The following is a 144,179-nucleotide window of genomic DNA, read 5'->3' on the forward strand; positions in this document are numbered from 1 at the left end:
TCCTTGAGCTGAAACTCAGGAACCAGGTGAAACGTGAGCAAAAGCTCAACAGCTACATGAATAGATCTTCAGAATCATCTGCAGAGATGAGAGAACCTGCCTGATGGACCATTCCTGAAACACTCCGTCTGTCTGTCAGAGATACTCGATTAATCAGAGATGCTCCATCAGTCAGAAACACTCCCTCAGTCAGAGATACTCCATCAGTCATGGCCTTCATGGTGAAGTGGCTGGACTGCAGCTGAGCATGCACCTGAAGCGCACAGAAGGAAAATGATTCTCTGGTCTGATGAGAAAAAAACTGACCAATATGTTCCAAGCACCACATATAGAGACAGCCTGCTGATCAGCCTGCTAACTGAAGCATGGTGGTGGCAGCATCGTGTCAGAGAGACACTTCTCTCTCAGCAGAACTGAGTTCATGTTAAATTCAGCTGAATTCAGAAAGGTTGTAGAAGAAAACATGCTCAGAAGTAAGAAAAAAACACCTAATGTTGGGGTGAAGGTTCACCTGTAACCATGACAACGCCTCAAAGTCTACACCAGGACACTGACGCTCCAGAGGAGCTCCACATCTGATCTGACCGAGCTCCACATCCGATCTGACCGAGCTCCACATCCATTCTGACCGAGCTCCACATCCGATCTGACCGAGCTCCACATCCAATCTGACCGAGCTCCACATCCGATCTGACCGAGCTCCACATCCGATCTGACCGAGCTCCACATCCGATCTGACCGAGCTCCACATCCGATCTGACCGAGCTCCACATCCGATCTGACCGAGCTCCACATCCAATCTGACCGAGCTCCACATCCGATCTGACCGAGCTCCACATCCATTCTGACCGAGCTCCACATCCGATCTGACCGAGCTCCACATCCGATCTGACCGAGCTCCACATCCATTCTGACCGAGCTCCACATCCGATCTGACCGAGCTCCACATCCGATCTGACCGAGCTCCACATCCATTCTGACCGAGCTCCACATCCGATCTGACCGAGCTCCACATCCGATCTGACCGAGCTCCACATCCGATCTGACCGAGCTCCACATCCATTCTGACCGAGCTCCACATCCGATCTGACCGAGCTCCACATCCGATCTGACCGAGCTCCACATCCGATCTGACCGAGCTCCACATCCGATCTGACCGAGCTCCACATCCATTCTGACCGAGCTCCACATCCGATCTGACCGAGCTCCACATCCATTCTGACCGAGCTCCACATCCGATCTGACCGAGCTCCACATCCGATCTGACCGAGCTCCACATCCGATCTGACCGAGCTCCACATCCGATCTGACCAAGCTTCACATCTGATCTGACCAAGCTTCACATCCGATCTAACTAAGCTCCAGTGGCTCTGCTAGGAAGAAGGAGACAAGCTGCACAAATCCAGGAGATTTACTCAAGAAATCTCGAAGCTCTACGGGCTGCCAAAAAATTTCTACAAAGTACAGAAACTTTTATATTATACAAAATAATTCTGACTTAATTTACTATTTATTTCTTAAATAACTTCTTTATTTATTTATTTGATTGTTTATTTATTTCCTTTCTGGAAAACAGGTCTTTCATGTGTGCAACAGACACACATTATTTTAAAAATATTCATTTATTCCTTTTAAATCCCCAGATCTCAGTTTTTCTCCATTCAACCTTCAGCATTCATTCATTTCATCAGTTCTTCATTTTTGCCGTCCTCCAAACCTCCAGGTTCACTGATTCGACTTGAAGTTTGAAGACGAAAAAATGAAGGTGAAATAAAACAGATCATTCATGTGAAATCTCAGAGGCCTGTTTCTAATGAACTGTGTCGTTTTGCACCTTTGCCATGCCCAATATTTATTTTTCTTTTTTCGCCTCTATCCTCAAATCTCACTATTCCTCAATTCAGCCTGAAGTCTGGTGGAGAAAAAAAAGCTAGCGTTTATGCAAATGAGCGCAGAGATGGCTAATTTCACACACACTTAACGTTCTGCCAGGTTCTACAGGATAAACCATGCTAAACACGCAGGATATGAATCTGGGGTCTAGTTTCCATGTTTACTGAGTGACGCTAACACACAGGGCCAGAGGTTTCTTTCTACAGAGCTGATGGAGTGACATTTCACGTAAAAAACTATTTCATTGTTTTAGATTTACACCAACAGAAAGACGTGACTTACGTTAGCCTACGTCATAGTTTCTTAAAAAAAAAAACGTTTCTAGCTTCAGCCATCCACATTTTCAAACAGAGCTGAACAAAACTCTACTCAATTCATCAATCTTGACTTTTATTTATTTATTTATTTTTTTATTTAGGAAGCTTTACTAAGGTAGTAACAGTAAAGAAGAGTTTTTGTTGCAAATGATGTAATTTATTTCAAAATAATAAATAAAAATCAGTAGATGTAGAACTAACTCTAGAACTAAAAAAAACAAATCCAAAAACAAAATAACATAAAAAACAATCCGAAAACAAGAACAAAATCCAAAAGATTTGAAATAAAACAAAATGACAAATCCAGAAATAAAATAACAAATAAAAATAGCAGAAAACAAAGTAACAATTTAAAAAAAATATGAAAACTAAACAAACAAAAATAACAAATTAAAGAAATCAAAATCTAAAAACAAAATTCTAGTTCTACTTCTAGTTAATGAGAGTGAGTGTTAATGCGGTGAGATAAACCCGTCTCGCTGTCTTTTACTCACACCGCGTGCCGAAGCTAACAGTGCTAACAGAAACACTCAGGTCAGAAACTCGTCAATCTCCTGGAATTCAACGCCCATGTGCAGAATGCAATGTTGCAGCAGTGCAGTTAATGCGACTCTGTCTCAGAGAGACGTCTCTGTTATCCCACAGCGCTGTAGAGCTCTCCGTTCTGATTGGTCAGAAGGTGTTTTCTAGAGCAGCAGCGCAGGTTTATTGTTTCTATAGTAACCACTCACTCATATATTCTCCAAGACCAACAATCCAAACCGTATGAAAATGTTTCCTGCACTTTCTCCTGAAGTTCACACACTCAGCTCGAGTGAACCGTTGAAGTGTAACACAGTCGCCTTGGCAGCGAGACTCTGAGTTAAAATCCTTCTTCTTTTGCGTCATTACACGTCCCGATGAAAGGGGACATGTGGACCGACACTGCGCCGTCACTTACATGGTATTTTCAGCTGCCACTGGAACTTAAAAGCCAGTAATTATGGGATAATGACCTTTATATTGCTGCCCATATGCTCCTGCTGTGTCCTGCTAATTATTTGGCTCGGCATTTAGAGCGTGATCTCCGTTGGTAAGGAAATCTTTCAGATCTCAGGAACTAATCGTTACTCCACCTCCTGGTTGTCCGGTCCAGACTTTTCATCTCAGTTGGATTCCACTTAACTGTCAGAAATATACATACACATACGTAAACACATAACAAGACACGGGACACTGGGTTCTAACCTTGGGCAAGCACCAGACCTGGTCTAATGGTCTAAAGCAGGCTTTCCAAAGCAGAGCTTCAGGAACAGAACAGAGGAGGAAGTGCAGTCTCTCGTTAATGAAGCCTCGTCTAAGGTGAGAGCATGTAAATGTAGAAGTTCCTCCAAATGAATAACTGTGTATACAGTGCTAGCAATGCTAGTTCACAGCTACGTTTCAGGTCACATTCACAGCTGACATGTTGCTCACAGACATGACATGTTTGTCTCTTGTGGGCGTGACCTATTTTTTTTTTTAGATGATAAATGGTAGTATCTATATTTAGCTTCAAAAGCTAATGAATTAATATTAAACAATCATTTGATTTACATGCTCCACGCTCATTTTCTGATTAGATTAGAAAAACAAGCTGTAATAGCTACATACAGTACGTTCACCAGAGGCTCTCTTACTTGCTGCTAAGCTTTATTTTTCTTTGTAGCATCTCCACACACATTGAATGAGAGCTCGTGTAAGACTGGAGATGATAAACCATGCTATTAGTCTGGGTTTTCTTTCATTTTTTGGATCCAACGCCGTGAGGAACTGAAGAAACGTCGCACTGCACATGGCATAAGACTGGGCTGAAGAATCATTGGAGCTCACACTTTAATAGATCACGTTGACTTATACACTGAAACTGAAGGTTTTGTTGTAGCAGCATTGCACATCAACAGCATCACAAACTGCACCAATCCTTCATGTTAATATCTTTCTCCGAGCTCCAGGACTCTTTCCTTTTCCTGTTCCAACACACCGCTCAAACCTGCTGCAGGAAAATCATCGGCTTGTTAAACCAGGCAGGATTTCGTCACTCTCCTTAAAGCTGAAGACAGAGCAGCGGTGAGGTGTAACGAGAAACAATCTTTACAGCTGGAAGCGTTTCTTTAACGACGTTAGTGCGGGAAAGCATGAACATACACGCTGTTATGAATGTTTGACCAAGAGTTTGTGTTGCAAATGATGTCATTTATTTTAAAATAATAAATAAAAATCAGTAGATGTACCTTATAGTGTTCCTTTTATTGAAATTATTTTATATGGTTTTAATACGGTGGCCAGGAAATGCAAAACTAAATAACAAATCGGAACACAAAATAACAAATTTAAAAAACAAACAGAAAAACAAAATATTCAAAATAACAATATCAAAAATATAACAAAACTGAAAACAAAATAACAAATTAAAAAAATATAATAATAACAAATCCTAAAAACAAAATAACATAAAAAATAAATAAATCCTAAAAGCAAAATAACAAGTAAAAAAATAATAAATCCTAAAAGCAAAATAACAAATAATAATAATAATAATAATAATAATAATAATAAAACAAATCTGAAAACAAAATAATGTTGTCACAAATCAGATCAGGTATTATGGGAATCTTTATAACTGGAAGCTTTTTTACTATGTTACTGCTGGAAAGCGTGAAGATACAGGCTGTTATAAATGTTTGAAAAGGTAAACAGATGAATAAATTCCTCTCAGAAAATCCTGCGGAATTTAAGGTCATTGATTTCTGTCCATCTGTCCATCCAGTGGTTTATTCGTAGGCAGACGTTCATCTACATGTTTAACTGCAGTCTGTGGAACGATGGATAGAATATTGAAATGTCATAAATATGCAAATGAGTGACAGAAACCGATAAGCAGCAGCATCTGTTTGGGCTTTCGAGACACCGTTAGCTGGCTGAATTCATTCTCAAATTAATTTATTGACAGATCAGCGCCCGAGGAAGCAAAGGCTTTAAAAAAGACAGAAAACCAATTCACACCGAAACATCTAATCATCCTCCTCCTCCTCCTCCTCCCGTGACGAAGCAGCAGGGCCGTGGAAATGTTTAATAACTCATGCTTATTCTGTCGGTCCCTGTTTCTCTAAGAGAAGACAACTTTGGATGATGGAGACCTTGAAGCAGTGTGTAGAAAGAGATACTGTAACTGAAAACATAAAATAATTATTTATTTTAATAAATAATATTTATTAAATAATTATTGTGAATCAAAGTGCTCTTCGAGGAAGACTTTAGCTTCATCACAACCTTCTCTAATCTTCAACAGAGCTGAACTGCACTTAAAATTTTCAATTTTATCAGTTTATTTGTATAGAGCTTTTAACAATGGACTTTGTCTCAAAGCAGCTTTACAGAAGTGTAGAAACATAGAAAAAAAGATAACGTTTGATAACTATTTGATCCCTAATGAGAAGCCTGACACTGAAAGTAAATAATGTAACTCTAAATAATGTCCTTTCAACAACAGCAACCAAGAGCTCCTGAGGAACTAACGGGTCAGTGTAGTTTCTGAGGTCATTATAGACTTAACACTAATTCCTTCATACTGAAAGCTGACTGGTGCAACAGCAGTTCAGAGACGACTGACTATAACCAAGGCACAAGACTCTGACAGGGGTAGAGAGTCGGGATGGATCAGGCAGGTCCAGAAAGAAGGAGTGGTCACACTGGGAACCAGAGAGAGAGAGAGAGAGAGAGAGAGAGAGAGAGATTTAAAAAAAACCCTTCAATTCATTATAAACACTTCCTGTTTTTAGACCCAAGGCACTTTCCATCTTAGAGAAATCAGAAAGATTAAAAAGAGTTTTTCCAGTCAGACTCGCGTCTTGTGTTTCCTTCTATATGACATGAGCGCTTCAGCTCCATCTAACAGGAAATGGAACCCTTCACTCCAGCCTCCTTAATATGTGTTATTAATCTGTATGCTGATGCTGCTGTACATCTCCATTAACCCCAGCATTATTGAAGGTTCCAGATCCAGGAAGTTGGGCTGGATCTCCAGAAAGTGATTACATTCTTGTTAAATTGATTGCATTATTTGGGTCGTAATAGCGCACGTTAAAAGGCTCTTTAAAGCTTATAAAAAGAGATTGATCTGTGTAGCGGTGCACTCGGAGGCTGCGGTCTCTCCTGAGATGAACGTTTCCCCGGATTCACAAGCGCACTCTTGCTCCTCAGCTCTGCTTGAAAAGGTCAGCTTGGCTTTTTGAATACTCACGTAGGTCATGGCCATAAAAACCACGTTCCTCCATCTGTGACCACACACACACACACACACACACACACACACATGCACACACACACACACACATGCACACACACACACACATTTTCCTCTAGGCTTTACTTTTTATCCGTGATTTTAATTTATGTTGATGTACACTCATATCTCCAAACAGGAAGCTTTTTTTTCTTTTCTTTTCTTTTCTTTTCTTTTCTTTTCTTTTCTTTTCTTTGCTTTGCTTTGCTTTGCTTTGCTTTTCCAACACACAGATTACATGCTTTTCCATACTGCCAAATATTCACCCCTCGCAATGAACAATCATTTTTCTCAGTCTCTTTTTGGTCCACTCTTTTAGTCCAGAATGAAGCTTGGTTCCTCTTGACCTCACGTTGGTTTCTTTGACTAATCCCCAGACTCTCTGATTTCCTGTGGGCGGGGTCAGGGTTGTTGTTGTATTCATTCCAAACTTTCAAAATTTTCCTTAATTGATTTGGAAAACTTAATTGATTGTTTTCCAGAACCTTGTCCTTGTCTTCCTGACATCACTTCCTGATTCTGATTCCTTCAATTTCAATTCAATTTATTTCTATAGCATCTTTAAAAACCAACACTGACTCACCGTTACAGAAGTACAGAAAGATAGAATAAAAAATACAAAGTGTAAAACTAAGTTACTATTTATCTCTAGCCTTTATCCCTAATGAGAAGCCTGAGGTAACGGTGGCGAGGAAAACCTCCCTGAGGTGATCTGAGGAAGAAACCTTGAGAGGAACCAGGCTCAGAACCTCATCCTCATCCAGATGTTTCAGGAACAGGTGTATTTATACTGAGATCATGTGACACTCTCAGGTGGAAACTGAACTAATTGAGGTTTTAGAAAAAGAAATACTTTTGCACTCACTTTCACTTTTCTTAAAGTTCTTATTAAAGTTTTCTTAAAGATTTTATTACAATCAGATATCATTTTACAAACTCGCTCCATTTTGTCTCAAACATTCTGTGCTATTTTGTGAAGATTTTGGGGTGAATATTTATGATCATATATAAAACATCGTTATGAAGTGTATTTATATCAACTCTACTTCAATAGCTAAGAATATATGCTGTTGTCCTTTGTCTTTGTCCTTTGTCCTTTGCTGAGTGTGTGTGTGTGTGTGTGTGTGTGTGGTTATCTGTCAGTCCTTTTCTTTTTCTTTCATTCATATTCCCCCAAGAAAAGTCAACATGTTGGAGATAAGGACACAGCAGCAGTGAAAGTTGTTTTATTTTTAGCCGACCTCAGGCCTTGAAGCTGAACCGTGTTTTAACTCGACTGAAGACCACCATCATGATTCATACTTCAACTTCTTGAGTATCTTTGGTTCTTTAATTTGTATTTAAGAAACTCTACCTCCAGGGTGTTTCAACCTTCACACCAAAGCAACAGCAAATCATCTTTAGCAGAAATTTTCCATGGATGTTTGTCTACAGAAGCTAAACAGAGCTTCCTGGTCAAAGCTGGCGGTTTAGAGACAAAAATGGACTAATGTTGAACAGCAGAGAGCCAGAAGCAGCTGGAAGTAAACATGAAGTCGTAATGCAAACAGACAGCAGGAGACAAGACATGAGCTGAGACTCAACAGTTATTTGTGAATCATTGCGTCTCGTCTGGTGTCGTTCCACATCCATAAAAATCCTGACACGCCGTCACACTCCTGGCCGACATTCAGCACCAAACTGGTTTCAATCAGACAGAAATAACTGCATAAAAAATCCATTCATCCTGGAGAACTTCTCAAGCATCTTCTAAAAGGGACAGTTATTTTTTTTTTACATTACTCCATGTTCTTCTTTAGTTTGAAGCTACACACTCGCCACACCTGTATTCTGGATTCTTCAGCTCTGTCACGTTCATTAGGGAATGTCACTGTGCATTATTTTTTTTAGGTCTCTTCAAATCTGGACTGGAACATACCAGAACATTCAAAGAGTCAACCATGTTGGAAGATTGTTGATTGCTTGAGGTCCTGAGCAAGTTCCTCGCAGGATCTGATGTTGAAGGACATCCTCACAGCAGGATGCTGCCACCACCATACTTCACTCTGTGGTTGGAACTGGCCAGGTGATGACCTGGTGGTCTTATCTGGACGTGACGCTTGGTTTTATTAAGAATCTTGTCTGAGAATCTTTTAGGTCCGAGCGATCCATGCGTCTCTGTGTATTTTCCTTCCAGCTGATTGGATTCTGATAGATTCTTCTGACAGATTCTCTTATCTCCACAGAGGACCTCTAGAGATATTCATGTTCACCTCCCTGACTAGAGACCTTTCAGTTGTTTATAGATGAAAGTGTTTTTTTGTATTCCGCTGAGAATAAATTGACATTTGGGAGAAAGGCTGTAAAATGACTCAGGTTTGATCAGCATCTCAGAAAACCTCTCGTGGAATGTTTTTATCTCATCACAGAAGCTCTCAGCAATTCCCAATTCCCAGAGAAATGTCTGTGGAGGTGCGACATGGGTCCCTTCCCTCATTTCAAGTGCTTTTCAGACAAACCTTGTTTGAAAGAAGACTTTAGAAACGTCTAGGTCAGAAACGTCAACCTACCAGCTGGTCACACCGGAGGAGGACCTACTGCCAGGTTTGTTTAGAATGGGTGTTAGTGTTGGTATGGGGTATCTGGAACACTTTCGGGGTGTAAACCAGACAGGAGCTTCATCACACCATCACTCTGACTTTCTGGTTCAACATACAGAATGAAATCCCTGTGAAATGAAACTACCTCCATCATGCTTCGAAGAACTCAAAGCATTTTGAGCCACACCTCAATCTCAAACAGATGTTTTATCCATCGTTTTATTCTTCTGAAGTTTGACCACCACATTAACTCCAACTTCTCTTCTCAGCACTCCTTCCAAACAATCCATCAACAGCCTGCGACAAAATTTAGCTTCCCTCAGCCCTCAGCCCCCAGAGCTCCATTCCTCAGACCACTCAGCATCTCACCACAGCCCTGGAAACAGAGCTTTCTGCTGTTAGACCCCCATCCTGTGGACTCGGGGTGGACCAGAAAAACACAGACGCCGTGGATCTATTAAAAGCTTGACTTATTTGGATTGGCGTTTGAAATGTAGATGAATGTAAAATGCTTCAAGTCTCAAGAAAGAAGTTTCCAGATGATTCCATAGTCTGATTCGTTAGCTGCCAAGCTCTGCGTGAAATTCAAAGATTTTTCAGCCCATTTGTCACCTTCTTCAGCTCCTTTTATCTCATTTGTAAACTTTTCATCCATTTCTGAAGTTTCTAAAGAACTCTTCAGCTTGCCTCCGTGGACAGAAAGTTGGGGTCGGGACTCGTCAGCAAATTGTTGTGCATCTGCTCTGAGACAATGAAGAATAAATTGAATTTGAAAACTCTAACCTCAGGCCATGACACTGTTAACAATTTCTAAACGATGTTTCTTTTGAGTCGGCACAGCTCCAGGGTTCGGGGTAATAGCGGTCAGTGTGTAATTGATGAGACAAATAAAAAAAAAGGTTCTGGAGCTGTTAGAGCTTCTGCTGGTCTCTACAGCGAAGCTGAATCTCAGTGGATGACTTGAATAATGGTGTAGACATCGAGAGGAGATAATTAAAGGCGCGCTTCTGTTCAAAGGGAAGCTGAATCATATTTAGATGATAGACAGCGCTAAATATGCAAGGGGAGAATCTCCAGGCTGTCGGGTTAATTAGGGCAGGTGATGAGTGGATTATATTCAGAGCTTTTACAAATAAAACAAGAAGTACGCTGTTATGCTCCGCCCCTTTTCTAACTGGTTACATCACCTCCCTCCGTCTTAGATTTTGTAATCTTTGTAAACATTCTGTATACATTCCACGTCTCTAGGTCTTGAGCTTGGAGGTGTCTGTTCTAGCTGTGGGTTCTCACTAACGTTAACCTCGATGATCAGATTGATTAGATCAGATTCAAGTCAAATAAAAGGCAATGAGGTCGATTTAAAATTATCATTTCAATCTGAGAGAAATATACTGAGATCATTTTGTTATATGAATCAGAAAATCTCTACAATTTAAAAAATACAGGCTACAAATAAGGCAATTGTTTTTCTTTATTTTTTCATAATATACAGTACAGTCAATCTTCTAAACAACGGATTTACTTCAGATTCTGTAGATTTCTTCTCTGTTACATCTTCATGGTGTTTGTGTCTTAATATTAAAATATTAAATATATATGAAATAAATATATAATATTTATTACATTAAATATATATTAAACATTAAATATATATTAAATACATATATAATATTTATTACATTAAATATATATATATATATACATTAAAATATACATAAATATACATTAAAATATTAAATATATATTAAATCCTTTTATTTCATTCAGCTTTTAAAAAATGACTTTTTTTTACTTAAAGTATAAAAAAATTTATGTAAGAAAAAAGAAATAGTGGATTACACTAAACTAATTTATTTAATTAATATACAGTACCATTTATCTGTTATGAAATTAACTTGATTTATTTTCAAATTATTTCAATTATTATGCAAACTCCATGCATACTAAAACCTTAGCCACGCCCACTCGTGAACCAACATGCTATGTAGAACTGAGTATTTATTGAACTGTTATTGAAATAATTTTATTATGCAGCTTTTATTATTTAAGAAACACATTTTCAATTTTTTTTTTTACCAACAAAAAAGAAAATGTGTGTGTTAGCTAAACTTCTCCATAAACCAAACACACACACACACACACAACTGGTCAGAATCTTTCAGAATCACACAGCCCTTTCCCATCACAGCAGTCTGACGACGACTTGTTCTCCTCTCTCCAGAAACCACTGCATTGATTTTCAGTAATTGAAATTGTATTTTTCTTTTTTTTTAGGTTCCCTACAGGATGTTAGAGTGGCACCCCCCCCATACACAACCCCCACCCACACACACACACACACACACACACACCTGAGTGTGTGCCGTAGAAAGGATCCGAAGTTGAGAAAGTACTTAGCACTTACACACTTGATGCTTATCTTCAGTGACAAAGAGAAAGAAGTGTCGAGACGGAGACCATGCAGAGTGAAGACACTTTCTTTTTCACAGCCATCTGCTTTCATCAGAAACTTTGATTTATGTGTAAAATAGAGCAGACATGCCAGAAAGTCATGAGTTTATACTAGAACAACGAAGTTCTACACTGAAGACCTTTGGGTTTGAGATGAATATGAGACGTTTCAGGGGTTTGATTTATGGCTTTTTCTTCACAGTGTTTCTCAGTTTCATGTCTGATTTATTCCGTGGTTTCATTCTTATGTGTTTTGTGTATTAGCTATACACAGTATCGTTCAACACTTCTGATTGATTTTCTCTGTTTTCTCAGCTTCAAAATGGCTCGCTTTTCTCCCATAGACATCTCTCTGGTCTTCATGTTGGATTATCCTTTTTAACAAGATGAAACCCAGGACCCATTTATTCAGAGCTATTAATTAATATAATATAAAGAACATCATTTATTAGCATTTAGTCTAACAGGACTCACCTCTTCTTCTTCTTCTTCTTCTTCTTCTTTGGTCTTTTCCCTTCAGGGGTCTCCACAGTGAATCATCTCTCTCCACCTATCCCTATCTTCTGCATCCTCAACACTTACACCCACTAGCTTCATCTCCTCATTTATTCCATCCATATACCTCCTCTTTGGCCTTCCTTTCCTGCCTGGCAGCTCCATGTCCAACATTCTCCTACCAATATACTCACTCTCCCTCCTCTGGACATGTCCAAACCATCTTAATCTGTCCTCCCTAACTTTGTCCCCCAAACATCCAACATGAGCTGTCCCTCTGATGTACTCGTTCATCAGAGAGACTGTTGGCTCACGACTGAACTGGGCTACAAAAAATACCTGTCAGTCATGTGTTCCAATACTTTTGGGTCACTTGAATAGTGTGTGGATTCAAACAAATGATGACATGTTTTAAGATGTTCAACACATTTAGATGTAAATATCAGAAATTAAAGCTGAAACTCTGATCTGTCGACTCATATCCATCCTCCGATCTCAAAGCCACATTTAGCAATAGCAACAAAACTCACCCTGTTGTTCCAATACTTTTGGAGGAGGCTGCTAGTTATAGATCTACTATGTTTGCAAAAAGTATAGATAGAATCATTTTAAATTCTTTCCTCATTCTCTCTTTACCGATGTGAAACCTGTGCTAGCATCACATTAGCATACGTTATATTTCGGGATCCATAAAGTTCAGTTGCACGTTTATAAGAGAGAGACAGAGAGAGAGAGAGAAAGAGAGAGGAAAAAGAAAAAAGCTTGTGATACTGTTTGCTCCAGAGAAGAAAAGTGAAATTGGACTTTACTGACAAAGCTTCAGCTCGGGTTAGAGGAGTTTTTTTTGTGCTGGTTTCTTTTTTTTTATTAATTTATTTTTTAATAAATAGAGAAGCTGTGAGATTGAGTGATGTATAAAAAAGAAAAAGAGGCGCGTGGGTGAATGGGACAGGACCAGCTGATCTGTTAACTGTGAGAATTAGATGTGTGTGTATGTGTGTGTGTGTGTGTGTGTGCATGTGTATGTGCATGTGTGTGTGTGTGTGTGTGTGCATGTGTATGTGCATGTGTGTGTGTGTGTGTGTGTGTGTGTGACAGCGGGAGTGTATTATTATTTGAGTGAAGAATGATGTAACCTTGAGGCAATGAAAGTTTAACTATAACTCATAGTATAATAAGATGGAAATCTCACAGTGGACTCGGGCGATGATGATGAGGATGATGAGGATGATGATGATGGTCTATGCTTTCAGCTCATTTTCGAGAAATCAAACTCCAAGCGATGCCTTGAGAGCTTAACCACATCCTTACTGCGGATATTTGGCCTTCTTTTCTCTTTACAGGCTCTGTCTGGAATCGGAAAGCAAACAAGGGATGGTGTCATAAACAGGAAATGCTAATCTAGCAGTTAGCTTTAGCGTGACTCTTATATCGTACCTCACTCCAGCGGTGTGTGTGTGTTTGTGTGTGTGTTTGTGAGGATGTCTAAATATCAAGTCAGATCTGAACTCTGAGATGTGTACACATTGCATTCCAGGTGTGCTAGTGGGTGTGGCCACACCTGATCATTAGTCAGTCACATGACCAGGACATGTCCTTATATATCTTGTCTATATTTTATAGTAAGTGCAGAACCTCTTTCTCCACAGGATATGACTCACTCATCCTGTTAAGACACTGTATTTATTATCTGGAGCTATTTCCATAAAAAAATAAATAACCATGTGATGGATGAATATGGAATATTAACAAGACTAATTTACCTTTAAAGGAGTTCTAATGTATACATTTCATGTTTTTAGCTTTAGATCATCAAGATCCAGATATTTTTATCTTCATAACGCTGTTCCAGGAGGAAACTATACATCACTCATCACAGTTAGCTGCTAGCAAGCATGGAGGCATCTGTGTTTCTCCAGATCTCTCTGGACTTGACCTGACTTGACCCTAAGAATGGCGTTCGGTTCGTATAAAAAGCAAGCAGGGAATTTCAACTGTTAGATGAGGCTGGAAAGTGGCGTGAGAATCACGTTCCCACGTGAAAATGACTTTCCTGTGGAGAGAAATGAATTTCACACTTTGTTGAAGGAGCTGTGAACGTGACTCCTGAAGCTCAAATTCTTTTTTATTATTTCCTCTTCACCACCTACCCACTGATTTACCTCAGTTACCCCTTCATCAGATTCCATCAGCTGGAGTTAGAGGCTCTGTGGGAACTCTGAGCTCTTCTGCCACTCCCAGGAGCGCTGGACGCGAGGCAGGAATACATCCTGTCCATCACTACGTTCCACTCAGGGGCAGGATTCCATCAGCAGTTCACTTTGATTTATTCAAATAGATGTTCTTTATAGAACTGTGTGCTATTCCAGTGAAAAAAGTCCATTTGGTTATTTCTCCTGAGCTCGGGTTCTAGCTGGTTAACTAATGCGTGATACATTTGTTATGAACGAAACGTAAAAGCGGTACAGTGGCCACTAGGGGGCGAAGTCTGGATCAGAGCATTGTTGAAACAGATAACAAAATTCTCAGATCTAAACATCTGCACGTGTTCCAGCTCAGCCGACGATGGAAGGTTTTTATAAGCGCTAAAAGATTTCTAAACATCTCCTCATTAGGAAGTGATGATTGGGAAGATGATCAGACTGATTTTCTCATTAATTAATGACCGAATGACGAAAAAATCGACTGATTAAAACAGATGGTCCCTAAATCGTCCATTCAGAACGTGAGTGTTCACAGCGTGACGTGATTTCAGGCAGGAGCTTTCTGATTAGACGTGTCCTCATTAAACCTTCACTTCATACCAGTTAAACGTGCAGCTCTTTCTCTGGGTTTGACGTGTGACGCCGCAGTGACGTGTCTGTGATTAAACACTGTTCTGTTTCAGCCAGTGGATATCTGGGATTTTTACCATTTTGGAGGGAAAACTGTTTAATGTCAGCATCAAACATCACAGCAGTCCAGAAGAACACTTACAGCATATTATTTTATATATCTATTATATTTCTTCCTTCAGTCCATGAGCTCATCAACAAATACAGCAGTGGTGATTAGTTATTCTGTCAGTTGGTCCAAATCTGAAATTCTACTGCTGTCTGAACCAAACTGGATTCACGGAATCCACACATCCTCCAAACTCCTGAATCCACATCTTCTCTCTAACTCTCTAGCTACATCACAACCGACATCTTCATCATGGCTTGGTCTGGAACAGACATTAGCATGTGTAGATCCTTCTCCTCACTGTGGTGCTCCGAATCTACCATCTAGCCTTAGTATTTCAGGAGGTGTAATTGACAGGAGTCATCAGTCTGGAAGATCTTTCCAGAAGAATCTTTCCTGTTCATGACCTTCAACCAGTTACAAGATGAACAGAACCTACCTCACCTCTGGGGTTCTTGTAAACATCTTCAGCTGAAAGGAGGAAGAAAAAAATCAATCAGCTCTACAAAAAACTCCATCAACTCAAACCAAGAAATATAATATTAAAAAAAAAAAAAGGCCAGTTTTAATAGGAACAGCAGCAGTAAATGTCAGTGATCTCAGTGAGGGAGACTACGGAGGAGCAGCGGGTTCGAGTGGTTCACTAAAATCACACATTTTTTGCTAATGCTAGGTTGGACTAGCATTGAATCCACTTGTTAATGTAGGTAAACCTGTATTTTTATGTCGGTGTCATTTCTCAGTGTTTTCACGTATCTTCATTTCCCTTTCTCATGAATCCAGTCATCCATGCTTCTCTGATTAGTGACTCAAATCACCTCAAAATCAACCTGCAATCACTGCAGATCAGGAGAAGCCAGGAGCTTGACCCTCAGGAGCTCAATCATTAAAAACTCATTTCTAACCTTTTCGTTCTCTCTCTCTCTCTCTCTCTCTCTCTCTGTCTCTCAGGAAATTACTCAAGTAGAGGAGAGCAGAAGGAGAGCAGGAGGAGAGCAACTCCACTGACCTGACCCAAGAGCTTCACTCTGACCAGAACAATGAAGTGTTCAAGCTGGAGAAGGAAGGAAGGAAGGAAGGAAGGAGGAAAGGAAGGAAGGAAGAAAGGAAGGAAGGAAGGAAGGAGGTTTAGATGTTACCTCATAGACACTTTCACCTTCTCGGCACTCCACAGGCTGGGTTCCTCACAACGTTCCTCTCACATCCACCTCACTGTGAACATCCAGGGTCCTCATGTGTCTCTGTAAAATATATAAAACATTCAGAGAGAAGATATCGTACAGTTCATCTGCAGACATTCTTCTTCATTTAGTTATGTTTCCAATTAAAAATAATGTTACAGTATTTTAATGAAGTCAGTTAAAAACAGATTAATGTGTTTTATAAAAAAAAGGAAAAGTTCTATTAAATGTGTTTACTAAACATTTTCTGTAAAGAATCTGTGACAAAACAGAATTACACAAAAAGAAAAAATTATAAAATGTAATAAAAGAGTAATGAATAAATACACAAAATATAAAATAAATAGAATATGGTTCAATAATTAAGTGACATTAAATACACTAATAAATAGACGGAGAAAAATCTACCAATAATAAGCAAATTAATTTAGAACAATAAACATGGTTAATAAAAAATAATAAATGTGACATAGAACGCACAAATATATAAATAAATAAACACATTTAGTGCTAATTATGCAAAAACAAACAAACAATTACAAAAAACACACAGAAAAAGACATACATACATAAATAAATAAATAAATAAATAAATAAATAAATAAATAAATAAATAAATGTTAATTACACATGTAATGCACAAATAAAGACAAGTGCTTCATAATAAACACAAACTATATACAATAACACAACTGTAAATAAATAATAAATACAAACATAAATAAATCAGTATAAGGTGTTCATAATTGTCAGGAACAGCTGGACAGTTCCCTACCAGGCCCAGAGAGGGCGCTGGCAGGTGAACCTTGGAAGCCTGCTTCTTTGTGTGTCTTTTGTTACGCCCTTCCTATTGTTCATATCCTGATTGTGTCACCTGTATCCCATTAGCCCTAATGTCTACTCCTATAAATAGGGATCCTTGTGTTTGTGTCCTTGTCCATGATTGTTATCTGTACCGTGGTTTCTGTTGGGGTTTTGTTTGCTAGGTTCTATGTCCACGCTAAGGTCTAGGTTTAGTTTAGTTTTGTTTTGTTTAGTTAACCACGCCATGTCTTGTGTTACGTTTGTTTCCCTGTGTCGCGTCTTAAATGTAATAAAAGCAGTGCTTCACTGAATCCTGCGCATGGGTCTCATTACACCATGTGCCGGCGTGCGCACACACACCACGGGCGTCTGGGGTCGAGCCCCGCATAGGGCGGGGGTCCCAGACGTTACAATAATAAATAGACAATAAACACACAAACATATAAATAACAAATATGCCGAGTGATAAACATCCACACAAATACACGCACACACAAATAAATAATAAAAAGTTATAAATGGTAAATAAATAATGTGTGCAAACGTGATAGTGTTAGATTATTAGTATAATTAATACATGATAACAAAAGCTCACAAATACATCTATAGCATTTAAGCTGAGATATAAATTAGACACAAACAAACATACAAACAAACAAACAAACAAACAAATGCACAGACTGGGAGAGTAAGAATTGGTGAAATGTCTCTTTCTGTTGGTGTGATAGAGATTGTTATTGATTCGTGGCTCTGACCAGCAGATGACACTCTTTTCTTTTAAACACACACACACACACACACACACACACACACACACACACACACACTGATGAGAGAATCAGGAGGTAATGGGTTTGTGAAATTGATGCGTTGGCGTGTTTGACCATGACAGCAGGAGGTTAATGGATTTCTTATATAATATTACATGACGACTCACAGCACACACACACACACACACACACACACTGTTCATGATGGAGATATTGATATATTGATAGGGTGTTCTTCAGATCATAGGACACCTCAGGGAGTGTGCTGGTAATGGTGGAGGTGATGGTGGTGATAGTGGTGGTGATGGTGGTGGTGAAGGTGGTGCTGGTGGTGATGGTTTTGGTGCTGGTGGTGGTGATGGTGATGGTGGTGATGGTGATGGTGGTGATGGTGGTGATGGTGGTGATGGTGATAGTGGTGGTGGTGATGGTGGTGCTGGTGGTGGTGATGGTGGTGATGGTGATAGTGGTGCTGGTGGTGGTGATGGTGGTGCTGGTGGTGGTGATGGTGGTGATGGTGATAGTGGTGATGGTGGTGGTGGTGATAGTGGTGCTGGTGGTGGTGATGGTGGTGATGGTGATAGTGGTGATGGTGGTGATGGTGGTGATGGTGGTGCTGGTGGTGGTGATGGTGGTGATGGTGATAGTGGTGCTGGTGGTGGTGATGGTGGTGCTGGTGGTGGTGATGGTGGTGATGGTGGTAGTGGTGCTGGTGGTGGTGATGGTGGTGCTGGTGGTGGTGATGGTGGTGATGGTGATAGTGGTGATGGTGGTGGTGGTGATAGTGGTGCTGGTGGTGGTGATGGTGGTGATGGTGATAGTGGTGATGGTGGTGATGGTGGTGATGGTGGTGCTGGTGGTGGTGATGGTGGTGATGGTGATAGTGGTGCTGGTGGTGGTGATGGTGGTGCTGGTGGTGGTGATGGTGGTGATGGTGATAGTGGTGATGGTGGTGGTGGTGATAGTGGTGCTGGTGGTGGTGATGGTGGTGATGGTGATAGTGGTGATGGTGGTGATGGTGGTGATGGTGGTGCTGGTGGTGGTGATGGTGGTGATGGTGATAGTGGTGCTGGTGGTGGTGATGGTGGTGATGGTGATAGTGGTGGTGGTGATGGTGGTGCTGGTGGTGGTGATGGTGATAGTGGTGATGGTGGTGATGGTGATAGTGGTGCTGGTGGTGGTGCTGGTGGTGGTGATGGTGGTGATGGTGATAGTGGTGATGGTGGTGGTGGTGATAGTGGTGCTGATGGTGGTGATGGTGATAGTGGTGATGGTGGTGCTGGTGGTGCTGGTGGTGGTGATGGTGGTGATAGTGGTGCTGGTGGTGGTGATGGTGGTGATGGTGATAGTGGTGCTGGTGGTGGTGCTGGTGGTGGTGATGGTGGTGATGGTGATAGTGGTGATGGTGGTGGTGGGGATAGGGGTGCTGAGGGTGGTGATGGTGATAGTGGTGATGGTGGTGCTGGTGATGCTGGTGGTGGTGATGGTGGTGATAGTGGTGCTGGTGGTGGTGATGGTGGTGATGGTGATAGTGGTGATGGTGGTGATGGTGATAGTGGTGCTGGTGGTGGTGATGGTGGTGATGGTGATAGTGGTGGTGGTGATGGTGGTGCTGGTGGTGGTGATGGTGATAGTGGTGATGGTGGTGATGGTGATAGTGGTGATGGTGGTGATGGTGATAGTGGTGATGGTGGTGATGGTGATAGTGGTGCTGGTGGTGGTGATGGTGGTGCTGGTGGTGGTGATGGTGGTGATGGTGATAGTGGTGATGGTGGTGATGGTGGTGCTGGTGGTGGTGATGGTGGTGATGGTGATAGTGGTGATGGTGGTGGTGGTGATAGTGGTGCTGGTGGTGGTGATGGTGGTGATGGTGATAGTGGTGATGGTGGTGATGGTGATAGTGGTGATGGTGGTGGTGGTGATAGTGGTGCTGGTGGTGGTGATGGTGGTGATGGTGATAGTGGTGATGGTGGTGATGGTTTTGGTGCTGGTGGTGGTGATGGTGATGGTGGTGATGGTGATGGTGGTGATGGTGGTGATGGTGATAGTGGTGGTGGTGATGGTGGTGATGGTGATAGTGGTGATGGTGGTGATGGTAATAGTGGTGCTGGTGGTGGTGATGGTGGTGCTGGTGGTGGTGATGGTGGTGATGGTGATAGTGGTGATGGTGGTGGTGGTGATAGTGGTGCTGGTGGTGGTGATGGTGGTGATGGTGATAGTGGTGATGGTGGTGATGGTGGTGCTGGTGGTGGTGATGGTGGTGATGGTGATAGTGGTGCTGGTGGTGGTGATGGTGGTGATGGTGATAGTGGTGGTGGTGATGGTGGTGCTGGTGGTGGTGATGGTGGTGATGGTGATAGTGGTGCTGGTGGTGGTGATGGTGGTGCTGGTGGTGGTGATGGTGGTGATGGTGATAGTGGTGATGGTGGTGGTGGTGATAGTGGTGCTGGTGGTGGTGATGGTGGTGATGGTGATAGTGGTGATGGTGGTGATGGTGGTGCTGGTGGTGATGGTGATAGTGGTGATGGTGGTGGTGGTGATAGTGGTGCTGGTGGTGGTGATGGTGGTGATGGTGATAGTGGTGATGGTGGTGATGGTGATAGTGGTGCTGGTGGTGGTGATGGTGGTGATGGTGATAGTGGTGGTGGTGATGGTGGTGCTGGTGGTGGTGATGGTGATAGTGGTGATGGTGGTGATGGTGATAGTGGTGATGGTGGTGATGGTGATAGTGGTGATGGTGGTGATGGTGATAGTGGTGCTGGTGGTGGTGATGGTGAAGATAGTGATGGTGATGGTGATGATGGTGATGAAGATAGTGGTGATGGTGATGTTGAAGATAGTGGTGATAGTGGTGATGGTGGTGATGGTGGTAATGTTGAAGATAGTGGTGATAGTGGTGATGGTGGTAATGTTGAAGATAGTGGTGATGGTGGTAATGTTGAAGATAGTGGTGATAGTGGTGATGGTGATGTTGAAGATAGTGGTGATAGTGGTGATGGTGATGTTGAAGATAGTGGTGATGGTGGTAATGTTGAAGATAGTGGTGATAGTGGTGATGGTGATAGTGGTGATGGTGGTGATGGTGGTGATGGTGATAGTGGTGCTGGTGGTGGTGATGGTGATGGTGATGGTGGTGGTGGTGATGGTGATAGTGGTGATGGTGGTGATGGTGATGGTGATAGTGGTGCTGGTGGTGATGGTGATGGTGATAGTGGTGCTGGTGGTGGTGATGGTGATGGTGGTGGTGGTGATAGTGGTGATGGTGGTGATGGTGATAGTGGTGCTGGTGGTGGTGATGGTGGTGGTGGTGATGGTGATAGTGGTGATGGTGGTGATGGTGGTGGTGGTGATGGTGATAGTGGTGATGGTGGTGATGGTGATGGTGATAGTGGTGCTGGTGGTGGTGATGGTGATGGTGGTGGTGGTGATAGTGGTGATGGTGGTGATGGTGATAGTGGTGCTGGTGGTGGTGATGGTGGTGGTGGTGATGGTGATAGTGGTGATGGTGGTGATGGTGATAGTGGTGATGGTGGTGATGGTGGTGATGGTGATAGTGGTGCTGGTGGTGGTGATGGTGATGGTGGTGGTGGTGATGGTGATGGTGGTGATGGTGGTGGTGGTGATAGTGGTGCTGGTGGTGGTGATGGTGGTGATGGTGATAGTGGTGATGGTGGTGCTGGTGGTGGTGATGGTGGTGATGGTGATAGTGGTGATGGTGGTGGTGGTAGTAATGGTGTTTCTTCTCTCTGGGGTTGAGGAGGTTCTGGTACAGTGTGTTAGTCTGAGGTTACTTTGTTCTTACCTCTTTTACACTTTGTATCTTCTCTCAAACACTTTCATCTTTTCTCTCAAAGATGATCTCTTTGATGTTAAAATCTATTTGGATTTTAAACCCCAGTGTTTGTGTTGATGGTTTCGCTTCCAGTTCACTGGTGCTGAAGGAGCTGGTGGTCTATAATGACTCCTAGATCCTCAGACCACCAGCAGATGATCCAGACCAGTTCCTGCTGCTCTGCTTCGCTTCGCTTCCGCTTCGCGTCACTAGATTATCCTTCTTTCATCTCAGACATATTGCGGAGATAAGAAATGTGATGTCACTACATGAAGCAGAGACACTAGATCAGATCTGGGTCCAGTATAATGACCATATCAACATGACACCTGATAAAAACCACACTAAAGCTTTTCAACAGATATTGTATTACTAAGAATCACAAAAATATTGCGGTGTCTTCTCAGAAGATTCACTTATAGAGGTATAGATGCTAGTGAAATTGGAGCCAGTGCAGGTCTTTTAATCTAAGACGATGTTATGAGAGGGTGCAGACTGTCCTGAAAATCTGTGATAGACCCATTAGAAAAGAAGCGCTCACCTTACTGACAGCTCTCTATGGCTTTGAGCTTTATCTGGAAACTTCCATGACCTCTATCTCGCTTTATACACACACCACAAGCCATTAGTGTTCCTGCACTCCAGTCGATATCCACATGCGTTACTGTCTGATGGTACAGCCCACTAATCTACAAATCTATAATTCAGACAGACAGGTATAGATAATGACATTCGCTTGGTGTGTGTGTGTGTGTGGGGGGGGTGTTATGGGCTTGGGGTGTAACACAATATCACTGTCTGTTCCTGTTTAATTCTCCAAAGCTGTATATCTGTATTCAGATTTTAATCAGAAATGGGTGTGGCCTAATCCAGAACATATTTTTTGTGAGAGAGAGAGAGAGCGAGAGAGAGAGCGAGAACTCTAACGCTATTGTCTTAGAAAATAACAGGGCTGCTCAGACAAGCGACTCGGTTCTGTTGGAGCTCTGGGTTCTTCAGCTCTGAGCGATGATTAGCTCTGCCACAGGATTTCTGTGGAAGTGCTCTAGAAGACACGAGCGACGTGTCAGCCACCTCGCCACTGACCGAAGTCCAGATAATTACACAGCTCTGGCTGGCAGCACAGGATTGTGATTCTGAGCTGTCAGAGCTTCTTCCTCCATGTGATATGTCTGTAGTCGTGACATTCGAGCCACAATATTCAATATTGAAGCGTCAGTCAGAGTAAGAGCTATACGGAGAACATTGAAGGAGCTTTATTTAATCTGTCTACTGCATTGTTCCTCCATGTACAGCAGGCTGGACTCGCCATAATATACATACCATTGTTAATAGCAGTACATCACTGGTGGCTTCATGATGTTCAGGCACATCACTGGTGGCTTCATGATGTTCAGGCACATCACTGGTGGCTTCATGATGTTCAGGCACATCACTGGTGGCTTCATGATGTTCAGGCACATCACTGGTGGCTTCATGATGTTCAGGCACATGATACTGAAAATGGACACACTGGTGATGTCCATGGAAATGATCCATATAAGTTGGAGAATTCATAGAGATGATCTGTGTAAGTTTCATGGAGATGATTCATGGTGATGATTCATGTAAGTTTTCTTCTATACCAGGACCAACTGTTCCACAGGAGCTGTGGACAGAAGAGCATCAGGCATAAAGGATCAGCCAGATGGAACCTCAGCTCAGTTTCATCACCAGACCTAAAATATCACAATAATATCTGAACGCCTTCCGGTGAGTCAGCGGGTGAGCTGGTTCCTCGTGACATCCTGGTGTAAAGGTTCTCCAGAACTTTAGGTTCCAGAGTTCCTCATCATGAAGAACCCATGGAAAATAATCCAGAGGGAACTTTGTGGTTTAATATTGTTCAGATAGAACAGAGTTTCATACAAAATTTATTTATTTTTTTAAATCCCATCTCAGTCTGAGGATAATCTGCTTAGCAGTGAGGTTATTGATCTTCTGGATCTTCAGCAGATACACAGAGACATGAAAGCGTTAAATTGAGTGATCTTTACACCTCAGTGACATGAAGGAAACGGAGTGTGTGAGGAGGGCAAGAAGCCCAGCTAATGCTTTCTGATTGATTATTGATCGTGTTTGTGTGGATGAAGTGATGGAACATAACGGAGATCAAATAAGTGTTCGTAATTCATCACTTATCACACACACACACACACACACACACACACACTAAGTGACATACAGACACTTGACGTGAGCGTCCTCTGCTGATGAGCTGACAGTGACGTGTAAATGAATGAAGTGTGTGTTTTCTGGAACGTTCCATAATCAATCCACACAATCAATAAGCCTCAGCATTTACTTTCTTTCTTCAGTCTTCTATTCTTTCTTTTCTTTCTTTCACTTTCTTTTTTTTACAGTATATGTGTCAGTGTTTGGATCAGCAGTATGTGCAGCTGTGTGTTGGTCCTCTGGGTGGCGCTGTCTTTTAGTCGTGTGAGCAACAGAAGCTGAAATATTACACACATGGAGTGCTGTGTGTGTGTGTGTGTGTGTGTGTGTGTGTGTTTGGTGTGACGTGTTTACAAAGTGTCATTTATACACTGATCTCTAATCCTACTATGGACTGTCTCATAGTCTGTCTGTCTCTCACCCTGTCTGTCTGTCTCTTTCCTTGTCTGTCTGTCTGTCTGTCTCTCTCCCTGTCTGTCTGTCTGCCTCTCACCCTATCTGTCTAATTGTCTCTCACCCTGTCTAACTTTGAAACCATTTGTCTGTCTCTCTCCCTGTCTGTCTGTCTGCCTCTCACCATATCTGTCTGATTGTCTCTCACCCTGTCTAACTGTCTGTCTGTCTCTTTCCTTGTCTAGCTGTCTGTCTGTCTCTCTCTCTCCCTGCCTGTCTGTCTGACTGATTGTATGTTACCCTGTCTGTCTGCCTCTCTGTCTGTCTGTCTCTGCCTCTATGTATCTGTCTGTCTGCCTGTCTCTCAGCCTCTCTCTCTGTGTCTGTTTGTCTATCTGTCTCTCTCTGTCTCAGGCCCTGTATGTCTGTCTGTCTGTCTCTCACACTGTCTGTCTGTTTGTCTCTCTGCCTCACACCATGCCCATCTGTCTATCTGTCCATCTGTCTGTCTCCCACTCTGTCTGTCTGCCTATTTGTCTATGTATCTGTCTGTCTCTCAGCCTTCTGTCAGTCTGCCTTTCTGTCTACATGCCTCAGAGCATGTCTGTCTGTCTTTATGTCTGTCTGTCTCTCCAGCTGCCTGTCTGTCTCTCTAACACGCCCTTCTCTGATCTTCTCCTCTTGTTAAGGCCGTGTTTCGCTCTGAAGGTCATTTTAAAGGGAGCCAAGTAACAATTGTTGTCGTAAATCTCGCGCCTTCGCTAGCGAACAACAGGCTGAGACGGAAATAGACGCACAGGTTCAGCGTGGTTAACGTGCCTGAGCCGCACGGCATCATGGGAGAAATATTCAGTCAATGCAGATCACCTGATATAGAGACAAAGAGTGTCCATATATACTCTGGACGCACACACACACACACACACACACACACAAGGCTAGTGAAATTTTTAAACAAAATGGCTGCCACGTTTAATCAGACACTGCTTCTACACCCAGAGTTAGCATTAAACGCGTCATGTTTAGTGAGCTAATGCTTGGATTCTTACCACATCATCACACATCAGGTGTCAAAACTTGTCCCCATGTGAGCAGCTGCAGGACCAAGTTAAACAGCTGGAACCCAAAACTTTTTTTGCACAAAACCTGAAAAGCTAAACATGCAGGCCGTGTGTGGCATAAAACAGGGGGTGTGTCCTTCCATAATCGCTGGCAATCAGCCAATCAGCTTGCAGCATGAATTTTCAATGTTAGCTTTGATTTGCAAAGGGTGTGTGGACCCCACAGATCAAAGCTTACAGGAATACACACACACACACACACACACACACACACAGTTTTTCTCTGGTTACAGGTTTTTATGAGTCATGTTGAGGTTCTGAAGCTCGCTGTGTGTTATTACAGCTTCAGAAGTCTGATATTAAAGCAGTTAAAAACGGCTCAGTGTCACTGTTTTGTTAGTGTGTGTGTGTGTGTGTGTGTGTGTGTGTGTGTGGTTCCACTTCACAGCTCTTCTCTGCAGGACCTGGGCATGGTCAGTGACTCCAGCTGACCCCAGTGTGAGGTCCTGCTTCATCACACCTCCGTGGTATAAAAGAAAACGTTTACAGAAGGAGAACAGGTGCACAGAGTGGAGGAGGAGGAGAGAGGGAGGAGGAGGAGTGGAGAGAGGGAGGAGGAGGAGGAGGATAACAGGTGCTGAAGGGATCTCCAGCGTGTTAAAACTGCTACATTCTTTCTCAGATGAAGGTGATTACAACCATCTGTGTTTCTCCTGAGCCCTGAACCTGACGGAGATTATTACAGCTTCACACTGAAACACCACTCTATAATCACACACATACCTCTCTCTCTCTCTCTCTCTCTCTCTCTCTCTCTCTCTCTCTCTCTCTCTCTCTCTCCATCTCTCTCTCTCTATCTCTCTCTCTCTCTCTCTCTCTCTCTCCATCTCTCTCTATCTCTCTCTCTCCCCCCCCCCCTCTCTCTCTATCTCTCTCTCTCTCTCTCCATCTCTCTCTATCTCTCTCTCTCTCTCTCTCTCTCTCTCCCCCCCCTCTCTCTCTCTCATTGTCATCTCTCTCTCTCTCTCTCTCTCTCTCTCTCTCATTGTCCACGTCTCCCCCCCCCTCTCTCTCATTGTCCATCTCTCTCTCTCTCTCTCTCATTGTCCATCTCTCTCTCTCTCTCTCTCTCTCTCTCTCATTGCCCATCTCTCTCTCTCTTCTCTTTTGTTTTTCTTCTCCTTAACTCTAAATTTCTTTTTAATGGTTATTTCTGATATTTAATGGCAGTAATGGTATTTTTACAGCAGCAGTAGTAATAAGTAATGAGTAAATGATCAGGAGGAAGATCTTAGAGGCTGAGAAAGCTTCAGATGTGTGTTGAAGGAGTGAGAAGCCTCCACACTGCCCCTGTTACCCCAAACAGCCTCCATCCGCCGAGTGCTGTCTCTCGATCGGCTTTCTGCTGTCAGACTCATGCAGGAGGCGTGGCCTAATGTCTGATCATTCCTTCTTTTTTATATTCTGTACTTAAAAACCGAACATAATGTCATAACCATGTTATTAATATTCTCTGTGAAGAGTTTGAAATGAATCACATAAGAGTCGACTCATTGCTTGATTCGTTCCTGCTTGAACTGATTCACTTAAAAGAGTCAATCTGAGAAAACGATTCCTTCATGAACTGATAAATCATTTGTGTTTAAGAAAACAGAACGAACGTAAACACACCTGACCTTTACGCGACTCTGGGACAGATGCTACGGTCACTCAGGACGTTTCTCCTGAGACGTCAGGAAATGAAATGAAATTAAAGCCTGAGGTTTTCAGCTTTCAGCATTCAGTCCAAGTCCTGATGATATTCTGCGGCTTTTCTTCAAGCTTTTTATTCGAGTATTTTTACGGTCTTTTCTGCTTGTTATTTCAGTTACACAACACTTTTAATAAGAGGAAAAAGGAAATGAACCCAAACCTGAGCTTCACTTAGTCCCAACATTTTAAATCATATAATAATAATAATAATAATAATAATAATAATAATAATAATAATAATAATAATAATAATAATATATTAGCTCACATCACATATTTTATATTCTGTTTTTTTATCTGAGGCTGAAGTCTCTTCTCTCACACACAGATTCATAAATTCATCATGAAGCTTATTTTATTCTGTTTGCTTTTAATTCGATGTTTTTTGCTCTTCGGGGTCTGTTATTGCTGGAACATGTTCCGTGGCTGAAAACAGAAACAACTCTAACAATTAAATAATAATTTAAACAAATATTTTTTACCAAAAAATTCAAAAAATAAGTTATAACTAACTTTAAAAAAAAAAAAATTAACTGAATTCGAGAATAAAAAATACATTGATAAAATTAATTTAAAAAAAACCCAATATATTTGACATTTCCTATCATACTGTACACTGTATATATATATATATATATATAAATATTTATTATTATTTTAATGTCTTTTATTTCTGTGACAAAAACTAAATGTGACTAAATGATTGTCAATATCATTCCTAATAAATAAATAATAATTTGAATAAATTTAACAAAATAAAAATAAAAATAATAGTTTACTGTAAAAAAAGAAATAAATGTATTAAATACATTACAAAAATATAACTTAAAATAATAAAAATGACATATTTTACATATCCTGTTACACTTTATACAAAAATATATAAATATTTATTATTATTATTATTATTATTATTATTATTATCTTTCCTTATTAGTTTATTCCTTTTTATTTTATAACCTCTGAAGGTAACCAGGTTAGTCTTTTTATATATTTTTTTTTCACTACATTTGGTATTGCTCCACCCCTTTAAGCTCCGCCCCCAAAGTCTAGCTGGAATGATGTCAGAATGTAAATACGCTCTGTATCTAATAAAAATCAGTTCAGACTGTAGACAGAATAAGAAAGAAAGAAAGAAAGAAAGAAAGAAAGAAAGAAAGAAAGAAAGAAAGAAAGAAAGAAAGAAGTTACTAACAGTTTATAAATGAAATGTTATAATTCTCTCTCTCTCTCTCTGTGTCAGTGTGGAATCTTTACAGACAGAGCCACGGTGAGATGTTTGTCCAGCACACAGTGGTTTCAGATTTCATCCTCTCACTCTCTCTCTCTCTCTCTCTCTCTCTCAGCTCTTCACTGTCTTCATGGACAATGTCCCAAATTTAGCTCTAGTTGTTACTCAGGCCTTTTGTTCTGCATCCCAAATAGCCTGGCCACATCTCACCTCCTTTTAAGGTTTTCCCCCCTGGAAGGTGGTGTGAGGCACCTGGGTATAAAAACCCCCTCAGAGCGGGGCAGATTTGCACCGGGATCACTTTTTCTCCTCTCTCTCACCCTCTCTCCTTCTTCTTCATCTCCATCTCCATCTCCATCATCATGGCCCCCAAAAAGAAGGAAGAGCCGAAACCCGTCGCTGCCCCAAAACCCCCGGAGCCCGAACCTCCCAAAGAGCCAGAGTTTAACGCGGCTGAAGTCAAGGTAGGTTCCTCAAATCCATCAGATTTATTCATCAGTCCTGATCTCAGTAACGTAAATGTAGCAGGATAAATCGCTTGATAAAAATAGTAGTGATGTTTATTAAAACTAATCAGAGTGTGATGATAAATAATATTATATTAGTGCAGTGTGGGATTCTTCACGTCTCTATCTATCTATCTATCTATCTATCTATCTATCTATCTATCTATCTATCTATCTATCTATCTATCTATCTATCTATCTTGTTTATTTATTTAGTTACTTATTCATTCATTTAACCCACCAACAGGTGGAGCTCTAAACACATACACACAGCAACATGGACATATCTACAGGACACATATACACACACACACACACACACACACACACTTGCGTTCGATTTGTCTTCATCTCTCTTTTTCCTCCTCTCAGTAAAGTCATTTTCTCTGATTAAATTATTAATAAGACACTGGGAGGATTCGGCCTCTTCACCTTCCAGCAGAACGACTCCAGAGCTTTACTCCTTATTTCCCAGCGGCAGAGCATGAGTGTGTTTCTCACTGAATTGGTTTCAGAAGCCTTTACGGAAATTATGCTTTTGAAAAATTAGCATCTGCTTCGGCTCAGAGGAGAAACTGGGGAAATTGGATCTAACCTTTTTTTTTAAAAAAAAGATTTTTTCGATAAAATAATCAGAAAACTGAACTTTAGAGGAAATGTTCGACCTGCTTTTTTATTTTTAATAATAATAATAATAATAATAATAATAATAATAATAATAATAACAACAACAACAACAACAACAATAATAATAATAATAATAATAATAATAATAATAATAATAATAATCAGCAACTTTACAAACTAATTATATCAGCCTAGAGTGAATTTATTTATTTATTTATTTATTTGATCTTAATAAGAGTTTTAACTACAGGTAATAAATAATGTGAAATAAGAAAAAAATTAAGCTTAAATTAACAATAAATAAATCAATAAATAATCAGAAAAAAAGTTTTAATGTTGAAACATTCCTACATTATTATTATTATTATTATTATTATTATTATTATTATTATTATTATTATTATTATTATCTGTTTAAATTCACATTTCATCCTTAAGTAAACGTTTCCATTAGCTCTGTGTGTGTGTGTGTGTGTGTGTGTGAGTGTGTGTGTGTGTGTGATGAGGGATTTTCTTCGTTCCTTGCAGTCTCACTGTTATTTCAGTTCACAGTCTCATAAATTTCTCTCCATCTGAAAGCGATATTGTGAAAGCATACGGTTGGAAAAAGGAGAAACTCGACCCCACATTTATTTCTTCAGAGTTCTGTTTAAAGCTAAACACACACACACACACACACACACAAACACACACACACACACACACACATCAGGACTACAGTGTGGATCTAAAAGGAGGAGATTTCAGAGTGCACTTCACTCCACACACAGGAATGTGGGAGTGCATCTGAGTCTCATTACCAGCTTCCCACAACACTACACACTGTAGACCACACACACACACACACACATACACATACTCACTCACACACACATACACATACACATACTCACTCACTCACACACACACACACACATACTCACTCACACACACACACACACACACATACTCACTCACACACACACACACATACTCACACACACACACACACACACACATACTCACACACACACACACACACACACATACTCAAATTATATTACATTTATTTTTTTATCCATTTCTCAGTAGCTGAAGCTTTAATATATACGTTATAACACGTTATTATACATGCAGGAATAACTGACGTAAATTGAATTAAACCGTTAGCAACACCCAGCTGAGTATTATTATGGGATGTAACACTGAGTATTATAATGAGATGTAACACTGAGCATTATTATTATGGGATGTAAAGCTGATGGTTAAGCTAAATTAACATTAGCTTTAGTGCAGCTAGGAAGCAATAACAAACCGTGTGACTAAACAGTTGTGTTCACACTTTATTTAGCTTGTTCAAGTATCTCTGTGACGTGTGTGTGTGAGTGTGTGTGTGTGTGTATGTGTGTTTGAGTGAGTGAGTGTGTGTGTGTGTCTGTGTGTGTGTGTGAAGGTCATGCCTACATGCTTTAGGACAGAAGGCATGCGAGAGCAGCTGAATTAACCCGAGTGTAACCCAAGAAGACGAGTTAAAAATTTACCGAAGCCTCAAGGCTGAGAAAAAAAAAGATCCAGCACACGTGTGTGTTCCTCAGAATTAAATTTAGAACTAATTTTAGAATTACGGTACTTCTGTTACTGTACCGGTCAATCTGTATGGACTGGAACTGGACTGGAAAACTGCAGTCTGTAATAATTACTGAACTTTAACCTGATAATATTCCAATTAATTAAAAAAAACTTCAATAAAATGAAAGGTTTAAAGCTCCTGTAGTGAAGTCCATTCAGATCCTGATGATGTTTCTTCTCTCCATCCATAAATATTTATCTTCTTCATGTTCTTCCAGGTGGAGTTCACGCCTGAGCAGATTGAGGGTAAATGTTTCGTTTCTTTAATCATTTTGTTTCGTTATTGTAATGTAAAATATAACATTCAAATTTAACTAACTAAAAATAATTCAATTTTCTATTTTTTTTTAAGCAAGCATAATGCAAATCTATCTTTTTTTTTTAAAAAAAAAAAAGTTTTTTCACCCCTATCTTAACTTGTCTCTGGCAGAATTTTTAAAAAAAAATATATATATATGTAGTTATAAATAAATAAATAAATAAATAAATAAATAACAGACATATATTTTTAATTTTTCAATCTTTGTTTTGCTTTTTAAAATAAATAAATAAAAAAAAAATAAATAAATAAATAAATATATATATATATATATATTCTGTTATGTTAATTGCTATATTGTGATGTTTGGCAGAACGACTAGCCAACAAGTTCTACGTTCAAATTCAGACCATTTTTCAAAAAGTTTTCCATCTTCTCCATCACTCATTTTCCATTTTATTATTATTATTATTATTATTATTATTATTATTGAAAAGCTTACTCAGGGCTGTCAGCTTTATACAGAACATGACACAAGCCAGGTCTTTTTCAATGTTACACTCTAATCACTTTATCTAATCAGTAATCAGCTTCTGCTATGCTACATTTAATCAATTTCGAGAAGACATTATGTTAAACTCCACATGTCGTCCTTCATCACCACTCTCAGATCCACACGTGTCTCTTCCTCAGATTTCAAGGACGCGTTCCAGCTTTTTGACCGGACGCCAACCAACGAGATGAAGATCACCTTCGCCCAGTGTGGAGACGTCATCAGAGCCCTGGGCCAAAACCCCACCAACGCTGAGGTCATGTACGTGCTCGGAAAGCCCAAAGCTGAAGGTCAGCGCCAGTGACGGACACATCTACATCATGTTTGAGCTGTGACACTGAGAGAAGATACACTTTTAACGTGTGTGTTTTCAGAGATGAACGTGAAGATGCTGGACTTCGATCAGTTCCTGCCCATGCACCAGCACATCTGCAATGCTAAAGGTCGCGGCACGTTTGAGGACTTCGTTGAGGGACTGAGAGTCTTTGATAAGGAAGGAAACGGCACGGTGATGGGCGCTGAGCTCCGACACGTCCTCGCCACGCTGGGTAAAAACATCATGACACACACACACCATTCCTATCACTAAAATCAGGGTTATATTAACACATGACTCCTTTAGCTGACCACCACAAGAAATCCTCCTAAACATGTCAAATAGCAAATTTTCATTACCTGTGAAAATGTTTTGGCACCCCAACTCCCTCATAACTCCTTGGCATGTGTCCCATCCATCCATCTGTCCATCCATCTATCCATCCATCCATCCATCCATCCATCCAGGAGACTCAGGGCAAAAGGCTTGGTACATCATGGACAAAATCACACAATCACACACACTATAGAGCCACCAATCAGCCTACAACATGTCTTGGGAGTGGAGGAGGAAGCCAGAGAACCCAGAGGAAAGCCTGGAGGCACCTGAAGAACATGCAAACTCCATAAACACTCACACACACATGGGAAAACCTCTCTCTCTCTCTTTCTCTCTCGCTCCCTTTTTTTTCTCTTTCTCTGTCTCTCTCTCTCTCCCTCCCTTTCTATCTCTCCCTCTCTGTCTGTCCCCCCCCCCTCCATGTGGTCATCTGTGTTTGTTCTCATTTCAGGTGAGAAGATGAAGGAGGATGAGGTGGAGCAGCTGATGGCCGGTCAGGAAGACACTAACGGCTGCATCAACTATGAGGGTGAGGGCACTAAAACACACACACACACACACATATTTTCTATGTGTATTTAAATATTGATTATAGACAGTATAGCATTCATTTTATTTTATATTAATATTTATTTATTTACTTATTTATTTATTATTTACAGCCATTGACCACTTCATTTATATGCATAATTTTTATACTCATTTATTTATGAGTATTTTTAATATATATTTAACATTTACAATGATTACATTGTTCAAAAATCCCATGTATTTTTTATGACATTAAATCTTTTTACATAAACAATTAATTAGAATATTTTACGAGAATATTATGTGCTGATAAAATGTTTTATATTTAATATATAATTTAATTTAATAATATATAACTATATGTATTTCGAGTATTTATTTATTTATTTATATTTGTAATTAAGGGACTTATGTAATTTTTTTTAACATAAAAAACGGTTTTCTGTATTAATCTCATTATTTCCCTCAACATTAAACATTTAAGGTCATACATTTAATTCATGGTTATTTTTATTGGTGATTTTATTTATTTTATTAAATGTAAACATTGATCTAAGATGGCGTTCTCTCAGTAGAGCTTTTATTAAATTTAATCTCCTGAAATAAAACGGGTGTAAAGTTGACTCAGGACTGCAGATGGCGCTGTTCTCTCTGTAATGTTCCTCATCAGGCAGAGTGTTGATCATTTTTCTCTTTCTGCAGCCTTCATTAAGTACATCATGGCTGGCTGAGCAGGTAGAGCTCCACCTTCACACTTCCCATCATGCACCTCTGCTCTCACTTCATGACTTTTACAAGATATTTCTAAATCATTTGACATTAATATTCAGATTTTACTTTTCTTACACAGATTCAGGAATGCTGACTAAGGATCCAAATCCTTCTCTTCTTTTCCTTCTCTTCTTCCTTTTTTTATAAAACTCTTCTCATCCTCTCTGCTCGTGCTGTCTTCCTCTTCCTCTTCCTCTTCCTCTCCATTGCCTCTCATCACTTCCTGTTCTGAAGGTGTTGTTCGTCACATCGCTGTTCATTTTGTGGATCAAAGAATTAAAGTAAAATGTTCTGCTTGATGAAGGTGCAGGAGTCGCTTGTTTTTATTTCTTATTTATTCATTTATTTTTACAAATAAACTGAAAAACATGCAGAAAGGGAAAAACATGTTTTAAATAATAAAACCTGCTGAAAATACCTGATTGGAAAAGTGACTTCCGGTCCGGAGGGATGGAAATCCTGGACGGATTTCCGGTCAGTCATTTCACAGACACACCAGATCATGGGGGTGGGGCTTCATGAATGTGGGCGGGGATAAGAAGTAGTTTAACATGTTGAAGTTAGAGACTTAATGTTTTTTTTGGTCAGAGTCTGTCTTACCTGAGAATTATTATTCATATTTATTTCATTAAATAATTTCTGCTTTTAATCATAGATTGAAAGAAAGAAAGAAAGAAAGAAAGAAAGAAAGAAAGAAAGAAAGAAAGAAAGAAAGAAAGAAAGAAAGAAAGAAAGAAAGAAAGAAAGAAAGAAAGAAAGAAAGTAAAAGTCTCCTCTTTGTATGTGCTTTCACTGCAAGTGTAGGACCTCAGCACAGGAAATGACATCATACTCTCTCTCATGTGGTGTTTGGCGACAGAAGCAGACTTTTGGCCATAAAATAGACGTAATTATTGAGGCCTGGTTATAAATTTAGTTTCCCAGAAACGGAGTTAGACTTCAAACACAGCCACAAAACCACACTGAAGCCTGAGATTAACAACAATCCTTCATTTACACACATCATCACTTACACTAAACCTCTGAAAAAAATAATCATAGGAGTTTTGGGGCTTTAGGAACTCTTTAAGAAAGAAATATATATATATACCAGAGGTACCGTGTACGCAGTTCAACACATCTACATGTAAATGTCAGGAAATGAAAGCTGACGATTATCTGATCTTTATTATCTTTGAGTAAAAACACAAATGTCTTCAGTGTACAGAAAAACAACAACAACAACAACTGGCTTTGATGTTCCAATACTTTTTCCAATACATTATATTATTAACTAGCGGAAGATTATTACAATAGATTTTTATTTATTTGGTGATAATTTAAAATGTGAATGTAAATACAGGGGCATTAGTCCAGAAGGTTTACGATTTTTCTTGATATTAAACATACATACATACATAAATAAATAAATAAATAAATAAATAAATAAATAAATAAATAATCTGAACAATGAAATTCAGAAGGAAAGGCAGATCAAATCACTCTAAATGCATTTCCGGAATCTGACCAGCAGAGGGCAGCAGTTATTCTGGAGTTCAGTAATAAAAGTGAAACTTTTTTCTAAAACGTTATCTGACATTTTAAAACACCATGAGGGCAAAATCTAAAACATTTCAAGCAAAAAAACTGAAATAGAAGAGGAAAAATACCCTGAGCTTTATTAATATATTTTATATTTTAGATGTAAAATATGTTGGGCAGTGGTGGCTCAAGTGGTTAAGGCTCTGGGTTGTAGATCAGAGGAAGCCCCAGCACCACCAAGCTCCACTGTTGGGCAACTGAGCAAGGCTCTTAACCCTCTCTGCTCCAGGTTAAAGAACACTGTATCATAGCTGCCCCTGCGCTCTGACCCCAACTTCCTCAGCTGGGATATGTGAAGAAAAGAATTCCACTGTGCTGTAATGTATGTGTGGAGATAATAAAGGCTTCATGCCCTCAGTTCTATTTTAGATCGATCTTGTTGTTGATATTTCTACTAATCCAAATAAATGTACAATAATTATAATTCATGTTTTCAGGTTGCTCTTCGACTCACTCTGAAATAATTCATCTGTACTCGGATCACTGTACTGTCCTTCACATAGAACAATAAAAGCTTTCAATCTGGAATTTTGAAGGACTCTTTTCTAAATGAATCTCTTTGAAAGACTCCTTTTTAAATGATTCTCTCTGAATGACTCCTTTTTAAATGACTCTCTCTGAATGAACCCTCTCTAAATGACTCCTCTCTAAATGACTCTCTGAATGACTCCTTTTTTTTAAAATAACTCCTCTTTAAATGACTCTCTTTAAATGACTCTTCCTGAATGAACACACTCTAAATGAATCTCTCTATATGACTCTTCTACTCCTCTCTAAATGACTCTTTCTGAATGACCCCACTCTGAATCTCTTCTCTCTCTCTCTCTCTCTCTCTCTCTCTAAATGAATCCCTCTAAATGACTCTCTGAATGACTCCTTTCTAAAAGACTCCTCACTGAATGACTCTACTCTGCATCTCTCTCTCTCTCTCTCTCTCTCTCTCTCTCTCTCTCTCTCTTATGTCCACAGGATGGACACAACTGCTGTTCTCAGAGGATCATGACATACCAAAATTAATAATAAAGCTTAATGAATTAGCTTCTTCTTCTTCTTCCTCCTCCTCCTCCTCTTCTTCTTCTTCTTCTTCTTCTTCTTCTTCTTCCACCACATTGTTGGTGGACTGGAGGTCAGAGGAGAGGTCAGTTCTACTTCGTTCTGTCCTCTCAGTGCTCGATGACCTCATTCAGAGACCTACCAGGACTTTCAGTGACTGAGGTGGACACACAGTCTCAGTCTGTCTGCTTTATCTGCTGTACCTGGTTGCTAGAATCACCATGTATGCTCCTTGAACCTTTGACTCAGCACCACTTTCGCTTGTGAACCTTCACACAGAACCAGTCACCTGTCTTGAGCAGGTTCTCAGGCTTCACAGGTTCTTTGTGAGCTCAGGTGGCTTCCTTTGCCTGTTGAATCAGGGACTGATGGATAGAAGTTTCAGATAGTTTGACAGTGGAAACACAAAGCAGAACACACAGAACGCCTGCTCACACGGAACTGTCCACTGATCTGACACCCCATTATTAGTGAGGGTCAGTCAGCAGGCTAGTGACGTCTGAAACCTCCAATACTATCCAGACTTCCCCAGGCACTGCCTCACCCTCTTTCTGGTCTGGAGTCTCAGGGATTCTCAGATATATGTAAACTAACACACACACACACACACACACACACACTTAAATAGAGGCTGTTATTCACCCTCATACACTTTTCCAGCTACTCATGCTTTCATTCAACATTCAAACTAAAGGCAATAAAAACAAACACAAGGCCTTTATACAGACAGAATGGATTCTAGCCCCTGAGTGAAACCTGAATAAAGCTCTTACTGGACCAGAAATGATGAAATGATCAAACTGCACACAGGTGATCTGAGGTCAGGAATTTTAACACTGTATGCTCAGGAGAGCGTCACTGTGTTATAATAGAGTGTGTACCATGCAGATTCCACAGGAATCACTGCTACTAATGCAGAATTTAATAAAACTGGCTCTGATTATCTTTAATCCTATAGTGGCCTGAAGTCTTCCCCCCTGACTGGGCAATCCACCCAGTCCCACTCCTCTGGATCCTACTGGTATAGAGAATTCTTCCGGTCTCACATGTCATCTTAGTAATACAAGAAAATAAAATGTATGTTCTGATTGTTACCCACACTAGCACAGGGTCAGATTAGACTGCGTGAAGCTCCCTGGCCCTGGATTAACTAGACCTGCTCTAAGTGTATGTGCTATTTGTGCTATTTATGGATGAATAAAGTATCTATCTATCTATCTATCTATCTATCTATCTATCTATCTATCTATCTATCTATCTATCTATCTATCTATCTATCTATGCTGCAAGAAATGAGACCAGCACCCTCCCGAGTCAGATGGACACTGTCCCGTCCTAACAGTCCAGCCTTGCCCTCAAAAGAGCTCCAATTGTCTATGAAGCCCACATTGTTTTCGGAGCACCACCTGGACATCCAGCAGTTCAGTGACCATAACCTGCTGTAAGCTACATCGCCACGCCGCATTGGGATGGGGCCAGAGCATACTACAGCATCGGACATCGCCTTCGCTAATTTACACATGAATCGCATGAATAAATTTGGCGATGCCCTTCCTGACGCAACCCTCTCTATTTATCCGGGCTTGGGACTGGCACAGAAGTCATTGGACTGTGACCCCCATGGCTAGATTCCTTCACTAAGTTACACACCTCTACAACATTACTCTTAGTAACCTCAGACTGATGAAGGTGTATATCATCAGCTCCTACATGGAAAACTACCTTTAAGGATCTGTGCTTGTCTTGGACCCTAAGATTACCTGCTATGTCCGACTGGAGCCCCTAAAGGCCGAGCTAATTTCAAGAAGAAGAAAAAAAAGAAAAGAAAATGAAATAGTAGCAAAGAAAAAAGTGAAAAATGCGATAAAAGAAAATGACAGAATGACAAAATTACTGATAATAAATGGGTGTAGTTTAAAAGATGACTGAAACATCCGTCACATTATTTATAAACAGGAAGTACAACACCTTTAATGTTCAGATTTAATGTTTATTTGTAGATATAATCATACATTATGTTTTTTTCCCATTAAGGACATGTGTAATGTTTGTCTAATATTAGGACATGATTATTGGTTAGATGTGTAGATATATAATAATATAAAGTAATAATGGAGCAGACAGAAAGTTAGAGATTAATCATACAAATAATTTCTATATTTCTATCTTTTAAAATTCTCCAGCTAACAGATAAAAGTCTAAAATGATTAACTATTGATTTTATCTGTAAAACTCACTCTCTCTCTCTCTCTCTCTCTCTGAACAAGTGAATAATTCTTTTCCTCTTTAAATGATGAGTTAGCTAGGTGCTAAATATTCAGGTTGGTCAGTCAACATACAGTAAATGTTAATCTAATTTTCTCCAGTTGTTATTTTTTTTTCTAAAACTAAAGTTCTCTTTTGGTCTTCCTGTCTGAATGTTTCTCTGGCACAGGTTTCCTGGCAGATTTGCTTTTTGCCACGCCCTTCCTGTTTTCTCTGAGGTTAGGACGGGCACTGAGAGTTAATCCTACAGTGTCTGTGTTATTTCCTTGTGTGGGAATTGAACCCTGGCCGCGGCTGTGAGAGGGTAAGGTCCTGGTGTTGTGCTGCTTGTAAAACCCAGTTATTTCTTTTACATGCTTTTGTGCATTTCTGCATAAATATCTCTCATTTTTCACCCACTCCTTCAGATCATCTGCTTGGTTTTGGTTGATCACATTTTTCTTTTCGTATTCCTTTATAATATTCTCAAATCCTTGTTTGTAGTATTTCCTAGTACTTTCTGCTGTCAGTCCATAATCCTTGTTGCTAGATTTACGGGTTCGATCTGCGTGGAAATTAGACAGAGAGAATAAAATAGATCAGATCAGTGTGGAAACTCAAGCACTGCAGTGATTTCATGATAATGTACAGTAAAGGTAAAAGACATTTTAAACACATAGAAAAATTTACTTCACAAAAACTCAGATATTTTAAAGATGAACAGAATCCAGTATTTCTGCCTCTTTCAGTCCACTATAACTGTATAATGATTATAATCACATTGATTCATATTTTTCATGAATTATTCTTGAAACATCCTTTTTCTTGACTTGTCCATTACAGTTTATGAAGAACATACACTACATTTTAGTTCATTCACTCACGCCTGCTAAAGTGGATATTAGTTTTCGGAAGAAAAAGAAACTTAACCTTCACTCACTTCAAATTCAGTGACTCTTAAAATTGCTGAGTATAGAAACACAAAGTAAAATAAATGATTTATTTATATTTATAATAGCCCCATGTGTGTGGACAAGGCTTTAGTTTTATTAAATATAAAATAAAAATCTACTAAGTACAGCTAAGTTTTAAGACTTAGGTATTAACCATATTTTTGGAGAAACTGTATTATATTAATGAAAATGTTTTTAATATATTAATAAAATATTGTTTGTTCATTTACTACCACCCTGTAATCTGAAACCTGGCAACTCTGAAGAAGGCTTCAAGATATTACTGTTGTATTTAGGTTGGATTTTATACTGAAAATTGTTTTGTTAAAACATTTTAATAAAATCACAGTATCTTATTACCCTTAGTATTTATAATTTTACAATAGAGTATCAGTTTGATATTACTGTTTCTTGTTTTTGGCCACTAAAGGTCCTCCCAGAGTTTTTGTGATAAGAAGAGAATTGGTTGTGGTGCATAATGTATTTTCTATAAATTTTCACTTTCACTTGTTGTGTTTTGTTTTGTGGATTGCTGTATATTTTCTTTTTCTTTTTTCCTAAACCACACCCCTATTTAAACTAAATGAACTAACAATGACGAGCTGGGAATGTCCTCCTATAAAAGAGCAGCTGTGACTGGGACACGAGGTGGCAGCACCATGTGATCAAACCCGGAACCGGACTAACCAGAGGGCGAGTAAGAGAAGAGACTTGTTGCACCTACACCGGCGTTTTTAACTAGTGAGTGCTTCGCCTGTGGCGCGGTGGATTATGGTTATGTGAGTGTGCAACGCCCGTGAGTAAAGACAGAGGAGAACATTACGTACAAGAACAAAAGCATTTTCTTTGAAAACCGTTTCAGTAATATCATTACTTTAGTCAGTCAATTATTTAAGCCGGATGTACAGTTATATAGTTACACAGAATTTATCACAGCTTATTCTCTACTTATATCCCCTAGAGAATTCTCTATTGTAATTGATACAAATCTGGTATCAAAACATTGCTGAAAGGGTTCTCCTATTCTAATCCTGTTGTCCCAAATATCGACACCAGCCGCTCTTTCTGTAATAGCCTTCCTGAAACTTTAACTCACTTATTCTGGACATGTACACACGTTGAAAAATTCTGGTCTGATATCTTAGTTCTTCTACAAGATAATCTTCTCCCAAACATCTCTTTTTCTCTCAAGCATATTATTTTTGGTTTTTATGAACATAACAAAGAAGATAGTAGATATTATATTATGAATCTAATTTTTATTTTAGCAAAATTTTATATTCATAAATGTAAGTAAACTAACAATAAACCATTTTTACCTGTTTTCATCTGTGAAATTAAGAAATACTCTGAGTCTATTAAAAGTTCCAAAAATTCTAAAGCAATAAAGACATTCAACCTATTTGAAAAATACAATATTAATAATTGGTGTGTATATGTATGTATATATATTCCTCTTCTTCTAGTTTGGTAATTTATTTGTAAAGGTGCTCTGTATTTGTTTTCTATTTATTTATTTATTTATTTATTTATTTATTTATTTATTTAGCCCCCCGTGTTCAGTTCTGTAAAAAAACTTAAAAAAGGCAGAGGAGTCACCAGTTCCTGGAGCGCTGTTAGGTTAGCGGCACGTGAGACTGCCCGTGACTACAGTGATTTTTAAATCATCCGATTCTTATCTTTTAAGGTATACTAGTTTACTAAATAGACTGATAATCTGTGTGGATGTTAAATGCTATGAGACTTGTTACAGTAGTGAGACTTGTTACATACTTGAGACAGTATGTTGGATACTGGCAGAGCTTTCTCTATTTCCCAGCACCACCACTCCTGCAGTCTTTATTGGGGAGTGAGAATAAAGGGACATTTTGCTGTATTTAAGTTGCCGTGTTTTCTCTGTTCTTTGCTTGGCTTTTGACTTTGCTACCAGCATTTTTCAGCATTTCTGTGTTTTTGGATTACTTTCTTATTCCTTTGTTTGGATTTTCTGTCTTTGTTTTTTGTTATTGTTGCTTAAACTCTTACCTTGTTGACCTTTGATGTTTTACCCTTTGCAGTCTTTCCTATATTGGATTTTTAGGATTATAATATTTTTGGTTGTCTCTAGAGTATTGTTCCAAAGCAATAAATCTTTTTATTGACCACTGACCTTACACTGAGTCCTTACACAGTTCTATAGCACAAGGGCTAAGAGTTAGCAGTAGAGACCTGAGTTTCAGTCCTGTAAAACTCTTCTGTAAACATGGTTTGAGAGAGGTGGTAAAAGTAACATTTGAATTCTAGCATCATTTTTAAAATATTTTGTATGTAATTTTTTATTTTATTTTTATTTATCTATTGTTTAAAAAATGATTCACTTGTAGTGTCCATAATTACTGGTGATGATCACAACTGAAATAAGGAGTGAGGGAGAAAGACTGAAAAACAATAGTTACTCATTTTTTCCCGGATGTAGTCTGAGGTTTGGGGGTGGGCCATTATTAATGACAGCTTCAGTCCTTTCTCCACATCTTTTTCAAATGTCTCTGTCAGCAAATCTCTGTGGAACATAAATATAACCATGCGTTAATATCAGGAACTTAAATTTGACCAGGTGTTTTTGTTTCAGGACAAATGTTCAGAATAGTGTAGAGATGAAACCTGCATGCTCTGGATTCAGAACTGTTGCCAGTAGTCAGTGCACGTCGATGGTCCCAGTGCAGAGCGTTCATGGAAAGCAGATGTCTTCCATAATCTTCATCCATCTTATTGTTATTCTTCATTTTCTTATCCTCCTCAGTCACTAAATCATAGAGTGCTTTATTGTTTCTTTTGAATGACTCCGCCTTTTCTGGATTATTTTTGAGTATCTTACAAAGTTTCTGTAAACTGCTCCTTGGTGGAATGTGGTCTGCCTCGACCACTCCAGGGGTGGGTTTCTCTTTATTTATAAGTCTTCAAAAGATAAGAAAAAAAAACTTTAGCATTTTGTTAAATTATGAACATATACATGGAGAAGTTTCTTCTGAACAAAAATATATTTCTCTTTTGCATGATAGAAAGAAAACAAATTAACTTACTTTCTGTATTCTCCCGCTTCTCCCAGCTGGCATTCTTCAATAATTTTGTCTTCATCATTTTTATTCTTTTTTTTATATTCTATAAACTTTTCCTTATCGCCTTTCCTTATTCCAGCCTCAATTTTGAATTGATTGGAGCTGTTTGTGTAGTTGAATTTGTTCTGGATCTTCACAGCTTCTGCATATTTATACGGATTTGTACGAATCTGTAACAAAAGAATACATCAACAATATAATCAGCAGAAAGCCTATAAATGCATATAAGTGTTCCTCACACAAGGTGAAAGTTTGAAAGTTTTACCTAATGATAAATAAAGATGAATAAAATCCAAATTGAATATATTCCACATTAATGTGAACATAAAAGCCAAATCTACACTGATGAAGTTCAATTTAAACTACATATTAAGTTAATGCCCCTCCCTGAACCTCCACCTTATTGTGGTGGAGGGGTTTGAGTACCCGAATGAGCCTAGGAGCCATGTTGTCGGGGTCCAAGTGTCCCTGGTAGGGTCTCCCAAGGCAAACAGGTCCTAGGTGAAGGGTCAGACTAAGAGCGGTTCAAATCCCCTCATGAAGAAAAAGAAAGCATGGACCGTTACGTCGTCCGGATTGGCGTTACCGGGGCCCCAACCTGGAGCCATGCCTGGGGCTGGGGCATGCAGGCAAGTGCCTGGTGGCCGAGTCTTCGCCTATGGGACTCGGCCAGGCATAGCCCGAAAGAGCGACATAGGCCCGTCTTCCCATAGGCCCACCACCCGCAGGAAGGAGCATAAGGGGCTGGTGTGATGTGTTTTGGGTAGCAGTCATGGGCAGAGGCCTAGACGACCCAAACCCTGGTTAAAGAATCTGGCTCTTGGGACATGGAATGTCACTTCACTGGGGGGGAAGGAGCCTGAGCTGGTGGGGGAGGCTGAGCGGTACCAGCTAGAGATAGTCGGGCTCGACTCTACGCACAGCCCGGGCTCTGGAACCCAACTCCTTGAGAGAGGTTGGACCCTCTACTACTGTGGAGTACCTCATGGTGAGAGGCGGCGGGCTTGCTTATACCCCCCCAGCTCAGCCGCTATGTGTTGGAGTTTTCCCCAGTAAATGAGAGGGTGGTTTCCCTGCGTCTTCGGGTGGGGGATAGGGGTCTCACTGTTGTTTTGGCTCACGGGCCGAACAGCAGTGTGGAGTACCCAACCTTCTTGGAGACCCTACGAGGGGTGCTGGAAGGTGCCCCGACTGGGGACTCCATAGTTATACTGGGGTCTTCAACGCCCGTGTGGGCAACGACAGTGTTACCTGGAGGGGCGTGACTGGGAGGAACGGCCCCCCTGATCTGAACTCGAGTGGTGTTCTGTTATTGGACTTCTGTGCTAGTCACAGTCTGTCCATAGCGAACACCATGTTCAAGCATAAGGGTGCCCATCAGTACACATGGTACTTTGTGGTCATGTCATCTGACCTTCGGCCATATGTCTTGGACACTAGGGTGAAGAGAGGGGCTGAGCTGTCAACTGATCACCACCTGGTGGTGAGTTGGATCCGCTTGCAGAGGAGGATGCCAGACAGACTTGGCAGACCCAAGCGTATTGTGGGGGTCTGTTGGGAATGTTTGGCTGAATCCTCTGTTAGGGAGGTCTTCAACTCCCACCTCCGGGAGAGTTTCGACAAGATTCCGAGGGAGGTTGGGGACATTGAGTCTGAGTGGACCATGTTCTCCTCCTCCATTGTTGACGCAGCTACCAGGAGCTGTGGCCATAAGGTCTCTGGTGCCTGTCGTGGCGACAATCCCCGAACCCAGTGGTGGACACTGGAAGTAAGGGATGCTGTCAAGCTGAAGAAAGAGTCCTATCGAGCCTGGTTGGCACGTGGGACTCCGGAGGTAGCTGATGACTACTGGCAGGCCAAGCGAGCTGCAGCCCGGGTGGTTGTGGAAGCAAAAGGAGGGTGTGTTCCAATTATAGGAGGATCACACTCCTCAGCCTCCCAGGGAAAGTCTATTTCAGGGTACTGGAGAGGAGAGTCTGACCTTTAGATGAACCTCAGGAGGAACATTGTGGGTTTTGTCCTAGCCGTGGGACACTGGACCAGCTCTATACCCTTCACAGGGTGCTTGAGGGTTCATGGGAGTTTGCCCAACCAGTCCACATGTGTTTTGTGGACTTGGAGAAGGCATTCGACCGTGTCCCTCGTGGCATCCTGTGGGAGGTGCTCTGGGAGTATGGGGTCCGTGGCCCTCTGTTAAGGGCTGTTCGGTCTCTGTATGACCGGAGCAGGAGCTTGGTTTGCATTGCTGGCTGTAATTCAGATCTATTCCCAGTGCATTTTGGACTCCAGCAGGGCTGTCCTTTGTCACTGGTTCTGTTCATTATTTTTATGGACAGAATTTCTAGGCACAGCCAGGTGGTGGAGGGAGTCTGGTTTGGGGACCATAGGATTTCATCTCTGCTTTTTGCAGATGATGTTGTCCTCTTGGCTCCTTTGAGCCAGGACTTACAGCGTGCGCTGGGGCAGTTCGCAGCCAAGTGCGGAGCGGCTGGGATGAGGATCAGCATCTCCAAATCTGTGGCCATGGTTCTCGACCAGAAAAAGGTGCTTTGTCCCCTCCAGGTTGGAGGGGTGTTCCTTCCTCAAGTGGAGGAGTTTAAGTATCTCGGGGTTTTGTTTACAAGTGAGGGACGGATGGAGCGTGAGATTGACAGATGGATTGGTGCAGCGGCAGCAGCAATGCGCTCCATGTACTGGTCTGTTGTGGTGAAGAAGGAGCTGAGCCGAAAGGCGAAGCTCTCGATTTACCAGTCAATCTACGTTCCTACTCTTACTTATGGTCAAGGACAAGATCCCGGATACAGGCGGCCAAAATGAGTTTTCTTCGCAAGGTGGTGGGGCGTTCCCTTAGAGATAGGGTAAGGAGCTCTGTCACCTGGGAGACTCCTCCACATCAAAAGGGGCCAGTTGAGGTGGCTTGGGCATCTGTTTCAGATGCCTCCTGGACATCTCCCAGGGGAGGTGTTCCGGGCATGCCCAACTGGGAAGGGACCCTGGGGAAGACCCAGGACATGCTGGAGGAACTATGTCTCTCGGCTGACCTGGGAACGCCTTGGAATTCCCCCGGAAGGGCTGGTGGAAGTGGCTAAGGAGAAGGAAGTCTGGGCATCCCTGCTAAGACTGCTGCCCCTGCGACCCGGCTATGGATAAGCAGGAGACAATGAATAAAGTTAATGAATCTTTACAGAAATTTCAAGTACAACCACTATCAACATTCCTCAGGTTACTCCACATCATTGTAGGTATTTAATTATCTTCCAAGCCACAGATTTTCTTCTGGAACTAGTTGTGGACTAACAGTAACATTAACACTACATGATCATGACCTTAGATGTGTATCTTATAAAATGCCCAGGCTGTATCACTCATCTTGCTGAGCAGCAGAACAAAATGCTAAGAAGTGCTTAAAATTACCTGCAAGAAAATGCATTTAAATGTTTTGATAACCTCATTTATGACAGTAACTTAATAAATTGTAATGATTTACATTTACTTTTGTGAATGGCAGATACTTTTTGGCAGATACTCTTATCCAGAGTGACATACAGTATAAAAGTGCTTTGAGGTCTCTTATCAATGAACATCAACACTGGTTAATTAGGTGACACACTTAGGATACCTTACGATACCGTCAGCCTAAAACTCTGTTGGGAGGACAATTACAGAAAAATTTATTTATTAATTTATTATTTATCTATATTTATTAATACGTAAAACAAACAGGGAAAATAAGAGCTAGTGTAAGTGTTTCAGGAAGAGGTAGGTCTTCACCAGTCGTTTGAAGAAAGCCAAAGCCTCAGCTGTTCAGATAACTAAGAGAAGTTCATTCCACCACCTCGGTGACAGACAAGAGTCTAGATGTATACCTACCTCTTATCCTCAGAGATGGTGGGACCAGCTAAGCAGTGCTAGTAGATCAGAGAGAGCGAGGTGCAGTGTGAGGAGTAATAAGAGCTTTGAGGTAAGATGGTGCTGGTCCATTCTTTTTGTGGGCAAGTATCAGTGTTGTGAATCTGATGCAGCTACCAGAAGCCAGGGGAGGGAACCTCCCACTGTATTTTTAATCATTTGCAGTGGATGAATTGCATTCAGGGATAGAACTACCAGAAGATAGTTGCAGTAGTCCAGTCTTAGAATGACCAGCTTCAAGCTTTTCCTTGTAGAAGGCAGTCTTGGTGGAAGTCAAGTCTGAAGAAAATTTGGACAGGAATGCATGGACAGTGGACAGAGGGCAGAGACTGTCTGTAGCTGAGTCCTACTCAGCTACAGAGTTGGGAGGTAAAGGAGACATGGTCAGGATGAGATGATAGTGTGTAGGTTGATACAGAGGAAGAGGAGTCAATGGGTAAGGAGAGATGCTGGGAGTTACATTTATGTAGGATAGGGAGAGTGATAGTGAAGGATACCAAGTGGTGATCTGAGATGTGAAGTGGCGTAGCAGTCATGTCTGTAGCTGGGGAAGGACAAATAAAGACCAGATCCAGGACATTTTCTCTTGATCAGTTCAGGGCAGCTATTGAATGACAAGGAGAATGAATTCAGAAGAGTCACAATTCTAGAAGACTGAAGCTTGTCGCATGGGAGGTTGAAATCACCAAGGACTGTCAGAGGGGTGCTGTCAGAAGGGAAGGCACCGAGGACTGTGTCGATTTCTTTCATGAAGTCTCCTTCCAATGATATTTAATTTGTAACAGAATTTAATTTTAGTACTATCATTCGACAATACAAATCAAATTTAAATATCTGGTTTAAGGCCTGCCACTATAAACATTAACATTCAATATTCACCTGAAGTGAATTGGAAATAAAATGTATTCACTAATGGCATATTAGTCCACAATCTCAGCTAAAGAAAGCTTTGTGGGTTTTTTTTTTATATATATTTGATTGTTCACAGGACCATATGGCAACTGGAGATTGCTTTCAGTCTCTGTGTCTCTGTTTAATGGCTCTTGCAGGAGTACTGGCAAAGGTGGCAACTTCAACTAATGAGAATAATGATCTATTGCTAAATAATGCCAATCGTTCCCTGGAACAGATCTGCTGCAACACACTGCCATGGAAGCAGAAGATGTGGTCAGCAAGGATCAGAGAGCACTGTCCCACTGATAAACACAAGCTTTAAACTTTGAATGCATATTAATTATTTCTGATTCAGATTTTAGATATTCTGTAGTAGACAGACAATAATACTGTAAATGTCTAAATATTTAAGAAACTCATTGTGTGTTAGAGATTAATACCAGTAGTGACTGGTTTTGTACTGCATTAAAGAGGAAATAAGAATAGCATCTTCATGGTTTAGTTTGAGATACCAGTGGTAGGATCCATTAAAGCTGCACTAATGGGCATACACATTATTCTTTCCATATACATTTTTTTTCTTGAATAACTTACCTCCTCACTGACTTTGATGCGGAGTTCTACAGCTTTTTGTTTTATATCAACATTTGGATCCTTAGCTGTTGCTTGGATGACCGCATGAAACAGACAGTTCTGATTTGTGGAGTTTACAATTTCCCATGAGTCATCACTGTGAATAATGTCAATGTGGCCACTTTGTGGTGTGTCGTTCCCCATAACCCTGTCTGTCAATTTACTCCAAAATCCTCCTTTTCTGTAAGACACAAAAACAATAATGCAAACAAGTGCAGCAATTAAGAAAATAGTCATTGTGTATTGTTTCTATTCAATACAGTTTGACCTTACCCGGAAGAAGTCTGAGGTGTTTTTGTCAGCACAAGTTTGATAGTACCAGCTGCTGGGTCAGTTCCTGGGTAGGTCTCCTCTGTGAGAAGTTTTCCTTTATCATCTACTACAGTCAGACAAATTCCTTTTCCATCCAGCAAGTTACTTTTTGTGAGGACATGGACTTCTAAAGTTGTTGCTGGCTTTTGTTCATCAGTTATATTATTAGCATAGCATGTGAGTTCATTTAGTTCTTCTTCAGTCAGAGATCTTTTCTTGCATTCAGTGGCAGATTTCAGATCATGATGATGCTTCTGATTGACAAAGAAACTCTGGGTTTTGTGTCTTCCCAGTAAATTACCAACTACTTTTCCAGTAGCAGAGTTTAGTCGCTGAGTGAATGTTTTTGTAAACATGGAGGAGGCAGACCCAGAAAAACTGTCCACCATGGTTTGGGAAAGAACTTCTGAAATTACATCAATGAGTTCATCTTTAAGACGTTTCACATCGTCCAGTTTGTCCCTTCCATCATTGTCATATGTCTCAAATAAAGGTTCCTCACCCAAGGACTTCAAAAATGCTGGAACAAAATTACTGTCAATGGTCTGTTTAGTAGGAATGGATTTGTACATTTCATAAATGGTGGTGGACATGCTTGCAGTAGTCATAAGCATCCTAATACAGGCATGGGAGCGGTGCGCAACAAACTCTGCTGATTTGTCCCACACCTGTGAGAGTGTGTTAATCACCTGATGAATCTGTTTACAGTCTACCATGAGATCATTCATGACAATGTTTGTATTGAAAACCACATGGTCCTTCATTTCCTTCTCTAGGGTTTTGCTAATCTTGTAAGAGCCAGATTCCTTCTGCAAGGCGGCCTTTGGAATTCCTGAGCAGATGAAATCTGTGAGTGTTTGGACAAACTCTTTATTTTGTTGTAATGTTGAACGGACAGATTCCTTGAAAATATCTTGAAATCCTTGTTGGAATGTCTTTTGAACTGCAGCATCGATGCATTTGTTCACAGCAGTGTTTACCCCTTGAATTGCCAATTCCTGAAAAGCATATTTCCTTGCATATTGTAAATTCAGTTTACCCGTGGTCTTTGTTATGTTCTTTACACTTATGGAGAACACCATTGATTTGGCTGATTTACATGTCGAAACAAACAAGTTTTTTCCTGATCTGAGGGCACTAGATGCAACACTTTTTAGGGATGTGGTGCCATTGAGAATATTACTTGCAGCATTTTTCACAAAAGAGAATGATTGTTTGAGAACACGGAATCCCCCACAGGCCAAGGAAATTCCTATATTTATTGCTTTAGATATCGCCCATGATGCCCATTGAAATGTACCATTTATCATACCCATGACTCCGGACATCATGTCAGACACACCTTCTGAGATCAGGCCAAGACCAAATGAGGACATGAAACCAGCTGACAGACCACATATCAGAACTCCTGCTACAACCTGAATCACACCAAGAAAACAACAAATCAGGGCATCAAATGAGAATTTGGGCTTCTGTTTCACCTCAAACACAATAGCGAGGCCATAATTACGAAAAAGACTGAGTTCACTAGAAGACACAAAATCCTCCTCAGTTGATAAGCTGTAAAGTGTCAGCTCCTCGGTTCTGAAGTCTCCATTGCCCGGTCCAAGCATGTCAAGTATTTTTTTAATATTTTGTTTCCATGAGTTAAATATGTTCATCCTTGCCTGCATTTGTGTTTGGAAGTTACAGCTGCCACTGTGGTGTGGTTCAAAATCTGGAGTAACAGACAAAGAACAGAAGCTCAGTGTGTTGGCTGTTTCAGATATGTAAACATCTATGGCTTTCTCTGCCTCCTTGAGTAAGGAACATGCCTCACTTTTGTAGCCCCCTCTGGCCATGTTAATGGTAATGTAGGCCTGATTATACAGTGCAGCAGCTCTGTAGTAGTTGTCTGATTCAGAGACTTTTTTCCAGTAGGTTTCTGCTCCATAGTCACATCTGTTTTTGTTTTGAAGGTGCAAGGCAGTTCTTCCTAAAGCCTGCTGTATGTGGTCATAAAGGTTTTCACTGTGACCTTGTAAAAGTTTACGACTTTTGTCCTTCAATTGCTGGATGAGGTTTTCTTTCAGTTCTGTAAGGTCATTGTGTACGTTAATCTGGTCTGTGTGAAGTATTAGCCATATACCCCATGATTCCTTCAAAGCATTCAGTGCTGGATGGTAGTCCATCTTACTGTGAAAGGACTCAAAGTAACAAGGGACATCTTTTACTTTCACTTCAAACAGGTCTGTTTTCTCTCTTGTACTATAATGCCTGTCAAAGTCAGTAAGGAACTGACAAAATGTAGAGAACAGCTCTTCTTTCATCTCAATTTCAGCTAGTTTCTCCTTCTCCATGTCTTTTATTCTATTAATTTCATATTCTTCTCTGAGTTCCCTCATGAATTCAATAGAATGGCCTCGGTAGGCCATGGCTAGACGATCATGGTTCAGTATTACCTGGACCATTCCCGGGGTTCCTTTTCGACCTGTTCGTCCAAAGACTTGTTTCTCGACCCTTCGATTATTGGGGAAGTACGTGAGTAGCACAAAGAGACCGCCACAGCGATTTACCTCCTCTGTGACCTTAATGTCTGTCCCACGTCCTCCAAGGTTAGTGGAAATAATGATCTGTCCCTTGTTGAACTCCTGGTTCTCAATGTTGTGGCTCTCACTCATCGTGTACATGGTAACTAAATGTTTGGTTTCTGCTGCAATTTCGTTATTGAGCGCATTTGCTGTGTTGACGTCCTCACACACGACTAACACCACCTGTCCTCGTTTAGAGACTTTTGAGACCGTGTCACAAATAGTTTGGATCCATTGTTCCGTACCTCCTCTCACCTGGACTGCAGGCAGCTCAGTAACCTTTTGACGTTGATGAGCTGGTATGACATAGCTGTCCGTTTTGTAATGCCTTGCCAGGAAACCCTTGTCTGCATCTCCCCCTAGTGTTCCAGAAACACCAAATATCCCTTTCCCTCTGAGATATCTTTTGAAGAAATTTGAATTTGACATGTAGTTTGTCACATTTGATAATGGAGATAATGTTAACTGATGCTTCATCTCCAGAAATTGTTGTAGTCCATCACCCCACCGTTTTCTTTTCTCCAGCATTCCACTGGCCTGAAAGTCCACTGGGATTATTGCATGGTACATGTGTTCACCATCTTCATCAACATCTATTCCCTGAGCACTAAGAGATCTCTCAATCATGTACTCTCTGCCTTTGGTCATCTGAATGGCCTTCAGTGCATTCTCAACAAACAGTGGCAGCTGATTTTCCAGGTATTTCTCCAAGAAAGAAGGGATTACAAGAAACTCTTTATCATCTTCTTCTGAACTGCATTGTTTAGAGTATTTAATCTTGGATTTCACCTCACTAATGGTAGCTTCAATGAGCAAATTTTCAGACAAGATCTCACAAGATTTTCCATTCTCGAGTAGCAGCATGTTGATGTTTTGGTCAGTTTTTGTCTTTTGCTCTCCAAATTGAAAGGCTTTTCTAGTTTCTGACTGATAAATATAACAGTTAAATGCCACCTTGTGCTCCATCCCCATCTCGAGAACAGTGAGCAGGTCAAACTGTTGTTCTATTCCTGTTTTGGCCATGATGGTCTTCCATGCCTCATTTTCAATGGCTCCATGCTCCTTTTCTCCTTCTTCATTAATAGAGACCTTCAAATTTTCAAAATCTTCCTCTGAGTAAAAGCCTAATTCAATACCTGGCAACAAAATTTCCAGTGGTGAAAACGTATCATTTGTATCTGAACCAATCATTGCTATCAGGGCAGCTGTGTGAAAATTCTGGACTCTTGTTGTCCACATGGTCTCTCCAGTTTCTTCTACCTCAATTGGTCGACATGCAGATATAATGGCCCAGATGCTGGCTAGGACCTGCTCCAAATGCTGGAGGCCACTGGACTCATGGGACAGAAATGTTATTTGAACTCCATTATCTAAAGTCATGTAGTCAACCTCATCCACAAGGACCAACTCGAACTTCCTGTCTCCACGAGATGTTTTCTTCTCAAACTCTTGTTTCAGTGTATCTGCTGCAAATGTTCCAACAGTACTGTACACTACATCTTGTTTGTATGCTTCCTGAGTCAGATCATCTTGTTCTTCAGATGAGACATCATTCAGCATTGGAGGAACAGCAGATGACGTTATGTCGAACATGTTGTAAAGTTTGCTCCATTCTTCTAAATCACGGCAAGCGAGGACTGGAGAGCTTGTCACAATGTCCACCTTTACACCACGAATGGCATGGATCACAGCAAGCATGGCTAAGATACAAGATTTCCCTTCACCTGTTCCAATTTCAAGAAGACAACCTGTATTGGTTTCTGATTTTGGAAGCAAGAAAACCATCAAGGCTGCAAGCTGAGTTAATCTGGGAAGATATCCTTCAATGACTATTTCCTCTTTACCCCTTTGAATAGTGAGAGCAGAGCACATTTTTACTGCGACTGACATTTGCACTAGTACACTTTTGAGAACTTGTCTGTCTGGATTGGTAAAATCCAGTTCTTTAACCATTTTCTTTACATGCTGGATTTCATTTTTATGGAGATCAGTTCTTTTGTGTTTTTGAAGCTCCATTTCCAGATATACCAGAACATCCTCTAGTATTGTCAGGACATTCTCAGGATAGTTTGAGTTGCGCATTTCACTAATAATAGTATTAGCATTTTTGTCTGTCTCTGTGTCAACATGCCATTTCAGCCGTCTGGGTGGATCAGGTGAATCTAAAGCATGGAGAACAATCTCATACTCCAGCTTGTAGGTCTGTGCAATGTGAAGTATTGCCTGCACTTGATCTTTGTCTTTACCGACAACATAACGCATGAAATCTGTTATTTCTGGCAGTTTCCATGTGTTGTTGAACGCAATCCGACACAGAATGTCTTTACTCTGTGTAGAAAGTTGAATATCAGTTTGAAGAACGCTCTGTAAAAGATTAAAGGCAAGTGACGGATGATCGTCTTGAAACAGTTCGAGCACATCCAAGAGGAAATCCCGGTCATGTTTATGTTTGTGGTCATTTTCATCCTCCTCGAAAAATAAATACATTATTGCCTCAAGCACTGTCAGTCTATCTTGTAGAGGCAGAGTCTCATAACCAACTGAAGTGTCGAAAGAAAACACACAGCTACTGGACAGGTTGTGTTTCTTACAGTACTCCACCATTAACTCATTTTGCAGGGTTTTCATCCTGCCTGCTAATGTCTCCTCTGGGTCTTCCTCAATGATTTGATATTCACACAGGAGGTCTGAGAATTTCTTCCCTATTTCTGCAGCCTATTCACACACACACACACACACACACACACACACACACAAACATCCATCAACTAAATCATAACATTTAAAGACTTAGTTAATACTATTTAACTAATTATATTAATATTTATGAAAAACTGTGAACCGTTAATAGAATTTGAAATTGTATTTACTTGGAAATTGCATTTAGAATTTGAAAGAAAATTTTTTACCTCATCTCTTTCAATTTCAGTATTTACTGTCGGTTGCATTATATGCGTTTGGTGATGGAACTCATGGCCTCTCAGCCTCTGTTTCTGTTTCAGTGTATCTGTGGTTTTTGAAAGTTTCTCTGCAGCAAGCTCACTTTCCCTTTTAATCTGTTCCTCAATTTGTTTTTCACGCTCAAGCTGGGCCTGTCGCCTCTGCTCCTCTTGTTTACGTTTCTCTTTTTCCTCTCGCGCATCATCTTTAATTTTTCCTGGTTGAAAGGAAAGGTACAAATGAGTTGAGTGCAGCTGATAACAGTCAGATATTGAAGACTGTGAGAAAAATATAAATAAAATTACTACAGTGTGATTTGGGTTGTATTGTGGACATGTCTTATAAAATATTCCACAAATGAATTATAAACCATAATTTGGGCACGTTGAATTTTTTGTCTCATAAGGTATATTGCAGTCCAGATGTATCTGATGGCGGTCTCCACTCTCTCGAATTGTGAAACATGGGGCATCTCTTAGGTCAATCTTGTACCACAAATGTGGATTCATGTAACAGTCTGTTGCTGAACACTCGCCATACTTCACATAGATGTAGATTGTGCTGACAGCGGAGATGGGAACAATGAAATTGTGTACTTTTTTTTCATTGCCCTCAACTGTAACCTAAACATACAGGAACAAACATATGATGTTAAAGCCTAAATAATGACATGCATTAAAAATGTTAGAAATAAACAAAACACTCCTATACATAATACATATGTAATTTTATAATAACTTTTAACTGCAATTAATACAATTTTATATTGACTGTGTATTACTACAAAATATACCATATACTTAGCTGGCAGCCCCGTAAAATCAATGCAGATGGTCCATTTGTACTGAGTTTTATTTTCAACAGTTATGTTTCCTTCCAGCGATCCTGATGCCCCCATTCTAAAATGAATATTGACAGCAATAAGTAAGAAATAAAACAATGATTATATTGCTATTAAATAACTATTTAAAAATGTCAATTACTGAGTGGTGGGTGGTTTTGCGAATTAGAGTTCTGTATGTACAGACTCAGACTCTGTATGAGTCTTCTTCCTCTTATTAGATTAGAATAGATTAGATTAGATAAGATTCAACGTTATTGTCTTCGTGCACAGTCATTGTATAGAGCCAATAAAATGCAGTTAGCATCCAACCAGAAGTGCATGAGTGCATATTATATTTACAATAAATTACAATAAAGATGTACAGCTATGTGAATGGCTGTCTTATGTACAGGTGTAATAGGATTTATAATAAATAGGTATAAAGAAAATGTCTATATATATATATATATATATATATATATATATACACTATATTGCCAAAAGTATTCGCTCACCCATCCAAATAATCAGAATCAGGTGTTCCAATCACTTCCATGGCCACAGGTGTATAAAATCAAGCACCTAGGCATGCAGACTGTTTTTACAAACATTTGTGAAAGAATGGGTCGCTCTCAGGAGCTCAGTGAATTCCAGTGTGGAACTGTGATAGGATGCCACCTGTGCAACAAATCCAGTCGTGAAATTTCCTCGCTCCTAAATATTCCACAGTCAACTGTCAGCTGTATTATAAGAACGTGGAAGTGTTTGGGAACGACAGCAACTCAGCCACGAAGTGGTAGGCCACGTAAACTGACGGAGCGGGGTCAGCGGATGCTGAGGCGCATAGTGCGAAGAGGTCGCCAACTTTCTGCAGAGTCAATCGCTACAGACCTCCAAACTTCATGTGGCCTTCAGATTAGCTCAAGAACAGTGCGCAGAGAGCTTCATGGAATGGGTTTCCTTGGCCGAGCAGCTGCATCCAAGCCATACATCACCAAGTGCAATGCAAAGCGTCGGATGCAGTGGTGTAAAGCACGCCACCACTGGACTCTAGAGCAGTGGAGACGCGTTCTCTGGAGTGACGAATCGCGCTTCTCCATCTGGCAATCTGATGGACGAGTCTGGGTTTGGCGGTTGCCAGGAGAACGGTACTTGTCTGACTGCATTGTGCCAAGTGTAAAGTTTGGTGGAGGGGGGATTATGGTGTGGGGTTGTTTTTCAGGAGCTGGGCTTGGCCCCTTAGTTCCAGTGAAAGGAACTCTGAATGCTTCAGCATACCAAGACATTTTGGACAATTCCATGCTCCCAACTTTGTGGGAACAGTTTGGAGCTGGCCCCTTCCTCTTCCAACATGACTGTGCACCAGTGCACAAAGCAAGGTCCATAAAGACATGGATGACAGAGTCTGGTGTGGATGAACTTGACTGGCCTGCACAGAGTCCTGACCTCAACCCCATAGAACACCTTTGGGATGAATTAGAGCGGAGACTGAGAGCCAGGCCTTCTCGTCCAACATCAGTGTGTGACCTCACAAATGTGCTTCTGGAAGAATGGTCAAAAATTCCCATAAACACACTCCTAAACCTTGTGGACAGCCTTCCCAGAAGAGTTGAAGCTGTTATAGCTGCAAAGGGTGGACTGACGTCATATTGAACCCTATGGATTAGGAATGGGATGTCACTTAAGTTCATATGAGAGTCAAGGCAGGTGAGCGAATACTTTTGGCAATATAGTGTATATATATATATATATATATATATATATATATAATGTACAATCAGTGTACAGTAATGAAGATATGTTAAGAATTAACATGTTAAAAAAAGATATATACATACATACATATATACATGTGTGTTTATAAGCCATGAACAGGAATCTAAGGCTACAGTGAACTTTATGAATTATTTATAACTTTATGAATATTGGTTATGAGTTTATGTTGAAATATTATTTGTCAGATTTAAATTATTTACTCTTAAGTACTCTTATTTTGAAGATAAAAAGTAAAAGAAAAAAAGAAAAAAGTACACTGGCATCAATTATAAGCAGTGAAAATACAAAACAGAACAATGTTTTTGTTAACAATGCATAAAGCTTATTTTATATAGTTATTTCTTAAAATAAGGAGGTTGGCCTATCTACTGGTTTATTTATCCTCGACAGCAAAAAAATAATAATAATAATTTTTTTTAAATTTGTTTGTGTTACAAAGACAGCAGTTTAGTGTTTTTAAACAGAACAGTAATTTAGAGTATTATAACGAAAAAATAATTTACTAAAAGTAGGACTTGATCTTCAGAAGATGGTTGGGGCTATGTGTTCGAATAGGCTATGTGAAAAGAGCAGGACATCAAAGAAGCATGAGAATCTCTGTGACTCAAATCTTTTCTCTAAAAAAAATGTTTATCTGTGCTTAATGTAAATTACACTGTTACACCAGTAGGTGGAGAAAAAATAGTTTAATGTAATTTATTTTTTTTATAATTGCCTATAATCTATTCTTACTGTTTGTTTGTTTATTTATTTATTTATTTGTTTCTTTGTTTATTGATTTTGTTAGGACTCAGTGTTTTAATTGCTGCCAACAGCCAGTGCCTGTTATATCAAAAATTGTTCCATGAAATTCAAAGTACATCAATCTAAATAAAAATACAGTATATAATTACAGCAACTATCAGAGTTTTATTGTCCAGTCTTTATGTAGCCTATCCTGTAAATAAAATCTGTAGATATTAAGTCTTTCTTTCTTTCTTTCTTTCTTTCTTTCTTTCTTTCTTTCTTTACAATTACAGAAAATAATTAAAAACTCCTGCAGGAAAACTACTTTTCTTTTTGAATTTTTTTTCTGCATGAGGTGCACAGCAGTCCTGCAAGAATTATGAAATTGTGCAGGATTTTTAACGTGTGCAAGTGTGCTGGATGTTCCTGTTATGCTAAAAGGTTCAAACCTGTAGGAATTTCTTGCATATATTGTCAGAGTCCTGCAGAAAAAATGAAACTCCTGCAGGATTCCTAAGCTAGATCTTCCTGCATGTTTCTAAAACCTATAGGAATTGCCTGCACATAATATCAATTTGTCCTGCAGAATTTCATAATTCCTACATATGCAGGTATCCTGCAGAAAAAATGAAAATCCTGCAGGATTCCTGTAGGTTATTTTTGTAAGGGGTCTGCCCTTAATGACTAAATGTAGTCCCTCACTGACACAGTGTGATCATGTGTGCAGGGTTGGTTGTGGTGGAAATGACAGCACTCACAAAAAGAAAAGTTGTTAAAATTTTTTAGATTTTAAAATTAAATGTCTGAGTGTGAGAAAAATGTAAAACATGAAATTCTTACAAAAAGACATTTATACATTAGCAAAAAAATAATATATGAAAACATAGTTAAAAATATCTCCAATAATGTTTGACTGTAAATTTCATAAAACAAAACAAAAACAAATATAGACAGTATACATTTGGGAATTAAAAAAAAAAATAGATATATCCCCTGAACATAAAGGTCAATCATTCATTTTGATTGGCTGACTGATTGATCATGGGAATGCAATAAAACAGACAACCAGAATTCAGAGAATGAATCAAAAAGCAACATTTTGCTAAAACCCACAGTGTCTCCTGGTTTCAGCTTTAAATCCTAAAATCTCCTCCACTCCCAACCACACCCATCTCACACTGCAGCAGTTTGTACCTTGTGTTTAGTTGTGTGTTAAAGCGAAAGTGAAACTGCTCCAGCAAACCTGATTAGAATTCTCCGCAGTGGTGCGACTGGAAGAGGATGGAGGATGGAGGATGAAAAAAATGAATAAATTTTCAGCCTTTTCCTGAATCCTGAGCGTCAATTTTGTGGATGTTTTCATCTGAAATCGAATTAACATCACCCCGATTTTCTGGAGGTTTATAACGCATTTCCTTTAGTTTTATCTTTTAATATAAAGCGCCAGTACTTACAACCTTTTCAGCGGTGGGAGAATTTCCGGAGAAATGTCCTGGACTGGAAAACGTCCTTAACGTCTTGATTTTACGGTCACGGTGATCATCTGAGCATCCTGTGTCTACTGGTCCAGTCTAATGAGTGCGCTCATGTTACACTACAGTATTTATAGCCCGTTTGTTATTGGTCTAGAAGATAATGATTTATTCCATACGTTTCAGTAACACACCCTGGCGTGTTGGGCTTCAATTCATTGATATTTTTGATGCACAAAAACGTACACAGGTTTAAAATACCATGAATTAATATACAGTATGAATAAATAATGAATACACAGTATATCCATTAGAAAGTGATAAAACTACCCTTTTTTTTTTTACTGCAGTCGTTTATAATATGCTAAGATATGAAAATTATTTTTATTTAAATTTTCATTACATCACATAACACTCTTAAAAAGGACTGGATAATTATACATTTATATATAATTATATAATATTGGACTATTATATACACACATTTAATTTTTCAACATCAATCTATAACACCTTCATCTAGTCTAATTTTGGGGAACTTCATCATGTACCAGGACAATGACCTAAAACCCAACTGAACAACAGACTCTATCGGGTGAATAAAGTGGAAGATCATCAGTCAGCAGCCTTTAACCCAGCTCAGCAGTATTTCAGTTTCATTTCAGAAAGACATCTGAAAAAAGCTGCAAACCTGGAATTATTTGTTGATGTCAGTGAATCACAGGCTTGATGGAGTTATTACAAGAATGAAATATGCAATCACATATTAAGTGTTATTTACTGTAAGAAGAATATTTTGCAGTACTTTTTCCCACCTAAAATTTAAGTGGTCTGACACCAAAGGTACCATGTGTGAACACATCTTGATGCATATATCAGGATATAAAAGCTGATGAAATTCTGATCGGTCGTCTCATCTTTAGATTTCTAATCCAAATGTTTTCAAAGTGCAGCATAAATAATAGAATTGCCCTTCCTGTTCCAATACTTTCCAATGGGAAAGTATAAAAGTCCACCAATGTAAACATTTATTACAGTAAAACTTGCAGGTACTGTTTTCCATGTCATACTTTCTCTCCTACCTTGTTTTCAACTTGTGTTCAAAACTATTTGAAACATTTTTCTAGTGTTGACTTACATTCACCAGCCGTCTATTTTACAACTGCAAGTCAGGATGTGGCGACAAACTAAATGTTCATGTCTGTTTTTAAATGTGCAAGGCACTTAACACTCATCATCAAGAGGAAATTCAGAAAGTAGCCCACAAACCCAGTAACCTGTGACTTTAGAGGTTTTAACTGGAGACAAATTAGCCAAAGCTCTTAGCAGTGGGCACAGGAAATTAAATTTAGAAAGTGTTGCATAATTCTGCTAAACTGCTAAAATTAGCCTTTTACCTAGCTAATCTGATGGTGTAAAATGATGTAATCTAAAGTCTGATGCTAGTTAAAATTAGTTACCAAGCTCAAGTAATTTTAGGTAATTTAAAAATAAGAAATCAATGACAATTAATGAGATAATGAGAAAACAAACTTGAGCAGATAACAAGTCCTGTTAGATTGATTCAGATTAATGGCCTTCACCTTGCAAGTTTTCTGTTCTTGCCTTTCTGCAAACTTCTGGTTATCTCCAAAAAGGGCCACCTTTCAATTACAATTTATTTGTATAACACTTTTAATAATAGACATTGTCTCAAAGCAGCTTTATAGAAGTATAGAAACAGAATAAAAATGATAAATTATAGTTTAAAATTCAATCATGTTTCCTCTTCTCACGTCATGAGTAGGCCTGCTGTAGGTTTCTTGTTTAAAATCTATTTTCTGGTCCTCTTCTTTAATATTCTCTAGAGATAATAGTGATATTGGTGTTTGTGAGTTTATCTATCATGTGCTTATCATACTCTATCCTACACTACAGTGGTACATGGTGAGACCTTACTGGTAAAGAATTGAGGGTTTCTCACCATGATGTTCTGATTTCTGTTATTGCATCTCATGTGTGTCCTCTCTATTCCTTTTGGCCAAAAATGACTGCATTGTTCCCTGGTTTTGGGATTTTTCCACTGACTGTGCATTCTTACATTCACTTTCATTTTCCAGTCTGCCTGTAACTGCCTGTACAATCCTCAAAATCACTCGGGTTTTGCAGTCAGTCCGAGAGGCTCATAGCTTTTGTTGTTCATTGTTTTTCCTTCAGGTAATATCAATGTTTGTTATTTAAAATTTCCTACACTACAAAATATATCGTAATTACTTTACTAGCTGTTAACGTTTTGTCAGATTCAGATTCTAAACCTTGGAAGGTTTGCCTCAGCACCAGAACCATCATCATCATCATCATCATCATCATCATCTCAATGCCCAGCTGTCATGTCCCTTGACTTGACATGAGATGAGCCAGTCATCTGGATAATTGAGCCCTGGGGTGCAATGATGCCAGAGCAGCCTTCATGCACTTTGTGTGAGAGTGAACATTAAGATTAAGTCAAAATGGAGAACCCAGCATCGGCGTTCTTCTGCCCAAAAGCGAACCTGGGGATTCTCCTGTGCTCTGGCAAGATGCCCATATGAAGAAAGGCATTCTTCAGGATTATCATCGCCAATCAACCAATCATCTGACCTGATCGGAGAATTTTTTTTTTTCACCTCAAACACAACTGCAAGGCCATAATTATGAAAGAGACTGAGTTCACTGAAAGACACAAAATCCTCATTAGTCAATAAGCTGTAAAGTGTCAGCTCCACAGGTTGGAAGTCTCCACTGCCCGATCCAAGCATGTCAAGTATTTTTCTGATATTTTGTTTCCATTAGGGATATTTTCATCCTTGTAACAGACAACAGAGAAAGAACAGAAGCTCAGTGTTCTGGTCGTTTTAGATATAAACATGCTTCACTTTTGTAGCCCCCTCTGGCCATGTTGATTGTAATGTAGGCCTGATTATACAGTGCAGCAGCTCTGTAGTAGTTGTCTGATTCAGAGACTTTTTTCCAGTAGGTTTCTGCTCCATAGTCACATTTGTTTTTGTTTTGAAGGTGCAAGGCAGTTCTTCCTAAAGCCTGCTGTATGTGGTCATAAAGGTTTTCACTGTGACCTTGTAAAAGTTTACGACTTTTGTCCTGCAAGTGTTGGATGAGGTTTTCTTTCAGTTCTGTAAGGTCATTGTGTACGTTAATCTGGTCTGTGTGAAGTATTAGCCATATACCCCATGATTCCTTCAAAGCATTCAGTGCTGGATGGTAGTCCATCTTACTGTGAAAGATCTTTTATTTTCACTTCAGAGGTCTATCTTCTCTCTTCTACTATAATAGATAGATAGATAGATAGATAGATAGATAGATAGATAGATAGATAGATAGATAGATAGATAGATAGATAGATAGATAGATAGATAGATAGATAGATAGATAGATGCTGATAATGCTTGTCAATGTCACTAAGAATCTGAAAAAATGTAGAGAACATCTCTTCATTTTCTTCATTCTCAATTTCAATATTCTTCTCTTCCTTGTCTTTTATTCTAATAATTAATATTCTTCTCCAAGTTCCCTCATGACTTCAGTAGAATGGCCTCAGTAGGCCATGGCTAGACGATCATGGTTCAGTATTACCTGGACCATTTCCAGCGTGACTTTTCGACCTGTTCTTCTAAAGTGTTGTTTCTCCACCCTTCGGTTATTGGGGAAGTACGTGAGTAGCACAAAAAGTCATCATGTCTCATGTCCTCCAAGGTTAGTGGAAATAATGATCTGTCCCTTGTTGAACTCCTGGTTCTCAATGTTGTGGCTTTCACTTATCGTGTACCAAATGTTTGGTTTCTGCTGTAATTTTGTCATTGAGATCATTTGCTGTGTTCACGTCCTCACACATGACTAACACCACCTGTCTTCGTTTAGATCTTTCGATCATGGACTCTGCCGTGGGTCATATGAATGGCATTCATTGCATTCTCAACAAACAGTGGTAGATGATTGTCCAGGTATTTCTTTAAGAAAGAAGGGATTACAAGAGACTTTTGAAGGGTGTTGATGTTTTCATCAGTTTTTGATTATGGAAGCAGGAAAACAACCAAGGTTGCAATTTGAGTTAACCTGGGAAGATATCCTTCAATGACTATTGAATAGTAACAGTAGACCACATTTTTACTGGTACTGACATTTGCACTAATACACTTTTGAGAACTTGTCTGTCTGGATTGGTAAAATCCAGTTCTTTAATCATTTTCTTTACAGGATGCATTTCATTTTTACGGAGATCAGTTCTTTTGTGTCTTTCCATTTCCAGAAATACCAAAACATTGTCAGGACATTCTCATAAACTCTCATAAAGCATGAACCCCTTCAGTTCAGCATGGGCATGCAATCCACCATGACATGCAATGAGCGTGGTACAGAACTAAAGCTGAAGAACTCCACCAAAAAACCCCAGAATTTTATTTATACGTGCCTTTTGGGTCAATCAAGGTATTTACTGTTAAACAATGATATAGTGTTCCTAATAATATGATATAAAGAGTACAGCATATATCTTCTGACAACAGATTCATAGAAGCAAAGAATCATTTTTGCAAATAAACAAAGCAACATTGCTAAAACAATGTGCTTCTGAGAACACGCACCACAAGCATCCAATGGGCTCCAACATTCACAGGGCATACCCACATCTGCCCCACAGGAAATTTCATCTGTGGGAAGGGTTTAAGAGCAAGTTAGCAATGTTCTGATTTAGTGACCTTCATGAGAGTTCAGAATTTGACAGTGAACAAAGATGTTGCCACAACTGCACACATCTGGCGTATTGGTTTCTGTAAAAGAGAAATAATCTTGTCTTTTATAAATTAAATATGTAGCTCAAAATAGGCAAATGTTAACTGTTGACATAATTGATACTTGCCTGTTGTTTCTCCAGAATGTAGTGCAGGAGCATCAATGACCTGTAGACAACAGGTTTATAAGCAACATGCAAATCTACAGTATTTATATGTTGAAAAACTTATTTTCCTTCTCTTACTTCATCCGAAAGTCACTCGTTCCCCTGCAGGGTGCGAAAAGAATAAAGTTTGTACGGGCCAACATCTGCTTCAACCCTCCCACTGTCCTTTGCAGCCCAGAGCATCATCACTAATAAAAGCAAATGTAAAGTAGTTAGTGTTATAATAAAAAAGTCCATCAGACTGATAGTCAATAGCAACAAATATCTAAAGAGTTTGTAATGAACCAGACAAACTGAACTCCTGCAAACATAAAACATGGAATATACTAAATAAAATAGTTGGTCTGCACACCCTTTCATCATTTTTTAAAACTGTTTATACATTAATATATTTTTTTGTATTGTTTAAAGATGAACTATTTTGTGTACAGTCAACTGACCACACAGTTATTTTGTTCACCGTCTGTAGTTCAAGCAACGCACTTGTGACCAACCGGTCAAACAGGTAAAAAGTAAATGTAACACGCAAAACACTGGACAAGGAAAAACTGGCAACAACCAATGGGTCAAAACCAGCAAACCAAGAACTTTGCAGTTACAAGACCTCCTTCTTGTGTTTCGATTTAGGGTTTTTTCCTGTGTTGATATTTCGCCTGTGGTGCCCGTGTCCTTTTTATCAGAGGGAGGAGTGCTGTCATCTGAGCCATCAATTTATTGTTGTAAGTTTTTGGCAAAAACAATAACAGAGGGTCTTGGCAAGTTGTGTTTGGCTCTGGATCATCTGCCTTGTCCAAAGACTGCTGAGGTCTGAGAGTGGACTTGACTGGTTTCACAAAAGGATGGTCGTTGTATGGACTACCCTGGAGGCACCTGAAGAACATGCAAACTCAATACACACTCACACACACGGGGGAACCTCTCTCTCTCTCTCTTTGTCTCTCTATCCCTCCCTCCCTCCCTCCCTCTCTATATCTCCCTCTCTGTCTGTCTCTCTCACTCTTTGTCTCACTTTCTCTCCCTCTCTCACCCCCCCCCCCCTCCCCTTATACAATGATTACATTGTTCAAAAATCCCATGTATTTTTTGACATTAAATCCTTTTACAAAAACACTTAATTAGAATATTTTTATGAGAATATTATGTGCTGGTAAAATGTTTTAACTATATGTATTTAGAGTATTTATTTATTTATTTATATTTGTAATTAAGGGACTTATATAATTATTTTATTGCTAGGGTTTTTTTGTTGTTTTTTTACATTTTACATTTTTCTGTATTAATCTCATTATTTCCCTCAACATTAAACATTTAAGGTCATACATTTAATTCATGGTTATTTTTATTGGTGATTTTATTTATTTTATTAAATGTAAACATTGATCTAAGATGGCGTTCTCTCAGTAGAGCTTTTATTAAATTTAATCTCCTGAAATAAAACGGGTGTAAAGTTGACTCAGGACTGCAGATGGCGCTGTTCTCTCTGTAATGTTCCTCATCAGGCAGAGTGTTGATCATTTTTCTCTTTCTGCAGCCTTCATTAAGTACATCATGGCTGGCTGAGCAGGTAGAGCTCCACCTTCACACTTCCCATCATGCACCTCTGCTCTCACTTCATGACTTTTACAAGATATTTCTAAATCATTTGACATTAATATTCAGATTTTACTTTTCTTACACAGATTCAGGAATGCTGACTAAGGATCCAAATCCTTCTCTTCTTTTCCTTCTCTTCTTCCTTTTTTATAAAACTCTTCTCATCCTCTCTGCTCGTGCTGTCTTCCTCTTCCTCTTCCTCTTCATCATGGGGGATCATGGGGGTGGGGCTTCATGAATGTGGGCGGGGATAAGAAGTAGTTTAACAAGTTAGAGACTTAATGTTTTTTTTGGTCAGAGTCAGTCTTACCTGAGAATTATTATTCATATTTATTTCATTAAATAATTTCTGCTTTTAACCATAGATTGAAAGAAAGAAAAAGAAAGAAAGAAAGAAAGAAAGAAAGAAAGAAAGAAAGAAAGAAAGAAAGAAAGAAAGTAAAAGTCTCCTCTTTGTATGTGCTTTCACTGCAAGTGTAGGACCTCAGCACAGGAAATGACATCATACTCTCTCTCATGTGGTGTTTGGCGACAGAAGCAGACTTTTGGTCATAAAATAGACGTAATTATTGAGGCCTGGTTATAAATTTAGTTTCCCAGAAACGGAGTTAGACTTCAAACACAGCCACAAAACCACACTGAAGCCTGAGATTAACAACAATCCTTCATTTACACACATCATCACTTACACTAAACCTCTGAAAAAAATAATCATAGGAGTTTTGGGGCTTTAGGAACTCTTTAAGAAAGAAATATATATATAATCTCATTTATCTTTCTTAAACAGTAGCTGTTCCAATACTTTTGTTCACATAAAAATTGCCTGCTCTTCCACCAGAGGTACCGTGTACGCAGTTCAACACATCTACATGTAAATGTCAGGAAATTTATTATCTTTAAGAGAAAACACAAATGTCTTCAGTGTACAGAAAAAAACAACAACAACAACAATGTATTCAGTGTACAACAACAACAATGTATTCAGTGTACAACAACAACAACAACAATGTATTCAGTTTACAACAACAACAACAACAACAATGTATTCAGTGTACAACAACAACAATGTATTCAGTGTACAACAACAACAATGTATTCAGTGTACAACAACAACAACAACAATGTATTCAGTTTACAACAACAACAACAACAACAATGTATTCAGTGTACAACAACAACAATGTATTCAGTGTACAACAACAACAACAACAATGTATTCAGTGTACAACAACAACAACAATGTATTCAGTTTACAACAACAACAGCAAAAGCAACAACAACAACACAGATGTCTTCAGTGTAGAGCAAAAACAACAACTAAAATGTGAACTAAATACAGGAGCATTAGTCCAGGGGGTTTACGATTTTTCTTGATATTAAACATTTATAAATAAATAAATAAACTGAACAATGAAATTCAGAAGGAAAGGCAGATCAAATCACTCTAAATGCATTTCCGGAATCTGACCAGCAGAGGGCAGCAGTTATTCTCGAGTTCAGTAATAAAAGTGAAACTGTTTTCTAAAACGTTATCTGACATTTTAAAACACCATGAGGGCAAAATCTAAAACATTTCAAGCAAAAAAACTGATCGATCTTGTTGTTGATATTTCTACTAATCCAAATAAATGTACAATAATTATAATTCATGTTTTCAGGTTGCTCTTCGACTCACTCTGAAATAATTCATCTGTACTCGGATCACTGTACTGTCCTTCACATAGAACAATAAAAGCTTTCAATCTGGAATCTTGAAGGACTCTTTTCTAAATGACTCTATCTCAATGACTCCTTTTTAAATGACTCTCTCTGAATGACTCGTTTTTAAATGACTCTCTGTGAATGACTCCTTTTTAAATGACTCTCTGTGAATGACTCCTTTTTAAATGACTCTCTCTGAATGAACACTTTCTAATTGACTCCTTTCTAAATGACTCTCTCTGAATGACTCCTTTTTTTTTTTTTTAAATAACTCCTCTTTAAATGAGTCCCTCTGAATAACTCCTTTCTAAATGACTTTCTGAATGAACCCACTCTAAATGACTCTCTCTAAATAACTCCTCTACTCCTCTCTACTGCGTCTTCAATTAATTCTTCTGCCCTCACACCACACTATCTTACACCTTAATCTTACACCACATTGTTGGTGGACTGGAAGTCAGAGGAGAGGTCAGTTCTACTTCGTTCTGTCCTCTCAGTGCTCGATGACCTCATTCAGAGACCTACCAGGACTTTCAGTGACTGAGGTGGACACACAGTCTCAGTCTGTCTGCTTTATCTGCTGTACCTGGTTGCTAGAATCACCATGTATGCTCCTTGAACCTTTGACTCAGCACCACTTTCGCTTGTGAACCTTCACACAGAACCAGTCACCTGTCTTGAGCAGGTTCTCAGGCTTCACAGGTTCTTTGTGAGCTCAGGTGGCTTCCTTTGCCTGTTGAATCAGGGACTGATGGATAGAAGTTTCAGATAGTTTGACAGTGGAAACACAAAGCAGAACACACAGAACGCCTGCTCACACGGAACTGTCCACTGATCTGACACCCCATTATTAGTGAGGGATGAATAAAGTATCTATCTATCTATCTATCTATCTATCTATCTATCTATCTATCTATCTATCTATCTATCTATCTATCTATCTATCTATCTATCTATCTATCTCTCTATCTATCTATCTATCTATCTATCTATCTATCTATCTATCTGTCTGTCTGTCTGTCTGTCTGTCTGTCTGTCTGTCTGTCTATGCTGCAAGAAATGAGAGCAATACCTTCCCCAGTGGGATGGACACATAAAGTCATACATTATGTTTTTGTATATATATTATATATATATATGGTCACTTCCTCTTAGTTTCATTAAGGACATGTGTAATGTTTGTCTAATATTAGGACATGATTATTGGTTAGATGTGTAGATATATAATAATATAAAGTAATAATGGAGCAGACAGAAAGTTAGAGATTAATCATACAAATAATTTCTATATTTCTATCTTTTAATATTCTCCAGCTAACAGATAGCACTACAACGATTAAATATTGATTTTATCTGTAAAACTCACCCTCTCTCTGAACAAGTGAATTATTCTTTTCTTCAAAACGACTTTATTTGATTAGTTAGCTAGGTGCTAATATTTGGGTTGGTTACTCCACATATATTAGCAGTACATGTTAATCTATTTTTTTCAAGTGATTTTTATTTTTTTCTGAATGTATCTCTGTTTTGTCTGAGTTTAGGACCATGACTGGTAGTTAACCCCTAATTTTCTGTCAGTGTTTCCTTGTCTGGGAATTGATCACTGGCCGCGTCTGCGAGATTTTTAGGTCCTGGTGTTAAGCCAATTGTAGTAAAACTCAATTATTTCATTTATAAACTTCTCTGCATTTTCCAACAAATATCCCTTATTTTTCACCCAGTTCCTCAGTTCTTCTGCTTCATCTTTGTTGAGCACGTTGATCTTTTCGTATTCATTTATAAGTTTCAAAAATCCTTTTTCGTAGTATTTCCTAGTACTTTCTGCTGTCAGTCCATAATCTATATTGCTATATTTACGGGTTCGATCTGCAATGAAATTAGACAGAGAGAATAAAATAGATCAGATCAGTGTGGAAACTCAAGCACTGCAGTGATTTCATGATAATGTACAGTAAAGGTAAAAGACATTTTAAACACATAGAAAAATTTACTTCACAAAAACTCAGATATTTTAAAGATGAACAGAATCCAGTATTTCTGCCTCTTTCATTATAATCATTATAATCACATTGATTCCTATTTTTAATAATTATGCTTGAAAAGTTTTTTTTTTTTTACTTGATCATTCGAGTTTATGAAGAATATACACTACATTTTAGTTCATTCACTCAGACCTGCTAAAGTGGATATTAGTTTTAGTGAGAAAAGTAAATGTAATAACTTGGTTGTGTATGTATGTACTCCCTTTAACTAATACTATGTAAAAGCAGCTTTTCTTATAATTCAGATCTCAGTGTCTTTAGTAAGAGTCTCCTGACTTCCACTCTTCCTGCAGGAATTCTCCAGATCTATCAGATAATGAGGAAATCTCCTGAACACCGCTCTCTTCAGGTAATTCCACTGGGTTTTTAAGTTGATTAGATCTGATGTCTGACTGCAACATTCCAACATTTTCTTTACTTGGCTTTGTGCTTTGGGTTCATTTTCACATTCAGCTTTGTATTTTTAATTCTCTTACTTCAGCTACTGTTTCATTTCAAATATCTGAGTATAGAAACAACAAGTAAAATAAATGATTTATTTATATGTATAATAGCCCGATGTGTGTGGAAGTCTTTAGTTTTAGTGAATGTAAAATGAAAATATACAAAGCACATCTAAGTTTTAAGACACGACAGTTAGATGTCAACCATATATATAAGGAAACTGTATTATATTAATGAAAATATCATGCCTTCACAATAATTTTTTTCACAGCTCTTATTTATTAATTTACGACCACCCTGTAATCTGAAACCTGGCAACTCTGAAGAAGGCTTCAAGATATTATTGTTGTATTTGGGTTAGATTTTATACTGAAAATTGGAATTTTTGTTAAAACATTTTTAATAAAATCACTATCTTATTATCCATAGTATTTATAATTTTACAATAGAGTGTCATTATTTGATATTGTTTTTGGCCACTAAAGGTCCTCACAGAGTTTTCTTTTCTTTTTGTCTTTTTTTCTCACTCTTTTGCTAGTCACATGGTTCCTCTGATTAGAGCTCACCTGTGTGGTTTTGCTGTGTTTAAGTTGCCCTGTTGTCTCTGTTCTTTGCCTGGATTTTGCTGTTTTTTAGAGTTCCTGTGTTTTTCTTTGAATGACCTTCTTATTCCTTTGTTTGGATTTTCTGCCTTTTTGTTATTTTTGCTTGAACTCTTACCTTGCGGATTTCCTTATTTTGGATGTTTTTACCGTTGCAGGATTTTTTGTACTACAATATTTTTGGTTGTCTCTTTGGAGTATTATTCCAAAGCATTAAATCTTTTTATTTACAATTGACCTGAGCCTGTGTTGTGTTTCTTTCTGAACCCGATTCTTACCCAGTTCTATAGCGCAATCTGAATTCTAGCATCAATTTTTGTTTAAAAAATATACATTTAATTAGAAAAAGCTTCATTTTTATAAATAAATGTAAAGTTCCAATAGAAAAAAATAATAGTAAGAATGTGAGCAAATACAGTCTCTTCAACCATTATTGGTGATGATCCCAGTTGAAATAAGGAGTGAGGGAGAAAGACTGAAAAACAGTAGTTACCTAGAATAATAAAGATGTGGTCCGAGGTTTCCGGGTGGGCCATTATAAATGACAGCTTCAGTCCTTTCACCACATCTCCCTCAATAAATGTCTTTGTCAGCAATTTTCTGGGGGACATAAATATAATCATTAGTTAATATCAAGAACTTAAATTTGACCAGGTGTTTTTGTTGCAGGACAAATGTTCAGGATAGTGTAGAGATGAAACCTGCAAGCTCTGGATACATGACTGCTGCCAGTAGTCGCTGCACGTTGATGGTCACAGCGCAGAACGTTCATGGCAAACATCATGTTATCATTTGTGTTCTTCACTAAGTTAAAGAGTGCTTCATTCTTTGTTTCGAATGACTCCACCATTTCTTTATTACTTTTGAGTTCATCACAGAGATCCTGTAAACTTTTCTTTGGTGGAATGTGGTCTGCGTCGACCACTCCAGGGGTGGGTTTCTTTTTTTTTATAAGGCTTCACAAGATAAGAAAAAAAGAACACACTTTAGTATTTTGGTGATTTTCTGTACATTATGAACATACAGGTATACATGGAGCAGCTACAGGTTCTTCTGAACAAAAATATATTTCTCTTTTGCATGAGTGCATAAAAAGGAAGTAAACAAATGAAGTTACTCTCTGTATCTTCCCGCTTCTCCCAGCGTGTATTCTTTAGAAATTTTGTCTTCATCATTTTTATTCTTTTTTTTATATTCTATAAACTTTTCCTTATCACTTTTCTTTATTGCATCCTCAATTTTGAATTGATTGGAGGTGTTTTTGTCGAATTTGTTCTGGATCTTCACAGCTTCTGCATATTTATACGGATTTGTACGAATCTGTAACAAAAGAATACATCAACAATATAATCAGCAGAAAGCCTATAAATGCATATAAGTGTTCCTCACACAAGATAGGAGGTGAAAGTTTGAAAGTTTTACCTAATGATAAATAAAAATGAATAAAATCCAAAATGAATATATTCCACATTAATGTGAACATAAAAGCCAAATCTACACTGATGAAGTTCAATTTAAACTACATATAAAGTTACTCCACATCACTGTAGGTGTTTAATTATCTTCCAAGCCACAGGTTTTCTTCTGGAACTAGCTGTGGATTAATAGTAACATTACCACCACATGTTCATGACCTTAGATGTGTTTCCTATAAAATGCCCAGGCTGTATCACTCATCTTGCTGAGCAGCAGAACAAAATGCTTAGAAAAGTGCTTACAATGAACTTGCATTTGAATATTATGATAAACTCAGTAATGACAGTAACTTAATAACTAGTAATGATTTACATTTACTTTTGTGGCATGTGCAGACGCCCTTATCCAAAGCGACATACAAAAGTGCTTTGAAGTCTCTGTCAGTGAATACATCAACACTGGTTCACTAGGTTACAGACAAACTCTGTTGGGAGGAATTACAGCACAATCTATTCATTATTTTAGAATTTATCTCTATTTTTAATACATAAAACAAACAGGGAAAATAAGAGCTAGTGTAAGTGTTTCAGATCACCCATCACCTGAAGAACGTAGGCAGGTTGAAAACAAGTCATGTACCTGCATTTTGCATCATTTGCAGTGGATGAATTACATTCAGAGGAAGACCTGCCAGTAGAGAGTTGCAGTAGTCCAGTCTCAAAATGACCAGAGACTGAGCAAGCACCTCAGCAGCCTGTGTGGATGAAAATCACCTGGACTGTTAGGACTCCTACGTTCAAATGCTGTTCATAGATTTCAGTTCAGCATTCAACACAATCATCCCTCAGCAGCTGATTGAGAAGCTGAGTCTCCTGGGCCTGAACCCCTCTCTCTGCAACTGGATCCTGGATTTCCTGACTGGGAGACCTCAGTCAGTCCGGATCGGGAACAGTATCTCCAGCACCACCACACTGAGCACTGGAGCGCCTCAGGGCTGTGTTCTCAGTCCACTGCTGTTCACTCTGCTGACTCTGCAGCAATGCACAGCTCCAACCACATCGTCAAGTTCGCCAATGACACGACCGTGGTGGGTCTCATCAGCAAGAACGACGAGTCAGCGTCCAGAGAGGAGATGCAACATCTAACAGCCTGGTGCAGAGCCGACAACCTCTCCCTGAACGTCGACAAGACCCAAGAGATGGTTGTTGACTTCAGGAGAGCACAGAGTGACCATTCTCCGCTGTCCATCGACAGATCCTCTGTGGAGATCGTCAAGAGCACCAAATTCCTTGGTGTCCATCTTGCGGAGAACTTCACCTGGTCACTCAACACCAGCTCCATCACCAAGAAAGCCCAGCAGCACCTCTACTTCCTGAGGAGGCTGAGGAAAGCCCATCTCCCTTCCCCCATCCTGACTGTGTTCTACAGAGGGACCATGGAGAGCGTCCTGAGCAGCTGCATCACTGCCTGGTTTGGGAACTGGACCGTCTCAGATCACAAGACCCTTCAGGGGACAGTGAGGACAGACACACACCCCTCACACACACTCTTACACACCCCACACACCCCTCACACACCCCTCACACACCCCACACACACACTCTTACACACCCCTCACACACACCTCACACACCCCTCACACACACTCTTACACACCCCTCACACACCCCACACACACACTCTTACACACCCCACACACCCCTCACACACACCTCACACACCCCTCACACACACTCTTACACACCCCACACACCCCTCACACACCCCTCACACACCCCTCACACACACTCTTACACACCCCACACACCCCTCACACACACCTCACACACACTCTTACACACCCCACACACCCCTCACACACACTCTTACACACCCCACACACCCCTCACACACACTCTTACACACCCCACACACCCCTCACACACACTCTTACACACCCCTCACACCCTCTCACACACTCTTACACACCCCACACACCCCTCACACACACTCTTACACACCCCTCACACCCCTCACACACACTCTTACACACCCCACACACCCCACACACACACTCTTACACACCCCACACACCCCACACACACACTCTTACACACCCCACACACCCCTCACACACACTCTTACGCACCCCACACACCCCTCACACACACTCTTACACACCCCTCACACCCACTCTTACACACCCCACACACCCCTCACACACACTCTTACACACCCCACACACCCCTCACACACACTCTTACACACCCCACACACCCCTCACACACACTCTTACACACCCCACACACCCCTCACACACACTCTTACACACCCCACACACCCCTCACACACACTCTTACACACCCCACACACCCCTCACACACACTCTTCACCCTCCTGCCATCTGGAAAGTGGTACCGGAGCATTCGGGCCTCACAACCAGACTGTGTAACAGTTTCTTTCCTCAAGCCATCAGACTCCTCAACACCCTGGACTGAAGTGTTCTACACTCTCTCTCTCACACACACACACACACACACACACTCAGGACTGAACTGTATATCAACTCTCTGTCTCTCTCACACACAGATACACACATTCTCTCTCGACTGTGTGGACACACACACACACACACACACAATTTATATTGATCATTACTACCTCAACCTGTCATCTGCTGCTATAGTTATATTTATGTTTATTTCTATTTGCACTACCTCTACCGCTGCTGCACAATATTTTTGCACAATACTTTTTTTTTTTTTACATCATTTCATTTTATCTTATTTTATTTCAGTTACATTCCATTACACATGTTCTTTTCTTTCTTTTCGGCGCCAAGTGTCTTGTGTTTTTTGTGTTGTCTTTCTTGTATTTATTGTCTTTTGCACTGTCTTGTCTATGCTCTGTTTGCACCTAGCTGCACACTGTGCACTTTATGTGGCTAAGACAATCTTCTGTCCTAGCTCTGTGGTGGTGTTTTGTGTTGAACTTTGTTGCTGTATGTTTATGTAGCACCAGGTCCTGGAGAAACTTTGTTTCATTCATTTCATGATGTACAGAAGAAACCGACATGAGCGTGTCACATTGGCAACATGGGAGGAAAAGGACAGTTGATTGTCCATGGTTACCCCAAGGTTGTGAGCAGAGGCTGAAGGGGAGATCATGGAGTTTTTCAGAGATAATGCATGATCTTGGGCTGGGGATGAATCACCTGGGATGACCAGCAGTTCAGTTTTGCTGGAATTGAGTTTCAGCTGTTGAGCTGTCATCCAGGATGAAATGTCCGCCGGACACGCTGAGATACAAGCAGAAGCCAAGGTATTTGAGGGAGGGAAGGAGAAGATAAGTTGAGTTTTATCAGCATAGCATTCATAAGAGAACCCATGTGAGGATATAACTTCACCAGCAGAGTATAGAGGGAGAAAAGGAGAGGACCGAGTGCTGAGCCTTGTAGGACACCAGTGGAGAGTCTGCATTGAGCAGATGTCGATCCCTTCCATGTTACCTGATATGAGCAACCATCCAGGTAGGAAGCAAACCATTCCCATGCCATTCCACGAATTCCAAGACTCCTGAGGGTGAACAAGAGAGTCTTGTGGTTAACCGTGTCAAATGCTGCATAAAGGTGGAGGAGGATGAGGACCGATGACAGCTTGGCTGATCTAGCAGCATGTAGTTTCTCAGCGACTGCCAGAAGAGCAATCTCTGTGGAATGTGCTGCTTTAGTGACTGGTTGGTATCTTGGAGGTTGTTCTGCAAGAGTCAGACAGTTGATTATAAACAATGCATTTTAGAGTTCTTGAAAAAAAGTGATAATGGTGTGTAGTTGCTTATGTCTGAGGGATCCAGGGCAGGTTTCTTCAGGATGGAGATAACCCTTTCTATGTTGTAGATAGTTAGTAAATGACCAGATGCTATGAATCTACTGATGATTGTGGTGATGAAGGGCAGGAGACTGCATGATTTGTATAATCTCTTCTGCTGCTTGGGTTGAAAAATGTGACAATGAAGGGGTAGCAGACTCCTGGCTGTGTAATGTATGTATAGTTGGGGCAGAAGTAAAGGTCTGGCAGATTTTCTCAATCTTCTCAAAAAAGGAGTCTAAGCATTCAGCAGCCAAGGAGGATCATGCAGGTGGAGCTGGAGGATTAAGTAGTGAGAAAAGATTTTGTGGAGCTTATGAGGATCTTGTGCGGAAGCTTCAAGCTTTTCCTAGTAGAAGGCAGTCTTGGCAGAAGTCAGGTCCATAGAGACGCAAAGAGGCGAGATCCACGTAGAGTTCATCCTCTTCCTCTCTGCTGATCATAGTTCATTTACTTTTTACTTTTGATATTTAAGTACTTTTAAAAACAATTACTTCTGTACTTTTACTTAAGTAAAAATCTGTCTTTGCAACTTTTCTTGTAATGGAGTAATGTTTGACCAGTAGTATCTGTACTTTCACTCAAGTAAGGAAGTTGTGTATTTTGTTCACCTCTGAACTCAGGTGAACTCATTAAGGGCGTGGTTGTGTGGCTGAGATTGATGCATCAGTAGGTGTGTTTACATGGACACTTGTAATCCGATCGTAACAGGACTAGAAGCACAATCAGATTAAAAAAGTGTCATGTAAACACATCAGTCGGATGGAATTTGCCACATCCGATTAAAATTTCAATCGGATGGTAAGGGGTGGTTTAAACCATTTTTAGTCCGATCGAGAGGACGTGTAAACACTTAATCAGATGGAATATGTTCCTGGAAAGTTCTGCACATGTGCAATGAAGCAAGAATGACGTATGACGTACGGATGTTGTCGTAGGTAAAATGGCGGGCGCTAAACAAAACTGGTCTGTGGGTGAGACTACATTATGATCGTCATGTCATTCTAAAATTCTCCTTCCACTCCTTGTCTGTGAAGTGATGCAAAACGATCTTGTCCCACCAGTCCTTGCTTCAGACTTTCATCCATAGACGCCTTGTCCTGGGGTCGGGAAGGGGCATTTTAATGTTGTGATAGATACACGCAGCCTGAATCATATCATCACGCGTTTGTTGTCTCCTAATTAGCAGCCGAAGATGTAAAATATTAAGCCTGCTTTTTAAAAGAACAAAAAGAAGCAGTGGCAATGCAGCGGCTAGTACATCCATTTTGGAATGGCGGGAATCCTATTTTCGTGGACTGTGCGCATGTCAAAAGATCCAATCCGATTCTAATCATGTGTCATGTAAAGGCACATAACAATCTGATTACTTTATACCGCGTTCATGTAAACGCTGCGATTGGATTCGTCAATCTGATTGAATACAGTCCGATCTGATTAAAAAAAACATGCGTTCCATGTAAACGCACCTAGTGACAGTTTCCATGCATAGTCTTGGCGCTAGCATTGTGTAAATTTGATTAAACCATGTGATGTGCATGTACGCATGGAGGAGCATGATTTGCCCGTGGATTCAGCTTCAGGAACACTGGAAAGGGGCGGGGCATCTGTGGGTTTGATTGGGATGAAATTTAAACAGACTTATTTACTTAATTTGATTCTATCAATTTTGTATATATTTTTGAAAACTTTCGACAAGTTAATCAGATGTGGGTTCACGAGCTACTGGTGGCTTGCAAGCAGCATGTTGAAGACCCTTGCTCTAGTGCTTTTAACACCATAAAGTCTGACATTTTTTGTGGAGAAGCTTTGGTTGATGGAGGTGGATGAATGCATCCTAATCACTGAACGACTACCTAACTGCCAGACCACAGCATGTACAACTCCATGGCTGTGTGTCAGATATGGTGATGTGTAGCAATGAAGCTAGTCAAGGGACTGTCCCGGCTCCCTTCCTGTTCATTCAGAATACCTCTAAATTTAGGTACAACATAGTGTCATGTCATCTGTAGAAGGTCTCTAGTGCCATGGAGTGATGCACACTTAACATTGTCACCTGTCACCATTGACAGAGGGAATATGGAGATAGTGAACATGTATAAGGGCTTTCATTTGGATGACAGACTGGATTGCACTATAAAAGAATAATTATGTTTTTTATCATAAAAATGCAAAAAACTTCCTGTTGGTCCAGTGTAAGGATCCCACACTTTCATTGTCATGGCCCGAGTTTGATTCCCAGAGATCTAACCCAAGCACTAAAGAGTTAACTCTCAGTGCCAGTCCCAAGTCCAGATAAAATGTAGGTGTTGTGTCATGAAGGGCATCTAATGTAAAGGAAAAAAAAACTGTGCCAAATCAAATATGTGGACCAAAGTGGCGACTTTGAACACTGAGCAGCCAAAACACAACAACATGATAGAAAAGCAACAAATTGAGAAAGGCCAGTAGAAATCCAGCTGGATCCACTGGAGACAGTTTGTGAACTAAGGACATAATTTGAAAAGATGAACTCAGATGAGAATCTCTAGCCCAAAATGTTAAATGCTTTAGAGGAGACAGCATGATGTCCTTATTTTAAATCCTAATAAATATTATACTGTACAGTGTATGCTGCATACTTATACATAGTTTTTTTTCCACTCACACATTCATGCACAACATTACATGACTAAGCATTCTGTCACTACTTATCCCTCTTAAAGGTATGATATTTAATCTGTAACAAAGTGTATTGTTTGAGAAGCATTATAATACAATAAAATCTAATTAGATTCCAAGTTTAAGGCCTGCTACTATAAATAATAAAATTCAATATTCACCTAAAATGTATTGCAAATAAAATATATGTCCCTAAACCTCACATTAGTGGTTATTAAGCTAAATTATTATTAAACTAGATCCTAATGCATTATCTAATTACAGACAGATGTCAAACCTCCTGTTTTTGTCTAAAATATTGGAAAAGGTGTTGTCTGCTCAATTATACTCCTTCTTACAGGAAAACAATATCTTTAAAGAATTTCGGTCAGGTTTCAGGCCCCATCATAGCACAGAAATTGAGCTAGTTAAAAACACAAATAACTTGTTTTTAGCTTCGGACTAAGGCTGCATCTCAATATTTGTGACATACTGTATCACTCGAGGCGGATGCAGCAGCATCCATGATGCAGATCTTTATTAATGAGTAGAAACGACAGGCAATAATCGAAAACAATAAGGCAGGTGGAAGAGTCAGAAACCGAGAAAACAAATACACTTTCAAAAGGAAACCAAAACCGAAATCCAAAAATCGTAGTAGAACTATAACAGGCAGAGATCATACACAGTAGCAATCCAGACTTGAACAATCGAAGGCTTGGCATGTACTCAAAGAGAAATGACACTTCGCAAAGAACAATGGAAAGCTGGCTGTTTAAATAGCCTAGAAACCGGAAATAAGTCCCAGATATTAATACTCAGACGAGGGCTCCCTCTGGTGTACAGGTCCTACTTTCCTCGTCACAATATTAGTTTTACTTGATGTTAGTGCTGCATTCAACACTATAAACACCATTTTGTAGATTTAAATAAACAACTATCCAGAATCATGCAGTGAAATACAGGGTCCCACAAGGGTCAGTTTTAGGACCTCTGCTTTTCTCTGTATACATGCTTCCCTTGGGTAACATCATTAGAAGACATGGGATTAGGTTCCATTGTTATGCCCATGATACCCAGTTATATATCTCATCAAAACCATATGAAATATCTAATTTGTCTAGATTAACTGAGTGTGTTAAAGATATTAGAAATTGGATGACCGATAATTTTCTATTACTAAATTCTGATAAGACAGAGATATTACTTATTGGTCCAAAACCAGTACACAAAAGCTATAAAATTTTAGCTTGCATTTAGAAGGATGTACTATTACTACTAGATTGACAGTGAAAGACCTGGGGGTAATATTAGACAGCAACTTGTCCATTTAAAATTATATTTCCAATATTACAAAAACAGCCTTCTTCCACCTTAGAAATATTGCCAAGCTTAGGAACATTTTATCTGTATCTGTTTAATGGCTGTTGCTGAAGTACTAACAAGGTTGCAACTTCAACTCATTGTGTATTAGAGATAAATACCAATAGTAAATTTATACTGCATTAAAGAGGAAATCAGAAAGCAATATTATGGCATCTTTAAGATTTAGTTTGAGATACCAGTCATAGGATCCATTAAAGCTGCACCAATGGGCATACACATTATTCTTTCCATATACAATTTTTTATTAAATAACTTACCTTTTCACTGACTTTGTGGCGGAGTTCTACAGCTTTTTGTTTAAGATCAACATTTGGGTCATTAGTTGTTGCTTGGACAACTGCATGAAACAGACAGTTCACAATTTCCTGTGAGCCATCAGGGCGAATACTGTCAATGTGGCCACTCTGTGGTGTGTCTTTAGCCATAACCTGGTCTTTCAGTTTGCTCCATAATCCTCCTTTTCTGTAAGACACAAAAACAATAAGCATTAAAAGCACATGCACAAGCACAATAGTGCAAATATGTGTTATAGTGTTTTCTATTCAATACAGTTTGAGCTCACCCGGAAGAAGTCTGAGGTGTTTTTGTCAGCACAAGTTTGATAGTACCAGCTGCTGGGTCAGTTCCTGGGTAGGTCTCCTCTGTGAGAAAATTTCCTTTATCATCTACTACAGTCAGACAAATTCCTTTTCCATCCAACACGTCAACTTCTGTAAGGACACGGACATCGACACCTGTTGCTGGATTTTGTTCATCAGTTATTTTGTCAGCGTAGCTTTTGAGTTCATTTAGTTCTCCTTCAGTCAGAGATCTTTCCTTGCATTCAGTGGCAGATTTCAGATCATAATGATGCTGCTGACTGTCAAAGAAACTCTGGGTTTTGTGTCTTCCCAGTAAATTACCAACTACTTTTCCAGTAACAGAGTTTAGTCGCTGAGTGAATGTTTTTGTAAACATGGAGGAGGCAGACCCAGAAAAACTGTCCACCATGGTTTGGGAAATAATTTCTGAAATTACGTCAATGAGTTCATCTTTAAGACGTTCCACATCTTCCAGTTTGTCCCTTCCATCATTGTCATATGTCTCAAATAAAGGTTCCTCACCCAAGGACTTCAAAAATGCAGGAACAAAATTACTGTCAATGGTCTGTTTAGTAGGAATGGATTTGTACATTTCATAAATGGTGGTGGACATGCTTGCAGTAGTCATAAGCATCCTAATACAGGCATGGGAGCGGTGCGCAACAAACTCTGCTGATTTGTCCCACACCTGTGAGAGTGTGTTAATCACCTGATGAATCTGTTTACAGTCTACCATGAGATCATTCATGACAAAGTTCGTATTAAAAATCATATGGTCCATCATTTTCTTCTCTAGGGTTTTGCTAATCTTGTAAGAACCAGATTTCTTCTGCAAGGCGGTCTTTGGAATTCCTGAGCTGATGAAATCTGTGAGTGTTCGGACAAACTCTTTATTTTGTTGTAATGTTGAATGGACAGATTCCTTGAAGGTATGTCGAAATCCTTGCTGGAATGTCTTTTGACCTTTAGAATTGATGTATTTGTTCACAGCAGTGTTTACCCCTTGAACTGCCAATTCCTGAAAAGCATATTTACATGCATATTTTAAATTCAGTTTACCCGTGGTCTTTGTGATGTTCTCTACACTTATTGAGAACACTAGTGATTTGGCTGATTTACATGTCGAAACAAACAAGTTTTTGCCTGACCTGAGGGCACTAGATGCAACACTTTTCAGGGATTTGGTGCCATTGAGGATATTACTTGCAGCATTTTTCACAGAGGAGAATGATCTTTTGAGAACACGGAATCCCCCACAGGCCAAGGAAATTCCTATACTTATTGCTTTAGATATTGCCCATGATGCCCAATCAAATGTACCATTTATCATACCCATGACTCCATAGATCATGTCAGACACACCTTCTGAGATCAAGCCAAGACCAAATGAGGACATGGAACCAGCTGACAGACCACATATCAGAACTCCTGCTACAACCTGAATCACACCAAGAAAACAACAAATCAGGGCATCAAATGAGAATTTGGGCTTTTGTTTCACTTCAAACACAACAGCGAGGCCATAATTACGAAAGAGACCGAGTTCACTAGAAGACACAAAATCCTCCTCAGTTGATAAGCTGTAAAGTGTCAGCTCCTCGGTTCTGAAGTCTCCATTGCCCGATCCAAGCAAGTCAAGTATTTTTGTGATATTTTCTTTCCATGAGTTAAATATGTTCATCCTTGCCTGCATTTGTGTTTGGAAGTTACAGCTGCCACTGTGGTGTGGTTCAAAATCTGGAGTAACAGACAAAGAACAGAAGCTCAGTGTTCTGGTTGTTTCTGATACATAAACATCTATGGCTTTCTCTGCCTCCTTGAGTAAGGAACATGCTTCACTTTTGTAGCCCTCTCTGGCCATGTTGATTGTAATGTAGGCCTGATTATACAGTGCAACAGCTCTAAAGTAGTTGTCTGATTCAGAGACTTTTTTCCAGTAGGTTTTTGCTCCATAGTCACATCTGGTTTTGTTTTGAAGGTGCAAGGCAGTTCTTCCTAAAGCCTGCTGTATGTGGTCATAAAGGTTTTCACTGTGACCTTGTAAAAGTTTACGACTTTTGTCCTGCAAGTGTTGGATGAGGTTTTCTTTCAGTTCTGTAAGGTCATTGTGTACGTTAATCTGATCTGTGTGAAGTATTAGCCATATACCCCATGATTCCTTCAAAGCATTCAGTGCTGGATGGTAGTCCATCTTACTGTGAAAGGACTCAAAGTAACAAGGGACATCTTTTACTTTCACTTCAAACAGGTCTGTTTTCTCTCTTGTACTATAATGCCTGTCAAAGTCAGAAAGAAACTGACAAAATGTAGAGAACAGCTCTTCTTTCATCTCAATTTCAGCTAGTTTCTCCTTCTCCATGTCTTTTATTCGATTAACCTCATGTTCTTCTCTGAGTTCCCTCATGACTTCAATAGAATGGCCTCGGTAGGCCATGGCTAGACGATCATGGTTCAGTATTACCTGGACCATTCCCGGGGTTCCTTTTCGACCTGTTCATCCAAAGACTTGTTTCTCGACCCTTCGGTTATTGGGGAAGTACGTGAGTAGCACAAAGAGACCGCCACAGCGATTTACCTCCTCTGTGACCTTAATGTCTGTCCCACGTCCTCCAAGGTTAGTGGAAATAATGATCTGTCCCTTGTTGAACTCCTGGTTCTCAATGTTGTGGCTCTCACTCATCGTGTACATGGTAACTGGATGTTTATTTTCTGCTGCAATTTTGTCATTGAGCGCATTTGCTGTGTTGACGTCCTCACACACGACTAACACCACCTGTCCTCGTTTAGAGACTCTTGTGACCGTGTCACAAATAGTTTGGATCCATTGTTCCGTACCTCCTCTCACCTGGACTGCAGGCAGCTCAGTAACCTTTTGACGTTGATGAGCTGGTATGACATAGCTGTCCGTTTTGTAATGCCTTGCCAGGAAACCCTTGTCTGCATCTCCCCCTAGTGTTCCAGAAACACCAAATATCCCTTTCCCTCTGAGATATCTTTTGAAGAAATTTGAATTTGACATGTAGTTTGTCACATTTGATAATGGAGATAATGTTAACTGATGCTTCATCTCCAGAAATTGTTGTAGTCCATCACCCCACCGTTTTCTTTTCTCCAGCATTCCACTGGCCTGAAAGTCCACTGGGATTATTGCATGGTACATGTGTTCACCATCTTCATCAACATCTATTCCCTGAGCACTAAGAGATCTCTCAATCATGTACTCTCTGCCTTTGGTCATCTGAATGGCCTTCAGTGCATTCTCAACAAACAGTGGCAGCTGACTGTCCAGGTATTTCTCCAAGAAAGAAGGGATTACAAGAGATTCTTTATCTTCTTCTGAACTGCATTGTTTAGAGTATTTAATCTTGGATTTCACCTCACTAATGGTGGCCTCAATGAGCAAATTTTCAGCCAAGATCTCACAAGATTTTCCATTCTCGAGTAGCAGCATGTTGATGTTTTGGTCAGTTTTTGTCTTTTGCTCTCCAAATTGAAAGGCTTTTCTAGTTTCTGACTGATAAATATAACAGTTAAATGCCACCTTGTGCTCCATCCCCATCTCGAGAACCTTGAGCAGGTCATATTGTTGTTCTATTCCTGTTTTAGCCATGATGGTCTTTAATGCCTCATTTTCAATGGCCCCATGTTCCTTTTCTCCTTCTTCATTAATAGAGACCTTCAAATTTTCAAAATCTTCCTCTGAGTAAAAGCCTAATTCAATACCTGGCAACAAAATTTCCAGTGGTGAAAACGTATCATTTGTATCTGAACCAATCATTGCTATCAGGGCAGCTGTGTGAAAATTCTGGACTCTTGTTGTCCACATGGTCTCTCCAGTTTCTTCTACCTCAATTGGTCGACATGCAGATATAATGGCCCAGATGCTGGCTAGGACTTGCTCCAAATGTTGGAGGCCACTGGACTCATGGGACAGAAATGTTATTTGAACTCCATTATCTAAAGTCATGTAGTCAACCTCATCCACAAGGACCAACTCAAACTTCCTGTCTCCACGAGATGTTTTGTTCTCAAACTCTTGTTTCAGTGTATCTGCTGCAAATGTTCCAACAGTACTGTACACTACATCTTGTTTGTATGCTTCCTGAGTCAGATCATCTTGTTCTTCAGATGAGACATCATTCAGCATTGGAGGAACAGCAGATGATGTTATGTCGAACATGTTGTAAAGTTTGCTCCATTCCTCTAAATCACGGCAAGCGAGGATTGGAGAGCTTGTCACAATGTCCACCTTTACACCACGAATGGCATGGATCACAGCAAGCATGGCTAAGATACAAGATTTCCCTTCACCTGTTCCAATTTCAAGGAGACAACCTGTATTGGTTTTTGATTTTGGAAGCAGGAAAACCATCAAGGTTGCAAGCTGAGTTAATCTGGGAAGATATCCTTCAATGACTATTTCCTCTTTACCCCTTTGAATAGTGAGAGCAGAGCACATTTTTACTGCGACTGACATTTGCACTAGTACACTTTTGAGAACTTGTCTGTCTGGATTGGTAAAATCCAGTTCTTTAACCATTTTCTTTACATGCTGGATTTCATTTTTATGGAGATCAGTTCTTTTGTGTTTTTGAAGCTCCATTTCCAGATATACCAGAACATCCTCTAGTATTGTCAGGACATTCTCAGGATAGTTTGAGTTGCGCATTTCACTAATAATAGTATTAGCATTTTTGTCTCTTTCTGTGTCAACATGCCATTTCAGCCGTCTGGGTGGATCAGGTGAATCTAAAGCATGGAGAACAATCTCATACTCCAGCTTGTAGGTCTGTGCAATGTGAAGTATTGCCTGCACGTGATCTTTGTCTTTCCCGACAACATAACGCATGAAATCTGTTATTTCTGGCAGTTTCCATGTGTTGTTGAACGCAATCCGACACAGAATGTCTTTACTCTGTGTAGAAAGTTGAATATCAGTTTGAAGAACGCTCTGTAAAAGATTAAAGGCAAGTGACGGATGATCGTCTTGCAACAGTTCCAGCACATCCAAGAGGAAATCCCGGTTGTGTTTATGTTTGTGGTCATTTTCATCCTCCTCAAAAACTAAATACATTATTGCCTCAAGCACTGTCAGTCTATCTTGTAGAGGCAGAGTCTCATAACCAACTGAAGTGTCGAAAGAAAACACACAGCTGCTGGACAGGTTGTGTTTCTTACAGTACTCCACCATTAACTCATTTTGCAGGGTTTTCATCCTGCCTGCTAATGTCTCCTCTGAGTCTTCCTCTTCAAGGATTCGATATTCACATAGGAGGTCTGAGAATTTCTCCTCTATTTCTGCAACCTGTAAAACATATATATCTTAAGCAGATCTCAGCTGAAGCACAATGCCTAGTCATTTATGTTATATTATATAACAAAAAAACCTGTTAGACTCTAATAATCAAATATCAATTAAAAAAAATCTACATTACCTCATCTCTCTCAATTTCAGTGTTTATTGTCTGTTGCATTATATAAGTTTGGTGATGGAGCTCATGGCCTCTCAGCCTCTGTTTCTGCTTGAGCGTCTCTGTGGCTTGTGAAAGTTTCTCAGCAGCAAGCTCACTTTCCCTTTGAATCTGTTCCTCGATTCTTTTTTCACGTTCAAGCTGGGCCTGTCGCCTCTGCTCCTCTTTTTCTTGTCTTTTTCTTTCTTCTTCCTCTCGCGCATCATCTTCAATTTTCCCTGGTTGAGAGTAAAATACTCTACATTTACCATCACTCTAAAAACTTGAGAAACCAAATAAAAAGGTGTCTGTTTATTTACGAAGAAAACCTATGTATGTTTAAAAGTAAAGACACCTCAGTGTGAGACTATGGCTCATAATGCTTAGCTTTTATAAGAATTACTGTATGTCATATCAAAGCTATCCAAAGCTTTAATAATGCATGATATTGACTATTTAAAAAATTAATTGAACATAAATGTGGTTTAAACCAAGTGAGTATGGGTCAGTAAATCAAACTAGTCCTCATTAAGTGTTTAAGGCTCTGGATTGGCACTGCCAAGCTGCCATTGTATCATGATTGACATTATGCTCTGACCACAAATTCCTAATAAGATAATTCCAAAAAAAAGGTCACACACAAGGAGTAAATAAAGACTTTTTGTCTTTCAAATGTGGCAGCCATGTGATTGACATTCAACAATAAATATGAACTGAAACTGGCCATTTTATTTATTTGTGCTTTCAGTGACAGCTTAGAGAAACACAAATAAGTAAAAGTTTAGTAACAAGACACAGGTGATAATCATCACACATTACTTGTTCAGTTCAACCTGCCAATAATCCGTCAACTGCTGACAACCACAAACCCTTAGCCACAATAATGCACCATATGAAAATACAACTCTGGAAAAAAAAATCTGAGCCCACTGCAAAATAATGTGTTTCTTGTGTTTTTTTCTTCCAGGGTCATGTGTTGGTGAGATGAAGTGTTTTGTTTCATTTTTTTGTGAACTGTGACAATATTTCTCCTAAATTCAAAATATAACTATTGTTATTTAGAGTGTATATTTAAAGGAAATGACATCACATCAAAATAACCCAAGATCCTGCAGTATTACAGAGCTTTAATAACTCAAATAAAACAAAATGTAAATCATTTGTAAACAGATTGTGTTAATGCTTTGTGTAAATAACATTAAGAGATCAGTATTTGGTGGAATAACCCCGATCTGCATGAGTTTTAGCTCCATGATCTCCACCAGTTTCTCACACTGCTGTTGGGGAACTTTATACCACTCTTTTTATAAAAAAGCAAACAGCTCAGCTTTACTTGATGGTTTGTGACCATCCATCTTCCTCTTGATGACATTCCAGAGGTTTTCAGTAGAGTTCACATCTGGAGATTGGGCAGTGGGCTCTTGTTTTTTTTTCCCCAGAGCTGTATATTTGTAAACATTTGATAATATTTGCACGCAACCTATATTTTATACAAAAAAAATTGTTGCTGTCCATCATTTACATCTCTGACCTTCAGGAAGTTATGCATCTGAACAGAAGAGTGCATATTTAGCCTTTACATCATTCATTCACGTTGGTTTACATTAAGGTATAATATCAGAACACTGAGCTAGCTTAGAATATATTCATCAAAACATAAAAATGAAATTTAATAAATATAACAAACATAATTCAACTAAACATTAGAAGTGCTCATTCTAATGTTTTGTGAAAAGATTCACAAGTGAGTCTTTAGGCATTGTTTGCTTAGAGTCTTGAAGGAATGTGCATACTAGATCCTTACCTAAATGTTTCTTTAAATAGATATTACCAGTAGCTACTGAAACCCTTTTAAAAATGATAAATTCTTCCCTTAGCCCTGGCTATGTGCCTAAATCTATTAAATTAGCAGTTATCAAACCCCAGTAGACCAATATCAAACCTGCCCTTTATCTCCAAGACCATAGAAAAGGTTGTAGCACAACAGTTATGTTCAGACATGTAGTGTATCAATCAGGATCAATTAGGCTTCATCATAGCACAGAGACAGCACTGGATAAAGTAGTCAATGACCTTTTACTGACCTCTGATCAGGGTTGTGTCTCCTGGATCTTAGTGCACCTTTTGACACCATTGACCACACTGTTCTACTGAATAGGCTAGAACATGTTGGTGTTAAAGGAACAGCCCTCTTCTGGCTCAGGTCTTATTTGACTGACCGACATCAGTTTGTAGATCTAGATGGTGACTTTTGATTCATGCATACATCAGTGGACCAGTTTGTAAATTAAAAAAAAAAAAAATCAAAATATGTGCACACTGGTAAGAATCAAGTGAGGTTTAAAGACCTCAAAATGTCTCATAAATGGTGCACTGTGTAAAATTCATTCAGAAGATCTAGGAAGGATGCTTCATCACAGCTGCCAGCGTGTATTATGGCCTTGTATTTCATGATGTTTAGAAGACCCTGACACATACAATGTGTTTTACCACTCAGATCACCACGAGGCATGTTAGACCTTGTTGTTCTTAGTGCTACTATTTCACCAGATCTGAGTGCAGCATCATTCATTCTGAACAAAGTCTGCACTTCAGCAGTGAGCCATGGATTCTGGTTGCCTCCTGCAATGATGTTCTTGGAGACAGTGACATCATCTATACACTTGCTAATGTAGCCTGTAAAAGATTTTTTTCTGTTTTTCTAGACTTCTGTAAAGCTGTTTGAGACAATGTTTCTTGTTAAAAATGCTATGCAAATAAATTGAATTCAACTGAATGATGTCCAAGTCACTGGTATTGTAGCCATATACAGTGTGCAGTACACAGGGAGATGAACTAATAAATAAGAGGGATTGTATAAGTTGCAGTTTGTTTTTATTGAGTTATGCTTTGAATAAGTTATTTTACATAACAGATGTTCCCTTTTGAGGGATCTCAGTGCTGTGTCATGGTTTGATGCTATGGGAACAACTCTTCACAGTGTCTGAAGCTCTATTGGCTTAAAGAAATCATGTGATGAGGCGAATCACACCAGCAAGACCATAAAATGGCATCTGGATCACATTTCTCTAGGTTCTTGTCTTTAGTAAGCACTCAGTGTATGTTGGTGTAAATTGTCTCTCTTGTATGTCTAAGACTAGAGTGAAAGAAGATATATAAAGACTAGGGTATTTCATTATGGCCAGCAGACAATTTAAGAGATCTGAGCTTTTCTGCTCCCACTATAGCATGGCAGATCACATGCGCACTCTGCATTTTCAGTTTGGGAGAGCAGTATGCACGCTCGGCTCTTGAGGGAGCTGATTGCATACATTACGAGAGGTTTCTTCTCTTCAAGGTCTGCTTTCGCTTGGCTATATTTTGCAGGAAAGTGCCTGCACCATGTGGCAGGAGTAGGAGGCATACGTAGGAGGCTCCCCTTTTTTCCCCAGACCTTTCCATGCCTAGGTCATGGACAAGACTGTACTTGGCTCAATTGTTTACCCTGGCCATCTGAAATTCTTCAGTGGTCATTGGCCCCAGTGACCGTCTGTCTTTAATTGAGGAGAAAATGTGAAGAAAGGTGAAGAGGGAGAAGATGAGTTAATAAGTCACTACAGATTAGACTGAGTAGGAATTATAATCGTGATGGATCATAGTAGAGATATTACATCTCAGATACATCGACTCTGAGATATTGTGCTTGCCTACTTGAGGCTTCATGTTCTTGAAACTCAGAATAGAGATGCCCCCCCCCCCCCAGTTGGGTCCCAATCTCAGGGCATGTTGCTGTCGCAAGGCTCTTTCAACAGAAACCTCTGGTCCTTAATGGCTGCCCTGCATGTGTTGTGGGAAGGTACTCATCTCATGTGGCACATACTTTGCCACTAAATTGCAAAATGAGGGCTGTGCATTAAAACACTTTCTCCTACAACTCAGAATCTACCATGTGTTAGTCTGCACAAACAACACTACAGTGGTTTGCTACATCAATCATCAAGGTGGTCTGTGTTTGCTGAGTTCCTCTGTTCCGGTCACCCAGATCCTGCTCTAGGCAGAGACCAGCAGAGACCATCACAGAACATTTACATCCTGGGACGATAAAACAAAGAGCAGACTTCCTGTTGTGGCTGGGGCCTGGGGAATGGTGTCTCCACCCGCAGGTGGTGGAAAACATATGGCTGGGCAGAAGTGGATTTGTTCTCCTCCGAGGAGTTGACCCATTGTCCCCTATGGTTATCTCTCTCCCCTCCAGCCCCTCTAGGGCTGGACACCATGAAACAGATGTGGTCAGCCTGACAGTCTCCACCCTCACTCCGAGATATGAAAACTCAGGGTCTGGCCTATTTGGAGAGAGCTTTGTTGGTATAGTGCTGGAATTTATACTATATATAAATATTATATATTTGTCCATCTCTGAGGGTCTAACACCCTCCACATAGAAAGTGTACATGGCAGCCATTTCTGCAAGTCTTGTACCTATCCTTGGGGCATGGTTCCAGGCAGCTGAGGCCTTCCTGCAGACCGTGGCTTCCCTTCTTGAGACTTTTCTCAGTGGTCCTGGAGGAGCTGCTAGAAGCCCACTTTGAGCCCAGGGCATCAGGTTCTGAGAGTTTTCAGAATAGGAGAGGCTGCACCATCCATTTGAGCTTGTAGCCTCTTTTCTCAGGAGAAAAATCAGCAGTAAAAAAAAGCCAAGGTTAACCAGCACAGTGCCAGTTGAGAAGGATAGCCCCAAGGTTATATTAACAGATTTAAGATAAGGGTTCCAGAAAATACAGATAAGAGACATGAAAGGTAAACAGTCACAAGAGCAACTTCCAATTCTAGTCACTGAGACAGTACTTAAGGTCACAAATAAAGGTGGTGGAATTAAAGTTCTTCCACAGGATTAATCTCTGTAATGGGATCAGAAGCTCGGTAGAGAAGATTAATTGGTTTAGGCCATTAAAATGATGGTGGGCTCCTGATAGCGCTGTATGAGACACAGTCCCATTGGACAGTGACCCTGTGGCAAACCCAGGACTGGCTGGAGAGAATCTCTCACAGCTGGTTTGGGAATGTCTATCAAAGCCTCAGCAGGATATATAATGTGTGATTGAGAAGTCTAACCTTCTCAGCCTGTGACCTCCCCAATGCCCATCAGAAAGACAAGAAGAATATAAATGAATGAATAAATGAAAATGCTTGTTCCTGTGTTAAAACTGCTTTTTTAATTAAGATACTAAATGAGCCTAAATGCAACTGGAAACAGTCAGAGATATTAAAAAGGAAACAGAGTGACTATGCCATGACAAAAATATAAGTGACAAATCTAGAGAGCAGGATGGTGTCTTCAGAGAACATGATTTATAAGATGTTATAAAAATGACATACCATAATTTGGGCATGTTGATTTCCTCTTCTCATAATTTCTGTTGCAGTCCAGATGTATTTCCTGGTGGTCTCCACTCTCTCGAATTGTGAAAGATGGATCATCTTTTGGATTAAACACGTACCACAAGTGTGGATTTTTGCAACAGTCACTCTCTGAGCAATCTCCATACTTCACATTGATGTAGAATGTTTTGAGGAAGGTCATGGGTATAATTAACTTCATAACTCCATTTTCATAGCTGTCAACTACGAACTAAACATACAGAAACAGATATATGATGTTGAAGCCTTAATATTCACATGCATGAAACAAACAGAAAACAATATTTTTAAAATTTTATAACAACTTATGCGAATATATTGACTGTGTGCATTACTTTGCAATATTTGTCAGGCACAGGCCATGGGTGCTTAACCTCAATACAGACAGTCCATTTGTACTGAGTCTGATTGTGGACAGTTATGTCTCCTCCCAGGAACCCCATTCTGAAATGAAAGTATTGACCGCAATAAATAAGAGATAAAACAATACTTGTGTTGCTGTTATAGTAAAATACTGAGTGTTGCATAGTTACTGTTAATCCTAAAGTTTATTATTTTTTCTAAAATTGCAATTTCATATTTATCACACAACACCACAATATAGTTTAACTATTTTTTATTATGTGTAAAGTTGTGAAAGGTCTACAAAACGTTTATAGCAGATAGGAACAGTCATTCCACTACTGCCTTCAAAACTCAAAATGTTTAGTTTTTTTCAATCTGTAAGACTTTATATTGTAGTGAGTCATTAATACTAGAGGTTCAGCCCAAGGACAGTGTGACAGGGCGTGTCTAACCTCCTATCTAACTAATTCATATTAAACACTTTTACTCATAATTGGTAAAGACTTGTGTTGAGGTATATTGTTGGTTTTTCCCAGAAAGAGGCCAGAGACTGGATTGGGTTCACCTTCCTATGGGGTGACTTCCCCAGTAAAGTAGTCCCTAAGCTGCATGCACCCTTCAGATGTAAGTGTAGACCTCCACCTCTGTAAAAGCTGTGGAGCCATACAGACAAACTTCACCCCTATTTGTGTTGCTCCATCATTTGGGTGAGTAAAGTCCTGTCAGTTCCACCAGCTGTTGCAGTGTCCTTGAGAGAGTGAGCAGCCCTGCCTAATACCTCTATACACTTCTGCCCGGCCAAAATGTACACATAAACCACCGTTAACTTTCAGTACGCTCTCAATGTTACTGTATAAAACCTGGATCATGGCCATGAAGTTAAACCCAAAATTTTTAATTGCCTTCCAAAAATACTGGTGTTCAACTCAGGTCAAAAGCCTTATATATATATATAGTAGATAAGTATATCTACTTACACCTATATGTTCATATTCTTACACCTATTTTCATATTTTATTTCTTTATTTATATTCTATTTTTATTTATCTATATTTAGGGCCCAAGCACTGAAGGAGCAAGGCCAGAGGCCAGAGGCCTTGCACCGTACGTGCGGAAGCCCTATTGTTTTCATTAGAATTTTATGTTTATTTTTTTTCAACCTTTCGGGGTATTTTGGACCCCTTAACATGCTCAAAAACTCTTGAAAATCAGCAGACAGGATGGAATCTGCGGCCATTAGGACGTCACCGTGGCTCGGCTCTGTAACACACCCGTTACAGAGCCCCCTGGAACATCTTGCTGCATAGCTGATACACACTTGCACATATCCATGTAGAACTTGGTCCACACTTAGATCTCACTGAACTGAACAACTTTCACACTGCCTGTCATTAAGGCTAATCCACAGGAAGTGAGTTAATCTGAGTTGTTTGCAAAACGAACCCAATGGAATGTGAAATACTCCTCCTAGGGAATTGATACAACCGCCACCAAACCCAGGCTAATATGATCTCAAGACACTGATACAACCGCCACCAAACCCAGGCTAATATGATCTCAAGACACTGATACAACCGCCACCAAACCCAGGCTAATATGATCTCAAGATATTAATACAACCGCCACCAAACCCAGGCTAATATGATCTCAAGATATTAATACAACCGCCACCAAACCCAGGCTAATATGATCTCAAGACACTGATACAACCGCCACCAAACCCAGGCTAATATGATCTCAAGACACTGATACAACCGCCACCAAACCCAGGCTAATATGATCTCAAGACACTGATACAACCGCCACCAAACCCAGGCTAATATGATCTCAAGATATTAATACAACCGCCACCAAACCCAGGCTAATATGATCTCAAGATATTAATACAACCGCCACCAAACCCAGGCTAATATGATCTCAAGACACTGATACAACCGCCACCAAACCCAGGCTAATATGATCTCAAGACACTGATACAACCGCCACCAAACCCAGGCTAATATGATCTCAAGACACTGATACAACCGCCACCAAACCCAGGCTAATATGATCTCAAGATATTAATACAACCGCCACCAAACCCAGGCTAATATGATCTCAAGATATTAATACAACCGCCACCAAACCCAGGCTAATATGATCTCAAGATATTAATACAACCGCCACCAAACCCAGGCTAATATGATCTCAAGATATTAATACAACCGCCACCAAACCCAGGCTAATATGATCAACACATTGATACAACCGGCACCAAACCCAGGCTAATATGATCTCAAGACATTGATACAACCGCCACCAAACCCAGGCTAATATGATCAACACATTGATACAACCGCCACCAAACCCAGGCTAATATGATCTCGACATTGATACAACCGCCACCAAACCCAGGCTAATATGATCTCGACATTGATAATGTAAGTCGATGAGGGATTTTTGATCTCAAACGGTTCAGCCGTGAGAAGCCCTTAAACTTATGGCGAATAAAACGAAACAGGAAGTGGCTAATAACTTCTGTGTACATTAAGTGATCTACATGAAACCTTAGGATTATGTTAAGCATTGAACGCTGATCACACTGATATGACAACTGTGAGTCTCGGTCATAGCGCCACCAACTGGCAGCAGGAAGTGTATCACTTTTTGAAATCTGTAATATTTTGTCCCTTACTTTCTCCTGATTTGGTTCAAAATCAGTCAGAATAATGTCAGGACATGGCTGATGTGAAACTGTGAAGGAATTTTTGATACCTTGAATCGTGTTACTATGGCGACGATTTACATGAGAACATAATAGAAGAAAATGAATCTTCTCATATCTTACGAGGGGAAAGGCCTAATGTTCCAAAATATTTCCCATAGAGAGTGTACAAGGGTATGAGAAAGTCCAGTGTGGCTCGTCCCCGGGCGTGGCACAGGGCTGTCACAGCGCCCCCTGGAACTTTGTCAGAAATATAGCTGCACAGCTCATATTCACTTGCACGTATATGCATGAGAGCCGGTATACATTTAGATCTCATTGAGCTAAATGACGATCATCCACCTGTCATGGGATCTGCTTAACAGGAAGTCAGTTATTTTGGGATGTTTGAAAAACACACACATTGGAATTTGATATACTCCTCCTAGGGGATTTGTATGATTTTGACCAAACAGGGTCCAATATGATCTGAAGACATTGAGGATCTAAAGTCGATGAGGGATTTTTGATCTCAAACGGTTCAGCCGTGAGGAGCCCTTAAACTTATGGCGAATAAAAGGAAACAGGAAGTGGCTAATAACTTCAGTGTATATTGTGTGATGTACATCAAACCTCAATTTTATGTTAAGAGAAGAAAGCTGATCACATGGACATGACCACTGTCAGTGTCAGTCATAGCGCCACCAACTGGCAGCAGGAAGTGTGTCACTTTTTGAAATCTCTAATGTTTTCCCTTTCTTTCACCTGATTTGGTTGAGAATCAGTGAGAATAATGTCAGGACATGGCTGATGTGAAACTGTGAAGGAATTTGTGATATTGTGAATGATGTTGCTATGGTGAGGACATAATAGAAAAAAATTAATGTTCTTATATCTTAACAGTGGAAAGCCCTAATATTTCAAAAAAAATTTACATAGAAAGAACAACTGGTTGTGAGTGATCCTGCTTAGTTTCATGATTTTGTGACGCTTTAACGGCTCAAAACAAATTTTTACGTTTATCAGTCCATTGACTGGACATGGTTTTGACCTGACTCCTGCAGTACTAGACTATGTCCACTAGAGGATCTTTCCACTTCATTTTTATTTTTTTAAATATGGCTTCATGTTCACAATTTATATATACAGAGTCAGCCAAAAAATGTATATATAGACTTCAAGAAAAGAAAAAGTAGACATTTTTTCCTGGGTGACTCTCTCTCTCTCTCTCTATATATAAACTGTTATAGAAATATAGTTTAGAGGGAGAGTCATTGTCCCTTTTGACATCACTGGACATTGCTATGATCTGTTTCATTACACCCAAACTGTCACTTTCTTATATAGTTTAGACGGAGAGTTAGTTTTCTTGTTGCCATCAGTGGACTTTGCTGTGATCACTTTCAGTACACCCAAATTGTCACTCTTGTCCTTTTGTTATTTCCCCTTTTAATGCATGTACCCACTGTGCTCACTGTGTCTGGTGCACCTGGGTGGCGACGGCACCGTGTAGTGATGGCCCATAGTGCGAGGGCCCGTCATTGCTGCTTGCAGCTATATTATATTTGACTTATTTTCTACTTTATACTTTTAAGATACTCTAGTTTTTATTTTTATCTTAATTTTTTTATGGATCTCTCTCCCACACTTTTTATAAATGTTTACATGCTGGACAGTCGTGAAAAAACATTTCGCTGCATGTCGTACTGTGCATGTAAATCTCTGTGACAAATAAAATTTGAATTTGAAACAAGGCATTGGTTAAAGAATAGCTGAGGTGAATGAGGAACTAGAGGTAGTGGTGTTAGAATTATGGGAAGGATCACAGACTACCTTAATAATTAACTTCTACAATCCTTGTGAAAGGTTTAAAAAGGATAAGATATAAAGTATCAAAGGGAATGGAAATCATAAAATGCTGTGGTGTGCTGATTTTACTGCACACAGTACATTATAACAGTACAAATATAACAGATTGATTGAAGAGATGCTGGTTAGAAGGAAGAAAGCCACACAGTGAAATGAGGCAGAGGTGGTCAGTAACGAAGTACATTTACTTGAGTACTGTACTTAAGTACACTTTTTGAGTATATGTACTTTACTTGAGTATTATTGTTTCTGGAAACTTGTTACTTTAACTTCACTACATTTAAAAGTCTAAAATTGTACGTTTTACTCCACTACATTTCTGTCCAGGTCATTAAGTAGAAAGTAGTTATGTTTTTTTTTCTCTTGTAGTGTCATGTGTAGTGAAGTTCAGTGGTTTTTCATCATTTTTTGAACTCTGATCAATCGGTGACAAAATGGATGAAGACAGATCATCGGCACAGTGCAGCATCCATGGCCATACTTAGACAGTATGTTCCAGTTTTTAGAAAAGAGTAAAGATTCTTTTCCTTTTAAATGTTTGCTGTGTTTAGAGAAAACAAACCACATGGCAGCCTACAAAACTCTCCATCCAACCTGCAGAAGCATATTGAGGTATGTATACTTTCAATTTCTGGTAAAAGCTTGAAATGGATATTGCCTGTCCCATGTGTGTAAGGCAAATGTTTTTTTTTTTATGTATTCATTTGCCTAGTTGCCATAGCTTTGCATATACACCACCAACACATTGATAATGATGTTAGTTAACACACAAAAACGTATGCTGTGTCCAAATTCTCATACTATGTGTCCTAAATAGTATTTCGAAAATAGAATTGTAGTAAGCTGAAAAGAGTATTCCAAAAATTCCCAGATGGTCAACTACTTCTGGGAGAAATTATAAGTGCAGATTGATGCATGCATGCCATTTTATTTGTCACATATACATTACTGCAAAGGGAAACTCTTTCTTCTGTGGTAGCTCGGCAGTGCTGGGGCTCGCACCCCCAATCTTCCATTCAACGACCCAGAGCCTTAACCACTTGAGCCACTACTACCCCTCTATCGCTTGTGCTACCGATGCACACTCTAACGGGTAATATTGCCCATAAAACATTGCACGCAGGAGGGAGGAGCCTTGAGAATGGTGTAAATGCATATTAAGTGCATCAGTGCACAACCTAAACTTATAAAACTCATTTACATAGATTGACTGACACCTACCGTAGCCAATAGGAAGACAGTATCTGACTTTTATATAACATTTGATTGGTTCTTCGCAAAGCATCAGAATATTACACAGACCACTTGATTCAAAACTGCATGAATGGACACACATAGATGCATACTTCTTTGTTGGGGATGGTGGGAGTGTTTTAATTAAAAAACTTTTGATACTTAAGTACTTTTAAAAACAAGTACTTCTGTACTTTTACGTAATGGAGTACTGTGCACTTAGTTTGTCAGCTGAGGTAAAGAAGATCGCGCTGTTCACATGTGAAGCAGCTAAAATGTCGCTGAATCCGACTACCTTATTTTACCAACTGCTAAAACCAGTGGTGGGCTGTCAGGGTCAGTAAGGCCTTCTCTGCTGGCCTAAACAGCAGTGATCTGAATCTCTGACTTGCATTTTAATATTTTTAATATATCAGATTTGGAGTTGGCATCACTGGGGCCATCTAGCAGGCATATGATTACATCAGCAATTTCCCGTCCTTTAATTGGAGTAGTCAGAGACAGCGAACTGCACAAACTAAATAAAAAATATATATTTTAACTGACAATGGCTGACAGAGGAGAAGAAATCGATTTGGTCACGGACATCCTTAAAAAAGCATTTTCAAGGCAGACTGTAATAAAATGGACTTTTTCTTGTGAGGTGTGAAATATTGTAGCCTAATTTCTTTTTTACTTTGTTATTTAACGGTTGATTAGTACCCATTGAGGGCAGCACGGTGGCTTAGTGGTTAGCACTGTTGCCTCACAGCAAGAAGGTCCTGGGTTTGATTTCCGGGTTTGAACGGGCAGCGGCCTTTCTGTGTGGAGTTCGCATGTTCCCCCCATGCCTGCATGGGTTGATTCTGGTTAATAATTAATGCAAATAGTATGCAACTTTATAAAATATTCAGTCGCATCTTTTCTGACTGCTCACATCATTTCAGACATTTCAGCTACTAAAAAGAAGTTCATTAAATTCATTACATTTTCTCTCTCACACAGGTATGCCATATCTCTTTTATAACTTGTGTGTGAAGCAGTGCCGTGCAGATCACACAAGTTATAAGGGTAAAATGGTCAATTACCATACTAATATTTATAGTGCTGAGAAGGCTTTTGTACGTCTTGGGTGTGGAATAATATTCCGGGTAATATTCAAAAGGGTCCTATATGTCAGGGGTTTTCAGAATCAGAGACAGTGGGCCTCCTTTTGACACAACACACATCGGTTAGCCAACTTTTATCAACTGTGTTAACATTAAAAATTAAAAGTTAGGCTATGGTTTGTAAAATATGTTATTTGCACCTGAGTGTGTGTTTTGTTGGGATGGTTTTGAAAAAGCTAAAGAGTTCCTTTCTTCTTGTTCAACGAAGTTGAGTTAAAATGTTTTGATTGCTGTTGTGTTCAAGGGCTGCAAGATATTTTAATCACGTGGTATGTGAGTTTACAGTAATACCTCGCAGATTCATGGCTTCACGGTTCCGCTAAATTTTCATTGGAACCTAATTAATTTGCATCTGCGAATTTTTCGCAGCCCCGCGAAATCCTCACAAAATCCTGCAAAAGTGTTCACGGATAATTTCATGGCAATTTATACATTTTCATGCTTTTTAATGTGAAATTATGTTTTAAAAAATAGTTTCTTAATTTAGTAATATAAATATAAAAGTAAAATCAACAAAATATTAATATAAATAAAATATAAATGTTATTTTAATGATATGAAACGTTGCTGATATCACGTACGAACAGTACAGCCATTACCACACGCTATTGGCTGGAATGGTTGGAAATAGCCAATCACAGACCATTAACAGTCTTACCTAGCTGCTGATTGGCTGGTAGCTATGACGCTTTGTCACGGTTCATCTCCCTGCCCCTTGTGCTCGGTTCAAAACGTGCGTACGTGAATAAGATCTCAGTGATTTTTCCCTTGATTTTTATACAGGCGATACTCTACTCTATTTTTACGCCAAACATTTATTGTTAACATGTATACATGTTTTGAGCATGAGCATGACTGGGGTCATATTTAGGGTTTAAACTCTAAAAATAAACATTTACAGTACAGTATTAGCATTTTTAGTGTCTTCACCAAGCATCCACGAAACCTCATTCACGATGGATCCTGGAACGTGACTTCACGGATGTGTGAGGGATTACTGTATATAGGATTGTTCGACTTTGGTGTATGACATCAAAGTGAGAGCGGTTCTAGAGCATATTTGAGTGCACTCTCTCGTTCTGTGCAGTGCTGCTTCAAGTCAAACACACCTCATTTGTGTGTGTGTGTGTGTGTGTGAGAGAGAGAGAGAGTGTGTGTGTGTGTGTGTGTGTGTGTGTGTGAGAGAGAGAGAGAGAGAGTGTGTGTGTGTGTGTGTGTGTGTGTGTGAGAGAGAGAGTGTGTGTGAGTGTGTGTGTGTGTGTGTGAGAGAGAGTGTGTGTGAGTGTGTGCTCGAGCCCCGAATGATTAGCCCTAGCGACGCCCCTGCTGCGCACCCTGAGCATTAGTAACACGTAAATCGCTGCAGAGTAATGGAATTATGGGAATAAGTAATTAATTAATTATTTGAAGTGATATTTCAGTATATTGATGCCTAAGTATAACAAGTGGCGACAAAAATAAAGTTCCCACTCTGTACTGTGAACTGTGAAGGACTGTAGATGGCAATTAGTGGCCATATTGAAGCATTCAATGAAGAGCGGGAAAGTTGGTCCACATATGTAGAACAGTTTGAGCATTTTGTTGAATCTAATGACATTACTGATGGAAAACGTGTGGCAGTGTTCCTCAGTGTCATTAAGCACCAAGGTATAGACTCCTACACTGTCTTGTTGCACCAGTTAAGCCAGAAACTATGGACTATGAGGATATCTTGCAGACGTATTTCACCCTTATAGTAAATGTGGAAAGGTTTAGATTTCACAAACGGAATCAAGAGGAGGGGGACAGTATTGATCAATACATAGATGCACTGTGGGACAGGTTAGTAGTTTGAACAGCAAGTTGAAACAAAGGAAACTGTTAACTGAAACGACTCTCACGTATCAAAAATCCGTGGACATAGCGATGTCAGTGAAAGCTGTGTCGAGGGAAATGCAGCACCTTAGTAACTCACTAAAAGTAAATGCAATGTCCATGAAATCTGCAATACCCAAAGAGAAATGCTATCATTGTGGCAAGTCAAACCACAGGGAGAGTGAGTGTTCTGGTGGCCTTCTTCACCAGGGTGTTAACGTGACAGGACCATGTCAGATCCTGCGTGATGTAAACACCTAGGTAACGGAAACTGTCCACTCTCTCCACTGGGCTCCCATTGATGGTGAGGGGCTGGTAATTCCTCTCCTGCTTTGTGCTAAAGTCCACTATCAGCTCCTTAGTCTTGCTGACGTTCAGGAGGAGATTGTTGACCTGGCACCATGTCTCCAGGTTTTTAATCTCCTCTAGGTAGGCCGTCTCGTCATTATTGGAGATCAGGCCCACCACCACAGTATCGTCCACAAACTTCACGATGTTGGTGGAGCTGGAAGTGGCCACACAGTCAAAGGTGTACAGAGAGTACAGCAGGGGGCTCAGAACACAACCCTGGGGGGCTCCAGTGCTGAGGGTGAGACATGGTTGCCCACCCGTACTGCCTGAGGTCTGTCTTGCAGGAAGTTGGAGATCCACCGACACAGGGATGGGCTAAGGCCCAGGATCTCCAGCTTAGTGGTGAGTATGGAGGGAATTATGGTGTTAAACGCTGAACTGTAGTCGACAAACAGCATTTTGACATAATTCCCCCTTCTGCTGTCCAGATGGCTCAGGGCTACATGATGGAGTTTTGCGATGGCGTCCTCTGTAGATCGGTTGGGACGGTACGCGAACTGTAGCGGGTCCAAGGTGTCAGGTAGGGAAGAAGTGATGAAGTCTCTGATGAGTCTTTCAAAGCACTTCATCACCACTGAGGTCAGGGCCACTGGACGGTAGTCGTTCAGGCAGGTGGGCTGGGGTTTCTTGGGGACAGGAACAATGGTGTACGTTTGAAGCACGTCGGGATTGTAGACTGTTCCAGGGAGAGGTTGAAAATCTCAGTGAACACAGGAGCAAGCTGGTCAGCACAGGCCTTCAGGACCCGACCCATGATGCCATCTGGACCTGCTGCCTTCCTGGTGTTCACTCTCCTGAATGCCTTTCTCACGTCATGCTCCAAGACTATGAACGCGCAGTCCTCTCCGGCATGCTCCTCGTGTGTGCTGCCTGTAGCGCTGTTAGCACTGCTAATGCCGTTAGCGCTCTGAGCTGCAGCCTCGAAGCGAGCATAAAAGGTGTTTAGCTCGTCTGCCAGAGAAGCGTCCGCATTCACCGATCTGGAAGATGGTGTTTTGTAGTCTGTCATAGTCCTTAGTCCCTGCCACAGACTCCTAGAGCCACTCTGTTGAAATTGTGACTCTAGTTTCTGTCCATAGCACTGCTTTGCCTCCTTCACCACTCTGCGCACGCTGTAGGATGCAGCTTTATACTCGTCCATGTTTCCGCTGGCGAGCCCTGTGTTGTACGCAGCGGAGTGGGATCTCAGAGCATCGCGGACGGATTTATCCACCCAGGGCTTCTGATTGGGGAAAGTCTTGATGATAGTCTTGTGAACTGTGTCATCCGCTAGTTTCCCGATGAATCCCACAACCGCTTCCTTAAACATGTTGACGTCATCAGAGCTGCGCCGGAACATGTCCCAGTCTGCGTCCTCCAGAGCGTCCTGTAGAGCGGCCACCGATTGGTCCGTCCAGTGTAAGACCTCCCTCCGAGCCGGAACTTCCTGCTTGAGCCTTTGTTTATATTTCAGCACGAGGACGATGGCGGCGTGGTCGGATTTCCCAAACGGTGGGCGAGATTGTGCCTTGTAGCCGTCTCTGACTGTAGTGTAGCAGTGGTCCAGTGTTCTTTCACCCCTGGTGGGGCAGCTGATGTGTTTGTAAAAGTTTGGCGCTGTGCGTTTGAGGTTGGCACTATTAAAGTCCCCCGCCACAATAAGCACAGCGTCCCGGTGTAGTATCTGGTGTTGAATGAGTGCTTCATGCAGCTCGCATAAAGCAGTGCCCGTGTCCGCCTGAGGCGGAATATAAACGGCGCTGACTATGACCGATGTAAACTCCCGAAGAAGATAAAAAGGACGACATTTGATGGTCAGTAGTTCCAGGTTGGGTGTGCAGGAGCGTGTGAGAGGAACAATGCTCGCGCTGTCGCACCAGCTGCTGTTCACCATTAAACACACACCGCCTCCTCTTGACTTCCCTGACTCCAGTGTTCTGTCCATGCGTTGGACCGAGAAGAACTCGGCCGGCTGGATGGTGTGGTCTGGCACCGCTGGGTTCAGCCATGTCTCGGTGAAGCAGAGGAGATTGCAGTCCCGAATGTCTCTCTGGAACTTTACCCTGGCCCTGAGGTCATCAAGCTTGTTCTCCAGCGACTGGACATTGGCGAGCAGGATGCTAGGCAGAGGTGTGCGGTGTGCACGAGCTCTCAGCCTGTTCCTGATGCCGGCTCGTTTCCCTCGGGGCCGCCGCATCGGGTCGCGTCCTTTGTTCTCCCTCAGGATCTCACTCGGCCAGCTTGGATCCGGGGTCAAAAACGTCGAATTGTGAGTACATTGTACACCAATAGAAATAAGAGTATCTCTATTGTAACAAATGTATTCCATGATGGAGAATTAGCCGGTATTACTGTACTGAAACTTAATTTAAAACACAAAAACAAAGAAAAAGTTGTAGGAGCAGTCGTGACGGCAGCCGACCTCACCGGCGCCATCTTGGAGTATTGTTCGGCCAACATGACTGAACCCAAATATTTCAAAATTTTTGTCAAGTGAGCATGGACGGACAAGTATGTACAGTATATATTCTTAGTACTGTTTCCCATAAGCACCTTAAATAATGATACTCTCTCATTGCAGTTATTCAATGAAGTGCCATTTCTGCAGTTTTGTAAGCTCGAGGCAAGATGGCCTACTGAGTCACCACTGACTACGGCACAGTTCTAAGCTGGTTCTGAAACAGGTTAAAACCTGGCCAGCAGGAGCCATCTCTGCTCTTCAGGACTGTTTCGAGTGCACTGACTGGGACATGTTCAGGGACGCTGAGACCAACGGCGATACCACAGACTTGGAGGAATACACATCATCAGTGACCAGCTACATTGGAAAGTGCATTGATGACGTGACCATCTCCAAGTCCATCACCACACGATCAAACCAGAAGCCGTGGGTGACCGCAAAGGTGTGTGCGCTGCTAAAAATGGCCTACATAAGGAAAACTCTATGCAGAGTTAACCCACGGAAAGCTGCTGGACCAGACAACATTCCTGGCAGAGTGCTCAGGGAATGTGCAGAACAGCTAGCAGATGTCTTCAACAGACATCTTCAACATCTCCCTGAGCAGTGCCGTCATCCCAACATGCCAAAAAAATTCCACCACCATCATCCCCATGCCAAAGAAGTCTCCAGTGTCCTGTCTCAATGACTATCGTCCCATGGCACTCACACCCATCATCATGAAATGCTTCGAGAGGCTCGTCATAAGGCACATCAAGAACCTGCTGGCACCTTCACTCAACCCTATGCAGTTCAAGTGTCGTCCAAATCACTCCACAGACGATGCCATCACTCCATCTGGCGCTCACACACCTGGACAATTGACTTAAGTTCAGCATTCAACACGATCATTCCTCAGCACCTGATCGAGAAGCGGAGTCTGCTGGGCATCAACACCTCCCTCTGCAATTGGATCCTGAATTTCCTGACTGGAAGACCTCAGTCAGTCCGGATCAGGAACAGCACCTCCAGCACCACCACACTGAGCACTGGAGCTCCTCAGGGCTGTGTGCTCAGTCCACTGCTGTTCACTCTACTGACTCATGACTGTGCAGCAATGCACAGATCCAACCACATCATCAAGTTCACAGATGACATGACCATGGTGGGTCTCATCAGCAAGAACGATGAGTCAGCATATAGAGAGGAGGTGCAGTGGCTAACAGCCTGGTGCAGAGCCAACAACCTCTCTCTGAACGTATAGAAAATGAAATAGATGGTTGTTGACTTCAGGAAAGCACAGAGTGATTATTCTCCACTGAACATTGACGGGTCCATCGTGGAAATCGTCAAGAGCACCAAATTCCTTGGTGTTCACCTGGTGGAGGACCTCACCTGGTCCATCACCAAGAAAGCCCAGCAGCCTCTCCACTTCCTGTGAAGGCTAAGGAAGGCTCATCTTCTACCTCCCATCCTGACCACCTTCTACAGAGGGACCATCAAGAGCATCCTGAGCAGCTGCATCACTGCCTGGTTTGGGAACTGCACTGTCTCGGATTGCAAGACCAGGGATAGTGAGGACAGCTGAGAATATCATCGGAGTCTCTCTTCCCTCTATCACGGACATTTACACCGCACGCTGCATCCGCAAAGCTAACAGCATTGTGGATGATCCCACACACCCCTCACACACACTCTTCACCCTCCTGCCATCTGGAAATAGGTACCGAAGCATTCGGACCCGCACAACTAGACTGTTGAACAGCTTCTTCCCTCAGGCAATCAGGTATTTCAACAGAGAACTGAACTGAGCTGGACACACACACACACACGTACAACCGAGATCTGATCTCAACAGAGAAACTGAACTGTGCTGGACATGGACACACACACAACACACAAACAAAACTGAGAACTGTGTTCTCAACAGAGAAACTGAACTGTGCAGGACACGGACACACACACAAAATGGTCCTGTTTGCATACATATGTCACTTTACATTGATCCTTGTTTACATGTCACTTTAATATTTGCACTCTGTCAACACTATTCTACGAGTCGGCGAGTCTGCGTTATATGTCTTGTTAGTCTGCACTGTCTTGTCATGTCATCTTGTGCACTTCTATTGTATGTCTCTAAAGATTGAACCTCAGGTATAGTTCAGCTTTATCCCTATGTTTAGCTCTATGTTTGTCCATGTCACCTGTACTTTGTTTTTGTTCTGTGTAGCACCTTTGGTCTAGCAGGAACGTTGTTTCATTTCGTTGTGTACTGCATCAGCTATATATGGTTGAAGTGACTACAAAGCTTCTTTGACTTGACTCTGGAAGAGGAACCCACTGGTCCTGCATCTACAGTGACTGTGTGTACCTTTAAAAAAGCTGGTGCTTTAAAATCACACCTCAGCAGGTCACATTGCCAGACTGTAAAAAGACAAGAGAAGTTGACCTTTTTTTGTGATTTATGTGAGTTTAGAGAAATTTGTACTCAACAGACTTTTTTCACTCATCTTGGACATCACTTAAAAAATCACGAGACTGTCAGTTGCCCCTTCCTGCAGTGTGAGTTTAAAACTAACACTCTAAAAACCTTTAGTTCACATAGAAGTAGAAAGCACAGGAATACAAAGGAGATTATAACCTGTTTAAGAGTGCATTCTGAAAATGCAGTCTGTGGCACTGATACTCATACTGTTGACCAGCCATTAGATACATTTGTTGAGGTTGAGACACTGCCAAGTGGTTCAAGCCAAGTTTCAAACAGCAATAGAAGGGATGAGAATGTAGATGCTGAGACTCTTGAACATAAACTTGTATCTATTTTTCTGTGCATACAGTCAATATTGCATGTTTCTAAAAGTGCTGTACAGAAAATTGTTGAGGAATTGAGTGATATTTTGCACTTTACTAAAATTCATTCCCTTCAAAGAATTAAAGATGTGCTTACTGCATATAGTATTGAAATAGATGATTCTATTGTTCAAAAAAATAATGATGCAGTATTCAATACAAATCCACTAATTTTAACTACTGAAGCAAAAGGTACTGTCCACTGACCACAGGAGGAATCTCTATTTTAAGGAGCACTAAACATAAAAGGGGACATAAAAGTTTTTATGTCCCCTTCTATATACAGTATATATATATATATATATATATATACTTACTGTATATAGAAGGGGACATAAAAACTTTGTGTTTGTTTCAGTCATTAAGGATTAAGGTTTTAGAGACTTTATTGTGACAATCAAGCCATGGGGTCACAGTCCAGTGACTTCTGTGCCGGTCCCAAGCCCGGATAAATAGAGAGGGTTGCGTCAGGAAGGGCATCTGGCGTAAAAGATTGCCAAATTTAACCATGCGAATCATCAGTACTCTGAATTTCATACCGGATCGGCCGAGGACCGGGTTAACAACGACCGCCATCGGCGCCATTGACCTACAGGGCGCTGGTGGAAATTGGGGTACTGTTGGTCGAAGAAGTAGAGGAGGAAGGAGAGTGTGTAGGCAGAGAGAGAAGAGGAAAGGTAAGAGTGTAGGACTTAGAATAGGAACTCTGAATGTTGGCACTATGACAGGGAAAGGTAGAGAGCTGGCTGATATGATGGAGAGAAGGAAGGTGGATATACTGTGTGTACAGGAGACCAGGGGGAAGGGGAGCAAGGCTCAGAGTATAGGAGCAGGATTCAAGCTGTTTTATTATGGTGTGGATAGTAAGAGAAATGGGGTAGGTGTGGCCCTGAAGGAGGAGTTTGTGAGGAATGTTCTGGAGGTGATGAGAGTGTCGGACAGGGTGATGAGTCTGAAGTTAGAGGTTGAAGGGGTGATGGTGAATGTTGTTAGTGGTTATGCCCCACAGGTAGGTGGTGAGTTAGAGGAGAAAGAGAGATTCTGGAGTGAATTAGATGAGGTGATAGAGAGTATATGAGGTGGGAGAGAGTGTAGCCAGACAGCCTAGGATGGTGGTGTGTAGGATGACTGATGGTCTGTAAGCAGAGGTTAAAGATAGAGATGGAGAAGAAAACCAAGTGGTGGAAGCTGAAAAAGGAGGAATGTTGTGAAGAATTTAGACAGAAGTTGAGGCAGGCTCTGGGTGGTCTGGTAGTGCTGCCAGTTGACGGGGAAACTACAGCAGCAGTGATCAGAGAGACAGGAAGAAAGGTGCTGGGTGTGTCATCTGGAAGGATGAAAGAGTGTTTATGTTAAACTGTTTGGGTATGGTGCATTTCTTTATCCAGTGATTAGGGATATAAAGTCTCTGGAAAGGGATGTGGTATTTCTTGAGGTTTTAAATAAGTTTTTAAAGGGAACAGTATTTTGTGTCTGTGCTGATAACCTTGGGGCCTACAAGATACTGAACATTTTGGTTAACTTTGAAAAAGTGTCCTTTGTCACTAAAGCTCTCATCTTGGTTTCTGGAACATTACAGATCTTATCAGCTTATTGACAGTGGCTACACAGATATAGAAATCCTGGATCCAGAGGCTTTGAATAATTAGCACCCATTGGTTGTATACCCAGTAGCTGGAAAGTTGGTGACCCCAAGGATGTGCCTGCTGCATTGATTGTAATGGTATGTACTATTAATGTAAATGATTAATGTATTATACTACGTTTTTGTTAATGTTGTTGGAATAGATTACAATTAATGCTGTAGTAACGTAGCTTTCAATTATATCTGAGCTCAGATGACAGTGTGTTTTTGTTGGTTTTCACAGGCATTGTGAAACAAACAAACCCAAAACTCATCCGGAAAGTCCAATTAACTAAGACCCCGGAAACTATACAGCAACTGCAAAATGAACTTCAAGAAAAACTTCAACTTAAAGGTGAATTCTCTTTACAATATGAAGACCCAGATTTTGGTAATGCTCTTTGCAATCTGATGGACAATGTAGAGTTGCCTGCAGAAAGGGTCGTCTTGCACATTCTTTGGAATAATGATGAAACACCATTACCACCACAGTGAAAAACACCATTCCACCCACCCCTCATCTCTTCTCTTGATACAGCCAGCATCAGTTCATCTGCATCTTCCAATAGCACATCTTGAGATATTCAGAACTTTATGCAAAACATCTCACAGTGGCCTTCTCCATTTCGGATCCCCCATTTCTCATACGACATTGAGTTAAAACACCATAAGGGCAATGCCATGTATGAAAAAACTGGGACCGGTCTAATTGTAACCAGAGACATGAAAATGGAAATTCTGGACAAGCTGGCACAAGAAATATTTGCCCTGAAAGCATACCCTGATAAATATGAAATTCAGTCTGTTGCTGCTGAACTTGTCAGTAAACATCCATGCCTAAAGGAGCCTGGTAGTGGCAAAGGATATGATGGCTGGACAACAGGTATCAAGTACAATCTCGGAAACTATCGATCAAAGTTGTGCCATTCTGGATGTAATGAGGTTATCGTAAACAGGAAAATAGGAAGGGATGAAGATGGTAGGTTTTCCTTGAAAAAACAAAAGAGAGGTAAGATCAGTCATGTTCCTGATCATCCTAAAAAAATATGATGATACACTAGAAGATCAAAGATGTGTCTTGGTGGATGCAATGAAAAAGGGAAAGACATGGAACTCATAAGGCAGAAGATGGACCTCACATTTTCCCTGAGGAGAAAGGAGATTGTGGAGGTGCAGCCCATGGTCTCAGAAATCCAGGAGAGATGGCCTGCTCAATTTCTTGAAGAGCAGGAAAGACTATTTTTTTTTAAATAATTGCAATATCTATAAGTCTGTTTGATTCTGATTGCTTTTGACAGCACAGATGAACACTATCATGCAATTGCTTATTCAGAGTATTCATCTAGTAACCAACAGCATAGGCACTATTTTTACCAGCACACTAGACACTGTTGCCCCCATCCGACTAAAAAAGGTCAGAGAATAAACACCTGCACCGTGGTACAATAGTCATACTCACACCCTCAAGAGAGCAACCCATAACCTTGGGCCAAAGTGGAGAAAAACCAAATTAGAAGATTTTAGAATTGCGTATAAAGACAGTCTGTCCAGCTATAGACAGGCTCTAAAAGCTGCTAGGGCTGAGCATCTGATAGAAATAATGAAACAGCCTTTATTTGTCACATATACACACAATTCTTTCTTCGCATATCCCATCCTTGGAGGTTGGGGTCAGAGCACAGGGTCGGCCATGATACAGCGCCCCTGGAGCAGAGAGGGTTAAGGGCCCAACAGTGACAACTTGGCAGTGCTGGGGCTTGAACCCCTGATCTTCCAGTCAACAACCCAGAGCCTTAACCACTTGAGCCACCACTGCCCAAACCAAACCCACTGACTAAACCAGAACAATCCCAGATTCTTATTCAGTACAGTGGCTAAACTAACAAAACCTCAGATTTCTGGAGAGAGTATTTCAGCACAGTTTAGTAGTGAGGACTTTATGAATTTCTTCACTAAAAGAATTGATAGTATCAGGAACAAAATATTGGATGTTCAACCATTGATGTCATCCGGTGATCTAGACCAGCCTATAGCTCCACACCTAAAGCTACAATGCTTTACCAGTATAGGACAGGAAGAGCTAGTTAAACTTATCACCACGGCTAAACCAACAACGTGTCTGTTAGATCCAATTCCAACTAGACTGCTGAAAGAAGTGATACATGCAGCTGGAGAGCCTCTTCTCAATATTATTAACTCTTCCTTATTTCTAGGTCATGTCTCAAAATCTCTTAAGTTAGCAGTTATTAAGCCTCTTCTTAAGAAACGTTACTAGACCCTGATGAAATATCAAATTACAGACCGATTTCAAACCTTCTGTTTATATCTAAAATATTAGAAAAGGTGTCAGCTCAAGTATGCGCCTTCCTACAGGAAAACAATATCCTTTTCTATCCTAAGAATTTCAGTCAGGTTTCAGGCCCCATCATAGTACAGAAACTGCACTAGTTAAAATCACTAATGACTTGCTTTTAGCTTCGGACCAAGGCTGCATCTCCATTTTAGTCCTGCTTGATCTTAGTGCTGCATTCCACACTATAGATCATAATATTATCATAGATCGCTTACAAAATCACACAGGTATGCAGGGACAGGCTTTAAAATGGTTTAGATCCTACCTGTCTGATCCATACCACCTTGTAGATTTAAATGGAGAACTGTCCAGTGTAGTGCCAGTGAAATACGGGGTCCCACAAGGGTCAGTTTTAGGACCTCTGCTTTTCTCAGTATACATGCTTCCATTAGGTAACATCATTAGAAGGCATGGGATTAGTTTCCATTGTTATGCCGATGATACCCAGTTATATATCTCATCAAAACCAGATGAAATATCTAATTTGTCTACACTAACTGTGCGTGTTAAAGATATTAGAGATTGGATGACCGATAATTTTCTATTATTAAATTCTGACAAGACAGAGATATTACTTATTGGCCCAAAAACTAGTACACAGAAGCTCTCGCAATTCAGCTTGCACCTAGAAGGATGTACTGTTACTACTAGCTCTACAGTGAAAGACCTGGGTGTAATATTAGACAGCAACTTATCCTTTGAAAATCACATTTCCAATATCACAAAAACAGCCTTCTTCCACCTTAGAAATATTGCCAAGCTTAGGAACATTTTATCTGTATCTGATACAGAAAAACTAGTTCATGCATTCCTGACCTCCAGACTGGACTATTGTAATGCATTACTAGGTGTTTGTCCTGCATCTTCAATAAACAAGCTACAGTTAGTCCAGAATGCAGCCGCCAGAGTTCTTACCAGATCAAGAAAATATGATCATATAACCCCAATATTATCATCCCTGCACTGGCTACCTGTTAAACTTAGAATTGACTACAAAATAGCTCTACTTACATACAAGGCTCTAATTGGTTTAGCTCCCACCTATCTCTCCAGTCTTCTAACACCTTACAATCCACCACGCTCTTTAAGATCACAAAATTCCGGACTTCTGGTAGTTCCCAGAATATCAGAGTCCACAAAAGGGGGTAGAGCGTTTTTGTATTTAGCTCCTAAACTTTGGAATAGTTTTCCTGACAGTGTTTGGGGCTCAGACACAGTCTCCCAGTTTAAATGTAGACTAAAGACTTATCTCTTTATCCTGGCATACATTTAACACATCCCATAACCTTGTGCTCCAGAACATCTGATTAAATGCACATTATCATCTAGTGCTGCTAATATTATGAACAGCAGCTACGCTAATGCTGTTCCATTGTTTCCCTTCTTCTACCCATCCCGAGGCATACAGAGACTGTGCTCCAGTGGCATCCGGAGATGGACCAGCTCCAGCCGGGTTCTGCTTGTGAGGATTGGGATATTCAAGCAGCACTGTGGACAACAACCTCCTTATTGATTTACATAACACTATACACATGCTGTATCTGCATCACACAATTGTCACCCAAATGAGGATGGGTTCCCTTTTGAGTCTGGTTCCTCTCAAGGTTTCTTCCTCATACCATCTTAGGGAGTTTTTCCTTGCCACAGTTGCCTCAGTCACCTCAGGCTTGTTCACTTGGGATAACATTTAGGACTGTTTTTCTGTTTATATGAAGTTTTTTTCTTATGTCGTTTCTCATGTAAAGCTGCTTGGAGACAATGCTCTTTGTTAAAAGCGCTATTCAAAAATAAATTGAATTGAATTGAATCTGTCATCAGTGATTTTGTGATCAAAAAATTTGGCTCCCTTTTTTAGCAGTAATCTTTACATACTCACCAATGTAGACTCAAACATTATTGAAAAAATCATATCTTTAAACAAAATAATTTATACAGATCATCCTGTTCAAAAGTTTACACCCCTGGCTTGTAATGTATTATGTTGTCCACTATTTCTAATAGTTCTGTAAGAGTCCCTTAGTTGTCCTCAGTGTGAAAAGATGGATCTTAAAATATAAAATATATAGCCTATGCTGGAAAGGGGTAAAATATGCAGAAGATGATGGAAAAGCAAATAATTTGCAGGATCCGAAGGATTTTTCTAAAGAACTGTGGGGAGTTTAACTGCTCAGGACAAACAAGGGACTCATAAAGAACTTTCCAAAACACAAAAACAGTCACTGATCATCAAGGTAACAACACACAGCATTAAGAATCGAGGGGATGTAAATTTTTGATCTAGTTAATTTGTTCATTAAATTCAGTTATTATTGTCTCGTAGACTATATGAAAACATCTGTTATGTGAAATGGCTTCTTCAAGGCAGAACTAAATAAACAAAGCGCAATTTATAGGATTTATCTTATTTCTTTTAAATTATTAACATTATGCAGATTCAGCAAAAAGGATGTCAACCTATGACCTCAACTGTAAATTGAAAAAACATCATAAATACCCCTCTATTCAATATGTTCAATACATTAATTTTGCTTGCTGACTTTACTACAGTAAATGGTATATGGGACTGCTGCAGATGGATGTGGGCAGAGGAAAGAGTGTGGCAGAGGAGAGTCAAAGCAATATTTTTCATCACTACTTAGTGCAAAATGTATAGTTCAGAGTCTGATTTTTAGTGCCAAGTTTCTTTGTTCTAATAGTCTGCAGATTTGTTGTATTTAGCAATGGACCATGGTCGAAAAATCATAAATGCATTCTAATGTCAAATGTGGTGAAAGTGGCCTTTATTTACAGTCATAACAAAAGTCTATTTCTCTTTTGTCTGATTTCCAGACATTTGACATTGTACTGCATCGAAGAACATCAGGTCTACCCATATTTGTATGTGAAAGTTCAAAGAAACTTTTCCTGACATGTCTGGTGAGTACAGTATGGGCTTTTCTTTCAATCATGAGTGCACTTTAACTGTCATGCACATTGAATTTACTGTGCCTATGATCTTGAACAAGAGATTTGCTTTAAAATGTAGACAGAATCTTAAGATAAACACTAGAGCTACTAATAAATGATTATTAGTGGGTAGCTGAAATTTCTTCCCACTATTTACTGTATAATTACAGAGTAATCACAGATATGTTCTCTTTGCACATTATTTATATTTTAGGATGATTGCTATACAGATATATTTCAGTCTGGTACAGATCCAGATGATAGGCAGACCAGAGGTGTCAAGATGGGTATCCTCACTGTTCTTGAGGATGATGCACCTGCCTTGCAGTCCACAGTCATCAATACTGCTATTGTATTGGAAGATACCATTGTCCTCACAGATCTTCCAGATGTCCCCACTGCATTTGCCTAACTTTTTGGCCTTTAGTATGCCTTGAACCTGGAGTTCCCAAAAGAACACAAGTGCACTTTTGAAACTATTCAGCACATCTGTATGGAACTTTCCATCAGTTGCTTACAACGTGTCAGGAGCTTACAAGGCGGTCTTTTTCTTATGTGGCTGGCATGATTAGCCTTTGTGACATATTAGGAAATGAAGCTCTGAACAGGAGTAATGGGAAACCTTCTTTTATTATAACATAGCCTTAGATTTTTATGGTTATCCTATTTTAAGATATGAGGTTTGTTTTGGTCTGAAAGTACATGAGAGTTTTTGAATCCATGTGGAAGTGGACCATTTTGTGACCTTGTGACCATTTTGTGAAGAAAAAAAGAGCGTTTTGCTTTGTGTTTGTACCTTGAATGCGTTAACTTTTCAAAATAAACATACAGGCCATACAACACACATTAAAATAAGTCAAGTTGTTAAACATGTTAATGTTCTTTGGGATGATTAAAGTGAAAGATTTCTAAAACCCAACATTGGGTTTATTTGATGAACATTCAGTGTTTTCAGTTGAATTTTACTGCATTCTGTAGGTAAATATTACAGCATTGTAATTATGAAGATTGTTCTTGTTCTTTACATTTACACTGTAAAGAACAATCCATATACACCTGTCTGTTCAGATCTATCTTCCTGAAAATAGCAGTCTCCACAGGTATTAATTTCTCTATACCTGTCAGCAGGGGCGTCGCTAGGGCTATTCATTCGGGGCTCGAGCCCCGGATGTGTAACGTCATGTGTAACGGCCATCAGCACACTCCCTTATAACCGCCGGCTCACGTGCCAGCAATTAGTAAAACTCACGGCACCTGCATGCGTTGCTACTTAAACCACAGAATTCCTTCACTCCACGTGCATACATAGTCTGTGCTAGAGTTAGGGTGGTATGCTGTATCGAAGTGTATAGCGCGGCTATTCATTCGGGGCTCGAGCCCCGGATGTGTAATGTCGCCGGTTCCTTCTCAGGCAAATCCGCGGCCACCAGCACGCTCCCTTATAGCTGCCGGCTCACGTGCCAGCAATTAGTGCAACTCGCGGCACCTGCATGCGTTGCTACTTAAACCACCGAATTCCTTCACTCCGTGTGCAGACATAGTCTGTACTAGAGTTAGGGTGGTATGCTGTATCAAAGCGCATAGCGCGGCGAGAGGTAATATCTAGAAGTCTAGGATTACTGAAAGCATCCCTCATTCTCTTCTCGGTATTTGTATTATTAGAGGTAATATTTCGAAAAGCAATTTAACAAAGTTTTCACTAAGGTCAGAATACGGTAATTCGTATCGGAACGCTCAGCACCCCAAGAGGTAATCTCGAAAGTGGCCGGTGCACGAAAGGCTCAGCAGCGTAGCGCTGCAGCTTCCTGATCCTCTCTTGTGCATTTCCACAACCAACTCTTCTGGGTTTGCTTGGTGAAGCGGTAGCGCTTTGAGCATGTATCTAGAGGTTGCAACCTTCTCGATTCAAACCCTGCTCTGGACGTGCCTTCCGTACACCAAGCACTCCACTCCACTGTTTATCTGCACTCTATTAAAACCCTCATTATCTTTATATTATTTATCATATTATTTTCCCATCCTTCATAACTGATACACCCAACAATTCTACTGTACGTTGCTTCAGTTGCACACTTTCCCTATCTGCCCTGGGCACCAGTCCGCTCTCCCCTCAGCATCCTCATAGAGGACAGGGCTGACCTGGTACTTTCCCCCTCCTAGCGTACCAAAGTTCCCCCCGTAACAGTATGTCCGCACCAGACCGTCACCCGGCTAGTCTGGAGCGGATAGGGCAGGTTGTGGCTGGGCAGGCCACAGCTCTGGGCAAACGTGAGCAGGCCCTGGCTTCATTATTCACTGAACTGCAGCAGATCTCAGAACAAATAGGGCAGATCCAGGCCTTCCTGCATCCCCAAGGGGCTTCTGTGGCAGACAACCCTCTGGCGGAAGCACAGCAGGCCAGCCATCTGAACCCTGCCACTCCCGTGGTTTCTGAGACCCGATTACCTCCCCCACAGCCCTATGCGGGGCAACCTGGGGCCTGCAATTCGTTCATTATGCAATGCTCACTGGCCTTTGAGATGCAGCCCTCCCAATTCCCTTCTGAGAAAGCCAAAATCACGTATATGATCTCCCTTCTCACAGGCAAGGCACTGGCCTGGGCTACGGCCATTTGGCAGCACCGCCTAGCAGACCTCCCCACAGCCGACTCATTTATAGCGGCCTTAAGGAGCACTTTTGACTACCCATCTGGGGCGGGGGACCTAACCTCATCCCTCCTCCGCATGCGCCAGGGTGCCCGCTCAGTGGCTAGTTACACTGTTGAGTTTCGAACCCTGGCGGCTGGCTCGGGCTGGAATGATCAAGCCCTCCAGGAGGCCTATGTTCAGGGCCTTTCTGAAGAGTTAAAGGATGAGTTGGCAGCTCGTGATCCTCCTCCTGACCTGGAGGCCCTGTATCATCTTGCTATCCGCCTGGATAATCGCTTCTGTGAACGCAGAATTGAACGGCAGGCAAGCAGGCAGTCCCAGAGTCAGGGCATCCATGCTCAAGCATCTTCTGAGTACTCCGGGCCCCATGAGACTTCCTCAGAACCCATGCAATTAGGGGCTACGGGTTTAACACAACAAGGCACCTCATCTCATCTAGAGCGGCCCCTGTCACAGACCTTTAGGCCTGCCACCAAGGGGGCCCAACCAGTCAAGATGTTAAAAGGGCGCAGGCCCTCCCAAGTAGAGGGGCCTGAGTTGGCCCTAGGTGTGGCCTCCCACAAGTCCGGCCTTTTCTTAGAGGCCATCCTCCTCCTGGGGGAGGATAGACAGGTAAACCTCCGGGCTTTTGTTGACTCGGGAGCCACAGGTAATCTCATTGATGAGGGCTTAGTCCACAGAGTGGGGGTCCAGCTGGAACCGCTAGCACAACCCCTACCAGTTCATGGCCCGGATGGGCATCCCTTGGCTGCAGGTCCCATAACCACACAGACAACTCCACTTCTCCTACGCATTGGGCGCCACACGGAGCGTCTGTCATTGTATGTGACTAAGGCTCCTGAGCTACATCTAATCCTGGGGTTCCCCTGGTTGCAGCAGCATAATCCTCGCATAGACTGGGTCACACAGTCAGTCTCTGTTTGGGGATCCCAGTGCCCCCAGAGCTGCCTCAAAGAATTATACACCTCTACACCTCCCCCACTGGGGCCGGTGGATCTAGCGGCAGTCCCGGAGGATTACTGGGATCTCCAAGAAGTCTTTTCTAAACAAAGGGCCCAGGCACTGCCTCCTCATCGACCCTTTGACTGTGCCATCAACTTGCTTCCAGGTGCAGTTCCCCCCAGGGGCAGATTATTCTCCCTTTCCCCACCAGAGTATAAGGCCATGGACCAATATATCTGAGAGGCCTTATCCCTGGGGCACATCCGTCCCTCCACGTCACCAGTGGGAGCGGGCTTCTTCTTTGTTAAAAAGAAGGATGGGAGCCTGCATCACTGCATTGATTACCACGGCTTGAATGCGCTAACCGTAAAGGACCGCCACCCTCTTCCCCTGATGAACTCAGCTTTTGACCACCTGCGACAGGCCAGGTTTTTTTCCAAACTTGACCTCCGCAGTGCGTACAACCTGATTCGCATCCGGGCAGGGGATGAGTGGAAGACTGCCTTCCTCACGCCTTCAGGGCATTACGAATACTTGGTGATGCCCTTTGGCCTAATGAACGCCCCGGCAGTCTACCAACGGCTCATTAATGAGGCCCTCAGGGAGACTTTGAACCACTATGCGTTTGTGTACCTGGACGACATTCTAATCTTTAGCAATTCGTTAAAGGAACACATCATACACCTCCGACGGGTCCTGCAGCTTCTCCTCCAGAACAGCCTCTACGTGAAGCTTGAAAAATCGCAGTTTCACGTGAGCACCAACTCTTTCTTGGGCTTCGTTGTCTCTCGGGGCGGTCTCAGCATGAACCCAGCTAAGATCAGGGTTGTCAAAGAGTGGCCTCAGCCTTCCTCAGTCCGTGCGGTACAACCCTTCTTGGGCTTCGCTAATTTTTTCCAGCGCTTTGTGTGCAATTTTAGCTCCTTAGCCAGCCCGCTGTCTGCCCTGACCAGGAAGTCCCAGGGCAGGTTCACATGGTACATCCAGGCACAAGAGGCCTTCGAGGCCTTGAAAGAGAGATTGATCTCAGCCCCAGTGCTGTGCATGCCGGACTCAGAGGTCCAATTCATAGTGGAAGTTGACGCTTCAGACATAGGAGTAGGGGCTGTCCTCTCCCAAAGGTCCGGTACTAAGAAAGAATTGCACCCCTGTGCATATTTCTCTCACAGACTGACGGCACCGGAGAGGAACTATGATGTAGGGGATTGCGAGCTCTTAGCTGTCAAGCTGGCTTTGGAGGAGTGGAGGCATTGGCTGTAGGGGGCCAAGCACCTGTTCCTCATTCAGACAGACCACAAGAACCTGACCTACATCCAGCAGGCCAAGCGCCTGAACCCGCGGCAGGCCAGGTGGTCCCTATTCTTTACCCGGTTTGATTTTACCCTCTCATTCAAACCCGGCTCGAAGAACACCAAACCAGACGCTCTCTCCCGCCAGTGGGATGCCCCGGCAGAGAACCCAAAACCCCAACCCATAATTCCACCGTCTCGGATTGTGGCACCTCTACGTTGGGGTTTGGAGGAGGTGGTTCGCCAGGCACTCCAACAAGAGCCTGATCTGGGGGGCGGCCCACCCGATAGACTCTACGTCACAACCCCGGTCTGACCACAGGTTCTTGCCTGGGGCCATGCCTCACCTTTCGCTGGGCACCCAGGCGTTGTGAGAACCTTAGAGTTTTTGCGCCGCAGATTCTGGTGGCCCTCCATGGATCGAGACGTTCGGGCCTTCGTGGTTGCCTGCCAGGCATGTGCTCGAAGCAAGGAACCCCAGACTCATCCACAGGGCCTGCTTCGCCCCCTACCCATTCCAGCTCGCCCCTGGTCGCACCTTTCCTTAGACTTCATCACTGGCCTGCCACGATCCCAGGGAATGAATGTAATACTAGTGGTGGTGGATCGGTTCTCTAAAGCAGGTGAATTTATCCCTCTGCCTAAACTTCCTTCAGCTAAGGAGACAGCGGAACTCCTCCTTCAGCATGTCGTTCGAACACACGGCTTCCCTTTAGACTTGGTATCGGATCGGGGTCCCCAGTTTGCTAGCCATTTTTGGAAGGCCTTTTGCCGCCTCATCAGTGCTTCCGCCAGTTTCTCATCAGGTTTCCACCCTGAGTCCAACGGTCAGACTGAGAGAGTTAACCAGGACTTGGTTCGCTCTCTCCGGTGTCTGGCTACCTCCAATCCGGCAACATGGGTCAGACACCTGATCTGGGTCGAGTATGCCCACAACACCCTTTGGCACTCTGCTCTGGGCATGTCGCCTGTTCAGGTACCCCCCCCATGTTCGCCGAGCAGGAGAGGGACCTAGGGGTCCCAGCAGCAGAGCAAATGGTGGCCCACTGCCGCAGGGTCTGGCAGAGGGCAAAAATAGCCCTCCAGACAGCTGCTCAGAAGAGCGCCCGTGCAGCTAACCGCAAGAGGCATGCGGCCCCCACCTTCCGTCCGGGTCAGAGAGTTTGGTTGGCGTCCAAAGACCTCCCCTTGCGAGTGGAGTCCAAGAAATTGGCACCTCGTTATATTGGGTCCTTTAAGGTTTTGCGGCGGATAAATCCAGTCGCATACCACCTGCAACTCCCCTGCTCCTTGAGAATCAACCCCATGTTTCACATCTCGAGGCTGAAACCAGTCCTTTGCAGCCCCTTAGCACCTCCTAATGACCAGGCCCCACCCCCACCGTGTCTCATCGATGGGGCTCCGGCTTTAACAGTGCAGCGGATTCTGGACTCCCGACGCCATGGGAGGGACGTCCAGTATCTGGTCGACTGGGAGGGCTATGGCCCAGATGAACGGTTGTGGGTCCCGGCCCGGCACATCCTGGACCCGGAGCTGATTAGGACCTTTCGAAGGGACCGGGCGGCAAACTCGGGAACATCAGGGGCCGTTCCTAGACAGGGGGGTAGTGTAACGTCGCCGGTGCCTTCTCAGGCAAACCCGCGGCCACCAGCACGCTCCCTTATAGCCGCCGGCTCACGTGCCAACAATTAGTGCAACTCGCAGCACCTGCATGCGTTGCTACTTAAACCACCGAATTCCTTCACTCCGTGTGCGGACATAGTCTGTACTAGAGTTAGGGTGGTATGCTGTATCAAAGCGCATAGCGCGGCGAGAGGTAATATCTAGAAGTCTAGGATTACTGAAAGCATCCCTCATTCTCTTCTCAGTATTTGTATCAGAGCTCTAGGCGCTCTGAGAGGTAATATTTCGAAAAGCAATTTAACAAAGTTTTCACTAAGGTCAGAATACGGTAATTCGTATCGGTACGCTCAGCGCCCCGAGAGGTAATCTCGAAAGTGGCCGGCGCACGAAAGGTTCAGCAGCGTAGCGCTGCAGCTTCCTGATCCTCTCTTGTGCATTTCCACAAACAGTTCTTCTGGGTTTGCTTGGTGAAGTGGTAGCGCTTTGCGCATGTATCTAGAGGTTGCAACCTTCTCGATTCAAACCCTGCTCTGGACGTGCCTTCCATACACCAAGCACTCCACTCCACTGTTTATCTGCACTCTATTAAAACCCTCATTATCTTTATATTATTTATCATATTATTTTCCCATCCTTCATAACTGATACACCCAACAATTCTACTGTACATTGCTTCAGTCGCACACTTTCCCTATCTGCCCCGGGCACCAGTCCACTCTCCCCTCAGCATCCTCGTAGAGGACGGGGCTGACCTGGTACTTTCCCCCTCCTAGCGTACCGAAGTTCCCCCCGTAACAGGATGTTTTTAATCTAGCCCCGAATGTTTTATCCCAAATTTTCCACCGGAGTGTAGAGGAATTCATGAAATGTTGATCGTTTTATTAGAGCACTGTTGCCGTTTACTGTACATGATTTTGACGGACATCTCTGCACACACACATACACACACACCCTCTCGCCAAAATACCGCGAGAGTGTTCGCTCGAATATGCTCTAGAACTGTTCTCGCGATACTTTAATGTCCTACACATCGGTCTGCGCGGCGCTGCTTTCACACCACGTGACTAAAATACCTTACAGCCCTTAAACGGGACAGCAATAAAAATGTCAGAAAACGCAACAATCTTATTATTCAGATAAAAGTCTAACTTCTAATATTTAATGTTAACACAGGTGATAAAAGTCGGCTAACAAATGTATGTTGTGTCAAAAGGAGGCCCACTGTCTCTGGTTCTGAAAACCCCTGACATATAGGACCCTTTGGAATATTATTCCATACCCAATGTGTACAAAAGCCTTAAATTAAATCATCCTAAAGATAGATCTAAATAAAATATAATCTGTTAAAGCCTTAAGACATTACAGTCTGAACATCATGACTTTCTATTATTCAACTAATGCAGTATTTAAGTTAAAATACAGACATGATTTAGGTGAACAATGGACCAGAACAGACTCCATCATTCAGCTGTTCTGTCTATTGATAAAGGAATTCTCAGCTCTATAAATACTGGTATGGTAACTGACCGTTTTGCTCAAGTCTCGGAGATACTCTCTGATGATTCCACCCTCAAAAAAATAGTATAGAAGTCATCAAGAGCATGAAGTAGACAAGATACAAGCAGTAAGATAGCTGAGAGAATGAGAGATGAGAGAACGATAAGAGAAGAGAGGCTGTAAAAAATAAAAAAAAATAAACAAAGAATAATTCATACAGTAGTGCAGCATGAATCAGGAATGAAATAAAGGTGCAGTATAATATAGATTATTGTAAAATAATAGTAATAATAAAGGATCTGCATGGCACACACACAAGCTGTAAAAGAGATAATATTGCATGGTATACCTGTGAGAGAGAAATGTAATGAATTTAATGAACTCCTTTTTTAGTAGCAAGACTCTGAAATGATGGGAGGAGTCAGAAAAAAGACTGAATTAAATTTTCTAAAGCTGCATACTGTTTGTGTTAATTTGTGTTTATTATTAAACAATATTACATAAAAATGCCCTTACAAAACGTGTTATTCTTGCTTACCCCCTCTCCTCAATTAGCCCCGGATGTTTTGGGCTCAGCCCCTGATGTTTTCAAATCCTAGATACGCCCCTGCCTGTCAGTTCAGACCTGTCTTTCTAAAGATAGCCCTATCCACAAGTTTTAATGTCTCTACACCTGTAGTGCACTCTTGTTCATGATGAATGGATACATTTGCCAACTTAATATTCTGGACAGCCCTACTCCAGAAAATAATGCAACCTGGATATCTGTTACAGTAAGTGTTATGCCATCTGAAACAAGCTGGAATTGTTTTAAAAGTTGATGGGTGCTGAATAGTTGTACATTGCACAATTCTGGATATGAGATTTGTTAATTATACTGTTCAGTTTGTTTAATGCTTATGGAAGATTAGCTGATTGTGCAGTAAACAAGCACTGTTAATATATTTGAGATTTAGTACTGTCTCAAGTTTTTATGGGTTTATTACTGTTATTGTCATGTTTAAAATAAACGTGTTAATTTAACTATTTTTTAGGATTTTTAGTGTTAAACTCAAATTTTTAAGTTTTTATACATATGAACGATACATTATTTGAACAACAGATAATTTGACACAATATGGAATTTGTAGTATGTAAAACTTAAAATTTGAAGGTTCTATACATGGGGGACATCAGATTGCTCTTGCCAGTTAAAGACTCAAAAGTCTGTGCTTCAGATTCAGACTTAATGGAACTTGCAGAACCATCATTTACGCCCCTCCAGAGCACTAGGAGGTTTCCTGTTAGAATTTGTAGACCACCTGACAGGCTCAATGGGCTGTTAGAGTGGGGACAGTCACTCTAACAACATTGTGGATGATCCCACACACCCCTCACACATACTCTTACACACCCCTCACACACACTCTTACCCCACACCCCCCCCACACACACTCTTACACACTCCACACACACACTCTTACACACCCCACACACCCCTCACACACACTCTTACACACCCCACACACCCCCCACACACACCCTTACACACCCCCCCCCCCCCCCCCACACACCCTTACACACCCCACACACCCTCACACACACTCTTACACAACCCACACATCCCTCACACACACTCTTACACACCCCACACACCCCCCACACACACTCTTACACACCCCACACACCCCTCACACACACTCTTACACAACCCACACATCCCTCACACACACTCTTACACACCCCACACACCCCTCACACACACTCTTACACACCCCACACATACACTCTTACCCCACACACCCCACACACACACTCTTCACCCTCCTGCCATCTGGAAAGAGGTACCAGAACGTTCGGGCCTCACAACCAGACTGTGTAACTTTCCTCAAGCCATCAGACTCCTCAACAACCAGGACTGAAACTGTTCTACACTCTCTCACACTCACACACACACACACACACTCACTCAGGACTGAACTGTATACAACTCTCTGTCTCTCAGACACATACACACACACACTCTCACCTGTGTGGACACACACATACACACACACACACACACCTTATATTGTTCAATACTTATTGCACTACCTAAACCCCTGTGTTTATTACATCTGCTGCTATATTTATTTCTATTTTGCACTACCTCAACCGCTGCTACTGCATTTTTGCACAGTACATGTTGTCAGGCCGCTATATATATATATATATATATATATATATATATATATATATATATATATATATATATATATATAATGTAAAAATCATATATGTTATTAGTTTGATGGTTTTTTTCTACAGTTACTCAAAGTAGTACATCATTTCATTTTATTTCATTTCCATTTCATTACACATGTTCTTTTCTTTTTTTGGTGCTAAGTGTCCTGTGTTTTTGTGTTGTCTTTTTTGTACTTATTGTTGTTGCACTGTCTTGTCGTTTACACTTCACACACTTTACACTTTGTGTTTTGGACAAACTTCAGTCCTAGCTCTGTGTTCTTGTGTTTGATCTTCATGTTGTATGTTTCTGTAGCACCAGGTCCTGGAGACACAGTGTTTCATATCACTATGTACTGCGTCAGATATATGTGGGGGAAATGACAAAGCTTCTTGAATCTTGATGTATTTGGTTAAAGTTATTATTGTTGTTACCATTAAAAAGCACTCTTGGTTATGTGTGTTGTTACGCTGCCAACCTATTAAGTACATGAAGTCATCGCACTGTCTTCGCGTGTTTTCTTTATATGTATAAGTAATTCATATATGTGCTATATCGGTATATTGATGCCTAAATATAACAATGATGGTGATGGTGAGGCAAATCTTTTAAGGTTTAGAATCTGACTGAAAGTTACAGTACTTGAAAAACTAGTATATTAATTAGGAAATGTTGAAGTGTAGGAAGTTTTAAATAAACTGATATAAACTAAAGTAGAAACAATGAACAAAAACTATGGGACAGCACATTTTTAGCAAAAAAGAACAGAGAGGACACATGAGACACAGTAACAGAAATCAGAATCAACATTTATCATGGTGAGAAGCATGTGAGAAACCGTCCATTCTTCACCAGTAAGGTCTCACAGTGCACCACTGTAGTGTGGGATAGAGTATGATAAGCACATGATGGATAAATTCACAAACACCATTAGAATAGATTTTAAATAAGAAACCTACCGCAGGCCTACTCATGAAGTGAGAAGAGAAAACATGATTTATAAACTATATACATGTTTATTTTTATTTTAACTATATAATTTATCATATTTATTCTATGTTTCTGTTCTATAAGTAAGTGAAACGTATATATGAGTGCACAGTTGTGCTTAAGAACAGACTGTAACCCCAACCTGCAGAGACTTTTTAAGTAAAGAAAGGTTTGCACGGGTCAATCAGTGAGAGAAAAATCCTGCAGGCTCTAACCTGTGGATACCACTATCTTAAGGAAGACAGGTCTGAATCGACAGGTGTAGAGAAATTAAAACCTGTGGAGACTGCTATTTTCAGGAAGATAGATCTGAACAGACAGGTGTAGAGGAACTGGAACCTGTGGATACCATTGTCACTAGGAAGGCAGGTCTACACAGACAGATTTATAGCAGGTTTATAACAGGCATGTCACTGTAGTTTTAAGTGTATTTAAGGTCAGTGACATAGAGTGAGGTTCATGGCTGGTGAGACACTGACTACTTCAGGGTCAGATTTACAAATATATGAACCCAAAAGAATAACTTATTCACTATTCAATTGGCAGCATGCACACTGACTACTGGTTATGTTCTATATCTCATCAGCATTCTTTATACACAAACATACCTGTAGGTAAGGTGTATATTTGGTTGAGAAAGATCATTACATTTCCATACGTTGCAGTTGCTCTCACCCTCACTGTGTTCTACGTTTGCCGTTGCAATTCCACAATTCATATACATTCAATACAAATGAAAGTATAGCGTGGTGTATAAAAAATTGGATTTTAATTTTAACCTTAATTTACATATTTAGTTGTTTTAAAAAGCTCCCAATTCTGATGCTTTAATCAATCAAAAGAGCAAGTTCTCTTTTTGTACCTTAGTTTCAAGCAAACCTTTTAATCTCCATTGTTGGTCTTTCGTTATTCATCACTTCCTGTTTTAAATGAAAGTACAACTTTGAATCATTTTTAAGCTGAAATAATAGAAATAACTGTTCCGCTGCAGTGCACTTGACACCTCAGTGACTTATAACACACTATCATCTGGACTTGCCATACTTTTAGCACAGACTGTTTCAGCAAATACTCTCTCTCTCTCTCTCTCTCTCTCTCTCTCACTCACACACACACACACCCTAAGAATCCACAAACCTCAAAGAAGAAAAATGAAACCAAAAGAAGAAAACTTTTGAAATCGCTTGAAACCCTACAACAAGCCCCCGCCCAAAAGAGTAAAACAAACCATAAAATTGTTTTTTAAGCAAAGATGATATTAGATTAATCAGAGCTTAGAAGGAACCCACCTCTCTCATGCAGAGACAGTGAAGAAAGGGAAGAGAAGGAGCTAAGACAGGAAATAAGATCAACACTGCATTCAGGAATTTAAAGGGGAGGGACCACACAGAGAGACAGGCATCTCAGGTACACATTGAACATTTTTGTGTAATTCTAATTAAAAATAATACTTTCCATACCAAAGCCTGTTAATTCGAATAGATATCTAATCAGAGCTGTACATATATATTACATTTGAACAAACAAAACAACAACAACAACAACAACATATCACGTCCAAATCTGAGGAAGTGATTCTATTCTGTCTTCTAGTCTTTCTCCTCTCAGACACCGCTATCACCTGCTGCTGGCTGCTTTACATCAGATACTCAACCATACTGATTAGAACTGACAGGACTGACCACTGCTGTCCCTGATCCCATTCACACCTATATTTAAACACATTCTTGCATTTTATAAGTGAAGATTTTCTGTGCTCTGAATCTTGTAGCTAAGAGCAATCATGTTGATGTCTCAGTAACTATTACTTGAGAAAGTGGTTTGATTTTATTCACTGTTCTGATTTTCTCACCACTGTGAAGACGTAATGAATGTCTGAAATGATACATATCACATTACAGGACAAATCACATCCCCTATAATCTCTACAAGGGATACAGCATTTAAAAATAGGATGAAGTAGGCTGGAGAATGTTCATCGATGATTATGATGATGGTGGTGAGGCAAATCTTTCAAGGTTTAGAACTTGAAGTTACAGAACTTGAACAGCTAGTAAAGTAATTAGGAAATATATTGTAGAGTAGGAAATTTTAAATAACAAACATTGATATAAACTAAAGTAGAAACAATAAACAAAAGCAATGGGTCAGCACAATCAGTGGGAAAATCCTAAAACCAGGAAACAATGCAGTCATTTTTAGGAAAAAGGAACCGAGAGTACACACATGAGATGCTTTAACAGGAACCAGAAAAAACATTTATCATGGTGAGAAGCGTGTGAGAAACAGTCATTCCTTTACCAGTAAGTGGAGGATAGAGAACGATAAGCAAATGATTGATAAACTCACAAACACCATTATCACTATTATTACTAGAGAATATTAAAGAAGACAACCAGAAAACAGATTTTAAACAAGAAACCTACAGCAGGCCTACAGTACTCATCAAGTGAGAAGATTGAATTTTAAATAAACTACATTCTCCGCAGCTGTATATATACACTATATTGCCAAAAGTATTCGCTCACCCATCCAAATAATCAGAATCAGGTGTTCCAATCACTTCCATGGCCACAGGTGTATAAAATCAAGCACCTAGGCATGCAGACTGTTTTTACAAACATTTGTGAAAGAATGGGTCGCTCTCAGGAGCTCAGTGAATTCCAGTGTGGAATAAATAAATAGTCCTAAATAGTCCACAGTCAACTGTCAGCTGTATTATAAGAACGTGGAAGTGTTTGGGAACGACAGCAACTCAGCCACGAAGTGGTAGGCCACGTAAACTGACGGAGCGGGGTCAGCGGATGCTGAGGCGCATAGTGTGAAGAGGTCGCCAACTTTCTGCAGAGTCAATCGCTACAGACCTCCAAACTTCATGTGGCCTTCAGATTAGCTCAAGAACAGTGCGCAGAGAGCTTCATGGAATGGGTTTCCATGGCCGAGCAGCTGCATCCAAGCCATACATCACCAAGTGCAATGCAAAGCGTCGGATGCAGTGGTGTAAAGCACGCCGCCACTGGACTCTAGAGCAGTGGAGACGCGTTCTCTGGAGTGACGAATCGCGCTTCTCCATCTGGCAATCTGATGGACAAGTCTGGGTTTGGCGGTTGCCAGGAGAACGGTACTTGTCTGACTGCATTGTGCCAAGTGTAAAGTTTGGTGGAGGGGGGATTATAGTGTGGGGTTGTTTTTCAGGAGCTGGGCTTGGCCCCTTAGTTCCAGTGAAAGGAACTCTGAATGCTTCAGCATACCAAGACATTTTGGACAATTCCATGCTCCCAACTTTGTGGGAACAGTTTGGAGCTGGCCCCTTCCTCTTCCAACATGACTGTGCACCAGTGCACAAAGCAAGGTCCATAAAGACATGGATGACAGAGTCTGGTGTGGAGGAACTTGACTGGCCTGCACAGAGTCCTGACCTCAACCCGATAGAACACCTTTGGGATGAATTAGAGCGGAGACTGAGAGCCAGGCCTTCTCGTCCAACATCAGTGTGTGACCTCACAAATGTGCTTCTGGAAGAATGGTCAAAAATTCCCATAAACACACTCCTAAACCTTGTGGACAGCCTTCCCAGAAGAGTTGAAGCTGTTATAGCTGCAAAGGGTGGACCGACGTCATATTGAACCCTATGGATTAGGAATGGGATGTCACTTAAGTTCATATGCGACTCAAGGCAGGTGAGCGAATACTTTTGGCAATATAGTGTATATATATGGAAAAATAATGAGTTTCTTCTGTTTTTTATTCCAGGGTCATGTGTTGGTCAGATGAAGAGTTTTGTTTGATTTTATGTGAACTGTGAAAATATTTCTCCTAAATTCAAAATATAACTATTATTTAGAGTGTATATTTAAAGGAAATGACATCACATCAAAATAACCCAAGATCATGCAGTATTACAGAGCTTTAATAACTCAAATAAAACAAAATGTAAACAGATTGTGTTAATGCTTTGTGTAAATAACATTAAGAGATCAGTATTTGGTGGAATAACCCCGATCTGCATGAGTTTTAGCTCCATGATCTCCACCAGTTTCTCACACTGCTGTTGGGGAACTTTATACCAGCTTTATAACAGCTCAGCTTTACTTGATGGTTTGTGATCATCCATCTTCCTCTTGATGACATTCCAGAGGTTTTCAATAGGGTTCACATCTGGAGATTGGGCAGTGGACTCTTGTTTTTTTTCCAGAGCTGTGTATATATATATATATATATATATATATATATATTATTTTAACTATATAATTTATCATTTTTATTCTATGTTAGTTTTATAAGAAACTGAAAAGTATATGTGAGTGCACATATGCTTAAGAACAGATTGTAACCCCAACCTGCGGAGACTGCTGTCTTTTTAAGTAATCACAGGTCTACACAGGTCAGTCCGTGACAGAAAAATCCTGCAGGCTCTAACCTGTGGATACTGCTATCTTTAAGAAGATAGATCTGAACGGACAGGTGTGGAGAGATTGAAACCTGTGGATACCGTTATGTTTAGGGTGGCAGGTCTGCATGGACAGGTTTATAGTAGTAGGAAATCCTGTAGATACTGCTATCCCTGAAGAGAGCAAAGACAGTCTGAACAGGCATGTGACTGTTGTTTAAAGTGTATGTAAAGTCAGTGACATGCCGTGATGTGACAGAACTATTACCTGAGAAACTGGTTTGATTTTATTTGCTATTCTGTTTTTCTCACCACTGTAAAGACGCGTTAAAGTGTGAAATGATGTGTACCACATTACAGGACAACTCACATCCCGTATATTCTCTACAAGGGATACAGCATTTAAAATAGGGTGACAAAGGGTGGAGAATGTTTATCTGTGGTGATGATGGTGATGGTGATGGTGATGATGATGATGATAATGATGGTGTTGCTGAGGCAAATTTTTCAAGGTTTAGAACTTGTTACAGAAAAAGTTACAGAACTTGAACAGCTCAAGTAATTATTAAGACCCTGGAAATTTTTACATCTAGTTAAAAGTTAGCATTAACTGTGAATAAAACATAATGACACATAACCCATGTAAGTGCTGAATTTAGCCAAAAGTGCTAGTTTAGCTAAGCCAATTCATTGTGGGAATGCTAAGCTACTGAACTTCTGCAGTGCTAACAGTTATTTACAAAATAAAAAATAATCATCCTTTACATTACATTTTTATTATGTTTAGGCAGACACAGGATATTTTTAATAGAAACAGGATTTATGAAGGAAAGGAGGTTAAAAATGGAGTTCCCTCACTGTGTGTATCTGAAGTGTATCTGGAGTTCCCTCAAAGTGTATCTGAAGCTCCGTGTGCACACACACACCAGTTCATTGGTTTGGATAGGAAGCTCTCCGCTGTATCTGTGTTGAGTGTCTGTCCGAGGCAGGTATGGCGTTTAAGAATTTAAAGAGGTGTCCGTGTTTTATTACGGAGGATGACACACGCTCTTTGCATGGTTCGTTTGGGTGAGGAGCATACCCGGTCGGCTCTCCAGTGCATTATGGGGGATTTCCTCCTGGCAAACTCTGAATCCTGTTTGGCTTTGTTTACCGGCCATGCTTCTGCGCTACGCAGATGGAGTTAGCAGAAGCGGAACAAGAGAACAAGGTCTTTCCCTTTCTCTTGTCCGCTCTCCTGACTCCGAATTCGGCTCCAGGAGCTCGCGTAGCGATTTCGCCCGACCCGGAAGTGGATTTCTTTATCCGCATCGGGCGCTGAGGAGCTAGATGTGGGAGATTAGGGGAATTTCAGATTGAGGGGAATTAGCAAACTGTTCTGAATTTCCTGTACGACTGTACGATATTGCCTGGAGATGAGGGCTTTGTTTCCAGCACTGAAACTCTTTCTCCCACACCACAGGGGCTTCCATGTGCTAGTGCGCACAGATCCATGTCCATGCCCTTTGATCCTGCTCTGGGCAGAGACCAGACTTAGACTGAGAGTGATTTTAATACCAGGGCACATAAATCAGGAGGCAGACTTCCTGTTGAGACAGGTGCTGAGTGGATCTGTTAGCCTCCGAGGAGTCGACACACTGTCCACTGTGGTACTCCCTCTCTCATCCAGCCCTCTGGGCCTGGATGCTCTGGTACAGACCTGGCCGAGGCCGCGTCTGTATGCCTTTCCCCGGTAGCTTTGTTCCCAGAAGTCCTAGCCAGAGTGCCATGACGGGGTCCACTCTCAGGCGCAAGGGCTCCCTCCACTAGGAAGCTGTATGCTCTAAAGTTGAGGCTTTTTAGTCTCTGATGCACTCAGTGTGAGCAGGACCCAGTGCATTGCCTGATCGATACAGTGCTGGGATTCCTACAGTCTCGCCTTTCTCGGAGACTGTTCCCTCTACATTAAAGGTGTATGTGGTTGCCATTGCTGCAAACCATGCCCTTGTCCTCGGTGCCTCTCTAGGTAGGCACCCTCTGGTCTCTCATGTTCTGCATGGTGCCAGGCAGCTGAGGCCTTCCTGTAGACCACGCCTTCCCTCCTGGGACCTCTCGATGGTCCTGGACGGGTTACTGGAAGCCCCCTTTGAGCCCATGGAGTCAGCCTCAGAGAAGTTTCTGACCTTTAAGATGGCTCTGCTTTTAGCCTTGGGCTCCCTTAGACGGGTAGGGGATCTGCAGGCTCTGTCATTTGCCCAGGATGGCCGGTGAAGAATTTTTTTTTTCATTACTGTGCTCTGAGTCTTGTAGCTAAGAGCAATAATGATGTCACAGTATTAATACTTCAGAAACTGGTTAGATTTTATCATTAACTGGACAAAAAGTAATAAGCACAATACCTGAAGAAAGAATATGTGTAAGAAATGAGAACAGGGATCCCAACTGATGTCCTAGTGGAAAAGATATGAAAAAATATAACCGGAGCCGCAGTAAAAACATTAGATGATTGAAGTGTATCAGAAATAAAAGGTGCTCTTGTAACCCACTCAAATAATTGAATTGATAGATTATTTCTGGCAATATTTTTTTATTATAATGGATTTTTTTTTTTGCTTAATGCATTATCATGTTCAGGCATGTAAACTGAATTTAGATATGTATTTAATTGGTTGTGAAACCGAATTGAATATTGGACAAGTGCATCGATGATTGATGACGTCACTTGCGCGGCAACTCGTGATGAGAGAGATGTGAGCAGTATTTCGGCTGTTGCGAAATCTTATTCATCCTTGCAAATCTTCCTTTAAATATATGCCTGAACTGTTTCATTGCATTAGAGACGTGTTGGATTTCACTACGGATGGACTGCATGATTAGATGTGACTCGTCTGTAAGGAAGGAAAAGTTTCTTTCTCATTGTTCCTGGCGAGGACTCTCTAGACATTTATACACTCCTATTGATTATACGGAGCCAAAAACAACTCCACTTCATTCAAGACTGTGGTACACATCTACATTTCCCTGTTGATTGCTGTACTAAATTTTCTCATTTTCTTTACTATTGGTATTACCAGCTCTTTTCTTAATTATAATTGTTGATTAATTGTTGATTAATTGTTGTTCAAGGGCTGAATTGGTGCCAGATGAATATTTGCATATATGTGTATATATATATATATATATATATATATATATATAGTTTTTTTTTTATATGTGGGAATGTTTTAAATGCATATTGCAATCCCAAACAAAGGTATATGTTAAACAGATTCTGTGTGTATGCGCCTTATTCAAGCAGCTGGTGAATAAATTCGAGACACATTTGCAGACACATTTCATAAACACATTTTGTGGTTAGTGTAAGACCCCGAACCCGAGACTCCAAATATTATTATAGATATAAAATTATTCGTATTTGGTGAGCTCAGACCCTGTAGAATTTTTTTCTCTTTTTCATTGATTATATCTGACTAGTGGGTTACACACACACACACACACACACACACACACACACCCTAACAATCCACAAAGAAAAACAAAGAAACAGAAAGAAAATGTTTTGAAATGGATCGTAACCCCGTCTACAATGCTTCACTCGCTCCTTCACACCCGTGCATGTGGGGAGAGGGGGAGAGAACATAAAGTGAAAGAAAAAAGGTAATGGCTTTGAAACGTAGACGCAAGAAGAAAGAAGATTGTCAAAAACAATAAAAGAATCAAATTAACGTTAAAAATAAAAGGAACTATAAGATGAAAAAGTGCAGTAACTTACACACAGCTGGAATTTTTCCTTCTGGAGAAAATCACTTCACTTGTTTATTTCGTGAGGAAACGTCTGCGCACCATGAGCATTAATAACACTTCAATTGCTTCAGAATAATTCGTATCGTTGCTCGTGTGTTTTAAATTATATATATATTTGTATATTTTTTAAATCATTGTATTAAAACACTCACCACACCCTGTGTTCTCCTCACAGTACACAGAGCTGGAGTTTATCTAAAACTCTGAGCTAATGTTTTTTCCAGAGATCCATGTAACAGGAAACAGAATTGTGAATGCCCAAAGATCAAGATATCAGCCTACACATGAGCACAGATTTCACTTAGCCTGTATTTTCTTTCCTCTCTTTTTTTAGATTATTTTTTCCCTTAATTTATTTTTATAGCATTTTAAGTATACATGTACATTAAATATCAACAACAGATAAACCAAACCTGCTCATATACGCAAAAAAACAACAAATAAATACAATAAAACAAAACAAAAGGCTTCTCAGTATTTTATATTAATATACAATATCACCTCTGTTTTTAGTCTTCTATCAACACATTCCCAACTCCACCATTTTTTAAAAACAATTTGAAACTCCATCCAAACTCCATAAAAAATTATGTATTTATCTCTTAATATATAAGTTATCTTTTCCATTAACATATTTGTTACCATCTCTTTCAGCCAGCGTCCTGTATTTGGTGCATATATACTTTTCCAGTTTAAAGAAATAAGCCATTCTGCTTGAAGAATACATATATTTATAAATATATATTCTATCTTTTTTAACCTTATCTCCTTAGGAAATAAATGAAATAAGAAGATGACAGTGGTATGTTAATATCAAGGATCTTTTCTATCATTCCTTTCACATCGTTCCAAAAGTTCCTAACTTCTTCACATTCCCATATACAGTGATATAGCGTTCCTTTAAAATCGCTGCATCTTAAGCACGTGTCTGGGATATTTTCATTATATTTATGCAATATAACTGGAGTTCAACCACTTATATTGTAACAGATGAACTGACACCAGCATGTTATACGACCCCTGGCAAAAAGTATGGAATCACCACTCTTGGAAGATGTTCCTTCAATTGTTTAATTGTGTAGAAAAAAAAAAAACAATCACAGACATGCCACAAAACTATTTTCATTTAACATTCCAACCTTCTGTCTTCATGAAACACTTACAAAAATAAAAAAGACAGAAAATTGTAGTAAACTGCCGGTTCATCGACTGATTCAGCTGATTCTCAGCAGACTAGAGGAGCCAGTTCATCGACTGATTCAGCTGATTCTCAGCAGACTCACGGAACCAGTTCATCGACTGATTCAGCTGATTCTCAGCAGACTAGCGGAGCCAGTTCATCGACTGATTCAGCTGATTCTCAGCAGACTAGCGGAACCAGTTCATCGACTGATTCAGCTGATTCTCAGCAGACTAGCGGAGCCAGTTCATCGACTGATTCAGCTGATTCTCAGCAGACTAGCGGAACCAGTTCATCGACTGATTCAGCTGATTCTCATCAGACTAGCGGAACCAGTTCATCGACTGATTCAGCTGATTCTCAGCAGACTAGCGGAACCAGTTCATCGACTGATTCAGCTGATTCTCATCAGACTAGCGGAACCAGTTCATCGACTGATTCAGCTGATTCTCAGCAGACTAGCGGAACCAGTTCATCGACTGATTCAGCTGATTCTCAGCAGACTCACGGAACCAGTTCATCGACTGATTCAGCTGATTCTCAGCAGACTAGCGGAACCAGTTCATCGACTGATTCAGCTGATTCTCAGCAGACTAGCGGAACCAGTTCATCGACTGATTCAGCTGATTCTCAGCAGACTAGCGGAGCCAGTTCATCGACTGATTCAGCTGATTCTCAGCAGACTAGCGGAACCAGTTCATTGACTGATTCAGCTGATTCTCAGCAGACTAGCGGAGCCAGTTCATCGACTGATTCAGCTGATTCTCAGCAGACTAGCGGAACCAGTTCATCGACTGATTCAGCTGATTCTCATCAGACTAGCGGAACCAGTTCATCGACTGATTCAGCTGATTCTCAGCAGACTAGCGGAACCAGTTCATCGACTGATTCAGCTGATTCTCAGCAGACTAGCGGAACCAGTTCATCGACTGATTCAGCTGATTCTCAGCAGACTAGCGGAGCCAGTTCATCGACTGATTCAGCTGATTCTCAGCAGACTAGCGGAACCAGTTCATCGACTGATTCAGCTGATTCTCAGCAGACTAGCGGAGCCAGTTCATCGACTGATTCAGCTGATTCTCAGCAGACTAGCGGAGCCAGTTCATCGACTGATTCAGCTGATTCTCAGCAGACTAGCGGAGCCAGTTCATCGACTGATTCAGCTGATTCTCAGCAGACTAGCGGAGCCAGTTCATCGACTGATTCAGCTGATTCTCAGCAGACTAGCGGAGCCAGTTCATCGACTGATTCAGCTGATTCTCAGCAGACTAGCGGAGCCAGTTCATCGACTGATTCAGCTGATTCTCATCGGACTCGCGGATCCGGTTCATCGTCCGTGGTGCAGATGGAGAGGATTCTGTGGATGTATTCATCCTTCTTGAAGGTAAGGAGATGTTTCCAGGAAGCGGCTGTACTGCTAAAGCCTGCACGCTGCTTATGTGGCTGATTTATGCCCTAAACCTTGCATACCCCTCAACCCTGTGCAACACTTATGAGGTGTTTCAGAAACTTTTTCTAGAAGTGGATGGATCTGTCCCCAAAGCTTTCAAGTTGCTCTCTTAAATGCGTGTATTATTATTATTATTATTATTATTATTATTATTATTATTATTCTCGTTGAAGTGTTTTATTTCTCTTCTTGGTCTCGGCATTGTTTCTTCGGATGTGTTAATAGAGTGAATGTTGTGGTAATGAGTGAGTTCCTGTTAGCGCATCATTGTAGCAGCTGTAAAGAGTCAGTCCCTCACCAACCCGCCTTTTTATTTCCCTTCCTCTTCAATAAGACTCGTTTCTCCTTACTGATCACTAATATAACACTCTGATTAAAGACATGAAGGGGATGAGAGAGTGTCTTCTTGAAATATTTTCTCTCCTCCACTGATGAAATTTGTCATCTCCGTGACATACTGATGTGGTTAAATGTGTCAACTGTTTTACAGGATCTGTTGTTGATGATGTGGAGGAAGCCGAGACCACCGAGGTATGTGTCAGGAAAAAAGGACTAGGGGTAATATATACTACAATATCAAATATATTAGTTTTTCATTTTTAACTGGTGTGTGTGTGTGTGTGTGTGTGTTAAGGTCACTAAGTGTCCAGCTCCTTTATGCTGAACAGAACCCTCAGATGTCAGCTGATGCCCTGGTAATTTTATATTTCTGTTATTTTTAGTGTATTCTTTAGATGCTTTTGGCTGAAACAGCAAATCTTAATCTTTGTGCTTTATTCAGGTCACTGAAATAAATATCCAGCTCCGGAGCACCAGCCTTGACCCTCAGAAGTCAAAAATGTGTGTGTGTGTGTGTGTGTGTGTGTGATTGATTCTTTTATAGCCCTCGTTTCCTGTACAAACTCTAATCTGGAAACTCTAATAACTCAATTCTTGTAACCAGCGCTGATTACAAATAAAACCCTGTATCTGCATTCATCCAGTCTGCATGATTCGTCTTCTTTAGTTAGAATGTAGGTAGTAGAATTATTTTGTAAAAAATAAAGCTAATCTCAAAGATGGAAAGAGCGAGCACAAATGTTTATGCTGCGTGCAAAAACAAATGAGACCGGTTTGAAGCAAATTGAACAATGTGTGTGTGTGGGGGGGGGGGGGGGGGGCTCTGTTCTAAAAAATAATTTAATATCTAAAAGTGTTATCGAGTACAAATGTTTATTTAGCGTGCACAAACGAACTGATATGGTTTTATTAATTTTCTGGACACCATCATCACACATTGCACCTCTTCTAATATATGTATATACGTATACAATGCACATACAGCACACGTGTCATGAGTCTTCTGAATTTTTTACATTAAATTACTCTTTAACGTTTAAAAAATAAGGTCAATTAATCCTGGCTAACCTCCTCATTACATATATGGGCTCTCTTTTGACCGCGAAGCCATTTTACCTTCTTATGCCTGCCTGGCTAAGGTTCATATTCGCTAACATTAGCTGTAGCCCGCCATAAGTTTTTACTTTGCCCCTAAGATGACGCTATAATGCTACAGGCTGTATTTGTACAAAATTTAAAGATAAATTATTAAATTAAACCTAATCATATTAAATATTAATTCATGTTGACTAACTTAAGCGTTTTCTTCTAGACTGCAAATTCCAAGTCCACGTGGAAGGTTCTAGTGAGACTACTGCACTACACGTCCAGTTTACTTACCTAACAGTATTATAATTGTTACATGTAAAAGAAGAGCATTACTCACTTTATGTTAGTTAAATTAACAGGATAATGAGTTAGAAGTAAAGCATACTGATATATTTTAAGGAAGCACAAGTGTTACCTTTTACGCTGTAGGAATATTGGTTGAATACCCCAAACTTTCTGACTTGTTTCCCTATTTTAGGCCAGTGATATACTTCTAGTCAATCATGTAGTTTCTCTGCTGCCAATCAGACAGGTGTTAGCTGTAGCTTGCCAGTGAAGACACCAGGTGGCGCACAGGTTGCTCTGACAACAACTCCCGCTTTCTTACTATTTAATAACAATCCATTTCTGGTATTTGTTTTCTTGAATTATTCTTTTCTGATGTACAAAAATAATGGAAAATAACCATTTTTTAAAATACTCAAATAAGTGTCAATTCTTTTTCTTAATGTTATTTTACAATAAATAACTTGTTTATGTACACAGACCTAGTTAGTGTCTTAGTTAGCTGGGGAAGGAACCAGATGCGTCAGGTATGCACTCAAAGGGTGATTTATTCATGGCCAGAACAGAAAAACGTCCTTGAAGGCAAAAGAATCAACTCAGGAAATCACGTCTAACAACAAAACTTAGACAAGCAGGGGAAAAAGGCTGGCATCAAGCATAACAGAAAACAGACGCTAATACTCACCGCTGATTCTGGCGAGTTTGGCCTTTAAATACAAACTTTGGCTAATTGCCAGCAGGTGCGGCGGCGGCATTCAGGTGACTAGGGCGTGGTGACGTCACAGAGTCCCGCAGATCCGTGACAGTACCCCCCTCCCCACGGGCGTCTCCAGACGTCCGGATTCGACGACGGGGTTGCCCCCGGCCTCTGGGAGCGGGCCGGTCCGGTCGACGTTGATGGAATTTGGAGAGGAGCACGGGATCAAGGATGTCTTCACGATTCACCCACGACCTCTCCTTCGGACCGTATCCTTCCCAGTCGACTAGGTATTGGAGTCGGCTGCCCTGTCGTCGTGAGTTGAGGATTTCCCGGACCTGGTAGACTGTGTCATCTGTGACCACCTCTGGTCACTGCGATTCGGCCGTCTCTGTGGAGGAAGGGAGAATGGGGTCAATATAGGGTTTTAGAAGTGAGGCATGAAAAGAGGATGAGATCCGATATTGTGCCGGCAGGTCCAGTTCAAACGTCACTTCATTTATGGCACGTCGGATGGTAAAAGGCCCAATGTATCGGGGCCTCAGCATTCTACAGGGAAGTTTGAGCCGCAGACCTTGTCTCCCGCCTGGTATAGCGGTGCCTCCCGCCTGCGGGTATCGGCCTGATGTTTGTGCCGGCTTACGGCACGGTGCAGATGAGTGTGTGCCAATTCCCGGACCCTCTCACTCTCTCTGAACCAGTAGTCTGCGGCGGGGATTTCTGAAGGTTCTCCAGACCACGGGAACAGAGGTGGCTGGTAACTGAGCACGCACTGGAACAGAGTGAGTCCTATAGTGTCCTGGCGAAGTGAATTCTGTGCGTACTCGGCCCAGGGCAGATATTGGCTCCAGGTATTCTGGTGATCTCGGCAGTAGGCACGCAGGTAGCGTCCGATCTCCTGGACCTTGCGCTCGGTCTGGCCGTTTGTCTGGGGATGATAACCAGAAGATAGATACATTTGATACATTTAATTTCTTAAAGAAACTTTGCCATACCTTGGATGTAAATTGGGGTCCCCTGTCTGATACGATGTCCTCTGGAATGCCAAAATTTCGGAAGATGTGATGGAATAGAGCTTCAGCCGTCTCTAAGGTAGGTAAACCTTGGAGCGGGATAAGTTTACACGCCTTAGAGAACCGGTCTACCACGACGAGAATAGTGGTGTAATTTTCGGACGAGGGCAAGTCGGTGATGAAATCAACTCCCAGATGGGACCAGGGCCGATGAGGAATCGGGAGTGGAACGAGCTTGCCCTCTGGCAGCCGGCGTGGCGTGCATATGACGGCACAGACCAAGCATCCCTTCACAAAACGTGCAACTTTTCGCGCCATGTTCGGCCACCAATACCTGTTTCTCAGGAGTGAGAGGGTTCTCTGTCTGCCCGGATGCCCAGAACCCAGAGAGGAGTGCAACGAGTCCAGCAAGCGTAAACAACAGGATGTGGGCACATAAATTTTCCCCTCCGGGCTTCCCAGCGGAGCAGGTTCCTCCGAGGTGGCGGCATGGATCTCGTCATCAAGGGACCATAGAATGGGACTGACGAAGAGCTCAGGCGGTAGGTAACCGTAAACCATAGAGCCCAACACGCTTGCCGAGGATTTAATCGCTTGGCTTCTCGGAGGTATTGGAGGTTTTTATGATCAGTGATCACTTCAAATGGATGTCTAGCACCTTCGAGCCAGTGCCGCCATTCCTCTAGGGCTAATTTGATTGCCAGTAGTTCATGATTTCCAATATCGTAATTTTGCTCCGCCGGGGATAACTTCTTTGAGAAGAAAGCGCATGGACGGAGTACCGCGGGGTCGCCCCCGCGCTGAGATAACACTGCTCCGACCCCCACGGAGGAGGCGTCTACCTCTACTATGAACGGGTAAGTGGGATTGGGGTGTGTTAAGGTGGATGCGGAACAGAAAGCGGCTTTCAGATCTTGGAAGGCGTCTCCGGCTTCGGCGGTCCAGTCAAGTTTCTTAGGACTGTTTCGAAGAAGAGAAGTAAGCGGGGCAGCGTGCTGGCTGTAACCTGCCATGAAGCGACGGTAAAAGTTCGCGAACCCCAGAAAGCGTTGTAATTCCTTGACCGTTTGCGGCTTTGGCCACTCCCTCACGGCTTGTACTTTGGATTGATCCATCCGAATGCCGTTGGCGGATATAACATATCCCAGGAAATGTATTGAGAGCTGATGAAACTCGCATTTCTCCAGTTTAAGGAAGAGGTGGTATTGTCGAAGATGAGCGAGCACCTGCCGGACATGATGGATGTGTGTAGCGCAGTTTGGGGAATAAATTAGGATGTCATCTATGTACACCACTACGAAGAGATGTAGCATGTCCCGAAGAATCTCATTCATGAAGTTCTGGAAAACAGAGGGGGCGTTGGCGAGACCGTAGGGTATGACACGATATTCATAATGTCCGGCAGGGGTGATGAAAGCTGTTTTCCATTCATCACCACGATGGATTCGGATCAGGTTATATGCGCTCCGGAGATCAAGCTTGGTGAAGATGCGCGATCCTCGAAGTTCTTCAAGTGCCGCAGGGACCAGAGGTAAGGGGTAGGCAAACTTCACCGTTTGGGCGTTTAGTTTCCTGTAATCGATGCAGGGCCATAGTCCCCCATCCTTCTTAGCCACGAAGAAAAAACTGGACGCCACCGGGGAGGTAGACGGGCGTATAAACCCTTGGTGTAACGCTTCCTGAATGTACTCCTCCATTGCTTTATGTTCTGGGACAGACAGAGGGTAGATGTGTCCTTTGGGCATTTTGGCATCAGGCTGGAGCTCTATCGTGCAATCCCATGGCCGGTGCGGAGGTAGCTTAGTAGCGGCGGTCTTACAGAAGACGTCCCTGAAGTGCCGGTATTCAGTTGGGATATCCACTGAAGGGCAGCTTTGGGGCATCCCAGCACGATATCCACCCGAGAATCCTCCAGCACCAGGAACGACAAGGTCTCTTCATGCAGCACGCCGATACGGAGAATGAGTTCGGGTGAGATCCACTTCACCAGTCCCTGACCCAGCGGTTTTCATTGGATAGTGGTGATCTGATAATGCCTGGGACTCGGCTGTCAGGGTATATGGCAGGCCCTGGGAGGAGATAAAGTTTCCCGAGGCCCCGGAGTCAAAAAGTACTTGCACTGGATAAGGGCGAGAATCAGAAATCAGGGTAGCCTCATGGTACCAGGGGTTAAACATTAAGGAGTTCATTTGGATAGTACTCACCGCTGGGCGATGGGACCGGACCGGACAGGTAGGGATGGAATGCCCGGCCTCCCCGCAGTAGAGGCAGAGTCCACGCAGAACACGGCGTTGCCGTTTGCTGGTGGAGAGGTGGTATTCATCCGTCTGCATGGGCTCCGATGCGGGAAAGTCCTCTTGGGGTTAGGTGTCAGATGTATAGCGTCCCTCAGCACTGACCACGGTGAGATGTCGTGCCACACTCTGTGCCTTCAGCATGAAGGCTTCAAGGCTGGCAGAGTCATCATAAATGGCCATCTGCCGTCGGACCTCGGGCCGTAAGCCTTGCCAGTAAGCCGCGAGTAGCACCGTGTCGTTCCACCCACTAGATGCCACAAGCGAGCGGAAACGTAGCGTATACTCCCGGACAGTTCTCTTGTCATGGGAAAACAGCTCGTCGTGGACCGAAACGGCGGACACGCTCGCTCCGAAGACTGCCTTGAATTGCGACTTGAAGCTGTCCAGGGAGGCAAGGGTGGAACTCTCAGATGTCCATAACGCCTCCGCCCAGTGTCGAGCCTCACCTGACAGTAAGGAGAGCATAAATGCAATCTTTGCACCGTCGGTGGGGAACTGCTGAGGGACCACCTCGAAATAGAGCTGACACTGCATAAGGAATCCGGCACACTCCGATGCTTCCCCTGAGTATAACGCCGGTTTGGCCACGGGACAAGCCGGAGGGGCCGCAGCGGCCTGTATGGTCTCCTGCAGCGAGATGGCCAATTCCCTGAAAGGGTTGGGAGCAGGTGGCGGTCCAGCTTGCGGTGGCTGCGGGTCTGGTGGGGAAGGTGCGCCAGCGTGTGGGACTGACATTCTCCAGGTAAGTGGCCACTGCTTTCTTACAGTTTGGGCGAGTATTCTGTCTTAGTTAGCTGGGGAAGGAACCAGACGGGTCAGGTATGCACTCAAAGGGTGATTTATTCGTGGCCAGAACACAAAAACATCCTTGAAGGCAAAGGAATCAACTCAGGAAATCACATCTAACAACAAAACTTAGACAAGCAGGGAAAAAAGGCTGGCATCAAGCATAACGTGACACTCGAAAACAGACGCTAATATTCTGGCGAGTTTGGCCTTTAAATACAAACTGTGGCTAATTGCCAGCAGGTGCGGTGGCGGCATTCAGGTGACTAGGGCGTGGTGACGTCACAGAGTCCCGCAGATCCATGACAGTTAGCAATCTAGCTGATTTCCATAACAAGACAATTTCCATACCTTTTTTGTTTATTTGTTTGTTCATAACTTTACTGATAATTTAAGTTGTAGCTCCTCAAAAACACATTAATGACAAAATGATATTTTAATTTTCTTTTAATTTTTAACACTTGGTTGGTGGTTACATCATGGCTGATGCTATGGGAACGCTGATACCAACGCTGCCACACACCAGATGTCTGTCCCGAAAGGTGTGAAAGGGTGTAAACAAGCCAGGAACAGAGCGTCATTATCCCTGTAAGACCCAGGACCCAGTAGTGGGGTCAAGGGCCAGGTTACAGAACCTGATAAGGTTTTTTTTCTGCATGAGGTGCACAGCAGTCCTGCGGGAATTATAAAATCCTGCAGGATTTTTAACTTGTGCAAGTGTGCTGGATGTTTCTGTTGTACTGAAGGGTCCATTCTAAAACTTGTAGTAAGTTCCTGCATATATTGTCAATGTGTCCTACAGGATCTCACAATTCCTACAGGATACCAGCAGGTATCTTGCAGAAAAAAATGAAAATCCTGCAGGATTCCTGTAAAGTGTGCTGGATCTTCAGCATGTTTCTCAAACCTATAGGAATTGCCTGCACATAATATCAATTTGTCCTGCAGAATTTCATAATTCCTACATATGCAGGTATCCTGCAGAAAAAATGAAAATCCTGCAGGATTCCTGTAGGTTATTTTTGTAAGGGGTCTGCCCTTAATGACTAAATGTAGTCCCTCACTGACACAATGTGATCATGTGTGCAGGGTTGGTTGTGGTGGAAATGACAGCACTCACAAAAAGAAAAGTTGTTAAAATTCTTTAGATTTTAAAATTAAATGTCTGAGTGTGAGAAAAATGTAAAACATGAAATTCTTACAAAAAGACATTTATACATTAGCAAAAAAATAATATATGAAAACATAGTTAAAAATATCTCCAATAATGTTTGACTGTAAATTTCATAAAACAAAACAAAAACAAATATAGACAGTATACATTTGGGAATTAAAAAAAAAAATAGATATATCCCCTGAACATAAAGGTCAATCATTCATTTTGATTGGCTGACTGATTGATCATGGGAATGCAATAAAACAGACAACCAGAATTCAGAGAATGAATCAAAAAGCAACATTTTGCTAAAACCCACAGTGTCTCCTGGTTTCAGCTTTAAATCCTAAAATCTCCTCCACTCCCAACCACACCCATCTCACACTGCAGCAGTTTGTACCTTGTGTTTAGTTGTGTGTTAAAGCGAAAGTGAAACTGCTCCAGCAAACCTGATTAGAATTCTCCGCAGTGGTGCGACTGGAAGAGGATGGAGGATGGAGGATGAAAAAAATGAATAAATTTTCAGCCTTTTCCTGAATCCTGAGCGTCAATTTTGTGGATGTTTTCATCTGAAATCGAATTAACATCACCCCGATTTTCTGGAGGTTTATAACGCATTTCCTTTAGTTTTATCTTTTAATATAAAGCGCCAGTACTTACAACCTTTTCAGCGGTGGGAGAATTTCCGGAGAAATGTCCTGGACTGGAAAACGTCCTTAACGTCTTGATTTTACGGTCACGGTGATCATCTGAGCATCCTGTGTCTACTGGTCCAGTCTAATGAGTGCGCTCATGTTACACTACAGTATTTATAGCCCGTTTGTTATTGGTCTAGAAGATAATGATTTATTCCATACGTTTCAGTAACACACCCTGGCGTGTTGGGCTTCAATTCATTGATATTTTTGATGCACAAAAACGTACACAGGTTTAAAATACCATGAATTAATATACAGTATGAATAAATAATGAATACACAGTATATCCATTAGAAAGTGATAAAACTACCCTTTTTTTTTTTACTGCAGTCGTTTATAATATGCTAAGATATGAAAATTATTTTTATTTAAATTTTCATTACATCACATAACACTCTTAAAAAGGACTGGATAATTATACATTTATATATAATTATATAATATTGGACTATTATATACACACATTTAATTTTTCAACATCAATCTATAACACCTTCATCTAGTCTAATTTTGGGGAACTTCATCATGTACCAGGACAATGACCTAAAACCCAACTGAACAACAGACTCTATCGGGTGAATAAAGTGGAAGATCATCAGTCAGCAGCCTTTAACCCAGCTCAGCAGTATTTCAGTTTCATTTCAGAAAGACATCTGAAAAAAGCTGCAAACCTGGAATTATTTGTTGATGTCAGTGAATCACAGGCTTGATGGAGTTATTACAAGAATGAAATATGCAATCACATATTAAGTGTTATTTACTGTAAGAAGAATATTTTGCAGTACTTTTTCCCACCTAAAATTTAAGTGGTCTGACACCAAAGGTACCATGTGTGAACACATCTTGATGCATATATCAGGATATAAAAGCTGATGAAATTCTGATCGGTCGTCTCATCTTTAGATTTCTAATCCAAATGTTTTCAAAGTGCAGCATAAATAATAGAATTGCCCTTCCTGTTCCAATACTTTCCAATGGGAAAGTATAAAAGTCCACCAATGTAAACATTTATTACAGTAAAACTTGCAGGTACTGTTTTCCATGTCATACTTTCTCTCCTACCTTGTTTTCAACTTGTGTTCAAAACTATTTGAAACATTTTTCTAGTGTTGACTTACATTCACCAGCCGTCTATTTTACAACTGCAAGTCAGGATGTGGCGACAAACTGTCCAGTAAAGACACCTAAATGTTCATGTCTGTTTTTAAATGTGCAAGGCACTTAACACTCATCATCAAGAGGAAATTCAGAAAGTAGCCCACAAACCCAGTAACCTGTGACTTTAGAGGTTTTAACTGGAGACAAATTAGACAAAGCTCTTAGCAGTGGGCACAGGAAATTAAATTTAGAAAGTGTTGCATAATTCGGCTAAACTGCTAAAATTAGCCTTTTACCTAGCTAATCTCATGGTGTAA

At 40.9% G+C, this 144,179-nt stretch overlaps 6 protein-coding genes across 6 annotated transcripts; 1 reads left to right on the forward strand and 5 right to left on the reverse strand.

Annotated features, from left to right (window-relative positions):
• Positions 1-18,068: 18,068 nt before the first annotated feature.
• LOC131355766 (uncharacterized) lies at positions 18,069-18,932 on the reverse strand (the record flags this gene model as incomplete). The annotated part of the gene is made up of 1 exon (XM_058394244.1): positions 18,069-18,932. A coding segment is annotated over one exon (864 nt), but the record flags the coding sequence as incomplete, so codon positions are not given.
• A 9,561-nt stretch (positions 18,933-28,493) lies between these two features.
• myl13 (myosin, light chain 13) lies at positions 28,494-33,871 on the forward strand. The gene is made up of 7 exons (XM_058394062.1): positions 28,494-28,683; positions 31,179-31,206; positions 31,913-32,062; positions 32,147-32,320; positions 32,879-32,956; positions 33,661-33,693; positions 33,809-33,871. Exons 1-6 carry the CDS (start codon positions 28,582-28,584, stop codon positions 33,687-33,689), a joined length of 561 nt encoding a protein of 186 aa, XP_058250045.1. The 5' UTR covers positions 28,494-28,581; the 3' UTR covers positions 33,690-33,693; positions 33,809-33,871.
• A 4,675-nt stretch (positions 33,872-38,546) lies between these two features.
• LOC131356316 (uncharacterized) lies at positions 38,547-43,102 on the reverse strand. Its single transcript, XM_058395218.1, has 5 exons — positions 43,082-43,102; positions 42,620-42,825; positions 42,201-42,494; positions 41,996-42,099; positions 38,547-39,172 (listed from the first exon to the last, which is right to left on the reverse strand). Exons 1-5 carry the CDS (start codon positions 43,100-43,102, stop codon positions 38,751-38,753), a joined length of 1,047 nt encoding a protein of 348 aa, XP_058251201.1. The 3' UTR covers positions 38,547-38,750.
• A 4,789-nt stretch (positions 43,103-47,891) lies between these two features.
• Positions 47,892-65,453, reverse strand: LOC131356317 (uncharacterized). Its single transcript, XM_058395219.1, has 5 exons — positions 65,336-65,453; positions 53,883-54,130; positions 48,365-53,688; positions 48,053-48,272; positions 47,892-47,918 (listed from the first exon to the last, which is right to left on the reverse strand). The coding sequence occupies exons 1-5, from the start codon at positions 65,451-65,453 to the stop codon at positions 47,892-47,894; spliced, it is 5,937 nt and encodes a 1,978-aa protein (XP_058251202.1).
• Positions 65,454-67,112: 1,659 nt separating this feature from the next.
• On the reverse strand, positions 67,113-82,360 carry LOC131355569 (uncharacterized). The gene is made up of 6 exons (XM_058393930.1): positions 79,872-82,360; positions 79,567-79,771; positions 71,140-71,342; positions 70,724-70,978; positions 70,516-70,622; positions 67,113-68,800 (listed from the first exon to the last, which is right to left on the reverse strand). The coding sequence occupies exons 1-6, from the start codon at positions 82,358-82,360 to the stop codon at positions 68,559-68,561; spliced, it is 3,501 nt and encodes a 1,166-aa protein (XP_058249913.1). The 3' UTR covers positions 67,113-68,558.
• A 22-nt stretch (positions 82,361-82,382) lies between these two features.
• LOC131355568 (protein translocase subunit SecA-like) lies at positions 82,383-91,177 on the reverse strand. The gene is made up of 4 exons (XM_058393929.1): positions 91,073-91,177; positions 90,696-90,948; positions 85,326-85,579; positions 82,383-85,195 (listed from the first exon to the last, which is right to left on the reverse strand). Exons 2-4 carry the CDS (start codon positions 90,916-90,918, stop codon positions 82,385-82,387), a joined length of 3,288 nt encoding a protein of 1,095 aa, XP_058249912.1. The 5' UTR covers positions 90,919-90,948; positions 91,073-91,177; the 3' UTR covers positions 82,383-82,384.
• Between the last annotated feature and the right edge of the window lie 53,002 nt (positions 91,178-144,179).

This window comes from Hemibagrus wyckioides, linkage group LG07 (genome assembly GCF_019097595.1).
Source record: "Hemibagrus wyckioides isolate EC202008001 linkage group LG07, SWU_Hwy_1.0, whole genome shotgun sequence".
In the NCBI taxonomy this organism is placed as follows: Eukaryota; Metazoa; Chordata; class Actinopteri; order Siluriformes; family Bagridae; genus Hemibagrus; species Hemibagrus wyckioides.

Bases quoted from the DNA above. Each gene is read 5' to 3' on its own strand.
- myl13 (XM_058394062.1), top strand. From the start codon at position 28,582: ATGGCCCCCAAAAAGAAGGAAGAGCCGAAACCCGTCGCTGCCCCAAAA. The intron at 28,684-31,178 runs GTAGGTTCCTCA...ATGTTCTTCCAG, and splicing joins TTAACGCGGCTGAAGTCAAG to GTGGAGTTCACGCCTGAGCA. The intron at 32,063-32,146 runs GTCAGCGCCAGT...GTGTGTTTTCAG, and splicing joins CGGAAAGCCCAAAGCTGAAG to AGATGAACGTGAAGATGCTG.
- LOC131356316 (XM_058395218.1), bottom strand. From the start codon at position 43,102: ATGGCTCCTAGGCTCATTCGG. The intron at 42,826-43,081 runs GTACTCAAACCC...CTTTTGTTACAG, and splicing joins TGGCTCCTAGGCTCATTCGG to ATTCGTACAAATCCGTATAA. The intron at 39,173-41,995 runs GTAACTATTGTT...ATTTCCACGCAG, and splicing joins CTACATCCGGGAAAAAATGA to ATCGAACCCGTAAATCTAGC.
- LOC131356317 (XM_058395219.1), bottom strand. From the start codon at position 65,453: ATGATCCCCCATGATGAAGAGGAAGAGGAAGAGGAAGACAGCACGAGC. The intron at 54,131-65,335 runs GTCAGCATTCCT...CCTTTCAACCAG, and splicing joins GAGAAGGATTTGGATCCTTA to GAAAAATTAAAGATGATGCG. The intron at 48,273-48,364 runs GTAAGGTCAAAC...TGTGTCTTACAG, and splicing joins ACACCTCAGACTTCTTCCGG to AAAAGGAGGATTTTGGAGTA.
- LOC131355569 (XM_058393930.1), bottom strand. From the start codon at position 82,360: ATGGTCCAGGTAATACTGAACCATGATCGTCTAGCCATGGCCTACCGA. The intron at 71,343-79,566 runs GTAAGTTATTTA...CTTTTGTTACAG, and splicing joins GCCACAAAGTCAGTGAAAAG to ATTCGTACAAATCCGTATAA. The intron at 68,801-70,515 runs GTAACTACTGTT...ATTTCATTGCAG, and splicing joins CCACATCTTTATTATTCTAG to ATCGAACCCGTAAATATAGC.
- LOC131355568 (XM_058393929.1), bottom strand. From the start codon at position 90,918: ATGAAGTTAATTATACCCATGACCTTCCTCAAAACATTCTACATCAAT. The intron at 85,580-90,695 runs GTATGTCATTTT...ACTCTCAACCAG, and splicing joins ATCAACATGCCCAAATTATG to GGAAAATTGAAGATGATGCG. The intron at 85,196-85,325 runs GTAATGTAGATT...TATGTTTTACAG, and splicing joins CTGAAATTGAGAGAGATGAG to GTTGCAGAAATAGAGGAGAA.